At 43.5% G+C, this 144,179-nt stretch overlaps 4 long non-coding RNA genes across 6 annotated transcripts; all 4 read left to right on the forward strand.

Annotated features, from left to right (window-relative positions):
- The first annotated feature begins 10,292 nt into the window (after window positions 1–10,292).
- Window positions 10,293–63,962, forward strand: LOC140695193 (uncharacterized). Its single transcript, XR_012070896.1, has 19 exons — window positions 10,293–10,426; window positions 11,906–11,991; window positions 12,273–12,392; window positions 12,498–12,579; window positions 13,235–13,273; window positions 13,873–13,938; window positions 14,731–14,794; window positions 16,140–16,207; window positions 16,662–16,769; window positions 18,157–18,288; window positions 19,637–19,744; window positions 21,596–21,706; window positions 22,089–22,151; window positions 24,378–24,462; window positions 35,499–35,624; window positions 43,006–43,158; window positions 43,916–44,023; window positions 62,280–62,352; window positions 63,727–63,962. It is a non-coding gene; the product is annotated as an uncharacterized lncRNA (long non-coding RNA).
- A 21,415-nt stretch (window positions 63,963–85,377) lies between these two features.
- On the forward strand, window positions 85,378–90,515 carry LOC140695196 (uncharacterized). Its single transcript, XR_012070901.1, has 3 exons — window positions 85,378–85,515; window positions 89,930–90,042; window positions 90,251–90,515. It is a non-coding gene; the product is annotated as an uncharacterized lncRNA (long non-coding RNA).
- Window positions 90,516–90,735: 220 nt separating this feature from the next.
- Window positions 90,736–95,820, forward strand: LOC140695194 (uncharacterized). The gene is made up of 3 exons (XR_012070897.1): window positions 90,736–90,787; window positions 95,235–95,347; window positions 95,556–95,820. It is a non-coding gene; the product is annotated as an uncharacterized lncRNA (long non-coding RNA).
- A 220-nt stretch (window positions 95,821–96,040) lies between these two features.
- Window positions 96,041–117,040, forward strand: LOC140695195 (uncharacterized). 3 transcript variants are annotated; one of them, XR_012070899.1, is made up of 3 exons: window positions 96,041–96,092; window positions 116,455–116,567; window positions 116,776–117,040. It is a non-coding gene; the product is annotated as an uncharacterized lncRNA (long non-coding RNA). The 3 variants fall into 3 exon arrangements; XR_012070898.1 differs by lacking the exon at window positions 96,041–96,092 and adding an exon at window positions 109,965–110,094; XR_012070900.1 differs by lacking the exon at window positions 96,041–96,092 and adding an exon at window positions 111,903–112,040.
- The last annotated feature ends 27,139 nt before the right edge of the window (window positions 117,041–144,179 follow it).

A 144,179-nucleotide genomic window follows, 5' to 3' on the forward strand; every position in this document is an offset into this window, starting at 1 on the left:
CTCTTAGAAAACAAGAAATGAAAGAACTTCTTTATTCTGACAAAGAATATCTGAAAAAAAAAACACCCAAATTAAACTACTTTGATCAATACAAAAAAGTAAAAACATTAACTTCAAAATTAAAAACAAGTTAACAATATTCTCTATGACCTCTTGCATTCATCATTGTAAGGGAGGTACTTAAGAACTTAGTAAGAAACAGAATCAAATGTATTATTTACTAGAATCTGAAAGAAATAATCTAAACTGTTTACGTTAAAAAAATAGATATGTATAAAAAGAGTAGTTTACAAAGACTAAATATCAGGTGTATTTCTATGCCTAGAAACAAAATGTTTGAAATGCAATAAACAGATACAATTTTAACCACAGAAAATACGAAGAAAAGAAATTCACCAAATAAAAGTCTTGCGTGCCGTCAGAAAAAAAATATGACTGTGTGGAAATGCATTAAAGATACAAAAGTAACTGGAGAAATATAGCTTCTTCATGAATATGGAAAGCCTATATTTTAACCATATAAAATCTTACCAAAGTGATTCACAGATTTAATCTCTATGATTAAATGCTGGCAGAGTTTTGAATGGTACTCAACAAACTTACTCTAAAATTTATATGGAAAAAGACACAGCCAATGATAGTCAAGTTATTCTTGAAGAAATTTAGGTGAGTGTAAATTCCAGCCATAAATATTAGACAGTAACACTTAGCAGAAAAGATAGAAAAACACTTACCCAAATGTGAAACTTTGAGTTTAAACTTTAAACTTTAAGTACAAGAGATGTGGTGTTGGGGCAAGGAATAGCGACGTTATTTGGAAAGCTGGCAGACCGAGAGGATGGCCGACTAATGTCTTGGAGAACCATCCAGATCCAGTCACAATACAGGCTTCTTTTATACAAAACAAAAACAAAAACAAACAAGAACAACAAACAAACAAGAAATAAAGGAGGGTATATGGTTGGTTGTTGCAAACATCTTGCTGTAGAAATTCTTTGTTCTTGCAGCTGTCCATGTGGGTCAGTTCATGGTGTCCCTGTAAACCTCCAACAAACAAATGTTATTCTCTATTCTACAGCTGGTTATCTTTATGTGAGTGCAAATCTAGCAAGACTAAGCCTCGGAAACAGGGCACAGTGGTCAAAGCTAAAGGAACAGATCTAAGATAGAGTCAGATTTGTTCTCCTCTTTTACATTAACTTCAGAAAATTATAATATTCTTATAAATTAAAGGTGTCAACACACGAACTCTAGCAATTTCTTTCCTAAGTTACCTTCAACCTTCTGCCTGTGTTCAGTGTGCACCAAGATAAATATACAAGTATGTTCATAACATCATTGCTTATAGTAATCAAAAATTGTAAATAACTCAAATATCCACTTTTTGGAAAATGGATTAATGGAGTAATTTTTAAGTTCCATTCTAAAAATTTCAGTTTTATAAAAATTAATAATTCTAAATATAAAAATTGTAGTAAAGAGAATGTTTCAGGGGAAATTGAAAAAAATATAACATTTAATAAATATAAATGGCAACTTAAACTAAATGATATCATTTTATTGATATATATGTGTGTTCAAGAAATAATAAAGAAAAGCAGGAGAATGCATTTTAAAATCTCAGGATACTCCATAGTGAAGAAAGAGAGGTAAATAGGATAAAAATAAAAGCACATTAAGGGCTTTAATAATAAAGTACATGTATTAGTTAACGTCAAAAAGAAGGTTCATAAATTTCAATTAGCCAGACAATTAGCCATTTTTGTTGTTTAAATTTTATCTTATTTATTTTTATGAAAATAGTACAAATTTATCATCATGAAATTTGTGGACACTTCATTTCTGACTTACTATATAGTTATTTTTTGTCATTTTTATATGTACGTTTAAAAATATATATTCTGTGAGGTGTACAAATTGTTAGACAAAGGTTGGAAACTCTATAAGAAAATCCTCTCTGTACATTTTTTGTCTAATTACTCTAGAAATCTTCAAGGGATTAGTTGGTTTTTATTATTGTAAATCTTCTCACTTTAATTTTGAGTTTCTCAATATCCAGACATTCTTTTTTTATCAGTCTACCCTATATCTACATATATGAGAGGACCAAGACCCTGATGCAACAATCATTCTTCCCAGAGAAAGCCCATGTCCTGGGATATATAGGACCCAGCAGTATATATAAATATATACTTATCTACACTGGCACATTATAATAACTCATAATTACCTTTGGACTCACTCTTGGTGTTGAATACTCTATGTGTCTGGACAAGTGTACAATGGTATTTATCCACTATTACAGTACCACACACAATTGTTTCACTGCCCTAAAAATCCTGTGTGCTTTACCTAATCAATCTTCCCTTTCTCATAACACTTAGCAACTTTTCATCTTTTTATTCTCTCCATAGTATTGTTTTTTCCAGAATATCATGAGGTTGGAATCATATAATACATAGCCTTTGTAGATTGGTTTCTTTCACTTATCATTATACATTTAAGGATCTATATTATCTTTTTATGGCTTAATAGCTCATTTCTTTTCAGCACTGAATAATAATCCATTGTCTGATTGTACTATGGTTTATCCATTCTCCTACTGAAGGATATTTTTGTTGCTTCCATGTTTTGATAATTACAAACAAACCTGATGTAAATATCCTTGTGTAGGTTCTTATATGGACATAGTTTTCAGCTCCTTTAGGTAAACTGCAAAGAGTAGACTTGAAGTATTTTATGGTAAGAGCACATTTAGTTTTGTAAGAAACTGCCAAACTGCCTTCCAAACTGTTTTAATCATTTTGTATTTCCATCAGCAATAAGTAAGAGTTCCTGTTGTTCTACATCTTGGCAGGATGTTTGGTGTTGTCAGTGTTCTAGATTTGGTTAGTCTAATAGGTATGTAGTAGTATCTTCTTGTTTTAAATTGTAGTTTCCTAATGGCATATAATGCTGAACATATTTTCATATGTTTGCTTGCTATCTGTTACCTTCTTTGGTGAGAGATCTGCTCAGGTAATTTGCTCATTTTTTAAATCAGGTTGTTTAATGTTCTATTGTTGAGCTTTTTAGAATTCTTTATATATTTTGGCTAATAGCCTTTTATCTGATATATCTTTTGCAAATACAGCCTCCCAATCTGTGGCATCTTATCATTCTTTTGACAATGTCTTTTGCAAAGAAAACCAATTGTAATTTTTTTTAAAGTCCAGCTTAGAAATGATTCCTTTCGTTGATCATGCCTTTGGTGCTATATCAAAAAGTAAAGTGAACAAAGTCAAAATATGGACTAGATAATCCTTTAAATAGCAGAACCAAATTTCCAAAGATGGAGCGAAATACCATAATGTACTTATAATATAAAAAATAGTTAACATGACTATTTTCTTGATATAAAGTAGAAAATATATAAAAATATATAATTAGAAAAAATGTAACTATCCTTGTGTAGGATAGAATAATAACTATCAGAAAAAAACAATAAACAGGTTGTTTTTTTATATAATATTGGCAAAACTGGATTAAAGAAGACAGCTTCTTGAAATTTATCTTTTATAGAAAAGTCATCCTGAATTTTAAATTCTAGAAATAGCCAAAATATTATACAAGTAAGAAATTAATGAAATTATCTTCAGTGGTATAAAGAATGAGGTGTTTAATGCCTGAAAAACACATCTGAAGGAAAAACAAAAGAAAGTCACTCAAAAAAATGAAAATTAATGAACAAAGTTATATGTGGAAAACAAAATAAAGTCATAAATAAATTAGTCAATAATACATATGGATAAGCCTTAATTGAGTCAATTTTCCTATTAAAAGACATTAAAATGCATACATTCTCAGATATTTGGGGGGAATCTCTAGGATATTTGCAAGAGGAACAATTAAAAATGCTGCAAAAATTATTGAAAATAAAAATATAGAAAAAGAAACACCAGAAACAAATACCTATTTCTATAAAATGTAGTTATAACAGTTTTAGTTTTAAGCAACATAAAAGAGCAAGGGTAAATATATTGGAAATGTCATGTTTTACTTCTCAGTTTGGGTGGTAGAGTAATGGATATATATTTTATAATCATAACCTGTATGTATCAAATGTTTCATAATTTAGAAATGCAAATAAAAACTATAATCAAATCTTACTGTAATGTAACAAATAAAGAATTAAACATACTTTTTTGTATGTAATTCCTGGGTATTAGTTATGTGTGTGTATATTATATATATGTATGATTTTGTCCTTGAATCAAATTATGCACACAATTTTGCTCTATGAACATTAGACATTCTATATTGAGAATCCCTTTTGGTTTTAAAAGACTGTAAATATAATTATTAATAAAATAACTTTTTATTTGTGAAAACCATAAGAAATATAATTACTCAGTTTTACTGATGTTGTTACATTGTTTTTAATGCTTCACACTGTCATTTTTCTATTAAAATAACCAACTTAATATCTCTTTATTTATACAATTAAAATGATTTTAACTTTGAAATTAAATTCTTAAAAATTTTTAGTGAATAATATAGGTTATTAAATTTAGAAACAAAAAAATATTACTCACAAGCCCATAATTAACTAAATTTAATCTTAGATATAGAGACTTCCAGAATGGTACCATTAAAAATATACTCAGTGTTGTAATCATAAATTTTGCACAGAAATTTTAAAATGTTTTACATATCCAAAAAGTCATTAACTCTGTTTTCCTTTTCTTCTTTTTCCCCACTACTTATACCTGATACGGATTAGTGTTGAAGGGATCATCAAGAGGACATGACTACTGGAATGCGTTTCTCTTGCCTTCCCTGCAGAAGCCCCACCAAGTACTCAGCCTTGTGACAGTAATGTGGTTGTTGCCGAGACCATCCGGACAGTATTTTAAGGCTTCTATATAAACTTTTAAGATTCTGGTGGGGTTGCAGGGAGACTCTTGTGGCTGCTCAAGACAAGTCTCATAAGTAAGTTATCTTGCTGATAAAACCTGCCGCCCACTAAGCTGCAGGGCTCTGCTTCTTTCTATGGTCTCTCCTTCCCCTCTGTGTTGGACCAGTTCGTGGATCATCAAGCAGACTGGGCTGAAGTACACCCTCCAGAAATTCTCTCTGTGAAGATGTCTGGGTGTAAATTTTTTTTCATCCTTTTTATTTCTAGAAGTATATTTGGTTATTACTCTCACAACTGCTAATTTGTCCAGATGCATAGTTATAAGCTTAGAGTGATTTATCTTCCCTTCATCATGCTGAAAATGTCTCTCCTTACACAGATTCATTATCATGGTGGCCCAGTTTATTTTTTTTATTTCAATTTGAAATTATATAGGCAGAGGTATCTTTTCACCAATTGTGACATCAATGTTTTGAACTATTTTAATATACATGCTGTTTACTGAAATACAATTTTATAACATGAGAGTTGTGGATTAAGTTTTATTTGGGGCAAAATGAGGACTATAATCTAGAAGACAGAACCTCAGATGGCTCTGAGGACCTTTTCTGAAGAGGCAGGGGGAAACTCAATATTATATATGTAATTTTAGTGAAAGGGAGTATGTGCAGTCAAACACACATTGAGTTCTTTTGCCAGTTATGAGGAGCAGATGTCACCATTAATGAATTTAGTGCTCTTATAGATATAAGGAGATGCAAGAATTGGGGCTTATAAAATCTTCTCCTGAAAACATTTATCTGAAGCTGTATTTTGTCATTTTTCCAACAGCACAAAGTGCCCCATTCCTTATCTCCACTGTGAACTTTCAGGGAGTGTTGGAGGTCAGCGGATACAGTGGCTTGTGATTGGTTATAGTACCAAGCAGAGGTAGATGGCAAATGTTATAAACGATTATTCCCCTTAGCATTTTTATTTGAATCATTTTTTGCTTACTGTTTCTCCATTATAATTTTCTATTTTACTGAAAATATAAAGACTTATGATTGATAAAAATTCACTGTTAAAACTTTAATATGTAAATATTAGAAAAGAAAGTTATTTTTGCTATCTCAACTTTTTTATAATATTCTTTTAATTGTATCTGTGTTATTAAGCATATAATAATCAATAATGCAAATTGATATAAAGTAACATGCACTTACAAAATCAAACAAGTTAGACGGAAGTATCATTTTAAGAATTATTTTTATTTATTGGCATTTATTTTGAAATATTTTCAAAATAGACGTGATCCTTATTTTGTCTACCTGTAGATTCAATACCCTTTAACATAGCATTTAAATAATCATATCTTTCTTCTTAAATTTTAATAAATGTATCCTTTTCTTAGTATTTATTTTTATTTTTTAGGATAAATATATGGTTACCATTCCTTCTGATTCTTTGAATGTCTTGGTATTACTTTGGCTTAACTACAAACATAACAACCTTAGTGGTAACACAATTATAGTATTATTATATTTTTTCTCAAAGCTTTATAGCTATTTCCATAATATTTTGTGGCTAGTCAGTCTTTAATAGAAGAAGACAAGGCTATTCTTTGTTTTCTCTATAGAAGTAATTTTGTTTATTTTTTTTTTCTGGTCCACTTTTAAGTTTAACATTTTGAAATACATATAGATATATATGTATTTTGTATTATAATTAAGCTTTAAACATGGTATATTCTTTTACTTATCTTGATATGCCTATTTCCCTGCCCTGGGAACAAATCTGGGTATCCAACAGTTTGGCACATTTTCTTGGTTGTTCTCTGATTGCTTAGAGTCAGGTCATACCCATGCTTTAGCTACTGCACTGGATGACTGAATTTCTAATGCTATTTCCGTCTTTTGAGCTGCAGTTTCATTAAATTTATGTATTATTTATTGTAGAAGCAAATAAAAGCTTATATTTGTAGGTAAATGGCATAAGTTTTAGTGGAATGTGGAGGTCACAATACAAATGTTTAGTTGATATAGATCTTTACTTTAAATAATGATGAAATTTTTTGATGTTAAGTTGCCTTCCTGCTTTCCTTCCCTCTTCTTTTCTTTCTTTTTGATTGGTATTTTTGGCTCTAAAATTTATTTTTTTGGCAAAATCTTATTTGAATTGATACAGAGATGAAGGATACACACACACACACACACACATAAATGTCTATGTAAACTCTGCTAAATAAATAATCATAAATCTCTGTTTCTCCAATCAATTCAAAATATTTTAAGAATGCTGCTTTCCTTGAATTAAACTTAATTCTTCTCACTTATTTATTAAGCAGCATTCCTTTGTCATGTGGTGAGTATAGCCTTGTTCTTCCTATAAGTAATTGTGTTTTATAAATTTGTAAGCAACCAGAGTGATTTCAGAATTTGTTAAAGATTTACAAAAAATTGACATGATCTTAACCACATGCTGCTATTGCCAATATGCCCTTTAGAGTGATGATTTTACTAAAAGCATTGTCTAACTCCTTCACATTCCTACAATAATGGCCTTATTATTATACTACAAAAGATGACATCTTCAAATAAAAATGTCTAACTCTATAACAATATTCCATGAATTCACTTATTACACAATATTAACAAACTACTTAAAGAATGAATCAAAACCATATAAGATATTATTTCTCATGTATTGGAAAAAATAATACGATGAAGTAAATTAAATCTAATAATGTTAAAATATTCAAAGCCTTTCTAATGATAAAAACTTTAAATATAAAATATTCTACTTCAAAAATGCTTTCAGAGATGTTATAAATGGTGAGAGGATTACATATCATATATAGTTTTCTGTTTATGAATTTGATTATAGCAATGGAACAGTGTAATATTAAATTAAAAAAATGCATATCAATTGAAGATATAAATTAACCTCAAATTTGGGTTGTAAATAATTTTATATTTAGCTTTCAGTTTTCTTTATGTGTTTTTATATACTTTCAGGAAAATAATTATCATATGCAAATGTACAGATTTGAGTATCTAATATGTCTCAATCTCAAGAGATCTAAAACCCCTCCATTTCCTTCTTTCCTTCCTTCCTTCCTTCTTTCCTTTCTTGGTATAAAAGTTAATTGTTGGCAATATTTTATCAGAACTTGTATTGTGAATGAAGGATGAAAGATATATACATATATACACACACACATATAGTGATGATCCAACTTGGAATAAATATTCTCATATTTCTATGAAAAATTATGAATGAATTTAACTATAGTATGTAATTCCTTAACATTTTTCATAATATAAAGTATATGTACTTACAACTTTATATTGTGAAGTTAATTGTTTAATATCTACCTTAATGCATGGAAGAGTTTTTATGTTATTATAAAGTATACTTTAATAAGTGTGATAAAGGAGCATTACATGGTGTTAAGGAATTATGTTAATGTAATGGGCTTTATGAATTCACAAATTAGCTGAGCACTCAGAGTGATTGGAATTAGATAGGCAAATCTCTTGAGGGGAGTAGGGGATTGATGTGTAAACGATTATTTCTAAGAGTGAGAATAGCATGTGTATGCCCCTGTAGCATGAGGGAACATAGTTAAGTACGAGGATTGTAAGAAGTATATCTATGGTAATGATCCTGAAGGTGAACAAGAAGTGATTTGAGGCTACTAACAAGGGTAAGGCCAAATATGTAACAGTCAGCATATTATAGCAGGCTGTCCTGCGAGCAGGCCCTCCGCCCGCGCCGCGGGGTGGGCAAGCGCCCCGCGGGGGTCTCGGGCTCCCAGCCCACTGCCCGGCCTCCCTGCCACATGCTATGCGTCATCTGGGGATGCCCCTCGCAGAGAGACCCTCAATCACAAGTCACCCGCCCTCCCCACCCTCCTCGCCATGCCTTGCAACCCCGCCCCCGAACCGCCCTCCCGATCTCCGTGCAGTAACCCCCGCCCCTCGCCGGGAAGAACGCAGTGACTCCAAGAGCCGTGGCGGCTCTTTGAGCGCAAGGGGAGAGCGATGCAGCCATTGGCGGAGGCCGCTGCCTCCGGCTGTCAATCCCGTGACCCGGCCCCGCCCCACCGGCGGAGCGTGGCAGGACGCAGGGCCGCGGGGACTGTCGGGACGGTTCCAAGATGGCCGCGCGCTTGGGGTCCGCACCGGCTGGCGGCCCCGAGCTCCGTTCACTGCCACCGCTGCTGACCGGAGCCGCTGGTCCGGCCGGCGAATCCGGGGTCTGTACACGCGGGGCGGGAGGCCGCCATGGCGACCCTGGAAAACCTGGCGAAAGCCTTCGAATCCCACAAGTCTTTCCAGCAGTCGCTGGCGACGCCTCAGCCCCCTCAGCCGGCACCGCAGCCTCAACCGCCACCGACACCGCCGCCCGCCCAGCCCCCTCAGCCGGCACCGCAGCCGCCGCCGCCTCGGCCCCCTCAGCCCCCTCAGCCGGTACCGCAGCCGCCGCCGCCTCAGCCCCTTCACCCGGCACCGCAGCCGCCGCCTCGGGCCCCTCAGCCGGAACAGCCGCCTCAGCCGGCACCGCAGCCTCAACCGCCATCGCCGCCCGCCCAGCCCCTTCAGCCGGCACCGCAGCCATCACCGCAGCCTCAGCCGCCGCCTCCTGGGCCCCTTCAGCCGGCACCGCAGCCGCAGCCGCTTCAGTCCCTTCAGCCGGCACTGCAGACTCTACCGCCACCGCCGCCCGCCCAGCCCCCTCAGCCGGCACCGCAGCCGCCGCCGCCTCGGCCCCCTCAGCCCCCTCAGCCGGTACCGCAGCCGCCGCCGCTTCAGCCGGTACCGCCGCCGATGCCGCCTCAGCCCCTTCAGCCGGCACCGCAGCCGCCGCCGCTTCAGTCCCCTCAGCCGGCACCGCAGCCGCCGCCGCTTCGATCCCCTCAGCCCGAACAGCCGCCTCAGCCGCCGCCTCCTGGGCCCTTTCAGCCGTCACCGCAGCCTCAGCCGCCGCCTCCTGGGCCCCTTCAGCCGGCACCGCAGCCGCCGCCGCTTCAGTCCTTTCAGCCGGCACCGCAGCCTCTACCGCCACCGCCGCCCTCCCAGCCCCCTCAGCCGGCACCGCAGCCGCCGCCGCTTCGAACCCCTCAGCCGGAACAGCCGCCTCAGCCGGCACCGCAGCCGCCGCCGCTTCAGCCGGTACCGCCGCCGATGCCACCTCAGCCCCTTCAGCCGGCACCGCAGCCGCCGCCGCTTCGGCCCCCTCAGCCGTCACCGCAGCCTCAGCCGCCGCCTCCTGGGCCCCTTCAGCCGGCACCGCAGCCGCCGCCGCTTCGAACCCCTCAGCCGGAACAGCCGCCTCAGCCGGCACCGCAGCCGCCGCCGCCTCGGCCCCCTCAGCCAGAACCTCAGCCGCCGCTTCAGCCCCTTTGGCCGGTACCGCCGCCGATGCCGCCTCAGCCCCTTCAGCCGGCACCGCAGCCGCCGCCTCCTCGGACCCCTCAGCCGCCACCGCCGCCTCAACCGCCACCGCCGCCCGCCCAGCTGTGGGTCAGGAACCGCTGCACAGACGGTGAGTCCCTGCGGGCCCCTCCCCAACCCTGCGCGGGTCTCCGTCCCTCCCTCGGCCTCCCACGAAGGCCCCGATGCTGTCCGGGCCCCAGGCCTCTTCTTTCCCGGCTGCGAAACTCGGGAAGGAACGGGGCTGTGTTGTGATCCGAGGCCGCGCGTCCCGTTCGGCTTCCTCTGGGCCACTCCGCACCCCTCTCCTCGTCCGGGCCAGGTGTAACATTTTGTCTTCCCTTTTCAACTGACGGCTTAAAACAGTGTTTCAGATAACTGTCAAAACACTGTGCATGCAAAATACTAGGTCAACTTAAGGGAAGGAGTAGGAGAGAAGGGGGAAAGGAGCGAAGTTCACTGGTCACTTCTGTGGGGGTGGGTTAGGTGGTCACAGTGGTGGACGCGTAACTGCTACATGGCCCCGTGCGCTTACCATCATAGTCGTTACTGTTACTAACCCCGGACAGCCCTGTTATTAAGGAGGCATGACCACAGAACATGTGCTCATTGAGCTTAATTTTACACAAACAGTAAAATTTACACGGAATCAAGACAGGCAGTAAACGCCAGCTGCAGAGGACAGCTTGTGCAGGGCTGGGAAACAGCATGGCATGATCAGAACTTTAGTTTGACTGGCTTGAAATGTAGAGGGAAAGGGAAACTTCACACTGATGAATCAGAGAGGAGATAGCTGTTTTTTATTAAACTAAAATGGTTGAATGAGCCTTGTTGGTTAATGATTTGCCTTAGCAATGTGAATTTGGATTCTGCAAGTATTTTATAAGTTCTGTAAGAAGCTTGTTTTAAAATTTCAGAACTCTTAAGGTATTAGAAGTTGTTTTATTTTATAAGAATTTTTTAAAAAGTGTTTATTTAACTCAATTAGAACAGAGTTCCTTTAACATAGGAGACTTTATTATCTCATGTATTAATACCCTCTAGAGGTACACAATGAAAAATGTGATTTATAAACAGATACATACAGACACAAGGAAAACAGAGCATGTAACTTCAGTAACAGTTTAAGAGAAAAGTCAGAAACAGAAATTTTCCCTGGTCAAACTATCAAAAAAAGCACCTGGGGCTTATATCCCTTAATTGATTTGAGCTCTAAATGGACAAATACACATTTTTTTTTAAATTGCTTAAGAACAAGATTGTTTTTCACGTTGAGTAATAACTTTGAAGTTTAAATAAATACCAACAATGGAGCTATGAGGGAGGCAAAATATAAAATACTGATTTTTTTTTATTTCACCGTAAGGTGCATTCTTAAATACATAGGAGAGAACTGTCATGATTTGCGCAACTCGCTTGCAAATAGTTCAACAGTATTAACAATGATTGAGTTTAGGTGGTGGGCATATGGGAATTTATCATCCTATTAAACAGTTTTCTGTACTTCTGAGACTTATAATAAAACATTGGAAGGAACCTGTTAGACATAATGCTCTATGTGAAGTAATTTGTTCCCTTTGTGAAATTCTAGGAAGGTTAAAATGCATGTTCATAACATCAAGAAAATCACAAGCATTTACGATGTAATCAGAACTACCTGAGGATCTGTGAAACTTGGTGAGTTGGTGAATTTTTTAAAATGTCGTAAAACATTTTGTTTTTACAAAGATTACAGGAGTAAGAGAAGATACATCTTAATCAACTCTTAATATTTTTTTCCTGGTTGATGTGATATAATTAAATGTGGGGAAAAAAAGGTAAATTCTAAAAGGAGACACTACCTTGATGGTTTTCTATGGAGGAAACTCAAGCAGGAGGAAGTTTAATTTAAAAACATAAATTACTGCTCTTTATAATACATTCTAAGTTGTCATTCTTTTGAATGCTTTCTTTTCCAGACAGATGTGTTATTCTGGGAGATCATCAGGACTTCTGGGTATTTGGAGGTATTGACCTAACCAGTGGAACTGCTGATTTGTAAGAAGTTGTCCAGAATTTTGGAAAACTGATTAGTAGAGGTAAATAATGTTTCCTTGGCAAGTGATGACAGAAAGTGACTTCAGTGAATTTTCCTTTGTTTTTAGGCAGGTGTACCTAACCATGTATGTTAACAATGATTACAGGCTGGAGACCGAGAAGAACTGCCATTTTTGCCAGCTGGGATGCAGAAAAATTTGGACTTCTGGGTTTCACAAATGGACTGAGGTAACTAAGACAGTAAACATATCTTCTTGGTCAACATGTATCTCAGGGTAATCACAGATGTGTTCCATTACCTGATACTGTTTTAATTTGGATAAAAACAAGAAAATTTAAGAAATAGAGTTTGGTTTTGCTTTTACATCAGTTTGACAAAACAGAACAACCTCTTAATTACTAAGCACAAACCAATTTTTTCATTAATTTTAAAATATTTTAGTTTCTATTTATATTTGTTTTGTGATAAGTAAGTAAAATCTGTAAGCTCAGAAAATAGTCAAACCTAGGAAGCTGCTTCTGACAAGTGAATTAGCTTATTGAAAATCTGATTTAGATCCTTGGCATTAATTTTCAATTTTTTACAGTTTCCTTGGATTTCTTCTATCCAGGAAAACAACATGCTCTTTTAAGATGACTGTACTCTGATTATAGTCTCTCCTTTATGGATTCCACACTAAATTGTAACCATAGGTATATTTTACCATTTACAAAAGTGCCTGGTTGGGAAGTATAGTACAATGATTTTGTAAATTGAATTACTCTAAAATTTCAAGGATTTATTTTTAATTCAATTATGATTAATTTTCATTTGTCACTGGCTCTTAATGCTTTATTTTAAAGTGTCTCTCATAGACCCCCTTCTTTCATCTTCTTCCCTTAGGCTCTCTGTCCGGTAACTCTAAGTTCTTACATGTTCAAGGTAGGCTTGTGTATTTTTTTAAAGGCAGGTGCACCAAAAAGCACTTTCCTGTGACTATCCTCTCTTTTGTTCATCATTTATGAGTCCAAATTTTATAGAATTGATTTAAAGAATGTCATATGTTTCTTATTATTGTGTCTGGTTTTTAAAATGCTTTCTTTCTGACTCATTTCTGCATACTTTAAAAGAATAATATGAATCAAATAAGTATGGGAATAAAATCACAGTTACTTGTATAACATTTGATTCCATTTATATGGCAAAGTCTTATTATTATGTTGGTGTTATGAACATGCATTTCATAATACACTTATTTAGATGAATCAGATCTTATTCATTAAGGTCATCTACTTTTAGAAATGTGTAATTTCTTGTGAATACATGTATATAGAAATACATGTGTCTTTCTATAATTTAAGCAGCTTAAAATACAGATAAAATAAATCCAAGATACAAGATAATATGCCTTGCATTAATTTAAATTCATGTGAATTAAAAGACAATTTGAATATTGTTTCCCATTTTCTACTATCTTGATCATATTCAGCAGCACCTTTACCTTTACATATAGTTAAGGAATCTTTTTATTTCTACTGTAGCTCTGTCATAATTGAAACTCTGCAGCAGAATCAGCTGTCATCTATCCCATGTGGCCAAGTGCAGAGGTGAGAATTCTCATTTGTGGGATGACCACTCACAGCTTTAAATGTTTTTACTGTAACTGCTTTTATAAGGTAGCAAGCTAGAGAGAGAGAAACAGAGAGAAGAAAAGAGTTCTCTCTGCATATTCCCATGTGTGTGATGGCATTAGTCTTCTTCTGCTGTATTTCTCTAGAATGTGTGTGCGTGTGTGCATGTATGTGTGAGAAATGTCTTGTCTTTGTCCTAATAGCCACTCTTCTCTCCCTCTAGTTTTTTCTCTATCCTCCCCTCCTATATTTTTCTTTTTCATTAATATCTTCTCTTTCAAAAAATTCTTGATAAATCTAATTTCCAACTTCCTCACTTTTAATATGGTAAAGTTACTTGGATCCCCAACATCAAGGGATCTCATACTTTAATGTCTGTAAGGATTGCCAGGGACAACTTTTAAAAATACAGATTTCCAGGCCTTACTTTGAGCAGTCCTCTTCCAGTAGATCCAGGGTGATGCTGAGCATCTCGAGCCTTCCCCCTTCATATTATGGTGCAGGGGATCAGGGGCAGTTTTCCTCTGGGTCTCCCTGCTGCTGCTATGAACAGTGGCTACAGCATCACTACTATTTTTCTTTCTTGTTTTAATTGCATTAATATTATCAACCAGTTAATAGTATTTTCTTAAAATTATGGTCAAAAGCATAGGTGTTTGATTTATAATGGCACCTGCAAACCACTCTTTTACTGAATTAATTTGTTTTGCTTGTATTTCCACTATTGTAAACGCTGTGAGTTAAGTGACTGCTTTGCTTCAACTACAGGAGAATGTGAAAACACTCCAGGAGAGAGAGGTTGCATATATCAATGCAGACTCATACACAGAAGGTAAATTTTATTTCAGATTGTCATTAAATAGTATACCAGTATTTAAGTCTATCAACTCCAACTCATAAACTAGGATTATCCTCTTTCTATGAGATGCCTCAATAATACCTCCATTTCTCCATTTTACCAGAGAGAACATTATTATGATTCAAATGAATCAATATGATTCATAACTAAGCTATTGATCCTAATTTCTTTAGTATATTTACCATTTGCCTATCTTGGATTACTACTTAAAACTCTAGTACTTTCGACATTCTTCCTGTGGAGCTATTTTTAAAAGTTGGGCTAAAATATTTCATACAGAAATAGTTCCTGTATGTATTGGAACAACTCTGGGATAAGCACCCACTACAGACTTCCTTTCGACCCTGATATGTGGCATGTGCATCTGTAGGCTTTCATCGTATTATGGTTATTTCTAGGTAAGTGTCAGAGGACACATGTTAGTTACTGACATGCTCTAGCCTAAAGTCTTGATATTGAATTGAATGAATGAATAAAAACATGAACATTATGGCCTTACCACTTCCTTTGCCAAAGACCCCTAGGTACTGCTGCCGTAATGAGCAATGACCCTTACTGTTACTGCAGGAGCTGCCGCCTTAGCAGCAGAGTCCACCTCTGCAGTCTCCTATCCTGAGTGTGTGCTGCAGCCTCTCTGACTCCTGAAGGGTTATTTCCACCTTGTGTTTTAGTTTTAGCCAGACTGCCTGTCTGTCTATTTATCTCCCTACCTGTCTATCTATTCTAAAATTTTATTTATTTCTTTTTACTGAAGTACATCTGATTTGTAATATTAGTTTCAGGTGTACAGCAAAGTTACTCAGTTATATACATATACATATACATATACATATACATATACATATACATTGTTTTTAGATTCTTTTACATTATAGGTTATTATAAGATACTGAATATAATTCCCTGTGCTATACAGTAGGTCCTTGTTGGTTATCTGTTTCATATATAATAGTGTATATCTGTTAATCCTGAACTCCTAACATATCTCTTCCCTTCCCCCTTTCCCCTTGGGTAACCATAGTTTCTTTTCTATGTCATGAGTCTATTTCTGGTTTGTAAACAAGTTCATTTGTATCTTTTTTTGTTTGTTTACATTCCACATATAAGTGATAGAATTTGATATTTGCCTTTCTCTGTCTGACATACTTCACTGAATATGATAATCTGTAGGGTCCACCCTATTTTTAATTCTCCAGGAATGATGCCTTCAATTTGAAATCTGTTATATATTGTTTATAATTAGAAAATAAAGTTAGAATTAAATACAGGTTTGTAGTCCATTTGGAGGTATTAAAATTCTCTCTTATCTATTTTGCAGGCAATTATACTCTCAGAGTTGACTGTACACCCCTTCTTTTCCAGTTGGTATATAAACTGACAAAAGAGGTATGTAAATAGATCTGTCATAATGATTTCTGATGAGTAGATAAATCAATAACTTTTGTTTTCTAAATTACTAATATTTAAACTGGTGACAGACATAGCTGATTTGTATAAACAAGAAATCAGAACGAGCTTTAATACACTACTTATGTAACATAACTATGAGAACAGTAGTGCTAGTCTCTGTTCTAATAATAGTTCCTAATAATTGTATACATTTGTTAAAATGTGCAGGGTCTATTGTTTCATGGGGCAGAGTCTCTTTGATATAACAGAAAGATTACTGAGCTGGGTTGGGGAAGCCTTGGCTGTGAAGATTGCCTTGGCTATTCATTCATTCATTCATTCAGGAAGTATTTATTGTGTGGTTACTATGTATCAGGTCCTATGAAAGGAACTCTTGCAGCAACAGTGATAAAAGGACAAGGTTACTGAATCCAAATACTTTGTAATCTAGAGAGGCCACAGACCTGTAAATGAGGACTCATACTTCACTTGAATATTGGATACTATATACAGTGGAGGACAGTTGCAGAAGAGAGAAGTTAAAATCCTGGGGTAGCTGGTGAGTTTGGAAAACATTAGAAGGTGTTTAGAGAAGGATTAGTGGTTAAGATGTAAAATGGAAGAATGTGAAAGTGGGGAGAATGTTTCTCCTCAGAGGACACAGGACCTAATAAAGATGTGGATGTGTGAAAGAACATTTCCTGACCTCTGGGTAATGCAATATAACCTCAATGTAAGGTGTTGGTGAAAAAGCTGGTAAGAAACGGGGCCTGACACATAGGCCTAAATGTTCATAAATCTGGTGATGGTGAAATTAAAGAATCTTTAACAAGGTTGTACATTATCATTTTTATTCGTTAGAAAAATTACTCTGTATCAGTGCAATGAATACGTTAAGCTGTAGTAAGTCTAAAAGCAAAATGGAAATAATTCCACATACTTATTTAGCACACAGGAATTTATAAATACTAGTTATTGATGTAAAAAGTACTCTGAAAATGCTACTGCACTCTGAATCTCTAAAAATTATGTGATCTACTCATTGAGTATATGTGTGCTTCATTTAAATAACCCCCATTATAGAATTTAACTGTAGAAATGTTTCTTTCAAGTAGGTATCACTTAGATGACAATGGGAAGTAAATGTCACATCTCTGTGGTCCTGTTTCCAAAACGCCCTTCATCTTGCCCTGTCCTTTTCACTGTTAGTGTCTTTAACATCTCATCCTCCCAAGTGAGCATCCTCCCATGCCCATCACAACTCCCACCATACTGGGAAGCTTAGGTCCTTGATCCTTTTATTGAAATGTCCCATAAAAACATCTAAAAGCACGCTGAAAAGACAGCCCTTGTTGGGGAATCCTTCTCAGGAGATACATTTACTCTCTGTCCTACAGAGGAGGCTCCTGCCTTTATAGGAGGTGTAGTAAGAATTTTAGGGCCAAGAAGGGGAAGCTTAGGTCTATCCCCTTTGTGCATTTATTTAATAAGTATTAAATGTGTAAGTGGTTACCATAGTGACAGGATAAATCAAACATAGTTTCTGCTATTAGTGTGTTACCTGTGTAGCCTGGAGAGACTATGATCAAGAATTTTCAAATCCAAGATAGTGATTAAAATCACCAAAGCGAATACAAATAAAAGTGTGGGAAGCAAAAAATAAGTATCTTAGTTTATTATTTTACATGTTGGAATTAAACAGCCTGCTTAATGGGAAATTGCAAATTTTTTCCCATTTTAAAGTCTCTTTTATGTTAATTTGAATTTAATTTTCATGCCACTTAAGATACAATATATTTGTCTTTCAGAGTTTTTGTTTTAGATAGATTTTAACAGTTTAACTGGGAAATTAAAATGTATATTTAGAAGTTACATTATCAGGGAACTAATTGATTGTCCAGAAGAGAAGAGTGAGATTTTATAATCTTGTTTGATTTGATTGTCAGTGGAAGAATCAGACATCATTAATCTGGAGAAATGCTATTGGTTGCTGAGGGCTCAATCCCAAACTGGATGATTTGATTTAGAGGCATTTGGCCCATTGGCTTCACCACCAATTCGTCCATCTCTGAGTGAAGGTGGGAATCCTTCTATTTCCTACAAATGTTCTTTGCTAAACACGTGAGCCTTGTTCCAACTTTGGAGCCTTGTGTAAGTCGGTTTACCTTTCTGCACTTGAATATTCTCATATATAAGATCAGTTTGACCAAGACAATCATGAAAGTGTGCTTCAGTGCAGTGCCTCAGCATCTGGTGCAGGGTCAGGGTGGTGGACACTGAATAGGCAAAGCTCTAGCTTCCACACCTGACCCCACCTCTTCCTCAGCTGAGAAGTGTCTATTGTATTTCTTTTATATAGAAGAAGGTTCCACTGCTGTATCCTTCCCCCACCCTTAAAAAATTAAGAAACCACTAGACCATCTCTAAGGTCCCCACTTAGCTCTAAACTTTTCACTACTATATATATATATTTATTTTAAATGAGGTTTACAAGGAACAGTTGTGGGTGATAATCACAAAAACTGTATTTGAAATCTGAAAGCTTGGGTTTTTCTTCTGATTCAGACCTTTTTAAAAAAATTTCTTAGTTTTAGCAAGTCATTTAACTACTTCTTAGCTCCAATTTTCTGCTCTTTGAGGGCACAGAATTAGATTCTTGAAATAGACAGTCTGTATTCTTCAGGTTTCTAGTGTGTTTTAGAAATATTTATTTGTTAGGGGAGCTAGAACAGACAGGGTTTCCACTTCAGCAGTGCAGTTATGTTTTACCTTTTTATAATTAGAGATTGAGAAATCATTTCATTTGAAAATAAAATGATTCCATTTATTTTTTATGAAAAGTTTAAAAACCACAGGATTAGATTATAAATTGCCCTTTATTTCTGAAATTTAATATATTTAGTTATACAGATTAAGTGGTACAATGAAGACTGCAGTACAGAATTTCTGTCTCTTATAGTGTGTTAGTTTTCTTTGCTTCATGAAGGAGCCGTATGAAGCTCATTAATAACAACACAGTATATCTTTGATAGAGTTCAACTTTTCTTCTTCCTTTTTCCTTTTTCTTCTTAGTCTTTCCAAATTAAGATAATTGTGGTCTCTGACTTTTTTCCAGTTAAATTTTTAAAATACATTTTTATTTTTTACATTCTACAATCACTTTTGACTTTTGGAATTAATATAAGATAGAGATAGGTATGCAGACAAAACCAAACACTAAATGATAGTATTTTCTTCTAGGAAGTTAAATTTTGGTTATAATTATGCCAGGGTGAAAAAAATAAACTTCCTAAGACAGTGGAAACTACTGATAACTTTTAAAAACTAAATCAGTTTATGCGAGTCATGCCTCCTTTCATAAGCATGTCATTATTAACAGGAAGTTTGTTGGCTGTGATTTATTCTGTCTGTGTTCCTATTTTACAGGTTTATTTAATGCTTTTGGTGGAAATCATGACAGCCACATAGATTTTAAGGAGATATCCTGTGGGCTATCAGCTTGTTGCAGAGGACCTCTGGCTGAAAGACAGAAATGTAAGTGTGTTAAACATCACAAAATTTGGAAGCTATACAGAGAAAAACATAGCATCCATTCATGTAAAAAATCATCTGATTAAGGCTTGAATTTTCATCCCTTTGGCAAATAGCAGTCTCTTGCTGAGGTTTTACTGAGGTCAGTGTAAAGGTTCAATCATCTATTCTTTTTTACTGTGGAGTAATTTAAGATCTTTGTTATTAATAACGGTTGATTTTCCAGATAAATGTACAATTCATGATAAGTGAACTACATCAATCATGATGTGTTTAAAAATGTTAAGCATATAGAAAATATTTTCTGGTAGTCTATATAGAAAATTTGTCTTGCTTAACTTGAATTCCAACTTATTTTCTATCACTGTGTATATTGATATTTTATTAGCAAAATTAAATTTATGATAAAACAATTTTATTAAATACTAAATTTATCTTTTAAACCTATCTAAAATATTATGGCATAATTTATAAGCATATTACATTCCTAAATCTTAACCATATTTGTTTAGGAAAATGCAGCAGTTTACATTTAATTGGAACATAATTCTTACATATTCACTAGGGTAATTATCTCTGCATCTTTCTAAAATACAGCTTTACAAATACTGCATATTTTGGGTATGATACTTAATAGTTCAATATTCTTTAGTAATGTTGTACTGTGATGCACTTAGTTAATTTAATAGCATAAATATTACATGGGTGTGTGAAGTAGATAATTATTTAATCTTAAAAATTTAGATTTCTTTTATCTTCCCTGATAGTATACCATTACTCTAACCTGGCTTTGTGATAGATTATTTGTTCACATTAAAGTTCTGGTATTAAAGAGGCTGAAGTCTTTGTTTCTCAATTGAGGTTAATTGTTGTCTTAAATTTTTTTTAAATTTATTTTTTTGCCAGTGGACTAGTGGAAGTTAACCAACTAGACTAACTAGCAATTTTGCTGATATTGATGTTAATTAGCAAAGTGCTGATATTTTGGATTTTTAGCTTGTTGTATATAAACTTCATTGAAGATTTGAAATTGTTCTTAGGCAAAAATATTGGGTGCACATTAATTACATTGGAGAGGCAAAATCGTTATACAGTCATCTCTCATTATCTGCTGAGGATTGGTTCTGAGACCCCCTCAGATACCAAATCCATGGATGCTCATGTCCTTATGTAAAATGGCATAGTATTTGCATATAATCTATGCACATCCTCTTGTATACTTTAAATCATCTCTAGGTTACTTGTAATACCTAATACAATGTAATTATTTGTAAGTACAATGTAAATGATATGTGAATAGTTGTCAGTGCATAGCAAATTCAAGTTTTGCTTTTGAGAACTTTCTGGGAAAATTTATATATATATATATTTTGATCTATTGTTTATACCTGTGAATGCAGAACCAATGGATACGGGGAGCTGACTGTAGCAGCTTTTTGTTGATTCTTAATGTAGATGGAATATTTTCAGCATTGTAAAAATCAACTCTGAAGTGATCAGTTATAAATATTAGAAATTAATTTAAAAGCTTGAATTAACTTTTCAAAATCTGTGAGATATTCTATAGTAACTTGGCCCTTCTTTTTCAGTTTGCAAGAAATTTAACTTTAGGTTTAGGTGAAGGATAGAGTTCTCACAGCTGGCTAATGATATAAGGAGAGAGACTTGTGAAGTGTACAGGAATTCCTACAAGTTCAAAGGAATTTAATGACACAATCTCCTCCAAATAAGAACTTAATCCAGAATGTAGTTGTTTGAGGAACTAAGTAATTTCACTAGGGCAGCTTGTAATAAAATGTATTATACTTCAGAATATAAAAGTAATTTTCCTCCATAAGAGTTTCTTTTCTTTAGTTTGCTTCAAGGTATTTGATGTTGACGGTGATGGAGTTCTTTCTAGGGTTGAACTGAGAGACACGTGGTTGCACAGAGGTCTGGAAGGACAACTGCACCGATGATACCCTGGTAAAGTCTGATTGTATACATCTTCTTGCATGTAAACTTCCAACAGGAACATAGAGTGAAGAATTTTTTTAAAAGAGGTTGAGAAAAAGATTTCTTACTACTTCTAGGTTCTATATTATGCTACTCAAAATATTCATAGCCAAAGATGCAAAATTGGGAAGAGAATTTGCCTAAGAAAATTTAATAAACTGAATGTATTATGTAAAAAAAAAATGAAACCACTGGAAAATTGTCATAAATTTTTAAGGCAAACAAGCAATCTATTTCTGGAATTAAAAAAAAAAAAAACTTGACCGAAAAAATATTTTATACTTCAGCTACTGGCTAATAAAAATGATACCTTCTCTTTCCTAACTACTGATTTGGGTTTCTGGTTTTAAAGGAATTACTTGTGGATCTATCCAACATTGTAGACGACACATAGAATGCACATGACACCACAAAGGTGAGTCTAGCAGAGACTAATTTATTCTTTTCTAAAAATACATTATATTCTGAATTGGTATACATACCTTACATATACATACTTGAATCTCTTCTACATCATCCCTGCTAAATGCTTATTTGGACCTGTGGTTACAATAACTCTAAGTTGTCCCTAAGGAAAGCCCATTCGACCTTTAAACAACTCCATTAAGTGTTATGTACATAAAAACATTATATTTTATAAGCTAGGCATTTTGTAAAAATGAAGTAGAGACAACCCTTGCCATCTGTAGTTTATAATCTTTACTTCTCCCAGTTTAATACATTATGGTAAGACAAAACTTATATTGAGCAAAAGAAGCCACAGAATAAAAGAACACATTGTACAATTTAATTTATATGAAGTTCTAGAACAGAGACAGAACTAATGTTAATAAGTGTTACAATAGTGATTTTGGAGATGGGTGACTTAACTGAGAAGGACCATAGGATATCTGGGATGATGGAAATTATTTTTTATCTCAATCTGGGTGGTGTATATAGTTTTTAAAATTTTTTTTCAATAATATTGGTGAGGGTCTGTCCTAAGTTCTTTAATAGCAGCCAGAATAAGTGTATAATAGCAGAAACAAGCATGTACTTTACAAAGAATAAAGCTTTGAATTTTTTTAGTTTCACAACATTTATTAAAGATATTATAATAGGTTTGCCTTCATGTCTATGTATCCCTGTGAAACTGAAGATAATCCATATATGTGAGACACATATGAGTTAATTTGACCCTTTCTATTCAAATGTTGACATGTACCAAGTTGCAGATGGTTGGACGTAGACCATAGTGGCCTTACACAGGCTTAGAAAAACAAGTAACATTTTTTTCAATCACAAATCCAGAAGAAATCATCATAGTCTTATTAACTGACACTCAATAGAAATAAATAATACAAATGAATTTTTCAGGGCTTGATCTTTGTTTGGCAATTCAGATAACCGTCTTCATTTACTTTTCTGCCCAAAACTAAGGTAGCCATTTCTATTTGGTATATATGAAAACAGAAACACAGGAAAGTTTCTACTAGGAAATACCTTATGTAGAGATACAATTTCCATCGCCTTTCTTCTGGGTGTTTGATAAGTATGAAGGTTATCATTGCTGTCTATTTTTATATAAGACCGAGTTTCTTCTTATGGCTGTACTTTTGAACATTAAAAAAAAGATCATTTAGCTACTCCATCTCCATGTAACCATAATAATGAAATGGTAAAAATTTAGAATAGAATTTGGACCTTTCAACCAAACCTATTACCCATATTCACTGGTGACTAGATGGTGACAATATTACCCATTATTTTGTACCATTACGTTGGTGTTAATATACTTCAATGGAAGTTGCATCATGAAAGCCAATAATTACCATCACAGTGCTTTAAAATCTTTCCTTATAATAAATGGTAATATATATCGAATGAATACATGAATATCATTAATAATAAATATTATTATATATCATTAAATAATAAATCATTAGATAATAAAAATATAATTAAGTAATAAAAGCTAAGAACATTATTATTCATCTAGGATTGTTAAGGTGATTGTTCAAAACATGAAGTAAGAAGCATTTGGTTATATTTTTGCCTGCCAAGAAATATTGTCTGCTGTATATAAATGTAATTTTTGGTACACTTTGACACCAAAAAAAAAAAAATACTGCTTTACTCAACTTGTGAATGTAATGTTAAATTTTATTTTGAGGAAATGTTAATATAGATACTCATTTATTATATATATTTAGTTTTTTTAAATCTCTTAAGAAGTCTAATAATATTGCCAGATGTTTTAAAGATCTTAGAAAATTGTTAGGGTCAAAGGGCATAATCCAAAGAGTTTGGAAAAATGCTTTCAAAGTTAGTAAATAGTCCTTTTTCTCTACCCAGAACCTTTTGTGGGTTCTGTTAGTAAACTTCACCTTGAGCCAGAAGATACTGTGAGTTATTTCCCAGGTCTTACTTGAGGAAGATTTTTGGTGATAAATTGCCCACGTTATGACTGACTACTTCAGAGTTTGGTTACTTTTGAACTTACTCTTGCTGGCCTACTTTCAGATGAATACATAGCATCTACATTAAATCATTAGTTTTCTTTCAGACAAATGACCATTGCAAGTTTAATAAAACAAATTTAATTCAAATAATATAAGAAAATGAAGATTTAAGATATTCTTAAATATTGTTTCTCTTTCAGAATGGCCATCTTAACTCTAGAAGAATATCAGATCTGGAGTGTGAAAAATGTTCTTGCCAATGAGTTTTTGAATCTACTTTTCCAGGTATGTTTAAGGTAAATGACAGAGACCGAGGGCAGTGGTACCAGTAGTTCTACATCTTTTCCATTATGTAGTAGTTAGACAACTAGACTACAAAACCATATATTGTCAAAAGAACTGCATTAACCTGTACACCACCTGCAGATGGTAAGTTAGAGCGTGCCTGCTTCTCAGAGTCACAATGTGCATGATAGGAAAGTAGAGTATAGCTGATAATGTCTATCTTAATTACTCTTGATAGAGCAGATTGTAGACACATAAAAAAGAATTTAAAATGAAAAAGCCATTATAATTTGCTATTTTTCTTTACTTTTTTTTTAAGACCCTCCCTAACAAGTAAGGCAGTGTGGACAGAGACATAGATCATAAGTTGGCAGCTGTAAATTTTTCACAAAGTATACCATCTTTCCAGTTAGGAGGTTATTTTAGATGCAGAGCTGTTTCTTAATTTTCTTTCTTTCTTTCTTTTTTTCTTTTTTGTAATTTAATTCTTTAGAAGGTCCAATAAAGATTGAAGGAGAAAGGAGGAAAGAAAAGCTGTCAGGGGTGAACATGAAATCATAAAACTTGCCAGATTTTAACTATTTTCCCAGTTAAAGTAGTTCTCTTTGCTCCAATTTAAAGAAACAACTTATAGTTTCCCATTTTTCATAATTCTTCAAAAATATATGTTGATTTAATAGTATTTTACAGGGGGAGGGGTGTGAGTAGGGACAGACTGGAAGTTCAAGATTTGTAAATACTGACAGGTATATATAGAATAGATAAACAAGCTTATACTGCATAGCACAGGGAAATATATTCAAGAATTTGTAGTAGCTCATGGTGAAAAAATATGAAAACAAATATACGTATATTCATAAAGGACTGAAAAATTGTGCTGTACACCAGAAATTGACACAACATTGTAAATGGACTATAACTCAGTTAAAAAATAAAAGATAAAACTGTTAGAACACTATAAAAAAGGTAGTATTTTAGATTTTTCTTATTTTATTCTCCTTTTCTTATAAAAGCACCCCTATGAAGATCAATAAGGCTTGATATCTTCATATCTATCATGATCCTCCATTGTGAATACAGAGTAACCTGCCTGTGGCACAGCTATGTTAGAATAAATGAAAATTGAACTCTTCCTGACAGCTAATAACTAATGTATATTTAAATCATATGAAATCTGATAAGCCTGTGATGCCCATTTAAATCAATCAGTTGGTCCACTGTCAGTTATCTGTCAGGATCTAAGTTGATGTCTTTATAAAATATAAATACATGTAAAAATAATATAAACCTACTATAAACAGAAATGACTTGCTTAGTAATATGAAAATTGAGCAGCTATTTTTATCTCATTTAAAATGATGCCCTCAATTACTTTGTTATCATTAATTATATAGATATTTTGACCACTTAAGTTTGTGTCTGAGTCATCTGGCAGCTCTTACATAGCAAAGCATTTTGAACTTTTATATTGCCTTTCCTATTTTCTCATGCTTATCAGGGACTTGCATAGGCACTATTTTTTCTATGACTCTATAAACAGATTTATGCCTGAAATTTTCTTTTGTGTCTCAGGGTTTCTAGCATTATATTACTGACAGATTTCTTGTTGGTTACCAATCTAATTTTTTTCTTGGTATATATAGTCCTTTTAGTCCTTTCAAATATATATATATATATGTAGTCAGTTTACAATGTTGTGTCAATTTCTGGTGTGCAGCACAATGCTTCAGTCATACATGAACATACATATATTCATTTTCATACTCTTTTTCACCATAAGTTACTACAAAACAGTATTGGATATAGTTCCCTGTGCTATACAGTATGAACTTGTTTATGACTTGGGAGTTTGAGATTTGCAGGTACTAAATATTAACATTACATTTTATGATGCTCACTTTATCCCATATTCAGACATGCTTTTTAAACTTTATGTTCACTTAATATATAAGTAAACAGACTTACTCTAAATTGTTTTATTTTCTGTCTGTTTCTAAAATAGAATTAGCTAATAAATTCAGTGATAAAAGCTTGAATTATACTTTTATTTTATTTGCCAAGATCCCACTCCTGGCTGACCATTTTGGGTATTTAAGTATAAAGTAAGTAAATGTCAGTAGAATTAGGAAACCATTCCTGTGGTAATATTATTTTCAGTCCTTTCAAATAAACTCAGTGCCCAATATTTTGCAGAGGAAGCATTCTAAACATGATCAGGATCTTCTATCTTGTACGTTTGTCAGAAAGCATGAAATGTTAAACAGTTTGATAAACAGAATAGTGCACCACACTGACCCCTACCTATATCCATGATCTAATCCTGAAATCTGTGAATATGTTATTTTACATGGCAAAGGGGATTTTGCAGATGTATCAGGTTAAGGACTCTGAGACAGGGAGATTAGCCTGGATTATCTACATGGGCCTAGTCTAACAACAGGAGTCCTTAAAAATTGAAAATCTTTCCCAGATGTGGTCAGAAAGATATGACTTTGGAAGAAGGATTAGAAAGCTGTAAAGCTGTTAGCTTTGAAGATAGAGGAAGGGCCATGGGTAAAGAAATGTGGGTGAACACAAGAAGCCGGAAAAGACAAGGAAATATATTCTTCCTTTGACTTACAGAAGGGCATACAGCCCTGCTGACATCTTGATTTTTAGCCAAGTGATACCTGTTCCTCACTTGACCTACAGAACCATAAAATAATAAGTTTGTGTTGCTTTAAGCTGCAAAATTTGTGATAATTTGTTACAGCAGTGATAAAAATAAATATGGGGGAGGTAATCCAAATTTATGGATTGGAGGGCTCAACATTTTAAAGATGTCAGGTCCCCTTCAACTGATTCAAAGATTTATATGTGCACATCAAAATCCCCAAAACTTAATTGTTGTTACTGTTTATTTGTAGAAATTGACAAGCTGATTCTAAATACATAGAGAAGCTTGAAGAGCCAACAATAGCCAAGATGATATTAAAGAACAATGTTAAAGAACTTACTATAAAACAATATTAAGTCTATGTGATAACTACCTAAAGTTAGACATATAGACCAATGGAACAGTATTGAATTAAACCCTGTACCATACATGAACAGTAATTTTAGATAGATTATAAATCTAATAAATTTGAAACAAAAAGCAAAGCATCTGGGGGAGGGTAAAGCTCAGGTGGAATGTGTGCTTAGCATGCATAAGGTTTTGGGTTCAACTCCCAGTACCTCCATTAAAATAAATAACCTAATCCCCCACCAAAATAAAGCATCTAGGAAATAGTGTAGGAGATATTTTAATGACTTTGAAGTGGCAAAGAGTTCTTAAACAGGACACAGCACTAAACATAAAAGAAGAGTTTTAAGTTAGACTTCAGTAAAATTAAGAATTATTTTTATCAAGAGATACCATTAAGAAAGTGAAAAGCCACACGGTGGGAAAATATATTTGCTATACCTATATCCAACAAAAGACTTGTATCTAGGGCATATAGAGAACAAAAACCAGTGGAGAAAAAGGCAAAACCTCAATATTAAAATGTGCAAAAAAATTGAACAAGTGCTTCACACACAAAAAGAAAAATCCAAATAAGCTATGAAAAGTGGCTGACCTCTTTAGTAATAATAAAAATACGTACTAAAACCACACTTGGAACACCATTAGACATCCACTAGAATAGTTAGTTGTTAAGTGACATGAAGCATTGGTGAGGGTAACATGCAATGGGGACTCTTACACATGGCCAGTGGGAATATAAATTCTTTCAAATACTTTGAAAGTAGGCTTTTTGAATGAAAGTTATATATGTATATGTGTGTGTGTATGTATGTACACACACACACACACATACATACATACACACACACACACACACTCCCTGTGTACCCTTCAGAAGCTTCTACATCTGAGCACAAAAGGACATCCAGAAAATTCTCATAATCACTATTTGTTATAGCCCCAAATAGAAAATGACCCAAACACCTGTCAACAATAAATACATAACCATAAGTGGTGGCACATGCATACAAATTGTATACTTTAAAGCAATAAAAATAAATATACCAGTTTACAGAAAACACTAGTGGATGAATCTTACGTAATGTTGAGTGGAATGTATGGGACTAAAACTTTCAAAAGCAAAAAAAAAAATCCATGGTGGCTGAATTTAGGATGGTGAATCCATCAAAGGGGTGCCATAGTATCTGGGAAGAAACCCAAAGTGGAACAGCAATGTTCTGTTTCTTGACTGGATGAAGGTTACATAGATGTGTTTACTTTGTGAAAAATCACTGAGCTGTATACTTAAGATTTGCTCACATTTAAGCATGTATATTATATTTGCATTTTTTAAAAAAATGTTTGCTGCAAAAAAAGATATCCAAAACCTAAGTATTTATCAGTAGGAGAATGGATAAAACAAATGATATTATATTCAAACAATGGAATACAATTCAACAATAAAAAAGAATCAACTACTGATACAAGGATGAACCTCAAAAGCCTAATTTATACATTTCATTGTCAGGTAAATTTTAACTCAGAAGGTAAACAAAACTATAAACAGGCATGTGCCCTGGGGGGAGGGGTGCTGAAGCCTTTGTCTCCTCAGACCTGTGCCATTACTGGCACATCTCGCAAGAAGAGAGGCAGGGCTCAGCCACAGCTACCATCTCCTCCTGTGCATAGTGCCCGGGTGGGGGCAGGGCTGAGACCTGAATCTGCACATGGGGGCTCCACAACCTTTTAGGCAGGACTGAGACTTGTTTATAGCCTGAGGCAGAGAGGATTTTTCTACCCTGACACCTCAGAGAACTTGTGCTGCCAAGGGAAACAAGGAGCTCAGATTTGGCACAGAGCGTAGGCGGGGCTGTTCTGTGGTCTTCCCTGAGCCCACCTACAGACCGCCTACCCGAGGCAGAGCAGGCTGCTGCACAGAGCAGCAGAGTGACCAGCACCAGGAGAGGGCAGGTGGGCAGCCACCCACCTTCCTGGCAGGAACACAGCACCTGACCACGGTGCTGGGGTGGGGTGTGATCTGCCCACCTGCTTTCCCCCAAGCACAGCATCTGACTGTGGCATCAGGAGGGGGAGTGACCTGCCCACCCACTGGATAAGAGCTCAGTTCCTGACCTAGTGTTAGGAGGGGGCACAATCTGCTGGCCAACAGCCACTGAGAGCAGCACAGATGAGGGTGCCAACAGAAGGCCTATGAAACAGCAAGCTGAGTTCGTGAAGCAGGGCAAAGACACAAAGACCTCTCGATAAAATCATTAAGGGCACACCATCTCCAGGATAAGGAGGTAACTGCTACTCCGTAAGCCACGGTGCCAGAGAGATATGAGCAATGTGAAGAAGAAGAGAAACCACTCCCAATGAAAAATTCAAGAGAAATCCCCTGAAAGCATGATCAAGGAAATAGACATTGATGGTCTGTTAGATCAAGATTTCAAAAAAGAGTGATCAAAGTACTGAAGGAACTAAAAGAAATAGTGTTTTGGTATATAAAATGTATCAAAAATGAAATAGAAACTATAAAGAAGAACTAGGTAGAATTAGTAAACTCATTGGCTGAGATGAGAGCTGACCTAAAGGCTGTGCAAAGCAGACAAGAAAATACAGAAGAATAAATAAGTGACCTAGAAGACAGGACAACAGAAAGCACCCAATCAGAACAGCTGAGAGAAAAACAAATGAAAAACAAAACAATATATGGGACCTATGGGGTAATATAAACTGTGTCAATGTATGCATAATAGGAGTTCCAGAAGGGGAAAAAGAACAAAGCGGGTTGAAAAGGTATGGGAAGGACTCATGACTGAAAACTTCCCAAACCTAAAGAAGGAATCATATCCAAGCACAGGAGGCTCAGAGGGTCCCAAGCAGGAAGAACCGAAACAGACCCACACCAAGGCATATCCTAATCAAGATAGCCAGATTCAAGGATAAAGAAATGATCCTAAAGGTAGCAAGAGAAAAACAAAGAGTGAGTTACAAGGGAACCCCCATAAGGTTTTCAGCTGATTTTTCTACACTATTTACAACAGCTAAGACATGGAAACAGCCTAAAATGTCCATCAACAGATGACTGGATAATGATGTGGGATATTTATATGATGGGATACTATTCAGCCACAAAAACTGACTACATAACGCCATTTGCAGAGATATGGATGCTCCTGAAGAATGTTATTCTAGGTGGAGCAGAACAGAAAGAGAAAGAGGAATACCATGTGAGATCACTCATGTGTGGAATCTTAAATATATGCAAGATCTTGTGGTAACTCACAGCAAAAAAAAAAAAGTGACAATGAATATATGTACGTTCATGTATAACTGAAAAATTGTGCTCTACACTGGAATTTGTCATAACATTGTAAAATGACTATTACTCAATAAAAAATGTTTAAAAATAAGTAAAATAAAATATAACCTTTAAAATACTGTATAATGAGAGGTGTGATGTTCTAGTATCTGTTCTAAGAAGTACGTTAGACACACATAAGAATAGCCAATGGTCAGAAAGATCACATGTTATCAGCTACCACCCCATGCAAATTAATGGCATTTAGCAGATATTCATATATGTGTGTAAATATATAAAATAGGTATTAGTCTATATGTAAATCAAATCAAATATTATAATCTAACGTAAAATCATATCAGCAAAAGCACTTTGCTGACATAAGTGTCTTGGTGTAAACAGATTACAATTTTTTATTGAGTTGTGATAATGGGATAATATTGTGAACCAAGTGGAAATTGTAAAAAAAAAAGTTACCCAAAAAAAAAAAAATCCTGACTACATGAAAAGATGCACAGTTACTATAAGGCCTCTCCCATTATTTACCATCAGTGTCAGAAAGTCTTGGAATAAGTTAGGAGAATTAAAAACTCTAACAAGACACAAGAATGCACTCTCTGTTAAAGAAAATAAACGAATAGAAAAAAACAAATGAATAGACAATTAAGGTCCTACAGATAAAAATACCAATTTTTATGGGAAATAGCCTTAAAATCAAAAATAAGGAGATTATATTCTAATTTCACCTTTTGAATAAAGATATACAAAATTTAGCTGAATACCTTCGTATTTTGCACTTATGAAGAAAAAAATGTATTTGCAATGAAAAAGCAGCCATTACCCTGCCTTTTGAGTATTCTAAAGTTTTAGGTTTGAATATATTTCATCTTAAATGATCTTAAGCACTATGCAGTGGTTGGTGTTTTAAAAATACCACTGTGTGTGGAACTTCTAAAAGTGCTTGAAAAAATTTATATTTTTGTAATAATTTAGTAATGGCCTGGATATTATTTTTAACAAGACAACTCATCATGGAATACTGCAAGATTTTTTCAATGAGTTTATATTCACAAATGTTTAAGATTGTCACTGTATTATGAGAAAATGTCAACCGTGGCAGTATTTTGACTTGAAAATGAGATAAGCTGAGAAGCATATTTTAAGTATAAACTAAATGATAGCACTCCTTTAAAGACAAGAAAGTAAAAGCATGATAAACTCTGACTTTGACACACTTAAAATATAAAAATTAACATAATGTAATTTTACACACTTCTGTGTAACTCTCAGTACTTTCTCAGCCCCTTTCCCATTACACCCGCGTCCCTGCTCCTGACCCTTGGTGTACACACCTCCGTTCACACGGAGGAAGGCGGGACCCGGGCGGTGAGGACCAGGGGCGCGGACACCCCCGCGGCCCGGATGGACACGGACACTCACACCCGAATCCCCGCTCCTGACCCGCGGTGTACACACCTGCGATCACACAGGGGAAGAGGGGACCCAGGTGGTGAGGACCAGGGGCGCGGACACCCTAGCGGCCCCGATGGACACGGACACTCACCCGCTCCCGGCGGGCAAGGAGAATAGTCGAAGAGGGCCCGCCAGCGCACCCGTCCCCTCCTGCCCTGCCGGCCGGGGCCCCAGCTCGGTCAGGTCCACACACATCCCGGCAGGAAGCGGGCTCAGGCTGTGGGAAACCGGAGTAACTTCAGACAGAGAGCGGGGAGCATCCTCCCGCAGACACGCAGGCAGCGCTGTCCCGGAGCCTCCTTGGAGCCGCCCGCTCAGTCCTGAGGAAAACAAGCTCCGCCCCCAAGGAAGACGCTGGCTGCTGATGCGGACTGCGCATGCGCACCGCTACCTAAGACACGCTGGCTTCGTGCACCCTCTGCAGGTCCTCGAGGACGGTGCAGGATACTCGGAACTCATTGTAGAACACATGACTCCTCCCAGCCATGATGCTAAATCACTGGAAATCTCAGTGCCCTGGCCTCTTTTTTAATGGCACTGGTGATGCTCTCATCCAGCTATGCCTGCTCTCTTGCCTGGCACATGCCTCAGTCCTTGGAATCCCGTCTGAATCAGATTCTGTTCTGGAGGAAGGACAGGTGAAGAAGAATCTCAAAATTCCAGACTTAGAAGATGACCAGGAACCCAAACTCAACTCTGCCAACTCCCTGGGGTCCCCTGAGGAGTGTGGTTTTCTCAGAACCATCTGCCCTGTGTCAGGAGCAGACCAAGCCTCAGGTAGCTTAGAGAGGCTATCATGCAGCACATGCTTTGAATGGTTCTCAGTTCTGACCTGCATGATCTTGAGACCCTTTTGTAACTCCTAACACTCTGTTTTCTCATACCTATAGTGATGGTTATTGACGACTGAGTTAATCCTCTTACAATGCTGAGGTGCTATTGTTCCTTGGATAACAGAATATTTTGAAGGGATAAACAGTTTATCACTTCCCCCTAATGAAGTATGTTTTTAAAACTAGAAATGTTTCAGGGGGCACTGAGGTCCTCCTCTTGCACCAGTTCCTGGGGTGTTGGCAGTTTCTGCTCTGAGCTCCAGATCCTGATCCTGCCGGTGGTCTATGGTGATGCCAGTGTGTACATGCTCTTCCTTTTGCACCCGTGTGGAAAGGAGACAGCCTTTCCCCTACATGAGGCTGCAACATGCTGACACTCAAAGCAGGCACAATGAAGAACCAGCTAGAGTCCCCGGTACCAGCTGTCCCAGGTAGAAACGTCAACTTCACCACAGTGTTCCTGTGCTCCTATCAGGCCTTCACTACTCCCAGCAGGCCATGCCTGAGCAGTGTGACAGGTGACTGTCCCAGCATGGCATGGTGGTGATGATCCCACCTTATCTGTTTGTTTTTGGAATGTCCCCACACCTCTCTGAGCTTCACTTTGCTCTTCTCACAGGCAGAGTTGTACAGGCATAAACCTCACAGGGTTATGGTAGGTAGTCACAGTAGCTGCTCACCCAGTGGCATTCTCTGCCGAGAGGGCTGCTGGGAGTGCTGTGTGTCTTCACACTTGTCCTTCACTCTTCCCAATGAAAACACTCTTGGCCTTATTCTTCCCTGGCCTGCGGCCTTTCTGTGCTTGCAAAAGAACATGGAAACAATCTGCAAAGAAGTTTTGAGGTTCTGTCCATCTTGTCCAGGAAATGCTGACTCTGCTAGATATGCTGCTGGGTGGGCTCTCATGGGAGGGGCTTGGGCAGGACTTCCCTTTGCAATAAGCTGCCCCACCCAGGCCTTTCCATGATCCAGACTCCTGGGACCAGGGTGCAAATCCCCAGCTCCCCACTTGTCAACCATGTGACCTGGGCAACTTTCTCAAACCCAAGCTTTGTCCACCCAAGGTCAGCAGAGATGGGGGATAACAGGATGTCCCGCACAGAGTGTCTGTGCAGATTAAGTGAGGTAGAACAGACAGAACAGTGGTGGGGCCTGGCCCATTGGTTGGCAGAAGGGAGCTCACCATGTGCAGCAAGTTCCGCGGGTCACCCAGCAATCTGCCCAGAGGCTTAGCCACTCCATCGCTATCATGCTTCTGAAGTCCACTTAACCACATGGGAGAGAAACAAACACATATTCTGAGAGTAGCTGCCACAGGGAAAATTGCATCTTAGCGGGGAGTAATACCAGAGGGTGATCAGGATGGCGGAAGATGCCCCCTGGGTTTGAGCAGACTGGAGCTGCTCTTCAGAGACTGGGGTTAGTGAGGATGGGCTTGTAGAAATACCCCTCTCCTTTACCCATCAATGCTGGGTCCTGCGGGTATTGAGTCCCACAATCGATGTGCTGCTAGTGCCCTCAGCACAGAGAAAAACCCAGGGGTTCCCACAAGGCTTCGGCCACGTCCTCTGCTTCCTGAACTCCCACTCTGGTGGCCCCACCTGGGATGCAGAGATGAGGTGAGGCAGGGACCTGTGCTGTCAACATCACTGCTCTACCCTGGGAATCTGGCACACAGTAGGTGCTTGGTAAGTCATTGTTGAATGAACAGCAATACTGGGCCAAGTTTCTGTGGGTGTCTGTGCCCCCAGATCAGGGACCCCTCAGGGCCCACCTCACAAGTGACATGAAAATAATGATCCCACCAGGAGCAATAACAGTTCCTCAGAATAAATGGGCTTTTCCAAGCACTCTCCACCTGTTGCAAAGGCCTCCCAGCAGGGAAGTGGGCTGTCAGGGGCAGCACTGCACTCTCCACTGTAACAAGGAGAAAGCCAAGGGCCACAGAGAGGAGTGCCTTTCCAGTGTCACTGCTCACTTTCCCACCTTTTGGGAGACCAGGAGGCTTTTCTACTACATTCTGGCTCTGAAGCCCCAATACTGTGTGGACATGCCTCCCTCCCTGGAGCAAGGAACCACTAAGTGACCTGTCACTTGTCACCAAGCAGACAGGCTCATTCCAGCTCATTGTGCCACCAGCAGGTTGTGCTAGAAGCAGGATCCTCTGGGAGACATCACACTCTCCCAAGCTGGAAACAGGTGAACAGCTCACAGGTTTCCTGGAGAGGATGGTCACATGGCCTTGATCTGGCCGATCAGCATTTTCCATCCTCCCTGGACACTGTGATTGGCTCAGGGCTGGGCACCAGCCCAATCAGGCTCCACGGAGGTCAGGCCTAGTTGCTGGAATCCTGGGAGCAGAGAAGTTCTATTTCAGTTGGGAGTTGAGGGGTGGTGATATCAGCCTGTGGCAGTTGGTGACCATCTTGCTTTCATAAAGGCAGAGCCATGTGAAGATGACACCAGTGGCAGAGCCCAGAGGTGGGGAAGGATGACTTCTGTTGATGTCACTGAGCACCAGGTACAGACCTGCCTGAAGCTATCTCCCTGTGGACGTCTCAGTTAGGTAAGTCATTCTCTCCTGCCCTCTTTGCTTCATTAAGCCACTTTGGTTTTCTGTCACTGGTTTTAAGAAAAAGTTTGACTATTCCTTCAAGCTGGCTAAATGGAGACCCTGGAACTGCAACAGTGAGGTGACAGGCAACAATGTGGCTAATAGAGTCCAGAGGCCTCTGTTCAAACAGGGGATTGTAAATGACAAGGGAGAGTACACATGGCCTCAGTGAACAGATTTGCTACTGGTAGCTCCCAGTTCCTGGATATTAGAGTGCATGCACTCAGCCAAGTCTCAGCTCTGCTGCCACACCTGCTAACCCACACCTCTCCTCTCCCACCTGCCGGGCCTAGGGGGGCTGGACACCCCCGGGCACCTGAAACAGCCCAGGGCTTTGTGTTGTAATTTACACAGGCTGCCCCCAGTTCTGAGGGTGAGGGTGACTGGGTTCCAGTTTACAGAGAAAACAGACTAGACGGTCTCACTGGTGAGATGTGGGGGTGGGACCCCAATCTACCTTCTGACCTATGACTTCAGAGTGGACAGCCTCCCCACCCTCAGCCAGGATGCTTGCTAAGCCTAGGGGCTCAGGAGTCCTGCTTCCTCCAGCACCCCTCCTGGAGGTGAGAGTGGGGTCTCTTCTCTATACAACATTCACCCCTGCAGGGGCACACGTGTGACCTCACAGTCTGTCATCCCTTCCTTATGACCTGGACCTCCTTGATGTGTGAGCACTGCAGATCATGGGTGCACACGTGGGCAGGTGCACCATGACTGAGAGGACAACACTCCAATTTAAGCCCCCTCCTTGCTCAGATGATTACATCCTGGAATTGAGGGGTTCCCAGGGGTCAGTTCGCCAATTCTGGCCTTAGGGGCAAATTCTTATCACCCAGGGGGCTAATTTTTAAATTAAATTACACATTTACAATTCAATAGTCAAGCCCCTTTCTAGGCAGCCTTGTAGCCACTCAGCTTTTACCCCTCGCTGTGACCATGTTCTTAGCTTCAAATTGAGTGTCATTATGGACATGAACATGTCCCTTTCATGTGTCACCTTCACAGTAAGCGGCCACCCCAAACTCCCCTCCCTTCCCCTTGTCGATATCTCCACTCAGGGAGTAGGGCCCTTTTGATGCAGTTGTGCAAATGTGTGAGCTAAGGGTTTAGAATGTCCAGGCTAGGAGGGGTCTGCCCCACATGGCAGGGCAGGTGGGCTGGCAGGGGGTGATGGTTCACTTGCAAAACCTCAGCTGGTTTCAGGCAGTGACAACAGACTGGCAGCCAAGGGCTCAGCTGGTCCAGAGTAAGCGGATTAACTGTGTTCACCCAGACGCCTTGGGGGTGGCAGCCCTGGAGTACGACTACAAGTGAGGAAGGTGGAGGGTCCCCAGTGCCTGGACCTCCACCTTCTAAAAATCAGGACTGAGATGTGGCTCTGAAGTCAGAACACTGGAGTTCAAAGCTTCCCCCACCACTTTGTCAATAATTCAAAGCAAATGAGCCTCAGTTTTCTCATGTGTAAAATGAGAACTTTGAAGCCTCTCCCTCTGAGGGTGTGGAGGGAAGTAAATGCGGTGACAGCAGAGCACAGGAGCTGTCTGGGCTGAGCCTGCATACAGGCAGGCCGTTGTTGCTGCCATGACCACTGTCTTCCAGGGCAGGGTCTGCACTCTCTCCCTGTGAAGGTCCAGACAGTAAACATTCTAGGCTTTGAGGGACCTACAGTCCCTGTCACAACTACCACCCTCTGCTGTTGGAGGGCAAAGACAGCTCCTGCAGTAGGTAGTCCAGTCTCGCACCCCCGCTTCCTGACATAAGTATTCCTGAGATACAGTTTTCACATAACTTTGTTGGCTTTAGGTGTGCAGCATAATGACTTTTTACATGTGCATATTGTGAAATGATCAGTGCATTAAGTTTACCTGACGTCTGTCATCACCCATAGTCACACACTATTTTCCTTGTGATGAGAAATTTTAAGAGGTACTCTCTTAACTATCAAATGCACAATGCAGTGCTGTTAACTACAGTCACCTTGCAGTACATTATGTCCCCAGGACTTGTTTATCTTCTAACTGGAAGTTTGTACATTTTGATTATCTTTCCGAATTTCAATCATCCCCTGACTCACCTCTGGCAACCACCAACCTGATATCTGTTTCTATGTGTTTCGGTTTATTTTGTAGATTCCACATATAAATGAGATCATAGGTATTTGTCTTTCTGTCTTATTTATTTCACTTAGCATAATACCCTGAAGGTCCTCCCAAGTTGTCACAAATGGCAGGATTTCACTTTTATAATGTCTGAATAAGATTCCATTTTATATACATATATATGCATCACGTTTTCTGTACCCATTCATCTGCTGATGGACACTTAGGTTGTTTACATGTCTTGGTTATTGTAAATAATGATACAGTGAACATGAGGGTGCAGTTGTCTCATTGACATAGTGATTTCATTTCCTTTGGATATATTCCCTGCAATGGACTTGCTGGATCATACGGAAGTTCTAATTTTAAATTTTGGGGGAGCCTTCATACTCTTTTCCCGAGTGATGGCACCAATTTACATTCCCACCAACATTGCACAAGTTTCCCTTTTCTTCACACCACCACCATCACATGTTGTCTCTTATATTTTGATGACACCCACCCTGACAGGTGAGAGGGGTATCTCATTGTGGTTTTGATTTGCATTTCCCTGATGGTGAGTGATGTTGAGCACCTTTTCATGTACCTGTTAGACATCTGTGTGCCTTCTTTGGAAAAATGTCTATTCAGTTCCTCTGCCCACTTTTTAAATCACATTGCTTTTTTTTTTGCTGTTGAATTGTAAGAGTTCTTTATATGTTTTGAGTGTTAACCCCTTATCAGATATATAGTTTGAAAGTACTTTCTCCCCTTCTGTCTGTTACCCTACCCTCTGCTTTCTGGATGACAGGGGTCAGGCACTTGGGAATCTCTGCTTCTCACGTGTTTCCAATGTTGGTTGGGTGAGGGCTGTGTTCTGATAAAAGTGTGCACAACCGTGGGTCACTACCCCTTATTTTAGGAGGTGGGCTCTGAAGAGTGCAGTGTGGGCAGGGATGTTTCCCTGAAGTCATCATTTGGATGGTCATGTGCTCTGGAACTCACACCAACTAGCCCGGATGTGATGGGGCAATTTGCAAAGGGAGGACCTTGCAGCTAAGACACAGACCAGGTGCTCTTGTGTCTTGTTGGAAGGACCTGGAAACAAAGTTGTGTGGAACAGGGAATCCTCCAGGTCACAAGGCTCAGTTCAGACTTCTGGGATGCAGAGACCTGCTCTGAGCCACTGTCACTGAGGAGCGAAGGGCCTCAGGCAGGAGGGAGGAGTTGCTGGATTTCACTTGCCCTGTGTGTCAAGTTTCAGCTCTGGTGATGTGTGGAACATGGGCTTAGCTTTGGGAATGTAAGAGGAGAGGTTCCTGGGGAAGGGCTGGCTTTTTCCTTTGATTGAGGTCCTACTGTGTGCCAAGCACAGCAGTCCTCTGAGTCAGGGCTGGAAAGCCAGGCACAGAGAGGTCAGGGAGTTTCCAGGTCACACAACATTAGGCGCATCATTAGGGTCTGATGCAGACCTGACGCCCAGGCCACATTCTCTCTCCTTTCCCAGGACCATCATGATCCCACATGTCAGAATCACCCAGAGAGGCCCAGGTATGGGCACTGGGACCTTTCCTGCCTAACATGCAAGGAGCCTTAAGAGGGACGACAAGGCACTTCCTGAGTCCATGATGCCCAGAGGCTGCTCTTAGCAAGAGGCTCAGCACACACTCTTGGATGAATCCTAGCTCTGTCCTGAGTCACTCTGTCCTCCCTGCCTCAGTTCTTCTGCCCACATGGGGCTGGAAACAGCAGCCACTTCACAAGGGTCTAAGGAACCTCCAGGATCCTGGAAGCAGCACCCTCACACAGGGAGCACGGTCTCCTTAACTTTTCCTCACCTCTTTGCTGGATGTAGAGTCCCAGCGGGGCCCTGGCTTGTCCCAATTCTCACCCCAGATCAGGGTCCAGCAGGGGGTGGTGTCCAGGCTGGACTCTGTCCTCTGCCCCTTTTGGGGACCCTCATTCATCGCACCTTGGCTGCCTAGACACTGTCTTCCAGGGGCCACTCTGTGCCTCCCACACCTACCTAGCATCCACCCACCCTGGGTTACTCCAGCGCCCTCTGGCCCTTGGACACACACCTACTCCGTGTTGAGTGGAAATGAGGTGACCGACATGCTGGGCCTCCTGGACAGTCTGGAGGAGCCCGATATCCCCAACCTGCCCACCACCCCAAGAGCCCAAGATGGGGAGAGAGTGTGCCTCCATTCATACTCTGATTTGCTCAGATTCTCAGCACCTACTTTGCTGGGTGGATATGGGGACAGAGGTATGATATAAAAGCAGGAGACCTGGACAGCAGACCATGAGAAGGGGGCTAGCCCAGGCTGGTCTCATAACCCCCTTAGCTTTGGTTTTATCATCTTTAAAGTGGGACAGACTCTTGTGAGGTGAGCAGGATCCTGACCCATAGCCAGGAACTGCCCTACACGCCTAAGAGAAGCTCACTGACTCCTCACGAAAATCTGTGGGGCAGGGACAGGCATTATCACCCATTTCTGCAGAAGTAACTGAGGCACAGAGAGAACAGCTGAGGTGACCACCCCAGATTACAGAGCCCAGGTCATCTGGTTCCAGTGTCCAGGCTCATGGTCAGTGCCCACTCTGGGTTTTCCTCCTCCCTTCATCCTCCACTGGGACCCATGGCCGCAGCCTCATCTCAGTGTGATTGTTCATGGGGAGCAGGATGGGTGCACTGAGGGCCCGTTTCTCTGAGGACTGCTTTCCCAGAAGGCTCAAGGGGTTGACTGTATTCACTACTGGACACCCAGGCCTGGGCCCAGGCCAGCCACACTGCAAAGCCTGAATCAATGATTGTTGAGTGAATAACTGAACCTCTGCATGTACCTGCATGTTGCCCCCATTTCCTCATCTCCACAGCTGGCTACCCGGCCAAAACCCCGTGTAATCAGGCCTGGGCCAGGGACAGTCAAGGGGACCAGAGATGCTCAGCTGGGGACAGGAAGCCTCAGGGGCCCTGTGGCTGTCCCAAGCATCTCCTGAGGCAATTCACAGGGAAGCCCAGCCAGCTTCCAGGAACAGCAATCAGGTCCCAATCCCAGGGGTATAAGGTAGGTCTTGAGGGGTGTTTCCTGAGACTGACATTGTGTATGAAGGGGGCCTGGGGGTCAGGCTGCTTTCAACGTCCATTCCAGGCCTACATCCCTGCTGGCAGCATGAAGCTAGTCATAAAGGACACAGGCCGTGGGGCCAAGGCTATAGCAGTGCTCTGCTCCCTCTCTGTGGCTCAGTGTCCTCATCTGTAACAGAGAACTAGTAACAGGGCCATGGGAGGGCTCACTGAGACCCTCCTCTGTGGCTTTGGTTGGACACTGCCCTCCCTCTGCTCAGTGCCATTCTCTGTAATAGAGAATAGTAACATTTCTCTTAGCCCGTTTTGGCCCCATTTTTCTGAGTCTCTTTCTACATTGGGCCCAGGGCTTTCACAGAGATCACAGACTTGGGATGTAATCAGAGTGTGGTCACAGCCCTAGTGGTCTCAATTGAGGCCAGAGGAGCTTCAGGGGGGGGTGGGAATCCAGAACTGCTTCATGGAGGAGGTGAGATCTGAGCTGTGTCCCCAAGGATGAGCTGTCATCTAGCTGAGGCCTGACACTGAGCAGGACCCATGTACATGGTTAATGAGGGTGTGAATGAATGAAATGGCACCCCTCTAACAGAGAGTGAGCGGGGGAGTCCCCTAGGCCAAAGCAGGAAACACAGGGCACCCTGGGGGAGCAGAGGGCGGGGCTGCAGTTTGATGCCCGCCTCACCCTTTATGGGTGTCTTGCCACCACTTTAGCATGTGTTCTGGTGGATTGGGAGCCCTTTTCTCTCCTCTGCTTCAGTATCCTTCTCTTCATTCCGAGGAACACCCGCCTGTGTCACCTCAGTGTCCCCAAGTGGACCTGGACCTGTCTTGTGGGAGATTTTGAAGAGGAATTTGGTGTGCAGCCCAAGACTGAAGTGGGAGGGAGAGGATAATAGGGACCTCCAGAGGGGATCATGGGCTGGGAGTCATCGGAGGGGTGGGGAAGGCAGAGCCCAGAGCTGTAGGATCCTGCTAGTGGTGGCTCTTTCACGAGGGGCTTCACAGGGAGGAAGCAATCATGGGGAAAAGGCAGAGCTCAGTTTGGGGCTTGCTGACATGGAACAGCTCATCACAGAGATGTCCAGAGGAGCTGGATGTAGGGAATGAAGATGCCACTGATGTCAGGGTCAAAGCCTGAGACCCAGATGAGGTGGGGCGGTGGCGCAGGGGAAGGGGCTTGAGGATATCAAGATGTTCATTCATTGGGGTCCTCAGGGTGGGGACCTTCATGTTCATTTCACAGCCACCTGGTGCCTGACAGAGTTAGGCTTAGGGAGGTCACTGAGTAGACACGTGCCGATAACCTAGATTCTCCTCTTTCCACATAAAGTCCCTGGTGTGAAGCCAGCAGGCACTCTTCAGAGTCATACACCCTCACCCCTGGGCTCTCTGTGTGCCTAGAGCCCAGTGGCCCCTTACCTCCCACTCCCCACTGCAGGACCCTTTGCACACCTGCATTTCCACAAGCTATAAAGCATCTTCTCTTGCTGTGTGTTTACCCTATGAAACCTCATTGCCCCAGGAAGAGAGGCCTCACATCCTTCCCTTATTAAAGTGGTAAAGCCTTTTGTTCAGAGAAGCCCCTGTCAGATCTCATAACCAACCAGGTACCTGTGCATGAATTGATCATGCAGCCCCCTCCTCCTTGTGTGTACAGCACCCCCCCAATAACAGACCCCACACACTCAACCTTGGCGCTCGTGTAGGCACCTCTTGCCTGTGTGGCCTGATGTTGTCTATAGCAGTGTCCCTATTGAACTTTCCTAAACCCTTCTCAGACGCTGGTATTTCTTTACCAACCCAAGTAATTAGCCTGCCATTGTGCCCACAACACCTGAAACAGAGTTGGCTAAATTATGCAAATTGATGATGCAGGTTAATTTGCTATAAAGCTGAAATCAAGGTTTACAAATAAAAGCAACATACATACTCAAGGCAGGACTAAGAACTCACACGGATAACTAAGACCCTCCACATACATCCCACTTTGCCCTTAGGGCCTTTGCGATGGCTGCTCTTCCAGCCAGGATCTCTCTCTGCCTGCTTCTTAAACACCTCCAGGAATCTGCTCAAATGTCCTCCCTGACCTTATTTTTCTCCATGGAACATATCACCTCTGGACATTGTGTATATTTTACTTAATTTTCTCTGTGTCCCCCACCAGGCTGTCTGCTGCATGAGGATGGAGAACTGACTGCTTCACTACCTGCTGTGCCCAGTATCTGGAACCCACCCAACACACAGTAGGACCTCAGAGATTGTGTGACGGGTGTGTGATCACTGTAGGCCACAGACAAAAGTCTTCCCAGCAGTCATGGTAAGAGTCATTCATTCTCTACTTACTGAGCCCTACTGTGTGCTGGATACTGACCTGGGTGGGAGGCATGCAGTGGATTAGACACAGTGAGCACACACAGCATGTTAGGAGGGACATGTGCTCTGGAGACCACACAGGGCTGGGGGAAGTCAGGAGTGCAGGAGTGGAGGAGAAGAGGGCCAGGTGGAGACAGTGGTGCCAGAGGAGACAGAGAGGTGGGGCCCAGGTCGTGCAGGGCTTTATGGCTCCTGTGAGAGCTTTTCCTCAGGGCAGCGGAACCATGGCTGGGTACGGAGCAGGGGCCCGGTTCCTGAGTGCTATGCAGGAAATGGAGCAGGTGTCTGCTGGGGAGATGTGCGTGGAGGAGGCTGTCCCTGTAGACTGTGCAGGCAGAGAAGGCTCCTCTGAGGAGGTGACATCTGAGCTGAGCCCTTGTATGGACCGTGTTTCCACCTTCTGTAGACTGGATGCTTTCATCTGCCCTGCAGCCCTATGCAGGACACACCCTGTTCTCAGTCACCTGGACTTGGCCTCCTGCCTGCCTTTTGGGCCCTCCCACCCCAGAAGGAGTCCTTCTAGATCTAAATCACTACCTCCTCCACTGGACTTGGACTCACACTGAGCCACTGTCCACCTGCCCAACTCACCCAGAGTCAAGTCCAGACACTTGGGGGAGTCCCTCCACTCCAGAGCCCATGAACTTACTCAAATGGCCAGTCCTCAGCCTGCTCACATGCCTCACACTCCCCTCCTGCAGAAACCCTGTGACAGATCATGTCCACAGCACCCTGCTCCTCCGATCCTGACCCCAGGCTTTCCCATGGGGTGTGACCCCGCATAGGTTGCAGTCCCCTCATCCAGTCTGGTGAGTAGAAACTACCTTTTCTTTTTTCTTTTGTTAATATATTTATTTTTTAATTTTTATTTTATTGAGTTATAGTCAGTTTGCATTGTTGTGTCAATTTCCAGCATAGAACATAATTTTGTCAATTGTGTTTACTCTTTCAAGAAACCATCTCTTGGCTTGATTTTTTCAAATGTTCCTTATATCTCTATTTTATTTTTTTCCTCCCTGATCTTTATTATTTCCTTCCTTCTGCTTACTTTTGTTATTTTTGCTCTTCTTTTTCTAATTCTTTTAGGTGGTAAGTTTGATTGTTTATTGCAGTTGTTCCTCGTTTTTGAGGTAGACCTGATTCTCTCGCTATAAACTTCCCTCTAAGCACTGCCTTTTCTGGATCCCATAGGTTCTGTGTGGTTGTGTTTTCATCATCATTTGTCTCAATGTGTTTTTTATTGCTTCTTTGATTTCATCATCCACCCATTTTATTTAAAGTAGTATGTTGTTTAACCTCCATACTGTCATTTATTTCTCCTTTATTTTTCTGTAGTTAATTTCTAGTTTCATGTTATTGTGGTCAGAAAAAGTTGCTTCAAATATTTTCTATCTTCTTCAAATTGTTAATGCTTCTTTTGTGCCAAAGTATATGATCTATTCTAGAAAATGTGGTATGTGCACTTGAGAAGAATGTATGTTCTATTTTAGGGAAATATAAAGTTCTGAAAATATTACCCAAAACAAATTGTTCTATTGTATCATTTAATTTCTATGTTGTCTTATTAATTTTATGTATGGAAGATCTGTCCAGTGATGTTAATGGATTGTTAAAGTCTTCTACCGTGATTGTATTCGGATCAAATTTTCCCTTTTTATCTGTTAGTATTCTCTTTTTGTCTGTTATATATTTAGGTGCTCCTATGTTGTGTTCATATATGTTAATGAGTGTAATATCTTCATCTATGACTCCTTTAATCATTATAAAATGTCCTTCTTAATCTTTCTTTATAATCTTTGTTTTAAAGTCTATTTTATTTGAAATCACTGTTGATATTCCTGCTTTCTTGTGATTTCCATTTGTGTGGAATATCTTTTTCAATCCTCTCACTTTCAATCTATGTGTGTCCTTCTCCCTAACGTGGGTCACTTGTATACAGCGTATTGTAGATACTTGCTTTATTATCCACTCTGCACTGTATGTCCTTTGATTAAAGCATTTAGTCCGTTGACATTTATAGTAATTATTAATAGAAATGTGTTTATCACAATTTGAACTTTGTTTTGGAGTTCATTTTGTATTTCCTCTTTGTTCCTTACTTTTTCTTTTTGTGGTTTGATAATTTTCCTTTGTATTATCTTGGTGTCTTTTTAGTTTTGTGACTCTATTGTAACTTTTTGGCTTGTGGCTACCCTACTTTGTACATATATTAACACATTACTATATCTGTTTGTTTTAAACAGATAATAATATAAGCTCAAACCCATCCTACCAAGAACAAAAAAGAGAGAGAGAGAGAGAGAAAGAGAGAGAAACCTGCATATTTTCTTGCTCGCCTCTCCCACCCTTAATGATTTAGATGCCGTCTTTTATGATTTCATGTTTATTCTGTTGTAATTCATTGTAGCAATCACCTTTCCAATTATGGTTTTCTCCTTTTTGTAGCATCCTGCTTCTTTTCTATTTAGAGTAGGTCTTTCAATATTTCCTTTAGCATAGGTTTAGTGTTGCTAACGTCTTTTAGTTTTTGTTTCTCTGTGAAGTTCTTTATCTCTCCTTCTATTCTAAAGGATACCCTTGCTGGATAAAGTATCCTAGGCTGCATCATTTTTTCATTCAGGACTTTGAATACACCTTGCTGCTCCCTTCTGGCCTGTACTGTTTTTGTAGAGAAATCAGCTGAAAATCTTATGGGGGTTCCCTTGTATCTCATTCTTTGTTTTTCTCTTTCTCCCTTTAGAATCATTTCCCATTCTCAACCCTGGTCATCCTGATTGTAATATGTCTTGGTGTGGGTCTGTTTGGGTCCTCCTTGTTTGGGACGCTCTGTGTTTCCTGTACTTGGATATCTGATTCCTTCTTTAGGTTTGGGAAGTTTTCAGTCATGATTTCTTCAAATATCTCTTCAATCTCCTTTGTTCTTTCTTCTCCTTCTGGGACCCCCAATATGAGTAGGTTGGCATGCTTTATGTTATTCCATAGGTCCCGTATATTGCTTTCATTGGTTTTTATTTGTTGTCTTTCAGCTGTTTTGTTGTCCTGTCTTCTAAGTCACATATTCATTCCTCTCAATTATCCAGCCTACATTTTACAGCCTTTACCTCAACTCTCCTCTCAGCAAATGAGTTTTCCAATTTTCACTGGCTCCTCTTTAGAGTTTCAATTTCGTTATTTGACATATTCTCTGTCTCTATACACAATCTCTTTTAGTTTCTTCAGTACTTTGATCACTCCTTTTTTGAAATCATCTAGTAGACTATCAATGTCTATTTCATTGATTGTTCTTTCAGGGGGTTTATCTTGTTCTTTTAATTGAGACAGGTTGCTCTGCTTTTTTATCTTGCTTATATCTCTCTGGCACTATGGCTTATGGAGTATCAATTATCTACTGTGGTCTTTTAAGAGTTTATTTGTTTATATAAAGTGGATGCAGAAATAAAACTAAGCACAAAGAAATTAGTTTTAAAAGCAGTATAATCAATAACAGAAGAACATATTGAAACAAGATAACAATTGAGTTGGGATGAATTTTTAAAATATTAAAGGAAGAAAAAATATTTGAGAACAGAGTATAATCACAACAGAAGAACAAAACAAGGATAAAACTGAAATTGGACAAATTGTAAGATAATAATAAAAGTATTTTAAAAGAAAATTTTAAAAGGGATTAAAAATAGAAATATAAAAATTATTTAAGAAGTAACATTTAAAAAGTAAAAGAAAATGGAACAGAAAAGGAAAAGAGTATGTTCCCGTGGAGATTGTGTGCCCTTAGTAATTTTATCAAGAGGTCCTTCTTAAATATGTGTGGTTACCAAGTCTTACTTCTGTGCCTTTTGTCTGTTATCCCTTTGGTTAATGATGTGGCCATTAACCTGTTAACCAGAGCCTACCCTGGCTATTGAATGGGGACTCCTCTTTGTTTTGTTGTTGTCAAAGCTCCTGCCCTTGCCTTGCTTCATGAACTCAGCTCGTTGTTTCCAGAGACCCTCTGGTCATACCCTTGGTCTGTGCTGCTCCCAGTGCCTGTAGGTAGACATGTCACTTCTCCTCCCAGTGCTGCATCTTGGTGCTGCACTCCTGCATGGTAGGTGGGCAGGTTGTGCCCCTTCTCAATGCCATGTCCAGGTGCAGCAGTCCTCCACAGTAGTTGGGTTGGTTGCTCCCCTATTCAGTGCTACTCCCCACTCCACATCTGTTTCACACTCTGTGGGTGGGCTTGAGGCAAATGGCCACACCAGCCCTAGTCCCTGCTCTTTGCCAGAACATTGCTCCTTGTTCATTTGTCTTAGAGGTGTGAGTTCGTAGAGACACCAGGACAGAAACGTCCTATATGTCTGGGGATGTAAACAAGTCTCAGTCCCACCTATGAGGTTGCAGAACTGCCAGGTACATATTCAGGTTTCAACCCCATGTCTGCCTGGGTGGGTATGATGGCTGTGGCTGAGCCTCATCTCTCTTATTCTGAGAAAACACCAGTTATGTTGCCATGAGTCAGTAGAAACAAAGGACGAAACACCCCTTCCCCCAGGCAAGCTAGCAATATTGCTTTGCTTTATTTGTTTCTTATTTTATTTGAGGCCCAGGCTGTTCTGATCTGTATACAATCCAAGCAGTTGTCCACAGCACACTGCAGTCCCCCAGGGTTACCTATGTACAGTCAACCAGAGTCTGCCTGGATCCAGCAGCCTGTCCCTTCCCATCCCTGATTCACTTCTAGGTTTGGGGGTTGTTGACACACTTTGTGCCCATTTAACTTAATTCTGTCAGTCAAGGGTGGTTCTGTACACATCTGAGCCTCAGAGGTTCCCTGTCCATCCTGCTGACCTCTCTGTTGGAAACAGGGAGACCCAGTCAACCAGCACTATCCCTCCTTTGCTGCTCCCTCTTCAAAGGACCAACCCCAAGCCATTTTGCATTTTCTTCCTTCTTTTTTCCTTTTCTCCTACCAGATTGGTGGCACATTTTGTCTTTTGAATATGGCAATGTTTTATCAAAGTTCAGCAGATGTCCTGAGTGGATGGGTGTGTCTGTGAATGTCAGTCTTGGTGAATTTATTGAAGAGTATAAGATACAAGCATCCTTATACTCCACTATCTTGGCCTTTCTCCAAGAATATACACTCTTAATAATTTTGTCATAAGGTTATTTTTAACTATGGGTGGTTGCCAAGTCTTCCTTCCACGCCTTTTACCTGTTATCCCCTATGTTGGTGGTGTGGCTGGTGTTCTGGTGGCCTGAATCTGCCCTGGATATTGAGCAGGAGCTCCTTTTTTCCTGTGGTTGTCACACTCCTGCCCATATCCAGCTGTGAAAACTCCACTTGCTGGTTCCAGAGGCCGTCTAGTCGTGCCCCTGGTCTGTGTCCCAGCATCAGTAAATGGGTGGTCTGCACCCCCCACCAGATGCCTGGTCCCAGGACCACACTTGTGCAAGGTAGTTGGCAGGTAGCTCCCCTGCCGCATTAGGTCCATGCTTTGTAGGTGGACTCAGAGGAAACAGCTGCACTAGCCCTCACCCCTGCTCTGTTCTAGAACACTTCTTCTTGTGCATTTGTCTTAGAAGAGCCAACTCAGAGAGGCATCGGTGTGTAATGGTCCCTTCTTCTTGGGACTGTAAACAAATCTCAGTCCCACCTATGAGGTTGTGGAGCCCCTAGGTAGGGATACGGGTTTTGAACCCTCCTCTACCTGGGAACCATGCACCAGAAAATATGGTGGCTATGGCTGAACCTTGACTCTCTTCTCCCAAGAAGTCTCCAATAATGGCACTGTGGGTCTGCAGACACAAAGGCTATGGCTCCCCTTCCCCCCAGGGCACACCAGCAGTGTTTTCTGCCTTTTTTTTTTTTTTGTATTTTATGGGGTACCCAGGCTGTTCTGTATACTTTCCCAGCCATGGCACACAGAACATTGCAGTCCCCCAAGGTTTCCTCTGTAGAGTCAGCCTGAGTCCTCTGCTCAACTCAGACAGCCTGTCCCATCCCACCCCTGCTGGTTCGCGTCAAGGGCTGGGGATCGTTGGGACCCTTTGTGCCCAATTAACTTAGTTCTGTCAGTCAAAGTCTATTCTATACAGATCTGAGCCTCTGAGGTTCCATCTCCATCCTGCTGAACTGGCCATTGGAGTTGGGGAGACCCAGTGTATTAATGTTATTCCTACTTTGCAGCTGCCTCCCCATTGGAATGGTCCAGAACTATTTTCCTTTTTCTTCTTTTCTCCTGTTCTCCCACCAGATTTGTGGAAAATTTTATCTTTTGAAGAAGCCAATATTCTCTCAAAGTTCAGCAGGTATTCTGGGTGGTGGGTGTGTCTGTGGATGTCACTCTTGGTGAATTTGTGGGAGAGGGTGAGTTCTCGAGCATCTTTTTTACTCCACCATCTTTCCTCCTCCTTCACTCTTTTTCTTTTGATTGGAACATTTAGTCCATTGACATTTATAGTAGTTATTTTATAGATGAGGGTTTATTGCCATTTTGAAATTTGTTTTCCAGTTGATTTTGGTAATTATTTGTTTCTTTCTTTTAATTATTTTTATTTTTGTGGTTTGATAAATTCCTTTTCTATTAGCTTGGTTTCTTTTTGGGTTTTATGACTCTAATATATACTTCTGATTTGTGGTTATCTTGTCATTCAAATATGGTAACCCCTTACTTCATCTGTTTGATTTTAGTTGATAGTCATGTGGGCTCAAGTGCATCCTAAAAAGAAAGAAGACAAAGAGAAAAAAGAAAAAAGTGAGAAAAAATATATATTCTCTTGCTCTCCTCTTCCACCTTTCATGATTTTGCTATTCTCTCTTTCTTGTTTGCTTTCTTGTTTTCTTTATTGACTTACTGACTTATTTATATCCTCATGTTTTCCCTTGCAACTCACTGTATTTATCGCATTTCCAATTATGGTTTCTTAATTTCTATAGCTTCCTGTTTATTTTTTATTTAGATTAGAACTTTCAAATTTTTTTTAGCATAGATTTAATACTGCTGAATTCATTTAGTTTTTGCTTGTCTGTAAAATTCTTTCTCTCTTTCTGTTCTAAAGGATAGTCTTTCTAGATAGAATATCCTAGTTTGCAGCCTTTTCTTATTCAGGACTTTGAATATATCTTGCCACTCCCTTCTGGCCAGAAGTTTTTAGGTAGTGAAATCTGCTGAATGCTTATGGGACTCCCTTGTAACAAACACTTTGTTTTGCTCTCACTGCCTTTAGAATATTTTATTTAACTTTAGCCATTTTAACTATAATATGTCTTGGTGTAGATCTGTTTGGTTTCTCCTTGTTTGGGACCCTCTGTGCCTCCTGTACTTGGATAGTTCTTTCCTTCTTAAGGTTTGGAAAGTTTTCAGTCATGATTTCTTTAACTAACTTTTCAATCCCCCTTTCTCTTTCTTCTCCTTCTGGGACTCACCATTATGCATAGGCTGGCACACATTATATTATCTTGCTTTAATTGGTTTTTATTGACTTTTCTGTCTGCTGTTCTTTTTGGGTTATTTCTTTTATCTTGTCTCCTAAGTCATTTATTCATTCCTCTGCATTATCTAGTCTTTTTTGATTGCCTGTATTTGAATTTTCTATTTTTAACTAGCTCTTCTTTATAGTTTAAATTTTCTTTTTAAAGTTTTCTGTCTCTATTGATAGTCTCTTTTAGTTCTTTCAGTGATTTGATCATTCCCTTTTTCAAGTCTAGTAGACTATCAAAGTCTATTTTACTGATTGTTCTTTCAGGGGATTTGTCTTGTTCTTTTAATTGAAAGTGGTTCCTCGGCTTCTTTATTTTACTTATATTTCTCTGGCTCTATGTATTTCTTCTAGACCCGTTTCTGAGCTGTTACATGTAGTAGGCAGGGTTGGAGCACTTCAGTTGTGAAGAAAAATAGGCAGAAGATGTTCACTGGGGAGTTCTCTCTGTGGTGTTGCCTGTCACTTGTTATGCAGACTTACAAAGTACTATTTGTTGATTTTGGCTTTATCCCTGCCTTAGCTATGGGAATGTCAGCCACCTACTCTGGTGCCACTCAGGTTCTGAGCCCCAGGAAACATCAGTGCAGATCCAGCAGTGTCAGTCCCTTGGACCTGCCTTAGCAAGTGTGCAGTCACACATATGAATTTGTGGTCCACTACAGGTTCAGCTCAAACCCCAATCCCGCACTCACATATGGAACCATACACCACCCTGTTGTAAATACCCTCACTGGCCACCCTTCTTGAGTAAGAACTCCACTCACTACCTGTAAGTCTCAGAGGTGTGGATCCACAAAGTGACCAGATACAGCAAATCCACCCTCTCTGTCTGGGGCTGTAAACAAATCTCAGTCCCGCCTGTGAAGTTGCAATGGCACAGGGTATGGAGTCAACATTCAGCTCTGCCTTTGTTCAGCAGTGTTGGCTCTCACCAAGCCCCATTTCTCTTCTCACGAGAACACACCAGCAATGGAGCCAAGTGGAGTAAGTGACTTTGGCACAGCTGTGTTTCATTCCTCCCCCATTATATCAAAATTGGTGCTTTTTTATGAGAGTTTCAGTCTGTTCTGTTCCACACACACACACACAGCCAGAGCTCACACTGCCCTCTAGTTTCCTGAGGCTGCCTCTCTGCAGTGTGACCCAGCCCTCTGCCTGGGCTCTTCACTGACTCCAGTAGCCTGTTCTGGCTCATCCCTGCTAGCTCATGTCTAGGGCTGGTCATCACAGGGACCCTCTGTGTCAGTTTTCCCCAGTTCTGCCTGCCATGCAGTTGCCACTGTCTCCTCCAAACCTTGGAAGCTCTGCTTCTTTCCTAGCTGATCTCCCAGCTAGAGAGGTTGTGTCCCAGTGTGAGGGTGCCTTTATTCCTATGCTACTCTTTCCCTGCAGGATCAGTCCTGCACTGAATTTTTCTTTTCTCTTTTTATTCCTTACCATATTTTGTGAGAATCTTCCTGTATTTCAAAATAAGAGACACTCTACCAGAGTTCAGGAGGTTTCTGTGCAATTCAATGTTTTTGTAGATGTAATTCTTTGAGTATTTGTGGGAGAGGTCAAGCTGTGAGTCTGTCTACTCTGCCATTTTGGCTCCTTCAAATTTTAAAATAGGGCTAGTTCTTTCTTAATTACTCTCAACAAGCTGTTGTAGTTTTCAGCGTACATGTCTTGTAATTTTTCCTTGCCTCTATTGGATGCTGATTCAGAACATACACAACCTTCTAGAGAAACCTGTCCCACCCTGCCATTTACTGCCAACTAGCTGGCCTGTGTCTGAATCACCAAAAGGTTTTGTTCTTTATCTGATTCTTAATTCTTTAGAATTTATCATTTTACTCTCATAAATGCTGATAGTACTTGTAACAGATATTTTAAAATAAAAATAATAAACTTTATTCTATAGATGAAATATGAATGAATCTCAAGTAACATATGCTTTTAATACCTTAGAATTAGTAAAGCAATATAGATACATTATAAACGCTTGAAATGTTGCCTAAAGGAAAAGTGCAGAGATTTGCAAATCCCACTCCCAGAAGTGACCGTCATTAATGGTTTGGTGAACATCTCTCAGTCTCTATCTCTCTCATTCTCTCTGCCTCTGTGTCTCACACACCACAAGATTCATTTACATCTATGATGATTTGACACATATGTGGTTATAGAGATGACATCTGGGATGTAGATGATGGATTAACAGGCATCCAAACTGAGGGCTTCCTTGACATCAGGCAAAGACCTAGCACTCATTTTTCCAGCTGCACAACAATCATTCCTCCATGTGAACCAGAACTGATGAATCCCACCCCCTCTCCATGAACATTAGTGTTGCTTCCATTTCCCTAGTAGTTTAACCAGGATTGTGATGAACATCCTTGAAAAGACATCTTTGAAAAATTGTGCAAGAATTTTAGTATGATCAACACTAAGCATCAGCACTGCTCGGAAAGTGGTGCACTTGTGGAACTGTGATGCATTCTGCATACTGTTCTCCCAGAGAGAAGAGTCTGCTCAATCTTCCCTCCAGGGGATCTACTGTGGCCTCTGCCTCCTCATGTTGTCACTAGAGCTGGTTGTCTCCAGGCTAAAGGCCTGCCAGTGTGATGTTGACCAATGCTGTCTCCGAAGTGTGGACATCTTCATGCATCCTCACTTGAGAGGTCGAGCATCTCTAATATACACTGGCCACCTGCATTGCCTCTTGTTGGAATTGCATGTGTTTGTTCTGTTTCTGTTTAGAACACAGTGTTTCAAAATATTTTTGGACCACAGGGATGTGAAACCTTTCTCTGACTTTAGGTTATGAAAAATGATTTTTCCATGTTATGGTTTGTCTTTCATGGATTTTGATTATTATTATTTTTTTTATTTTGTTAGGTTATGTTTTGCCACAGGAAGAGCTAAGCATCTCCCTCCTGGCTCTGGTTTCACACATAGAATAGCAGTGCCTATCTCGAGATTATGCACATAGTTACTAAAAATATTCGTTTTGTATATCTCATATTTAATCCACCTGGATTTCCCTTTGAAATAACCAAAATGCTACTTCAAGTAAAAAAAAAAACACCAATCCCTTGTTAAAATATGACAGCAGACACAAACAGCCAACTTTTGTATGATTTCATTGATAGGGAACATCCAGTGTAGGGAAAGACACACAGAGAGAAAGAGGATTAGGGCTTGTCAGGGGTTGGGGGAGGGATAAAAGAGAATGTGTGCTTTGGATACGGGGTTTTATTTTGAGGAAAGAAACAGTCTGAAACTAGACAGTGACGATGGTTACACAGCATTGTGAATGCACTTAATGCTCCTGAATTGCACAATTTAAAATGGAAAAACATCTAAATTTTATTATGGTAAACTTAAAACATAAAAATAGATGGTACTCTAAATGACATGAAAGAAAACAAGGGAATGACAGAAAAAACAAACAAAAATGATGCCAGGAGAAGGGAAGTAAAGTTCGGGTCTGGGAGTGGGTTGATTCTTAGAATTAGATGACAGTGTTGGTGGTTGCAGAGACATCTCAGCCCGTAAGGGTGGTGATGCCTGAATTGGCTCTGGGTCTCATAGAAGTATGTGTGTAGGTTCAGGGGGAGCTACAAGATCAGGCTCAGGGACTCCCTGCAGGACTGGTAATGTAACTTGGCTCTAGGTCTCCTGTAGGGCTAGTCTTACAGTCTGCAGAGCTGGTGGGATGTGACACGGTTCTGTGTGTTTTGCAGGTGCAGGCTCGGGTTCCCCAGCAGGGTTGTTGGAATGGGACCCAGTCCTGGGTCTCCTGCAGGAGCCAGATCAGGATCTCATGCAAGACCAGGCTCAGGGTATCCTTGTAAGGCTTGTGGAATGAGACCCCATCATTTTTCTCCTGCAGCAGCAGATTCAGGGTGTCCCTGCAAGGTTTTTCAATTTCACCCTGCTCTATATCTCCTGCAGGAGCAGGCTTGGACTGTCCCTGCTGGGTTGTTGGAATATGACCCATCTCTGATTCTCTTTCAGAAGCAGGCTCAGGGTCCCCCTACAGGGCTAGTCGATTTTGTTCCAGTCTTAGGTCCTTTGCAGGTGCAGGACTGGGGTCTCCCTTCAGGGCTGGTGAAATGTGACTCAGCTGTTTGTCTCTTGCAGAAACAGGCAGAGTTTCTCCCTGCAAGCCTTGTGGAATGAGACCCAGTGCTGGGTCTCCTACAGGAGCATGCTCAGGGTCTACATGCAGGGCTAGAGGAATTGGACCTGGCTAATGGTGTCCCTGCAGTGCTGCTGGAATTGTTCCAATTCTTGGGTGTCTTGAAGGTGTAGGCTCTAAGTCTCCCTGCATTGCTAGTGAAATGTGACTCAGTTGTGGTTCTCCTGAAGGGACAGTCTCAGGGTTTCCCTGCAGGGCTGGTAGATGGGACATAGTGCTGGGTCTCCTGGAGGAGCAGGCTCATCTTGCAACATGACCAATCTCAGGTTCTCCTGCAGGAGTAGGCTCGGGGCCTTCCTGCAGGGCTAGTGGAATTGGACATGGCTCATGGTCTCCCTGCAGTGCCATTGGAATTGGTCCAATTCTTGGGTCTTTTGAAGGTGTAGGTTGCAGGCTGATAAATTACCTGTAGGGCTGGTGGAATGTGACATGGCTCTTAGTCTAATGCTAGAGCTGATTCAGGGTCTTTCCACAGGGTTGGTAGAATTGGCCCAGGCCTGGGTCTCCTGCATGTGCAGGCTCTGGTATCCCTGCAGGGCTTGTGGAATGTGACTGGGTTTCTGTTTCCTGCAGGGGCAGGCTCAGAGTCTCCTAGCAGTGTTGCTGGAATGGCACATGGTTCTGAGTTTCCTGCAATAGCAGGCTTATGTTCTTCCTGCATGGCTAGTTGAATATGACTCAGACCTTGGTCACTTGCAGGAGCAGGCTAGTTTTCTCACTGCTGGGATGGTGGAATCAGACCCTGTCCTGAGTCTTCTGCAGAAGTAGCTCCAGGTCTTCCTGCAGGGCTGTTGGAACATGACCCATCACTGGTTCTGCTTCAGGAGTAGGCACAGAGTCTCCTTGCAAGGATAGTGTAATTGGACCCAGCTCAGGGGTCACTACAGGGCTGATGAAATGTGTCCTGGCTCTGTGGTTCCTGCAAGTGTATATTCTGTGTCTCCCTTCAGGGTTGGTTTAGTGGGACCCATTCCTGAGTCTCCTGTAGTAGTAGGCTCAGAGTCTCCCTGTAGGGCTGGTGGAATGGGCCCCTTCTCTAGGTCACCTGCCAGAACAGATTTGGACTCTGCCTTCAGGCTGGTGGAATTGGGCCTGTTCTTGCATCTCCTGCAGGAGCAGGCCTTGGGTCTTCCTGGAAGAATACTGTAATATGACCCATCTCTGGTTCTCTTGCAGGAGAAGCTCATGGTCTCCCTAGAAGGTTAGCAGAATTTGTCCCATTCCTTGGTCCAAGGCTCAGGGTATCCCTGCAAGGTTGGTGGAATGGGACCTCGTCCTGTGTCTCCTGCAGTAGCAGGTTCTGTTCTCTTTGCAGGGCTGGTGGAATATGACTCCACCCTGTGGTTCTTTTGCAGATGCAGGCTCAGGGACCCCACCAGAACTGATGGCTCTTAGTCTCCTATGGGAGCAGGTGAGGGATTCCCTGGAGAGCTGTTGGAATTGGTCCCAGTCCTAGGTCTCTTACAACTGCAGGCTCAGTGTCTCCCTGCAGGGTTTGTGGAATATGACTTGGCTGTGGGTATGCTGCAGGAGCAAGCTCAGTGTTTCCATGCAGGGTTGGTGGAATGGGATCTAGTTCTGGCTCTCCTGCAGGAGGAGGCTGGGGTTCTCCCTGGAGAGGCTGATGGAATTGGACTGGGATGTCTGTCTTCTGCAGGAGCAAGCCTATGGATTACCTGCAGAGCTGGTAGAATGTCACACAACTCTTGTTCTTCTGCAGGAGCTGGCTCATGTTCTCTGTGAATGGCTTGGTCTCCCCCAGGAGTAGGTTTGTAGTCTCACTACAGGGCTGGTGTTATGTGACCCGCACTGTGTTTTCTGCAGATGCAGTCTTAGTGTTGGACTGCAGGTTTGGTGGAATGGGACGAAGTTCTGGGTTTCCTGGAGTAGCAGGCTCACGGTCTCCCTTCTGGGGTATTGGAATGTGACCCAGTCATGTGTTTCCTGCCGAAGTGGCCTCAGGATATCCCTGCAGGGCTGTTGGAATTGGACCTCACTGTGTATCACCTGCAGGATCAGGTTTGTGCTCTCCCAGCAAGGCTGGCGTATTTGGACCTATTCCTGGGTCTCCTGCAGAAGCAGGCTTTCAGTCTTCCTGCAGGGCTTCTGGAATATGACGTATCTCTAATTTTCCTGCAGGATCAGGCTTGCGGGTCACCCAGCAAGGCTAGTGGAATTGGACCCAATTCAAGGTCTTAGTGCATGATTGATGTAATGGGACCCAGTCCTGGGTCTCCTGCAGGAATTGGCTCAAAGTCTTCCTGCAGGACTGGTGAAATTGGACCAATTCCTGAGTCTCCTGCAGGAGGAGGCCCTGCATCTTCCTGGAGGGATGGTGGAATATGACAGAGATCTGTTTCTCCTGCAGGAACAGGCTCAAGGTCTCCCTACAAGGCTAGTGTAATTGGACACATTCCTGGATCCATTGCAAGTGAAGGCATGATGGTCTTCCTACAAAGCTGGTGGAATGTGATTCGGCTCTGAGTCTCCTGCAGGAGTAGGCTTAGGGTCTCCTTGAAAGATTGGTGAAATGGGACACAGTGCTGTGTCTCCTGCAGTAGCAGGTTCAGGTTCTCCCTACAGTATTGGTAAAATTGGACCTGACTCTAATTCTCCTGCAGTAGCAGACTGAGGGTATACCTGCATGGCTGGTTGAGTGTGAAGGAACAGCAAGTCTTAATACATTGGCCCACTCCTGGGAAAAGGATAAACAGGGCTTGGTGCATGGTCTTGTATTTTCTGAAAAAGCCCCTTGAGATGTGTTGATTCTGATGACCTCTTCCAAGAACTTGAACACTTTTAGAATCTCTGCCAACTCATCTTGTTTAGACTGAAGGACTCTGCCTTTCATCAGTTCTTGGAATAGAGATCAACACAAAAGGAAAGAGGGAAGAAAAAATTACCAATCTATCTGTTGAGAAATCAGCTGAAGACATTAAAAAGTTCTCTTGCAATACACTTGTTTCTATTTTGGTGCATTTAGAATCATTTCCTTATTATCAATTTTTGCCATTTAAATTAGAATATATATTGTCGTAGGCCTACTGGGGTTCATTATGCTTGGACGCTCTGTGCTTGCTGTGTTGAGATAGCCGGTTCTATATTTGGTTTAAGAAAATTTCAGTCTGATTTCTTCAAATACCTTTTCAAACCATTTGTCTTTATTCTTTTCCATGTGGGATCCCTATGAGTCATACACTGGTATGTTTTCTCTTATCCCAGGTTTCAGTTGCATTGCTTGCATTGGTTTTCACTTGCTTTTCTATGTCGTGTTCTGACTGAGTGATTGCGGTTATCCTGTTTTCTAAGTCATTTATTTGTTCCTGTGCATTATCTAGTCCGATTTGGACTGTCTTTAGCTTAGCTATTCTCACCATTGAGTTTTCCGATTATATTTGGCTCATCTAAAGTGTTTCTCTTTCCATTTATACTAGCCTGCATTTGTATTCATAGACTCAAGATTTCCTTCAGTGTTTTTATGTCCTCCCTTTTCAAGTCATGTTCTAGTAAATTTTGGGGGTCTAATACATTGGATGTTCTTTCAGGAGACTCCTGTCTTTTGAAAATTTGGAATAGTTCTTTTAACTTTATTATATCTCTCTATCGCTATGGGTTAAGGATTATCAGTTATCTATTATAGGCTTGAACGGCTTTTGTAAGTGAAATCATTTCTGTGCACATTTAGTTTTAATGCTGTGAGGATTGTTTTTGGTATGTAATGATGCCATGCATTCCTTCTGTGTCCGTTGCCTGTTATATCTATGATTGCTACTGTGGTTTTTGTTGTGGTGAATATAACCTATTCTAGTAAAGTTAGCAGAGTGTCATTTTGGTTAAATGTTTATCATAGCTCTGACAGTGCTGGGACTAGTAATTTTTGCTGGAATAGAGGTTTCCAAATGGTTTCTGGGCTGCAGGCTGGATATGTAGAGAGGGAATTTTTCCAATATACACTCATGAAAGTACATTCGTCCTTACTGTTGCCACGGAAAAGTCAAAATTTTATAATGGGTGCCCTCAGATTCTCTGCAAGCAAAAACAAAAGTGGAAACAAATCTAATGATGTCACGCATTAGAAACTGCTGAAACAATCCTGCAGTGCCACAATTGGGTCCTAAGTGTAGTACTGGGTCAGCACCACAACTATAGTTGCATTAGCATGTGGTAGGCAAGGTTGATGGAAAAGCTTCAAATTCTCCTATTTTTCAGCAGATCTCTGCTCCAAGAACTCTTGTCAATAAGGCATGGGAACTCAAAGGCAAGCATGGAGCATTTCAAAAACCTCTGCATTGGACAATAAGAAATTTCAATCCTGCCTATGAAAGTTGCAGATCTTTTGGCTATAGAATCTTATTTCAAGATTAATTGCCCTGGATTCTAGAAACCAGATAAAGATGGCTCTGATTGAGACCATTTCTCCTTTATGGAGAAAATAAGCAATTATACTGTGAATGTGAAATGGCTGTGATTAAGGCCCTGGGTTACTAAGCTAATCTACAACACATATGCCAGCAGATTTAATATTAAGAGAGGACCCAGGCAGATCTGTTCTCTAGATAGTACCAACCACAGCCCAAAACAATCTCGAAATCCCTGGGAATAAATTTGAGACATCAGCCACACCCCTAACACACAGATTCCACAGGCACACCTAGCTCAAAATTGGCAGATGGAGTCTTGGTCTGGGAATCAATTGAAGAGAAATTTTGTGATTATTGCTTTCCGTTATGTCAATCAAACTCCACTAGGCACTGTTTTAACCCTCAGCGCATCGTCTTCCATCTTAAATGACCTGTCCACTTTAGAGTGTGCATCCTAGTAAAACACAGTTTCCCCTTTACTGCTCCTTCACCAAAGGTCAGGTCCTGCACTGATTTCCATTCTCTACTTTGCCTTCTACTCTTTCCAGGTTATGTGAGAATTCTTTCTGACTTTTGAAGTAAGAGATGTTTGGCCATTATTCAGCAGGGATCCTGAGCCAAGGGCCGTGAGAGTGGATGCTTATCTTGCTGTATACATGGGAGAGAGTGAGCGAAGATTGCACTGGTACTCTGCCAGTTTGGCATGGATAAATTAACACAATTTAGACATAACTCACAGACACTTAATCCTTGTTTAGATATTTTTCTCTATATCAATGGTGGAAGGATGTGTTCGAAGTATCCAAGTCTGACAATGTGTACATACCTCCATTGCAGACTTTAAATAGTTAACAGAAATGAATTACATACTATGGGAAGGGTAAAAAATTAAGATAGTTTTAGAAATATGCTAAATCTAACTAAAACACAGAGTTGCCATATTTAGGTATCAGCTTGAAATACCCAAATACCATTCAGGATATGGTCTATGTCCTGGCACTCCTCCCTGTCCTGCAATATTGCTGCCGATATATCAGCTGAAACCCCTCTGGAGGTTCTCTTGTGACTATGTTGCTTTCCTCCAGGCGCATTTTAAATCCCTGGGATGCTCATGAACTTCGTTGATTTGAATCATACAGCTGCTGGTAGGTCTATTGGGATTCCACCTCCTTTGGATGCTGTGTACTTCCTGAATTCGCATAGAAGATTCTATCATGGCTTTCGGCAAGTTTCAGTCTGATTTTTCTACAGATAACATTTCAGAAAATTTTTGTTACTTTATCTCTTGCTTTTCCATCTGGGACTCTTACGAATCCTAGTCTTTCATGCCTTGTCTAACCCGAGGATTCAACAGCAATGTTTTCATTGGTTTGCACTTGCTTTCCTCTGTCAGCTTCTGACCGAGGGATTTCTGTTCCCATGTCTTCACAGTCATTCACGCGTCACTCTGCATTATCTAGTCTGATTAGGACTGAATTTTAGCCCTGATATTATCTCATCCACTGAGTTTTCTGATACTATTTGTTTCGCCTTTAGGCTTTCTCTTCCCCTTTTCTGGTATTCTGCCTTTTATGATTCTGAGACACTGTTGTTCTTCAGTGTTTCCCTCACCTCCATTTTCAATTATTTCTCTGGATTGCGTTTTGCAGTCTAGGTTTTTGAAAGCTTATGTTTTGGGCCTTCAATCTCTTTGGAACTGAAAATGGTATTTCCTGTTTCTTTCATTGCACTTCTTCACCTCTACTGGTCAGGTAATATCAGGTATCTAATATAGACTTCTAGAGCTTTGTTAAGTGAAAAATTTGGAATCTTGGCTCTATGCAATTCCATGGGATTTCTGTGAGGACAGTTTCTCCTAGACATTGATGCCATGTCCTGTTCCTGTGTTTGTTGTCTGGTATATCTCCATTTGCTGGTGATGCCTTTGATGTGATGAACAACCCATACTATTTCGATTAGCAAAACCTCATTTTGATTACGCTTATCTCACATTTCTGAAAGTGCACAGTACACTTCCTTTGGTGGAAATGAAGCTTCTAAAGGTTCTCAGCTCTGCATTCTGCTCTATGTCACTTTGGAGTGTTTCCAAAACAGCCAACTGAGAGTGCGCTTGTGCTTTGAAGTTCCATGAGAATGTCCCAATGAAACCAGTTCTTCCCAGAGCTTCTCTGCCTACAGAAACACCAGTGGAAGCATATCAATGGATGTCACACATCAGGGCCAGTGGAATGATCCCGCAGACCGACCTTGGTGTCCTCGGTGCCGTACCGTGCCGGTGCCATCCAAAATGTAGCATCTGATTTTGGGAGATAATGCTGAAGGATATGCTTCATCTTCTCACGCTGTGGACTTGGACCACACTTCCTTGTCCTCTCATCCTTGTGGCTCGGGTGCACGAAGGCAACCACAGAGCTGTTGCGCATCCTGTGCCTCAAACCAAACCATAATCCCAGCCCAGGTTATGAATGTAGCAGATCCTAAGGCTTTTCATTCTGATTTCAAACCCAAGGCCCCCTGGATCCCTCAGACCAAATGCACGATATCTCTGATTCAGCCCCACACGTGCTCTATTGGCAAAATGCCCAATTGGTCCCTGGTCCTGCAGATGCACTGGGTGTGGCCATGGGACATATCGATAATCTCAACCGCGTGTGCCGGTGTGGTGGCCTTCTCATTGGGGTCACAAGTCGGTTTGCTCTCTTGATAGGGACCACCACATCCCACAACGCACTCCAGATCCCTGAGACTCAGCGTGTGCCCTCATCCGTAGCCCTAACACTCCCTGACCGCTGCCTCTGCTACCTCAAATTTGGCAGCTCGGATCTTGGTCTCAGAATCAACTGTGGGGATATTTTGCGCTGGTTTCTTTGAGTTCTGTCAGCCAAGCATCTGCTGTGCACTCTTCTAACACTCAGTGCATAACCTTCAATCCCATGTCTACTCTACGCTTGAGAGTGTGCGTCCAAGTTAAACAGAGTTTCACCTTTGCTGCTCCATCACCAGGGGTCAGACCGTGCACTGGTTTCCATTCCCTGCTTTGCCTTCTCCTGCTTCCAGGTGTTCTGAGGCCTCATCCTGTCTTTGGAAGTAACAGACCACTCTTCGGCAAGTGTCCTGTGCCAAGGGCTGGGTGAGTGGATGTTTCCATTGCTGTGTACATGGGAGCGAGTGAGCGCAGGTTGCACTGTATCTCTGCCAACTGGGCATCGGTGAATCAACACTTTCCAGATACACTTCCCAGATATGTGATTTTTGTTTAGCTCTTTGTTTCTATACAGCCGTGGGGGGAGAGATTGTCGGAAGACTCCAGTTTTCACATGGTGTTGGTGTCTAATTTGCAGTCTTTAAAAAGTTTAATAGAATTGATTTCCATGTTTTGGGAGTTATACGAAAATAAAGTTAGTTTTTCCAAAATCCTAAATCGACCTAGAAGTCAGACTTGTCAATTTCGGTAACATTTTGTCAGCTCTAAGGAAAATATAGACAGATAGAATGCAAAGTAGCAGTCCAAAGTGTAAAAGTGGTCATATCAACTCTTTACTGTTGAAGCCTCCGAAACCAACAGGAATCATGAAATAGCTATTGGAAACATGAAATAACCCCCAACCTTAAATTCACTTGTGCATGTGGTGCCCTTTACTCCCAATGACACCTAGTGGCCAATGTTGGCATTTCAAGGGGTAACATCCCTCTCTAGGAAAATACAAGAAAAAACAAACCAAATATATACTTTAGGTTTGAATCCAAAAGCACCTAGAGGCATTATAGCTTAGAGAACGCTGCTGCAGCTATGCTAGGCTATTGAGAACAAGGTGTTCTTCTATCAGTGATGAGAACGCTTAATAATCCGATCATGTTGGGTAAAGCAATTTAACGCAACCGTGTCTGCAGCCCCATGATATAGTGCACCCGTGGGCTTGACTCAATTGAAAGACTGTCCACATAAGCTGTGTTTTTAATGTCATTGGCGACTTTTACAGTTCAGTTCACTATCTGACTTATAATATTTACCTATACTGTCTTGAAAAACTGAGGCCTAGTACATATTCAAGTTCGTCAAAGGTTCCCCTCATTTACCACTCTCCCTTCACCCCAGAGAAGACACAAACCCAGCATTTGCTGAATCTAGCGGAAGGCCTTCGTTTCTTTGTGTGTGCTAAGTATTCAATTCCTATCTATTTCAGTCGAGACTCTTTGACCTTTAAGGAGTTCACTGTTTTCGCAGAGTGTGTAGCTGGAGGAAATCTAATTCGAGGAGGGGCTTGCCCTTCCCGTACTGGCTTCATTGCAGCTCAGGTACTGATCCTCCCAAATGGATGCCTGAGTGGAGTGGACGGAAGAGCAAGTGCTTGTTAGCTGGGCCCTAACATGGTAAAAGGCTTACCTGGGCTTGGTGCACTTTGGTCTGAATGGCTTGGAAATGTCCCTTGGGACGTGTGGATTCTCAAGGCCTCTTCCTAGAATATGAGCGTTTTGATCACCTCTGCCATCTCTTCCCTTTTAGACGTCAGGGATCTTGGACCCGTTCTTGGAGCAGAGAATTGAGGAACTTCCTCAAGTCCACGTTGGCACTCCGTATGTTTCTGCCAGTATCAGCGAGGTTCAATAGGTCTCATGAATGTCTTTCGAGCCTGGTATCCTCTACAGCTGTCTCCAGGCCAGTAATCTCCATTGTAGCAGAACTTCTCTCATTAATGTGTTCGCATCTCTCCTCAATCCATGCAGCCAGCTTTTCGGACAGCTTGTCTTCGTGTCTCCCATACAGTCGAATTCAACAGGACTGGGCAAGTCTGAAGGTACCTCGGAGACTCACCAGTAAGGTGATGACAGGCAGATCTTCCACCATCTGGCCTTTCAGGTCTGGAAACTGACCCGTGAACTCAGGTCTTTGGGCAGCAGCAGTATCTCGAACTGACAGAGCTTCCCGGACCAAAGACCTAAGCTGAGCTCCACAGAGAGTGGCAGCCCCTCCATCACACGGATCCAACCACAGAACTCTGCCCGGTTACCTAGGATCCACCGGCCACAACAAGCCTCGCGGTACAAACCAACATTCCACCTGGAATCCAACCGGTAACTGCCATCCCCAAAGGCTGCTGCATCTTGTCAGTGTTGGGGGAGGGGCTGCATCCGACGAGAGGTTCCTAAGCTAAATGTGATTCTACCCACTAGCGTCCAATGGGCCTTTGTACTTCCCTCTTTCCTTTTCTTCAGATCTGTATGCACAGTACCAACGGAGGCAAGTGTGTCCATTTTCAGTTGATGGTTTCACACGTCTTTAAACTTTCTAACAGTTCACAGTACCCAGAGACCCTCTAAAGGAAACTTATGTTCCAGTAATATCCGTACACCCGGAATACATTTCCGTCGGTTGATTTCTGCTGAAACACCCGCACTCTCAGGACATGGATCCATTGGTTTCATGGGGGCTGAAATTCCTAGAAATGAAACCAACCCCAATGTGCACTTTACTGTCTGTCTCTTTTGCTCTTAGTACACTTTTGCAGAGCTACTTGTCTTTGTTAAAGGCTTATGCCATTTCTTCTCGAAGTAGGGTTTTATATGGCATTCATTCATCCTGTTGGAAGGCTTGCAAGTCTATATCACGGACTAGGAATCCATTTGACTCCAAATCGGCATTTGGGTTAGGTCTCGATATGCTCTTATGAATCAACATTAACGAATATAAATGCACGCCTCTGATTTCCGAATACAAGTGTGCTGAGTACATGCAAGCAGCGATACTGGGTCGATGCGTACTGAATGATCCTTGACATCACCTTGAGTAATTCCTTTTGAGTAATCATGGTTCCCTTGGTATATGTCAGCCAACCGTACCCTTTGGGTGCATGTTTGTTTGTTTGATTTTTGTTGGTCTGCTTCTCGTTTGTTTTGCAAACACGTCAGGCCATGCATCTCTCCGTTCGCTTCAAACAGAGAGTCATATAAGCTGATTCACTTAAGATAGTGCTTCCAATCACCTATGATTTCCTGCTTCCCTCTCCCATCTTTAGGGTATTGATGTCCTCCTTGCCTTCTTCTGGTTTCTTCTTTGCCACTCATGCTCTTCTTGCATTTCCAATAATGGTTTTCTTCTTTCCATTTCATCTTGCTGCTTTTCTATTCAGGGGAGAATTCTCAACCTTTCTTGTAGGATAAGTTTCGAACTGCTGAATTCTTTTAAGATTTGCCGGTCTGTGGAATTCTCTAGCTCTGCCGTTATTAGAAATGGCGGTCATGTGGCCTAGGCTACTATAGATGGCCACATTTTGCCCTTCAGGGTTTGGTCTATGTCCTGGCACTCCTCCCTGTCCTGCAATATTGCTGCCGATATATCAGCTGAAACCCCTCTGGAGGTTCTCTTCTGACAATGTTGCTTTCCTCCAGGGGCATTTTAAATCCCTGGGATGCTCATGAACTTCGTTGATTTGAATCCTACAGCTGCTGGTAGGTCTATTGGGATTCCACCTCCTTTGGACGCTGTGTACTTCCTGAATTCGCATAGATGATTCTTTCTAGGCTTTCAGCAAGTTTCAGTCTGATTTTTCTACAGATAACTTTTCAGACATTTTTTGTTTCTTTACCTCTTGCTTTTCCATCTGGGACTCTTACGAATGCTAGTCTTTCATGCCTTGTCTTACCCCAGGATTCAACAGCAATGTTTTCATTGGTTTGCACTTGCTTTCCTATGTCTGCTTCTGACCGAGGGTTTACTGTTCCCCTGTCTTCACATTCATTCACGCGTCCCTCTGCATTATTTGGTCTGCTTAGGACTGAATTTTAGCCCTGATATTATCTCATCCACTGAGTTTTCTGATACTATTTGTTTCACCTTTAGGCTTTCTCTTCCCCTTTTCTGGTATTCTGCCTTTTATGATTCTGAGACACTGTTGTTCTTCAGTGTTTCCCTCACCTCCATTTTCAATTATTTCTCTGGATTGCGTTTTGCAGTCTAGGTTTTTGAAAGCTTATGTTTTGGGCCTTCAATCTCTTTGGAACTGAAAATGGTATTTCCTGTTTCTTTCATTGCACTTCTTCACCTCTACTGGTCAGGTAATATCAGGTATCTAATGTAGACTTCTAGGGCTTTCTTAAGTGAAAAATTTGGAATCTTGGCTCTATGCAATTCCATGGGATTTCTGTGAGGACAGTTTCTCCTAGACATTGATGCCATGTCCTGTTCCTGTGTTTGTTGTCTGGTATATCTCCAATTGCTGGTGTTGCCTTTATTGTGATGAACACCCCATACTATTTCGATTAGCATAACCGTAGTTTGATTACGCTTATCTCACAATTCTAAAAGTGCACAGGACACTTCCTCTGGTGGAAATGAAGCTTCTAAAGGTTCTCAGCTCTGCATTCTGCTCCATGGCACTTTGGAGTGTTTCCAAAACTGCAAACTGAGAGTGCGCTTGTGCTTTGTAGTGCCACGGGAATGTCCCAATGAAACCAGTTCTTCCCAGAGCTTCTCTGCCTACAGAAACACCAGTGGAAGCATATCAATGGATGTCACACGTCAGGGCCAGTGGAATGATCCCGCAGACCGACCTTGGTGTCCTCGGTGCCGTACCGTGCCGGTGCCATCTAAAATGGAGCATCTGCTTTTGGGAGATAATGCTGAAGGAAATGCTTCATCTTCTCACGCTGTGGACTTGGACCACTCTTACTTGTCCTCTCATCCTTGTGGCACGGGTGCACGAAGGCAACTACAGAGCTGTTGCGTATCCTGTGCCTCAAACCAAACCATAATCCCAGCCCAGGTTATGAATGTAGCAGATCCTAAGGCTTTTCATTCTGATTTCAAACCCAAGGCCACCTAGATCACTCAGACCAGATGCACGATATCTCTGATTCAGCCCCACACGTGCTCTATTGGCAAAATGCCCAATTGGTCCCTGGTCCTGCAGATGCACTGGGTGTGGCCATGGGACATATCGATAATCTCAACCGCGCGTGCCGGTGTGGTGGCCTTCTCACTGGGGTCACAGGTCGGTTTGCTCTCTTGATAGGACACACCACATCCCACAACGCACTCCAGATCCCTGAGACTCAGCGTGTGCCATCATCCATAGCCCTATCCCTCCCTGACCGCTGCCTCTGCTACGTCAAATTTGGCAGCTCGGATCTTGGTCTCAGAATCAACTGTGGGGATATTTTGCGCTGGTTTCTTTGAGTTCTGTCAGCCAAGCATCTGCTCTGCACTCTTCTAACACTCAGCGCATCACCTTCAATCCCATGTCTCCTGTCCGCTTGAGAGTGTGCGTCCAAGTTAAACAGAGTTTCACCTTTGCTGCTCCATCACCAGGGGTCAGACCTTGCATTGGTTTCCATTCCCTGCTTTGCCTTCTCCTGCTTCCAGGGCTTCTGAGGCCTTATCCTGTCTTTGGGAGTAACAGACCTCTCTTCGGCAAGTGTCCTGTGCCAAGGGCTGGGTGAGTGGATGTTTCCATTGCTGTGTACATGGGAGCGAGTGAGCGCAGTTGGTAATGCTTCTCTGCCAACTGGGCATCGATGAATCACCACTTTCCAGATACACTTCCCAGATATGTGATTTTTGTTTAGCTCTGTGTTTCTATACAGCCATGGTGGGAGGGATTTTCCGAAGACTCCAGTTTTGACATTGTGTTGATCTCTCATTTGCAGCCTTTAAAAAGTTTAATAGATTTGATTTCCATGTTTTGAGAGTTATACGAAAATGAAGTTAGTTTTTGAAACATCCTAAATCGACCTAGAAGCCAGACTTGTCAATTTCGGTAACATTTTGTCAGTTCTAAGGAAAACATAGACAGATAGAATGCAAAGTAGCAGTCCAAACTGTAAAAGGGGTCATGTCAACTCTTTACTGTTGAAGCCTCCGAAACCAACAGGAACCATGAAATAGCTATTGGAAACATGATATAACCCCCAACCTTGTTTTCACTTGTGCATGTGGTGCAATTTACTCCCAATGACACCTACTGGCCAATGTTGGCATTTCAAGGGGTAACATCCCTCTCTAGGAAAATACAAGAGGAAACAAACCAAATATATACATTTAGGTTTGAATCCAAAATCACCTAGAGGCATTATAGCTTTGAGAACCCTTCTGCAGCTATGCTAGTCTATTGAGAACCAGGTGTAATTCTATCAGTGATGAGAACGCTTAATCATCCGATCATGTTGGGTAAAGCAATTTAAAGCAACCGAGTCTGCACCCCCATGATATAGTGCCCACGGGGGCTTGACTCAATGAAAGAATGTCCACATAAGCTGTGTCTTTAATGTCATTGGCGACTTTTACAGTTCCGTTCACTATCTGACTTATAATATTTACCTATACTGTCTTGAAAAACTGAGGCCAAATACATATACAAGTTCAGTCAAAGAGTCCCCTCACTTACCACACTCCCTTCACCCCAGAGAAGACACAAACCCAGCATTTGCTGAATCTAGTGGAAGGCCATCGTTTCTTTGTGTGAGGTAATTATTCATACGCTATCTACTTCAGTCGAGACTTTTAGACCTTTAAGGAGTTCACTGTTGTTCACAGAGGGTAAAGCTGGAGGAACTCTGATTCGAGGAGGGGCTTGCCATTCTCGAACTGGCTTCATTGCAGCTCAGGTACTGATCCTTCCAAATGGATGCCTGAGTGGAGGGGAGGGAAGAGCAAGTGCTTGTTATCTAGGCCCAAACCTGGGAAAAAGCTTACCTGGTCTTGGTGCACTTTGGTCTGAATGGCTTGGAAATGCCCCTTGGGGCGTGTGGATTCTCACGACCTCTTCCAAGAACATGAGCGTTTTGATCACCTCTGCCATCTCTTCTCTTTTAGATGTCAGGGATCTTGGACCCGTTCTTGGAGCAGAGAATTGAGGAATTTCCTCAAGTCCACGTTGGCACTCCGTATGTTTCTGCCAGTATCAGCGTGGTTCAGTAGGTCTCATGAATGTCTTTCGAGCCTGGTATCCTCTACAGCTGTCTCCAGGCCAGTAATCTCCATTGTAGCAGAACATCTCTCATCAATGTGTTCGCATCTCTCCTCAATCCGTGCAGCCAGCTTTTCGGCCAGCTTCTCTTCGTATCTCCCATACAGTCGACTTCAACAGGACTGGGCATGTCTGAAAGTAGCTCGGAGCCTCACCAGTAAGCTAGTGGCAGGCAGATCTTCCACGGTCTGCCCTTTCAGGTTCTGGAAACTGACCCGTGAACTCAGGTCTATGGGCAGCAGCAGTATCTCCAACTGACAGAGCTTCCCGGACCAAAGACCTAAGCTAAGCTCCACAGAGGGCGGCAGCCCCTCCATCACACTGATCCACCCACAGAACTCTGCCCGGTTACCTAGGATCCACCGGCCACAACAAGCCTCGCGGTACACACCAACATTCCACCTGGAATCCAACGGGTAACTGCCATCCCCAATGGCTGCTGCACCTTGTCAGTGTTGGGGGAGGGGCTGCATCCGACGAGAGGTTCCTAAGCTAAATGTGATTCTACCCACTAGCGTCCCATGGGCCTTTGTTCTTCCCTCTTTCCTTTTCTTCAGATCTGTATGCACAGTACCATCGGAGGCAAGTGTGTCCATTTTCAGTTGATGGTTTCACACGTCTTTAAACTTTCTAACAGTTCACAGTACCCAGAGACCCTCTAAAGGAAACTTATGTTCCAGTAATATCCGTACACCCGGAATACATTTCCGTCGGTTGATTTCTGCTGAAACACCCGCACTCTCAGGACATGGATCCATTGGTTTCATGGGGGCTGAAATTCCTAGAAATGAAACCAACCCCAATGTGCACTTTACTGTCTGTCTCTTTTGCTCTTAGTACACTTTTGCAGAGCTACTTGTCTTTGTTAAAGGCTTATGCCATTTCTTCTCGAAGTAGGGTTTTATATGGCATTCATTCATCCTGTTGGAAGGCTTGCAAGTCTATATCACGGACTAGGAATCCATTTGACTCCAAATCGGCATTTGGGTTAGGTCTCGATATGCTCTTATGAATCAACATTAACGAATATAAATGCACGCCTCTGATTTCCGAATACAAGTGTGCTGAGTACATGCAAGCAGCGATACTGGGTCGATGCGTACTGAATGATCCTTGACATCACCTTGAGTATTTCCTTTTGAGTAATCATGGTTCCCTTGGTATATGTCAGCCAACCGTACCCTTTGGGTGCATGTTTGTTTGTTTGATTTTTGTTGGTCTGCTTCTCGTTTGTTTTGCAAACACGTCAGGCCATGCATCTCTCCGTTCGCTTCAAACAGAGAGTCATATAAGCTGATTCACTTAAGATAGTGCTTCCAATCACCTATGATTTCCTGCTTCCCTCTCCCATCTTTAGGGTATTGATGTCCTCCTTGCCTTCTTCTGGTTTCTTCTTTGCCACTCATGCTCTTCTTGCATTTCCAATAATGGTTTTCTTCTTTCCATTTCATCTTGCTGCTTTTCTATTCAGGGGAGAATTCTCAACCTTTCTTGTAGGATAAGTTTCGAACTGCTGAATTCTTTTAAGATTTGCTGGTCTGTGGAATTCTCTAGCTCTGCCGTTATTAGAAATGGCGGTCATGTGGCCTAGGCTACTATAGATGGCCACATTTTGCCCTTCAGGGTTTGGTCTATGTCCTGGCACTCCTCCCTGTCCTGCAATATTGCTGCCGATATATCAGCTGAAACCCCTCTGGAGGTTCTCTTCTGACAATGTTGCTTTCCTCCAGGGGCATTTTAAATCCCTGGGATGCTCATGAACTTCGTTGATTTGAATCATACAGCTGCTGGTAGGTCTATTGGGATTCCACCTCCTTTGGACGCTGTGTACTTCCTGAATTCGCATAGATGATTCTTTCTAGGCTTTCAGCAAGTTTCAGTCTGATTTTTCTACAGATAACTTTTCAGACATTTTTTGTTTCTTTACCTCTTGCTTTTCCATCTGGGACTCTTACGAATGCTAGTCTTTCATGCCTTGTCTTACCCCAGGATTCAACAGCAATGTTTTCATTGGTTTGCACTTGCTTTCCTATGTCTGCTTCTGACCGAGGGTTTACTGTTCCCCTGTCTTCACATTCATTCACGCGTCCCTCTGCATTATTTGGTCTGCTTAGGACTGAATTTTAGCCCTGATATTATCTCATCCACTGAGTTTTCTGATACTATTTGTTTCGCCTTTAGGCTTTCTCTTCCCCTTTTCTGGTATTCTGCCTTTTATGATTCTGAGACACTGTTGTTCTTCAGTGTTTCCCTCACCTCCATTTTCAATTATTTCTCTGGATTGCGTTTTGCAGTCTAGGTTTTTGAAAGCTTATGTTTTGGGCCTTCAATCTCTTTGGAACTGAAAATGGTATTTCCTGTTTCTTTCATTGCACTTCTTCACCTCTACTGGTCAGGTAATATCAGGTATCTAATGTAGACTTCTAGGGCTTTGTTAAGTGAAAAATTTGGAATCTTGGCTCTATGCAATTCCATGGGATTTCTGTGAGGACAGTTTCTCCTAGACATTGATGCCATGTCCTGTTCCTGTGTTTGTTGTCTGGTATATCTCCAATTGCTGGTGTTGCCTTTATTGTGATGAACACCCCATACTATTTCGATTAGCATAACCGTAGTTTGATTACGCTTATCTCACAATTCTAAAAGTGCACAGGACACTTCCTCTGGTGGAAATGAAGCTTCTAAAGGTTCTCAGCTCTGCATTCTGCTCCATGGCACTTTGGAGTGTTTCCAAAACTGCAAACTGAGAGTGCGCTTGTGCTTTGTAGTGCCACGGGAATGTCCCAATGAAACCAGTTCTTCCCAGAGCTTCTCTGCCTACAGAAACACCAGTGGAAGCATATCAATGGATGTCACACGTCAGGGCCAGTGGAATGATCCCGCAGACCGACCTTGGTGTCCTCGGTGCCGTACCGTGCCGGTGCCATCTAAAATGGAGCATCTGCTTTTGGGAGATAATGCTGAAGGAAATGCTTCATCTTCTCACGCTGTGGACTTGGACCACTCTTACTTGTCCTCTCATCCTTGTGGCACGGGTGCACGAAGGCAACTACAGAGCTGTTGCGTATCCTGTGCCTCAAACCAAACCATAATCCCAGCCCAGGTTATGAATGTAGCAGATCCTAAGGCTTTTCATTCTGATTTCAAACCCAAGGCCCCCTGGATCACTCAGACCAGATGCACGATATCTCTGATTCAGCCCCACACGTGCTCTATTGGCAAAATGCCCAATTGGTCCCTGGTCCTGCAGATGCACTGGGTGTGGCCATGGGACATATCGATAATCTCAACCGCGCGTGCCGGTGTGGTGGCCTTCTCACTGGGGTCACAGGTCGGTTTGCTCTCTTGATAGGACACACCACATCCCACAACGCACTCCAGATCCCTGAGACTCAGCGTGTGCCATCATCCATAGCCCTATCCCTCCCTGACCGCTGCCTCTGCTACGTCAAATTTGGCAGCTCGGATCTTGGTCTCAGAATCAACTGTGGGGATATTTTGCGCTGGTTTCTTTGAGTTCTGTCAGCCAAGCATCTGCTCTGCACTCTTCTAACACTCAGCGCATCACCTTCAATCCCATGTCTCCTGTCCGCTTGAGAGTGTGCGTCCAAGTTAAACAGAGTTTCACCTTTGCTGCTCCATCACCAGGGGTCAGACCTTGCATTGGTTTCCATTCCCTGCTTTGCCTTCTCCTGCTTCCAGGGCTTCTGAGGCCTTATCCTGTCTTTGGGAGTAACAGACCTCTCTTCGGCAAGTGTCCTGTGCCAAGGGCTGGGTGAGTGGATGTTTCCATTGCTGTGTACATGGGAGCGAGTGAGCGCAGTTGGTAATGCTTCTCTGCCAACTGGGCATCGATGAATCACCACTTTCCAGATACACTTCCCAGATATGTGATTTTTGTTTAGCTCTGTGTTTCTATACAGCCATGGTGGGAGGGATTTTCCGAAGACTCCAGTTTTGACATTGTGTTGATCTCTCATTTGCAGCCTTTAAAAAGTTTAATAGATTTGATTTCCATGTTTTGAGAGTTATACGAAAATGAAGTTAGTTTTTGAAACATCCTAAATCGACCTAGAAGCCAGACTTGTCAATTTCGGTAACATTTTGTCAGTTCTAAGGAAAACATAGACAGATAGAATGCAAAGTAGCAGTCCAAACTGTAAAAGGGGTCATGTCAACTCTTTACTGTTGAAGCCTCCGAAACCAACAGGAACCATGAAATAGCTATTGGAAACATGATATAACCCCCAACCTTGTTTTCACTTGTGCATGTGGTGCAATTTACTCCCAATGACACCTACTGGCCAATGTTGGCATTTCAAGGGGTAACATCCCTCTCTAGGAAAATACAAGAGGAAACAAACCAAATATATACATTTAGGTTTGAATCCAAAATCACCTAGAGGCATTATAGCTTTGAGAACCCTTCTGCAGCTATGCTAGTCTATTGAGAACCAGGTGTTCTTCTATCAGTGATGAGAACGCTTAATCATCCGATCATGTTGGGTAAAGCAATTTAAAGCAACCGAGTCTGCACCCCCATGATATAGTGCCCACGGGGGCTTGACTCAATGAAAGAATGTCCACATAAGCTGTGTCTTTAATGTCATTGGCGACTTTTACAGTTCCGTTCACTATCTGACTTATAATATATACCTATACTGTCTTGAAAAACTGAGGCCAAATACATATACAAGTTCAGTCAAAGAGTCCCCTCACTTACCACACTCCCTTCACCCCAGAGAAGACACAAACCCAGCATTTACTGAATCTAGTGGAAGGCCATCGTTTCTTTGTGTGAGGTAATTATTCATACGCTATCTACTTCAGTCGAGACTTTTAGACCTTTAAGGAGTTCACTGTTGTTCACAGAGGGTAAAGCTGGAGGAACTGTGATTCGAGGAGGGGCTTGCCATTCTCGAACTGGCTTCATTGCAGCTCAGGTACTGATCCTTCCAAATGGATGCCTGAGTGGAGGGGAGGGAAGAGCAAGTGCTTGTTATCTAGGCCCAAACCTGGGAAAAGGCTTCCCTGGGCTTGGTGCACTTTGGTCTGAATGGCTTGGAAATGCCCCTTGGGACGTGTGGATTCTCACGACCTCTTCCAAGAACATGAGCGTTTTGATCACCTCTGCCATCTCTTCTCTTTTAGATGTCAGGGATCTTGGACCCGTTCTTGGAGCAGAGAATTGAGGAATTTCCTCAAGTCCACGTTGGCACTCCGTATGTTTCTGCCAGTATCAGCGTGGTTCAGTAGGTCTCATGAATGTCTTTCGAGCCTGGTATCCTCTACAGCTGTCTCCAGGCCAGTAATCTCCATTGTAGCAGAACATCTCTCATCAATGTGTTCGCATCTCTCCTCAATCCGTGCAGCCAGCTTTTCGGCCAGCTTCTCTTCGTATCTCCCATACAGTCGACTTCAACAGGACTGGGCATGTCTGAAAGTAGCTCGGAGCCTCACCAGTAAGCTAGTGGCAGGCAGATCTTCCACGGTCTGCCCTTTCAGGTTCTGGAAACTGACCCGTGAACTCAGGTCTATGGGCAGCAGCAGTATCTCCAACTGACAGAGCTTCCCGGACCAAAGACCTAAGCTAAGCTCCACAGAGGGCGGCAGCCCCTCCATCACACTGATCCACCCACAGAACTCTGCCCGGTTACCTAGGATCCACCGGCCACAACAAGCCTCGCGGTACACACCAACATTCCACCTGGAATCCAACGGGTAACTGCCATCCCCAATGGCTGCTGCACCTTGTCAGTGTTGGGGGAGGGGCTGCATCCGACGAGAGGTTCCTAAGCTAAATGTGATTCTACCCACTAGCGTCCCATGGGCCTTTGTTCTTCCCTCTTTCCTTTTCTTCAGATCTGTATGCACAGTACCATCGGAGGCAAGTGTGTCCATTTTCTGTTGATGGTTTCACACGTCTTTAAACTTTCTAACAGTTCACAGTACACAGAGACCCTCTAAAGGAAACTTATGTTCCTGTAATATCTGTCCACCCGGAATACATAACCGTCGGTTGATGTCTCCTGAAACACCCGCACTCTCAGGACATGGATCCATTGGTTTCATGGGAGCTGAAATTCCTAGAAATGAAACCAACCCAAATGTGCAATTTACTGTCTGTCTCTTTTGCTCTTAGTACACTTTTGCAGAGCTACTTGTCTTTGTTAAAGGCTTATGCCATTTCTTCTCGAAGTAGGGTTTTATATGGCATTCATTCATCCTGTTGGAAGGCTTGCAAGTCTATATCACGGACTAGGAATCCATTTGACTCCAAATCGGCATTTGGGTTAGGTCTCGATATGCTCTTATGAATCAACATTAACGAATATAAATGCACGCCTCTGATTTCCGAATACAAGTGTGCTGAGAACATGCAAGCAGCGATACTGGGTCGATGCGTACTGAATGATCCTTGACATCACCTTGAGTATTTCCTTTTGAGTAATCATGGTTCCCTAGGTATATGTCAGCCAACCGTACCCTTTGGGTGCATGTTTGTTTGTTTGATTTTTGTTGGTCTGCTTCTCGTTTGTTTTGCAAACACGTCAGGCCATGCATCTCTCCGTTCGCTTCAAACAGAGAGTCATATAAGCTGATTCACTTAAGATAGTGCTTCCAATCACCTATGATTTCCTGCTTCCCTCTCCCATCTTTAGGGTATTGATGTCCTCCTTGCCTTCTTCTGGTTTCTTCTTTGCCACTCATGCTCTTCTTGCATTTCCAATAATGGTTTTCTTCTTTCCATTTCATCTTGCTGCTTTTCTATTCAGGGGAGAATTCTCAACCTTTCTTGTAGGATAAGTTTCGAACTGCTGAATTCTTTTAAGATTTGCCGGTCTGTGGAATTCTCTAGCTCTGCCGTTATTAGAAATGGCGGTCATGTGGCCTAGGCTACTATAGATGGCCACATTTTGCCCTTCAGGGTTTGGTCTATGTCCTGGCACTCCTCCCTGTCCTGCAATATTGCTGCCGATATATCAGCTGAAACCCCTCTGGAGGTTCTCTTCTGACAATGTTGCTTTCCTCCAGGGGCATTTTAAATCCCTGGGATGCTCATGAACTTCGTTGATTTGAATCCTACAGCTGCTGGTAGGTCTATTGGGATTCCACCTCCTTTGGACGCTGTGTACTTCCTGAATTCGCATAGATGATTCTTTCTAGGCTTTCAGCAAGTTTCAGTCTGATTTTTCTACAGATAACTTTTCAGACATTTTTTGTTTCTTTACCTCTTGCTTTTCCATCTGGGACTCTTACGAATGCTAGTCTTTCATGCCTTGTCTTACCCCAGGATTCAACAGCAATGTTTTCATTGGTTTGCACTTGCTTTCCTATGTCTGCTTCTGACCGAGGGTTTACTGTTCCCCTGTCTTCACATTCATTCACGCGTCCCTCTGCATTATTTGGTCTGCTTAGGACTGAATTTTAGCCCTGATATTATCTCATCCACTGAGTTTTCTGATACTATTTGTTTCGCCTTTAGGCTTTCTCTTCCCCTTTTCTGGTATTCTGCCTTTTATGATTCTGAGACACTGTTGTTCTTCAGTGTTTCCCTCACCTCCATTTTCAATTATTTCTCTGGATTGCGTTTTGCAGTCTAGGTTTTTGAAAGCTTATGTTTTGGGCCTTCAATCTCTTTGGAACTGAAAATGGTATTTCCTGTTTCTTTCATTGCACTTCTTCACCTCTACTGGTCAGGTAATATCAGGTATCTAATGTAGACTTCTAGGGCTTTCTTAAGTGAAAAATTTGGAATCTTGGCTCTATGCAATTCCATGGGATTTCTGTGAGGACAGTTTCTCCTAGACATTGATGCCATGTCCTGTTCCTGTGTTTGTTGTCTGGTATATCTCCAATTGCTGGTGTTGCCTTTATTGTGATGAACACCCCATACTATTTCGATTAGCATAACCGTAGTTTGATTACGCTTATCTCACAATTCTAAAAGTGCACAGGACACTTCCTCTGGTGGAAATGAAGCTTCTAAAGGTTCTCAGCTCTGCATTCTGCTCCATGGCACTTTGGAGTGTTTCCAAAACTGCAAACTGAGAGTGCGCTTGTGCTTTGTAGTGCCACGGGAATGTCCCAATGAAACCAGTTCTTCCCAGAGCTTCTCTGCCTACAGAAACACCAGTGGAAGCATATCAATGGATGTCACACGTCAGGGCCAGTGGAATGATCCCGCAGACCGACCTTGGTGTCCTCGGTGCCGTACCGTGCCGGTGCCATCTAAAATGGAGCATCTGCTTTTGGGAGATAATGCTGAAGGAAATGCTTCATCTTCTCACGCTGTGGACTTGGACCACTCTTACTTGTCCTCTCATCCTTGTGGCACGGGTGCACGAAGGCAACTACAGAGCTGTTGCGTATCCTGTGCCTCAAACCAAACCATAATCCCAGCCCAGGTTATGAATGTAGCAGATCCTAAGGCTTTTCATTCTGATTTCAAACCCAAGGCCCCCTGGATCACTCAGACCAGATGCACGATATCTCTGATTCAGCCCCACACGTGCTCTATTGGCAAAATGCCCAATTGGTCCCTGGTCCTGCAGATGCACTGGGTGTGGCCATGGGACATATCGATAATCTCAACCGCGCGTGCCGGTGTGGTGGCCTTCTCACTGGGGTCACAGGTCGGTTTGCTCTCTTGATAGGACACACCACATCCCACAACGCACTCCAGATCCCTGAGACTCAGCGTGTGCCATCATCCATAGCCCTATCCCTCCCTGACCGCTGCCTCTGCTACGTCAAATTTGGCAGCTCGGATCTTGGTCTCAGAATCAACTGTGGGGATATTTTGCGCTGGTTTCTTTGAGTTCTGTCAGCCAAGCATCTGCTCTGCACTCTTCTAACACTCAGCGCATCACCTTCAATCCCATGTCTCCTGTCCGCTTGAGAGTGTGCGTCCAAGTTAAACAGAGTTTCACCTTTGCTGCTCCATCACCAGGGGTCAGACCTTGCATTGGTTTCCATTCCCTGCTTTGCCTTCTCCTGCTTCCAGGGCTTCTGAGGCCTTATCCTGTCTTTGGGAGTAACAGACCTCTCTTCGGCAAGTGTCCTGTGCCAAGGGCTGGGTGAGTGGATGTTTCCATTGCTGTGTACATGGGAGCGAGTGAGCGCAGTTGGTAATGCTTCTCTGCCAACTGGGCATCGATGAATCACCACTTTCCAGATACACTTCCCAGATATGTGATTTTTGTTTAGCTCTGTGTTTCTATACAGCCATGGTGGGAGGGATTTTCCGAAGACTCCAGTTTTGACATTGTGTTGATCTCTCATTTGCAGCCTTTAAAAAGTTTAATAGATTTGATTTCCATGTTTTGAGAGTTATACGAAAATGAAGTTAGTTTTTGAAACATCCTAAATCGACCTAGAAGCCAGACTTGTCAATTTCGGTAACATTTTGTCAGTTCTAAGGAAAACATAGACAGATAGAATGCAAAGTAGCAGTCCAAACTGTAAAAGGGGTCATGTCAACTCTTTACTGTTGAAGCCTCCGAAACCAACAGGAACCATGAAATAGCTATTGGAAACATGATATAACCCCCAACCTTGTTTTCACTTGTGCATGTGGTGCAATTTACTCCCAATGACACCTACTGGCCAATGTTGGCATTTCAAGGGGTAACATTCCTCTCTAGGAAAATACAAGAGGAAACAAACCAAATATATACATTTAGGTTTGAATCCAAAATCACCTAGAGGCATTATAGCTTTGAGAACCCTTCTGCAGCTATGCTAGTCTATTGAGAACCAGGTGTTCTTCTATCAGTGATGAGAACGCTTAATCATCCGATCATGTTGGGTAAAGCAATTTAAAGCAACCGAGTCTGCACCCCCATGATATAGTGCCCACGGGGGCTTGACTCAATGAAAGAATGTCCACATAAGCTGTGTCTTTAATGTCATTGGCGACTTTTACAGTTCCGTTCACTATCTGACTTATAATATATACCTATACTGTCTTGAAAAACTGAGGCCAAATACATATACAAGTTCAGTCAAAGAGTCCCCTCACTTACCACACTCCCTTCACCCCAGAGAAGACACAAACCCAGCATTTGCTGAATCTAGTGGAAGGCCATCGTTTCTTTGTGTGAGGTAATTATTCATACGCTATCTACTTCAGTCGAGACTTTTAGACCTTTAAGGAGTTCACTGTTGTTCACAGAGGGTAAAGCTGGAGGAACTGTGATTCGAGGAGGGGCTTGCCATTCTCGAACTGGCTTCATTGCAGCTCAGGTACTGATCCTTCCAAATGGATGCCTGAGTGGAGGGGAGGGAAGAGCAAGTGCTTGTTATCTAGGCCCAAACCTGGGAAAAAGCTTACCTGGTCTTGGTGCACTTTGGTCTGAATGGCTTGGAAATGCCCCTTGGGGCGTGTGGATTCTCACGACCTCTTCCAAGAACATGAGCGTTTTGATCACCTCTGCCATCTCTTCTCTTTTAGATGTCAGGGATCTTGGACCCGTTCTTGGAGCAGAGAATTGAGGAATTTCCTCAAGTCCACGTTGGCACTCCGTATGTTTCTGCCAGTATCAGCGTGGTTCAGTAGGTCTCATGAATGTCTTTCGAGCCTGGTATCCTCTACAGCTGTCTCCAGGCCAGTAATCTCCATTGTAGCAGAACATCTCTCATCAATGTGTTCGCATCTCTCCTCAATCCGTGCAGCCAGCTTTTCGGCCAGCTTCTCTTCGTATCTCCCATACAGTCGACTTCAACAGGACTGGGCATGTCTGAAAGTAGCTCGGAGCCTCACCAGTAAGCTAGTGGCAGGCAGATCTTCCACGGTCTGCCCTTTCAGGTTCTGGAAACTGACCCGTGAACTCAGGTCTATGGGCAGCAGCAGTATCTCCAACTGACAGAGCTTCCCGGACCAAAGACCTAAGCTAAGCTCCACAGAGGGCGGCAGCCCCTCCATCACACTGATCCACCCACAGAACTCTGCCCGGTTACCTAGGATCCACCGGCCACAACAAGCCTCGCGGTACACACCAACATTCCACCTGGAATCCAACGGGTAACTGCCATCCCCAATGGCTGCTGCACCTTGTCAGTGTTGGGGGAGGGGCTGCATCCGACGAGAGGTTCCTAAGCTAAATGTGATTCTACCCACTAGCGTCCCATGGGCCTTTGTTCTTCCCTCTTTCCTTTTCTTCAGATCTGTATGCACAGTACCATCGGAGGCAAGTGTGTCCATTTTCTGTTGATGGTTTCACACGTCTTTAAACTTTCTAACAGTTCACAGTACACAGAGACCCTCTAAAGGAAACTTATGTTCCTGTAATATCTGTCCACCCGGAATACATAACCGTCGGTTGATTTCTCCTGAAACACCCGCACTCTCAGGACATGGATCCATTGGTTTCATGGGAGCTGAAATTCCTAGAAATGAAACCAACCCAAATGTGCAATTTACTGTCTGTCTCTTTTGCTCTTAGTACACTTTTGCAGAGCTACTTGTCTTTGTTAAAGGCTTATGCCATTTCTTCTCCAAGTAGGGTTTTATATGGCATTCATTCATCCTGTTGGAAGACTTGCAAGTCTATATCACGGACAAGGAATCCATTTGACTCCAAATCGGCATTTGGGTTAGGTCACGATATGCTCTTATTAATCAACATTAACGAATATAAATGCACGCCTCTGATTTCCGAATACAAGTGTGCTGAGTACATGCAAGCAGTGATACTGGGTCGATGCGTACTGAATGATCCTTGACATCACCTTGAGTATTTCCTTTTGAGTAATCATGGTTCGCTTGGTATATGTCAGCCAACCGTACCCTTTGGGTGCATGTTTGTTTGTTTGATTTTTGTTGGTCTGCTTCTCGTTTGTTTTGCAAACACGTCAGGCCATGCATCTCTCCGTTCGCTTCAAACAGAGAGTCATATAAGCTGATTCACTTAAGATAGTGCTTCCAATCACCTATGATTTCCTGCTTCCCTCTCCCATCTTTAGGGTATTGATGTCCTCCTTGCCTTCTTCTGGTTTCTTCTTTGCCACTCATGCTCTTCTTGCATTTCCAATAATGGTTTTCTTCTTTCCATTTCATCTTGCTGCTTTTCTATTCAGGGGAGAATTCTCAACCTTTCTTGTAGGATAAGTTTCGAACTGCTGAATTCTTTTAAGATTTGCCGGTCTGTGGAATTCTCTAGCTCTGCCGTTATTAGAAATGGCGGTCATGTGGCCTAGGCTACTATAGATGGCCACATTTTGCCCTTCAGGGTTTGGTCTATGTGCTGGCACTCCTCCCTGTCCTGCAATATTGCTGCCGATATATCAGCTGAAACCCCTCTGGAGGTTCTCTTCTGACAATGTTGCTTTCCTCCAGGGGCATTTTAAATCCCTGGGATGCTCATGAACTTCGTTGATTTGAATCATACAGCTGCTGGTAGGTCTATTGGGATTCCACCTCCTTTGGACGCTGTGTACTTCCTGAATTCGCATAGATGATTCTTTCTAGGCTTTCAGCAAGTTTCAGTCTGATTTTTCTACAGATAACTTTTCAGACATTTTTTGTTTCTTTACCTCTTGCTTTTCCATCTGGGACTCTTACGAATGCTAGTCTTTCATGCCTTGTCTTACCCCAGGATTCAACAGCAATGTTTTCATTGGTTTGCACTTGCTTTCCTATGTCTGCTTCTGACCGAGGGTTTACTGTTCCCCTGTCTTCACATTCATTCACGCGTCCCTCTGCATTATTTGGTCTGCTTAGGACTGAATTTTAGCCCTGATATTATCTCATCCACTGAGTTTTCTGATACTATTTGTTTCGCCTTTAGGCTTTCTCTTCCCCTTTTCTGGTATTCTGCCTTTTATGATTCTGAGACACTGTTGTTCTTCAATGTTTCCCTCACCTCCATTTTCAATTATTTCTCTGGATTGCGTTTTGCAGTCTAGGTTTTTGAAAGCTTATGTTTTGGGCCTTCAATCTCTTTGGAACTGAAAATGGTATTTCCTGTTTCTTTCATTGCACTTCTTCACCTCTACTGGTCAGGTAATATCAGGTATCTAATGTAGACTTCTAGGGCTTTCTTAAGTGAAAAATTTGGAATCTTGGCTCTATGCAATTCCATGGGATTTCTGTGAGGACAGTTTCTCCTAGACATTGATGCCATGTCCTGTTCCTGTGTTTGTTGTCTGGTATATCTCCAATTGCTGGTGTTGCCTTTATTGTGATGAACACCCCATACTATTTCGATTAGCATAACCGTAGTTTGATTACGCTTATCTCACAATTCTAAAAGTGCACAGGACACTTCCTCTGGTGGAAATGAAGCTTCTAAAGGTTCTCAGCTCTGCATTCTGCTCCATGGCACTTTGGAGTGTTTCCAAAACTGCAAACTGAGAGTGCGCTTGTGCTTTGTAGTGCCACGGGAATGTCCCAATGAAACCAGTTCTTCCCAGAGCTTCTCTGCCTACAGAAACACCAGTGGAAGCATATCAATGGATGTCACACGTCAGGGCCAGTGGAATGATCCCGCAGACCGACCTTGGTGTCCTCGGTGCCGTACCGTGCCGGTGCCATCTAAAATGGAGCATCTGCTTTTGGGAGATAATGCTGAAGGAAATGCTTCATCTTCTCACGCTGTGGACTTGGACCACTCTTACTTGTCCTCTCATCCTTGTGGCACGGGTGCACGAAGGCAACTACAGAGCTGTTGCGTATCCTGTGCCTCAAACCAAACCATAATCCCAGCCCAGGTTATGAATGTAGCAGATCCTAAGGCTTTTCATTCTGATTTCAAACCCAAGGCCACCTAGATCACTCAGACCAGATGCACGATATCTCTGATTCAGCCCCACACGTGCTCTATTGGCAAAATGCCCAATTGGTCCCTGGTCCTGCAGATGCACTGGGTGTGGCCATGGGACATATCGATAATCTCAACCGCGCGTGCCGGTGTGGTGGCCTTCTCACTGGGGTCACAGGTCGGTTTGCTCTCTTGATAGGACACACCACATCCCACAACGCACTCCAGATCCCTGAGACTCAGCGTGTGCCATCATCCATAGCCCTATCCCTCCCTGACCGCTGCCTCTGCTACGTCAAATTTGGCAGCTCGGATCTTGGTCTCAGAATCAACTGTGGGGATATTTTGCGCTGGTTTCTTTGAGTTCTGTCAGCCAAGCATCTGCTCTGCACTCTTCTAACACTCAGCGCATCACCTTCAATCCCATGTCTCCTGTCCGCTTGAGAGTGTGCGTCCAAGTTAAACAGAGTTTCACCTTTGCTGCTCCATCACCAGGGGTCAGACCTTGCATTGGTTTCCATTCCCTGCTTTGCCTTCTCCTGCTTCCAGGGCTTCTGAGGCCTTATCCTGTCTTTGGGAGTAACAGACCTCTCTTCGGCAAGTGTCCTGTGCCAAGGGCTGGGTGAGTGGATGTTTCCATTGCTGTGTACATGGGAGCGAGTGAGCGCAGTTGGTAATGCTTCTCTGCCAACTGGGCATCGATGAATCACCACTTTCCAGATACACTTCCCAGATATGTGATTTTTGTTTAGCTCTGTGTTTCTATACAGCCATGGTGGGAGGGATTTTCCGAAGACTCCAGTTTTGACATTGTGTTGATCTCTCATTTGCAGCCTTTAAAAAGTTTAATAGATTTGATTTCCATGTTTTGAGAGTTATACGAAAATGAAGTTAGTTTTTGAAACATCCTAAATCGACCTAGAAGCCAGACTTGTCAATTTCGGTAACATTTTGTCAGTTCTAAGGAAAACATAGACAGATAGAATGCAAAGTAGCAGTCCAAACTGTAAAAGGGGTCATGTCAACTCTTTACTGTTGAAGCCTCCGAAACCAACAGGAACCATGAAATAGCTATTGGAAACATGATATAACCCCCAACCTTGTTTTCACTTGTGCATGTGGTGCAATTTACTCCCAATGACACCTACTGGCCAATGTTGGCATTTCAAGGGGTAACATCCCTCTCTAGGAAAATACAAGAGGAAACAAACCAAATATATACATTTAGGTTTGAATCCAAAATCACCTAGAGGCATTATAGCTTTGAGAACCCTGCTGCAGCTATGCTAGTCTATTGAGAACCAGGTGTTCTTCTATCAGTGATGAGAACGCTTAATCATCCGATCATGTTGGGTAAAGCAATTTAAAGCAACGGAGTCTGCACCCCCATGATATAGTGCCCACGGGGGCTTGACTCAATGAAAGAATGTCCACATAAGCTGTGTCTTTAATGTCATTGGCGACTTTTACAGTTCCGTTCACTATCTGACTTATAATATTTACCTATACTGTCTTGAAAAACTGAGGCCAAATACATATACAAGTTCAGTCAAAGAGTCCCCTCACTTACCACACTCCCTTCACCCCAGAGAAGACACAAACCCAGCATTTGCTGAATCTAGTGGAAGGCCATCGTTTCTTTGTGTGAGATAATTATTCATATGCTATCTACTTCAGTCGAGACTTTTAGACCTTTAAGGAGTTCACTGTTGTTCACAGAGGGTAAAGCTGGAGGAACTCTGATTCGAGGAGGGGCTTGCCATTCTCGAACTGGCTTCATTGCAGCTCAGGTACTGATCCTTCCAAATGGATGCCTGAGTGGAGGGGAGGGAAGAGCAAGTGCTTGTTATCTAGGCCCAAACCTGGGAAAAAGCTTACCTGGTCTTGGTGCACTTTGGTCTGAATGGCTTGGAAATGCCCCTTGGGGCGTGTGGATTCTCACGACCTCTTCCAAGAACATGAGCGTTTTGATCACCTCTGCCATCTCTTCTCTTTTAGATGTCAGGGATCTTGGACCCGTTCTTGGAGCAGAGAATTGAGGAATTTCCTCAAGTCCACGTTGGCACTCCGTATGTTTCTGCCAGTATCAGCGTGGTTCAGTAGGTCTCATGAATGTCTTTCGAGCCTGGTATCCTCTACAGCTGTCTCCAGGCCAGTAATCTCCATTGTAGCAGAACATCTCTCATCAATGTGTTCGCATCTCTCCTCAATCCGTGCAGCCAGCTTTTCGGCCAGCTTCTCTTCGTATCTCCCATACAGTCGACTTCAACAGGACTGGGCATGTCTGAAAGTAGCTCGGAGCCTCACCAGTAAGCTGGTGGCAGGCAGATCTTCCACGGTCTGCCCTTTCAGGTTCTGGAAACTGACCCGTGAACTCAGGTCTTTGGGCAGCAGCAGTATCTCGAACTGACAGAGCTTCCCGGACCAAAGACCTAAGCTAAGCTCCACAGAGGGCGGCAGCCCCTCCATCACACTGATCCACCCACAGAACTCTGCCCGGTTACCTAGGATCCACCGGCCACAACAAGCCGCGCGGTACACACCAACATTCCACCTGGAATCCAACGGGTAACTGCCATCCCCAATGGCTGCTGCACCTTGTCAGTGTTGGGGGAGGGGCTGCATCCGACGAGAGGTTCCTAAGCTAAATGTGATTCTACCCACTAGCGTCCCATGGGCCTTTGTTCTTCCCTCTTTCCTTTTCTTCAGATCTGTATGCACAGTACCATCGGAGGCAAGTGTGTCCATTTTCTGTTGATGGTTTCACACGTCTTTAAACTTTCTAACAGTTCACAGTACACAGAGACCCTCTAAAGGAAACTTATGTTCCTGTAATATCTGTCCACCCGGAATACATAACCGTCGGTTGATTTCTCCTGAAACACCCGCACTCTCAGGACATGGATCCATTGGTTTCATGGGGGCTGAAATTCCTAGAAATGAAACCAACCCAAATGTGCAATTTACTGTCTGTCTCTTTTGCTCTTAGTACACTTTTGCAGAGCTACTTGTCTTTGTTAAAGGCTTATGCCATTTCTTCTCGAAGTAGGGTTTTATATGGCATTCATTCATCCTGTTGGAAGACTTGCAAGTCTATATCACGGACAAGGAATCCATTTGACTCCAAATCGGCATTTGGGTTAGGTCACGATATGCTCTTCTTAATCAACATTAACGAATATAAATGCACGCCTCTGATTTCCGAATACAAGTGTGCTGAGTACATGCAAGCAGCGATACTGGGTCGATGCGTACTGAATGATCCTTGACATCACCTTGAGTATTTCCTTTTGAGTAATCATGGTTCGCTTGGTATATGTCAGCCAACCGTACACTTTGGGTGCATGTTTGTTTGTTTGATTTTTGTTGGTCTGCTTCTCGTTTGTTTTGCAAACACGTCAGGCCATGCATCTCTCCGTTCGCTTCAAACAGAGAGTCATATAAGCTGATTCACTTAAGATAGTGCTTCCAATCACCTATGATTTCCTGCTTCCCTCTCCCATCTTTAGGGTATTGATGTCCTCCTTGCCTTCTTCTGGTTTCTTCTTTGCCACTCATGCTCTTCTTGCATTTCCAATAATGGTTTTCTTCTTTCCATTTCATCTTGCTGCTTTTCTATTCAGGGGAGAATTCTCAACCTTTCTTGTAGGATAAGTTTCGAACTGCTGAATTCTTTTAAGATTTGCCGGTCTGTGGAATTCTCTAGCTCTGCCGTTATTAGAAATGGCGGTCATGTGGCCTAGGCTACTATAGATGGCCACATTTTGCCCTTCAGGGTTTGGTCTATGTCCTGGCACTCCTCCCTGTCCTGCAATATTGCTGCCGATATATCAGCTGAAACCCCTCTGGAGGTTCTCTTCTGACAATGTTGCTTTCCTCCAGGGGCATTTTAAATCCCTGGGATGCTCATGAACTTCGTTGATTTGAATCATACAGCTGCTGGTAGGTCTATTGGGATTCCACCTCCTTTGGACGCTGTGTACTTCCTGAATTCGCATAGATGATTCTTTCTAGGCTTTCAGCAAGTTTCAGTCTGATTTTTCTACAGATAACTTTTCAGACATTTTTTGTTTCTTTACCTCTTGCTTTTCCATCTGGGACTCTTACGAATGCTAGTCTTTCATGCCTTGTCTTACCCCAGGATTCAACAGCAATGTTTTCATTGGTTTGCACTTGCTTTCCTATGTCTGCTTCTGACCGAGGGTTTACTGTTCCCCTGTCTTCACATTCATTCACGCGTCCCTCTGCATTATTTGGTCTGCTTAGGACTGAATTTTAGCCCTGATATTATCTCATCCACTGAGTTTTCTGATACTATTTGTTTCGCCTTTAGGCTTTCTCTTCCCCTTTTCTGGTATTCTGCCTTTTATGATTCTGAGACACTGTTGTTCTTCAGTGTTTCCCTCACCTCCATTTTCAATTATTTCTCTGGATTGCGTTTTGCAGTCTAGGTTTTTGAAAGCTTATGTTTTGGGCCTTCAATCTCTTTGGAACTGAAAATGGTATTTCCTGTTTCTTTCATTGCACTTCTTCACCTCTACTGGTCAGGTAATATCAGGTATCTAATGTAGACTTCTAGGGCTTTCTTAAGTGAAAAATTTGGAATCTTGGCTCTATGCAATTCCATGGGATTTCTGTGAGGACAGTTTCTCCTAGACATTGATGCCATGTCCTGTTCCTGTGTTTGTTGTCTGGTATATCTCCAATTGCTGGTGTTGCCTTTATTGTGATGAACACCCCATACTATTTCGATTAGCATAACCGTAGTTTGATTACGCTTATCTCACAATTCTAAAAGTGCACAGGACACTTCCTCTGGTGGAAATGAAGCTTCTAAAGGTTCTCAGCTCTGCATTCTGCTCCATGGCACTTTGGAGTGTTTCCAAAACTGCAAACTGAGAGTGCGCTTGTGCTTTGTAGTGCCACGGGAATGTCCCAATGAAACCAGTTCTTCCCAGAGCTTCTCTGCCTACAGAAACACCAGTGGAAGCATATCAATGGATGTCACACGTCAGGGCCAGTGGAATGATCCCGCAGACCGACCTTGGTGTCCTCGGTGCCGTACCGTGCCGGTGCCATCCAAAATGGAGCATCTGCTTTTGGGAGATAATGCTGAAGGAAATGCTTCATCTTCTCACGCTGTGGACTTGGACCACTCTTACTTGTCCTCTCATCCTTGTGGCACGGGTGCACGAAGGCAACTACAGAGCTGTTGCGTATCCTGTGCCTCAAACCAAACCATAATCCCAGCCCAGGTTATGAATGTAGCAGATCCTAAGGCTTTTCATTCTGATTTCAAACCCAAGGCCACCTAGATCACTCAGACCAGATGCACGATATCTCTGATTCAGCCCCACACGTGCTCTATTGGCAAAATGCCCAATTGGTCCCTGGTCCTGCAGATGCACTGGGTGTGGCCATGGGACATATCGATAATCTCAACCGCGCGTGCCGGTGTGGTGGCCTTCTCACTGGGGTCACAGGTCGGTTTGCTCTCTTGATAGGACACACCACATCCCACAACGCACTCCAGATCCCTGAGACTCAGCGTGTGCCATCATCCATAGCCCTATCCCTCCCTGACCGCTGCCTCTGCTACGTCAAATTTGGCAGCTCGGATCTTGGTCTCAGAATCAACTGTGGGGATATTTTGCGCTGGTTTCTTTGAGTTCTGTCAGCCAAGCATCTGCTCTGCACTCTTCTAACACTCAGCGCATCACCTTCAATCCCATGTCTCCTGTCCGCTTGAGAGTGTGCGTCCAAGTTAAACAGAGTTTCACCTTTGCTGCTCCATCACCAGGGGTCAGACCTTGCATTGGTTTCCATTCCCTGCTTTGCCTTCTCCTGCTTCCAGGGCTTCTGAGGCCTTATCCTGTCTTTGGGAGTAACAGACCTCTCTTCGGCAAGTGTCCTGTGCCAAGGGCTGGGTGAGTGGATGTTTCCATTGCTGTGTACATGGGAGCGAGTGAGCGCAGTTGGTAATGCTTCTCTGCCAACTGGGCATCGATGAATCACCACTTTCCAGATACACTTCCCAGATATGTGATTTTTGTTTAGCTCTGTGTTTCTATACAGCCATGGTGGGAGGGATTTTCCGAAGACTCCAGTTTTGACATTGTGTTGATCTCTCATTTGCAGCCTTTAAAAAGTTTAATAGATTTGATTTCCATGTTTTGAGAGTTATACGAAAATGAAGTTAGTTTTTGAAACATCCTAAATCGACCTAGAAGCCAGACTTGTCAATTTCGGTAACATTTTGTCAGTTCTAAGGAAAACATAGACAGATAGAATGCAAAGTAGCGGTCCAAACTGTAAAAGGGGTCATGTCAACTCTTTACTGTTGAAGCCTCCGAAACCAACAGGAACCATGAAATAGCTATTGGAAACATGATATAACCCCCAACCTTGTTTTCACTTGTGCATGTGGTGCAATTTACTCCCAATGACACCTACTGGCCAATGTTGGCATTTCAAGGGGTAACATCCCTCTCTAGGAAAATACAAGAGGAAACAAACCAAATATATACATTTAGGTTTGAATCCAAAATCACCTAGAGGCATTATAGCTTTGAGAACCCTGCTGCAGCTATGCTAGTCTATTGAGAACCAGGTGTTCTTCTATCAGTGATGAGAACGCTTAATCATCCGATCATGTTGGGTAAAGCAATTTAAAGCAACGGAGTCTGCACCCCCATGATATAGTGCCCACGGGGGCTTGACTCAATGAAAGAATGTCCACATAAGCTGTGTCTTTAATGTCATTGGCGACTTTTACAGTTCCGTTCACTATCTGACTTATAATATTTACCTATACTGTCTTGAAAAACTGAGGCCAAATACATATACAAGTTCAGTCAAAGAGTCCCCTCACTTACCACACTCCCTTCACCCCAGAGAAGACACAAACCCAGCATTTGCTGAATCTAGTGGAAGGCCATCGTTTCTTTGTGTGAGATAATTATTCATATGCTATCTACTTCAGTCGAGACTTTTAGACCTTTAAGGAGTTCACTGTTGTTCACAGAGGGTAAAGCTGGAGGAACTCTGATTCGAGGAGGGGCTTGCCATTCTCGAACTGGCTTCATTGCAGCTCAGGTACTGATCCTTCCAAATGGATGCCTGAGTGGAGGGGAGGGAAGAGCAAGTGCTTGTTATCTAGGCCCAAACCTGGGAAAAAGCTTACCTGGTCTTGGTGCACTTTGGTCTGAATGGCTTGGAAATGCCCCTTGGGGCGTGTGGATTCTCACGACCTCTTCCAAGAACATGAGCGTTTTGATCACCTCTGCCATCTCTTCTCTTTTAGATGTCAGGGATCTTGGACCCGTTCTTGGAGCAGAGAATTGAGGAATTTCCTCAAGTCCACGTTGGCACTCCGTATGTTTCTGCCAGTATCAGCGTGGTTCAGTAGGTCTCATGAATGTCTTTCGAGCCTGGTATCCTCTACAGCTGTCTCCAGGCCAGTAATCTCCATTGTAGCAGAACATCTCTCATCAATGTGTTCGCATCTCTCCTCAATCCGTGCAGCCAGCTTTTCGGCCAGCTTCTCTTCGTATCTCCCATACAGTCGACTTCAACAGGACTGGGCATGTCTGAAAGTAGCTCGGAGCCTCACCAGTAAGCTGGTGGCAGGCAGATCTTCCACGGTCTGCCCTTTCAGGTTCTGGAAACTGACCCGTGAACTCAGGTCTTTGGGCAGCAGCAGTATCTCGAACTGACAGAGCTTCCCGGACCAAAGACCTAAGCTAAGCTCCACAGAGGGCGGCAGCCCCTCCATCACACTGATCCACCCACAGAACTCTGCCCGGTTACCTAGGATCCACCGGCCACAACAAGCCTCGCGGTACACACCAACATTCCACCTGGAATCCAACGGGTAACTGCCATCCCCAATGGCTGCTGCACCTTGTCAGTGTTGGGGGAGGGGCTGCATCCGACGAGAGGTTCCTAAGCTAAATGTGATTCTACCCACTAGCGTCCCATGGGCCTTTGTTCTTCCCTCTTTCCTTTTCTTCAGATCTGTATGCACAGTACCATCGGAGGCAAGTGTGTCCATTTTCTGTTGATGGTTTCACACGTCTTTAAACTTTCTAACAGTTCACAGTACACAGAGACCCTCTAAAGGAAACTTATGTTCCTGTAATATCTGTCCACCCGGAATACATAACCGTCGGTTGATTTCTCCTGAAACACCCGCACTCTCAGGACATGGATCCATTGGTTTCATGGGGGCTGAAATTCCTAGAAATGAAACCAACCCAAATGTGCAATTTACTGTCTGTCTCTTTTGCTCTTAGTACACTTTTGCAGAGCTACTTGTCTTTGTTAAAGGCTTATGCCATTTCTTCTCGAAGTAGGGTTTTATATGGCATTCATTCATCCTGTTGGAAGACTTGCAAGTCTATATCACGGACAAGGAATCCATTTGACTCCAAATCGGCATTTGGGTTAGGTCACGATATGCTCTTATTAATCAACATTAACGAATATAAATGCACGCCTCTGATTTCCGAATACAAGTGTGCTGAGTACATGCAAGCAGCGATACTGGGTCGATGCGTACTGAATGATCCTTGACATCACCTTGAGTATTTCCTTTTGAGTAATCATGGTTCGCTTGGTATATGTCAGCCAACCGTACACTTTGGGTGCATGTTTGTTTGTTTGATTTTTGTTGGTCTGCTTCTCGTTTGTTTTGCAAACACGTCAGGCCATGCATCTCTCCGTTCGCTTCAAACAGAGAGTCATATAAGCTGATTCACTTAAGATAGTGCTTCCAATCACCTATGATTTCCTGCTTCCCTCTCCCATCTTTAGGGTATTGATGTCCTCCTTGCCTTCTTCTGGTTTCTTCTTTGCCACTCATGCTCTTCTTGCATTTCCAATAATGGTTTTCTTCTTTCCATTTCATCTTGCTGCTTTTCTATTCAGGGGAGAATTCTCAACCTTTCTTGTAGGATAAGTTTCGAACTGCTGAATTCTTTTAAGATTTGCCGGTCTGTGGAATTCTCTAGCTCTGCCGTTATTAGAAATGGCGGTCATGTGGCCTAGGCTACTATAGATGGCCACATTTTGCCCTTCAGGGTTTGGTCTATGTCCTGGCACTCCTCCCTGTCCTGCAATATTGCTGCCGATATATCAGCTGAAACCCCTCTGGAGGTTCTCTTCTGACAATGTTGCTTTCCTCCAGGGGCATTTTAAATCCCTGGGATGCTCATGAACTTCGTTGATTTGAATCATACAGCTGCTGGTAGGTCTATTGGGATTCCACCTCCTTTGGACGCTGTGTACTTCCTGAATTCACATAGATGATTCTTTCTAGGCTTTCAGCAAGTTTCAGTCTGATTTTTCTACAGATAACTTTTCAGACATTTTTTGTTTCTTTACCTCTTGCTTTTCCATCTGGGACTCTTACGAATGCTAGTCTTTCATGCCTTGTCTTACCCTAGGATTCAACAGCAATGTTTTCATTGGTTTGCACTTGCTTTCCTATGTCTGCTTCTGACCGAGGGTTTACTGTTCCCCTGTCTTCACATTCATTCACGCGTCCCTCTGCATTATTTGGTCTGCTTAGGACTGAATTTTAGCCCTGATATTATCTCATCCACTGAGTTTTCTGATACTATTTGTTTCGCCTTTAGGCTTTCTCTTCCCCTTTTCTGGTATTCTGCCTTTTATGATTCTGAGACACTGTTGTTCTTCAGTGTTTCCCTCACCTCCATTTTCAATTATTTCTCTGGATTGCGTTTTGCAGTCTAGGTTTTTGAAAGCTTATGTTTTGGGCCTTCAATCTCTTTGGAACTGAAAATGGTATTTCCTGTTTCTTTCATTGCACTTCTTCACCTCTACTGGTCAGGTAATATCAGGTATCTAATGTAGACTTCTAGGGCTTTGTTAAGTGAAAAATTTGGAATCTTGGCTCTATGCAATTCCATGGGATTTCTGTGAGGACAGTTTCTCCTAGACATTGATGCCATGTCCTGTTCCTGTGTTTGTTGTCTGGTATATCTCCAATTGCTGGTGTTGCCTTTATTGTGATGAACACCCCATACTATTTCGATTAGCATAACCGTAGTTTGATTACGCTTATCTCACAATTCTAAAAGTGCACAGGACACTTCCTCTGGTGGAAATGAAGCTTCTAAAGGTTCTCAGCTCTGCATTCTGCTCCATGGCACTTTGGAGTGTTTCCAAACCTGCAAACTGAGAGTGCGCTTGTGCTTTGTAGTGCCACGGGAATGTCCCAATGAAACCAGTTCTTCCCAGAGCTTCTCTGCCTACAGAAACACCAGTGGAAGCATATCAATGGATGTCACACGTCAGGGCCAGTGGAATGATCCCGCAGACCGACCTTGGTGTCCTCGGTGCCGTACCGTGCCGGTGCCATCCAAAATGGAGCATCTGCTTTTGGGAGATAATGCTGAAGGAAATGCTTCATCTTCTCACGCTGTGGACTTGGACCACTCTTACTTGTCCTCTCATCCTTGTGGCACGGGTGCACGAAGGCAACTACAGAGCTATTGCGTATCCTGTGCCTCAAACCAAACCATAATCCCAGCCCAGGTTATGAATGTAGCAGATCCTAAGGCTTTTCATTCTGATTTCAAACCCAAGGCCACCTAGATCACTCAGACCAGATGCACGATATCTCTGATTCAGCCCCACACGTGCTCTATTGGCAAAATGCCCAATTGGTCCCTGGTCCTGCAGATGCACTGGGTGTGGCAATGGGACATATCGATAATCTCAACCGCGCGTGCCGGTGTGGTGGCCTTCTCACTGGGGTCACAGGTCGGTTTGCTCTCTTGATAGGACACACCACATCCCACAACGCACTCCAGATCCCTGAGACTCAGCGTGTGCCATCATCCATAGCCCTATCCCTCCCTGACCGCTGCCTCTGCTACGTCAAATTTGGCAGCTCGGATCTTGGTCTCAGAATCAACTGTGGGGATATTTTGCGCTGGTTTCTTTGAGTTCTGTCAGCCAAGCATCTGCTCTGCACTCTTCTAACACTCAGCGCATCACCTTCAATCCCATGTCTCCTGTCCGCTTGAGAGTGTGCGTCCAAGTTAAACAGAGTTTCACCTTTGCTGCTCCATCACCAGGGGTCAGACCTTGCATTGGTTTCCATTCCCTGCTTTGCCTTCTCCTGCTTCCAGGGCTTCTGAGGCCTTATCCTGTCTTTGGGAGTAACAGACCTCTCTTCGGCAAGTGTCCTGTGCCAAGGGCTGGGTGAGTGGATGTTTCCATTGCTGTGTACATGGGAGCGAGTGAGCGCAGTTGGTAATGCTTCTCTGCCAACTGGGCATCGATGAATCACCACTTTCCAGATACACTTCCCAGATATGTGATTTTTGTTTAGCTCTGTGTTTCTATACAGCCATGGTGGGAGGGATTTTCCGAAGACTCCAGTTTTGACATTGTGTTGATCTCTCATTTGCAGCCTTTAAAAAGTTTAATAGATTTGATTTCCATGTTTTGAGAGTTATACGAAAATGAAGTTAGTTTTTGAAACATCCTAAATCGACCTAGAAGCCAGACTTGTCAATTTCGGTAACATTTTGTCAGTTCTAAGGAAAACATAGACAGATAGAATGCAAAGTAGCAGTCCAAACTGTAAAAGGGGTCATGTCAACTCTTTACTGTTGAAGCCTCCGAAACCAACAGGAACCATGAAATAGCTATTGGAAACATGATATAACCCCCAACCTTGTTTTCACTTGTGCATGTGGTGCAATTTAATCCCAATGACACCTACTGGCCAATGTTGGCATTTCAAGGGGTAACATCCCTCTCTAGGAAAATACAAGAGGAAACAAACCAAATATATACATTTAGGTTTGAATCCAAAATCACCTAGAGGCATTATAGCTTTGAGAACCCTGCTGCAGTTATGCTAGTCTATTGAGAACCAGGTGTTCTTCTATCAGTGATGAGAACGCTTAATCATCCGATCATGTTGGGTAAAGCAATTTAAAGCAACGGAGTCTGCACCCCCATGATATAGTGCCCACGGGGGCTTGACTCAATGAAAGAATGTCCACATAAGCTGTGTCTTTAATGTCATTGGCGACTTTTACAGTTCCGTTCACTATCTGACTTATAATATTTACCTATACTGTCTTGAAAAACTGAGGCCAAATACATATACAAGTTCAGTCAAAGAGTCCCCTCACTTACCACACTCCCTTCACCCCAGAGAAGACACAAACCCAGCATTTGCTGAATCTAGTGGAAGGCCATCGTTTCTTTGTGTGAGATAATTATTCATATGCTATCTACTTCAGTCGAGACTTTTAGACCTTTAAGGAGTTCACTGTTGTTCACAGAGGGTAAAGCTGGAGGAACTCTGATTCGAGGAGGGGCTTGCCATTCTCGAACTGGCTTCATTGCAGCTCAGGTACTGATCCTTCCAAATGGATGCCTGAGTGGAGGGGAGGGAAGAGCAAGTGCTTGTTATCTAGGCCCAAACCTGGGAAAAAGCTTACCTGGTCTTGGTGCACTTTGGTCTGAATGGCTTGGAAATGCCCCTTGGGGCGTGTGGATTCTCACGACCTCTTCCAAGAACATGAGCGTTTTGATCACCTCTGCCATCTCTTCTCTTTTAGATGTCAGGGATCTTGGACCCGTTCTTGGAGCAGAGAATTGAGGAATTTCCTCAAGTCCACGTTGGCACTCCGTATGTTTCTGCCAGTATCAGCGTGGTTCAGTAGGTCTCATGAATGTCTTTCGAGCCTGGTATCCTCTACAGCTGTCTCCAGGCCAGTAATCTCCATTGTAGCAGAACATCTCTCATCAATGTGTTCGCATCTCTCCTCAATCCGTGCAGCCAGCTTTTCGGCCAGCTTCTCTTCGTATCTCCCATACAGTCGACTTCAACAGGACTGGGCATGTCTGAAAGTAGCTCGGAGCCTCACCAGTAAGCTGGTGGCAGGCAGATCTTCCACGGTCTGCCCTTTCAGGTTCTGGAAACTGACCCGTGAACTCAGGTCTTTGGGCAGCAGCAGTATCTCGAACTGACAGAGCTTCCCGGACCAAAGACCTAAGCTAAGCTCCACAGAGGGCGGCAGCCCCTCCATCACACTGATCCAACCACAGAACTCTGCCCGGTTACCTAGGATCCACCGGCCACAACAAGCCTCGCGGTACACACCAACATTCCACCTGGAATCCAACGGGTAACTGCCATCCCCAATGGCTGCTGCACCTTGTCAGTGTTGGGGGAGGGGCTGCATCCGACGAGAGGTTCCTAAGCTAAATGTGATTCTACCCACTAGCGTCCCATGGGCCTTTGTTCTTCCCTCTTTCCTTTTCTTCAGATCAGTATGCACAGTACCATCGGAGGCAAGTGTGTCCATTTTCTGTTGATGGTTTCACACGTCTTTAAACTTTCTAACAGTTCACAGTACACAGAGACCCTCTAAAGGAAACTTATGTTCCTGTAATATCTGTCCACCCGGAATACATAACCGTCGGTTGATTTCTCCTGAAACACCCGCACTCTCAGGACATGGATCCATTGGTTTCATGGGGGCTGAAATTCCTAGAAATGAAACCAACCCAAATGTGCAATTTACTGTCTGTCTCTTTTGCTCTTAGTACACTTTTGCAGAGCTACTTGTCTTTGTTAAAGGCTTATGCCATTTCTTCTCGAAGTAGGGTTTTATATGGCATTCATTCATCCTGTTGGAAGACTTGCAAGTCTATACCACGGACAAGGAATCCATTTGACTCCAAATCGGCATTTGGGTTAGGTCACGATATGCTCTTATTAATCAACATTAACGAATATAAATGCACGCCTCTGATTTCCGAATACAAGTGTGCTGAGTACATGCAAGCAGCGATACTGGGTCGATGCGTACTGAATGATCCTTGACATCACCTTGAGTATTTCCTTTTGAGTAATCATGGTTCGCTTGGTATATGTCAGCCAACCGTACCCTTTGGGTGCATGTTTGTTTGTTTGATTTTTGTTGGTCTGCTTCTCGTTTGTTTTGCAAACACGTCAGGCCATGCATCTCTCCGTTCGCTTCAAACAGAGAGTCATATAAGCTGATTCACTTAAGATAGTGCTTCCAATCACCTATGATTTCCTGCTTCCCTCTCCCATCTTTAGGGTATTGATGTCCTCCTTGCCTTCTTCTGGTTTCTTCTTTGCCACTCATGCTCTTCTTGCATTTCCAATAATGGTTTTCTTCTTTCCATTTCATCTTGCTGCTTTTCTATTCAGGGGAGAATTCTCAACCTTTCTTGTAGGATAAGTTTCGAACTGCTGAATTCTTTTAAGATTTGCCGGTCTGTGGAATTCTCTAGCTCTGCCGTTATTAGAAATGGCGGTCATGTGGCCTAGGCTACTATAGATGGCCACATTTTGCCCTTCAGGGTTTGGTCTATGTCCTGGCACTCCTCCCTGTCCTGCAATATTGCTGCCGATATATCAGCTGAAACCCCTCTGGAGGTTCTCTTCTGACAATGTTGCTTTCCTCCAGGGGCATTTTAAATCCCTGGGATGCTCATGAACTTCGTTGATTTGAATCCTACAGCTGCTGGTAGGTCTATTGGGATTCCACCTCCTTTGGACGCTGTGTACTTCCTGAATTCGCATAGATGATTCTTTCTAGGCTTTCAGCAAGTTTCAGTCTGATTTTTCTACAGATAACTTTTCAGACATTTTTTGTTTCTTTACCTCTTGCTTTTCCATCTGGGACTCTTACGAATGCTAGTCTTTCATGCCTTGTCTTACCCCAGGATTCAACAGCAATGTTTTCATTGGTTTGCACTTGCTTTCCTATGTCTGCTTCTGACCGAGGGTTTACTGTTCCCCTGTCTTCACATTCATTCACGCGTCCCTCTGCATTATTTGGTCTGCTTAGGACTGAATTTTAGCCCTGATATTATCTCATCCACTGAGTTTTCTGATACTATTTGTTTCGCCTTTAGGCTTTCTCTTCCCCTTTTCTGGTATTCTGCCTTTTATGATTCTGAGACACTGTTGTTCTTCAGTGTTTCCCTCACCTCCATTTTCAATTATTTCTCTGGATTGCGTTTTGCAGTCTAGGTTTTTGAAAGCTTATGTTTTGGGCCTTCAATCTCTTTGGAACTGAAAATGGTATTTCCTGTTTCTTTCATTGCACTTCTTCACCTCTACTGGTCAGGTAATATCAGGTATCTAATGTAGACTTCTAGGGCTTTGTTAAGTGAAAAATTTGGAATCTTGGCTCTATGCAATTCCATGGGATTTCTGTGCGGACAGTTTCTCCTAGACATTGATGCCATGTCCTGTTCCTGTGTTTGTTGTCTGGTATATCTCCAATTGCTGGTGTTGCCTTTATTGTGATGAACACCCCATACTATTTCGATTAGCATAACCGTAGTTTGATTACGCTTATCTCACAATTCTAAAAGTGCACAGGACACTTCCTCTGGTGGAAATGAAGCTTCTAAAGGTTCTCAGCTCTGCATTCTGCTCCATGTCACTTTGGAGTGTTTCCAAACCTGCAAACTGAGAGTGCGCTTGTGCTTTGTAGTGCCACGGGAATGTCCCAATGAAACCAGTTCTTCCCAGAGCTTCTCTGCCTACAGAAACACCAGTGGAAGCATATCAATGGATGTCACACGTCAGGGCCAGTGGAATGATCCCGCAGACCGACCTTGGTGTCCTCGGTGCCGTACCGTGCCGGTGCCATCCAAAATGGAGCATCTGCTTTTGGGAGATAATGCTGAAGGAAATGCTTCAACTTCTCACGCTGTGGACTTGGACCACTCTCCCTTGTCCTCTCATCCTTGTGGCATGGGTGCATGTAGGCCACAACAGAGCTTTTGTGTATCCTGTGCCTCTAACCAAACCATAATCCCAGCCCACGTTATGAATGTAGCAGATCCTAAGGCTTTTCATTCTGATTTCAAACCCAAGGCCACCTAGATCACTCTGACCAGTTGCACGATATCTCTGATTCAGCCCCACACGTGCTCTATTGGCAAAATGCCCAATTGGTCCCTGGTCCTGCAGATGCACTGGGTGTGGCCATGGGACATATCGATAATCTCAACCGCGCGTGCCGGTGTGGTGGCCTTCTCACTGGGGTCACAGGTCGGCTTGCTCTCTTGATAGGACCCACCACATCCCACAACGCACTCCAGATCCCTGAGACTCAGCGTGTGCCATCATCCATAGCCCTATCCCTCCCTGACCGCTGCCTCTGCTACGTCAAATTTGGCATCTCGGATCTTGGTCTCAGAATCAACTGTGGGGATATTTTGCACTGGTTTCTTTGAGTTCTGTCAGCCAAGCATCTGCTCTGCACTCTTCTAACACTCAGCGCATCACCTTCCATCCCATGTCTCCTGTCCGCTTGAGAGTGTGCATCCAAGTTAAACAGAGTTTCACCTTTGCTGCTCCATCACCAGGGGTCAGACCCTGCACTGGTTTCCATTCCCTGCTTTGCCTTCTCCTGCTTCCAGGGCTTCTGAGGCCTTATCCTGTCTTTGGAAGTAACAGACCTCTCTTCGGCAAGTGTCCTGTGCCAAGGGCTGGGTGAGTGGATGTTTCCATTGCTGTGTACATGGGAGCGAGTGAGCGCAGTTGGCACTGCTTCTCTGCCAACTGGGCATCGATGAATCACCACTTTCCAGATACACTTCCCAGATATGTGATTTTTGTTTAGCTCTTTGTTTCTATACAGCCGTGGTGGGAGGGATTTTCCGAAGACTCCAGTTTTGACATTGTGTTGATCTCTCATTTGCAGCCTTTAAAAAGTTTAATAGATTTGATTTCCATGTTTTGAGAGTTATACGAAAATGAAGTTAGTTTTTGAAACATCCTAAATCGACCTAGAAGCCAGACTTGTCAATTTCGGTAACATTTTGTCAGTTCTAAGGAAAACATAGACAGATAGAATGCAAAGTAGCAGTCCAAACTGTAAAAGGGGTCATGTCAACTCTTTACTGTTGAAGCCTCCGAAACCAACAGGAACCATGAAATAGCTATTGGAAACATGATATAAACCCCAACCTTGGTTTCACTTGTGCATGTGGTGCCCTTTACTCCCAATGACACCTACTGGCCAATGTTGGCATTTCAAGGGGTAACATCCCTCTCTAGGAAAATACAAGAGGAAACAAACCAAATATATACATTTAGGTTTGAATCCAAAATCACCTAGAGGCTTTATAGCTTTGAGAACCCTGCTGCAGCTATGCTAGTCTATTGAGAACCAGGTGTTCTTCTATCAGTGATGAGAACGCTTAATCATCCGATCATGTTGGGTAAAGCAATTTAAAGCAACCGAGTCTGCACCCCCATGATATAGTGCCCACGGGGTCTTGACTCAATGAAAGAATGTCCACATAAGCTGTGTCTTTAATGTCATTGGCGACTTTTACAGTTCCGTTCACTATCTGACTTATAATATTTACCTATACTGTCTTGAAAAACTGAGGCCAAATACATATACAAGTTCAGTCAAAGAGTCCCCTCACTTACCACACTCCCTTCACCCCAGAGAAGACACAAACCCAGCATTTGCTGAATCTAGTGGAAGGCCATCGTTTCTTTGTGTGAGGTAATTATTCATACGCTATCTACTTCAGTCAAGACTTTTAGACCTTTAAGGAGTTCACTGTTGTTCACAGAGGGTAAAGCTGGAGGAACTCTGATTCGAGGAGGGGCTTGCCATTCTCGAACTGGCTTCATTGCAGCTCAGGTACTGATCCTTCCAAATGGATGCCTGAGTGGAGGGGAGGGAAGAGCAAGTGCTTGTTATCTAGGCCCAAACCTGGGAAAAGGCTTCCCTGGGCTTGGTGCACTTTGGTCTGAATGGCTTGGAAATGCCCCTTGGGACGTGTGGATTCTCACGACCTCTTCCAAGAACATGAGCATTTTGATCACCTCTGCCATCTCTTCTCTTTTAGATGTCAGGGATCTTGGACCCGTTCTTGGAGTAGAGATTTGAGGAATTTCCTCAAGTCCACGTTGGCACTCCGTATGTTTCTGCCAGTATCAGCTTGGTTCAGTAGGTCTCATGAATGTCTTTCGAGCCTGGTATCCTCTACAGCTGTCTCCAGGCCAGTAATCTCCATTGTAGCAGAACATCTCTCATCAATGTGTTCGCATCTCTCCTCAATCCGTGCAGCCAGCTTTTCGGCCAGCTTCTCTTCGTATCTCCCATACAGTCGACTTCAACAGGACTGGGCATGTCTGAAAGTAGCTCGGAGCCTCACCAGTAAGCTGGTGGCAGGCAGATCTTCCACGGTCTGCCCTTTCAGGTTCTGGAAACTGACCCGTGAACTCAGGTCTTTGGGCAGCAGCAGTATCTCGAACTGACAGAGCTTCCCGGACCAAAGACCTAAGCTAAGCTCCACAGAGGGCGGCAGCCCCTCCATCACACTGATCCACCCACAGAACTCTGCCCGGTTACCTAGGATCCACCGGCCACAACAAGCCGCGCGGTACACACCAACATTCCACCTGGAATCCAACGGGTAACTGCCATCCCCAATGGCTGCTGCACCTTGTCAGTGTTGGGGGAGGGGCTGCATCCGACGAGAGGTTCCTAAGCTAAATGTGATTCTACCCACTAGCGTCCCATGGGCCTTTGTTCTTCCCTCTTTCCTTTTCTTCAGATCTGTATGCACAGTACCAACGGAGGCAAGTGTGTCCATTTTCTGTTGATGGTTTCACACGTCTTTAAACTTTCTAACATTTCAAAGTACACAGAGACCCTCTAAAGGAAACTTATGTTCCTGTAATATCTGTCCACCCGGAATACATAACCGTCGGTTGATTTCTCCTGAAACACCCGCACTCTCAGGACATGGATCCATTGGTTTCATGGGGGCTGAAATTCCTAGAAATGAAACCAACCCAAATGTGCACTTTACTGTCTGTCTCTTTTGCTCTTAGTACACTGTTGCAGAGCTACTTGTCTTTGTTAAAGGCTTATGCCATTTCTTCTCGAAGTAGGGTTTTATATGGCATTCATTCATTCTGTTGGAAGACTTGCAAGTCTATATCACGGACTAGGAATCCATTTGACTCCAAATCGGCATTTGGGTTAGGTCACGATATGCTCTTCTTAATCAACATTAACGAATATAAATGCACGCCTCTGATTTCCGAATACAAGTGTGCTGAGTACATGCAAGCAGCGATACTGGGTCGATGCGTACTGAATGATCCTTGACATCACCTTGAGTATTTCCTTTTGAGTAATCATGGTTCGCTTGGTATATGTCAGCCAACCGTACCCTTTGGGTGCATGTTTGTTTGTTTGATTTTTGTTGGTCTGCTTCTCGTTTGTTTTGCAAACACGTCAGGCCATGCATCTCTCCGTTCGCTTCAAACAGAGAGTCATATAAGCTGATTCACTTAAGATAGTGCTTCCAATCACCTATGATTTCCTGCTTCCCTCTCCCATCTTTAGGGTATTGATGTCCTCCTTGCCTTCTTCTGGTTTCTTCTTTGCCACTCATGCTCTTCTTGCATTTCCAATAATGGTTTTCTTCTTTCCATTTCATCTTGCTGCTTTTCTATTCAGGGGAGAATTCTCAACCTTTCTTGTAGGATAAGTTTTGAACTGCTGAATTCTTTTAAGATTTGCCGGTCTGTGGAATTCTCTAGCCCTGCCGTTATTAGAAATGGCGGTCATGTGGCCTAGGCTACTATAGATGGCCACATTTTGCCCTTCAGGGTTTGGTCTATGTCCTGGCACTCCTCCCTGTCCTGCAATATTGCTGCCGATATATCAGCTGAAACCCCTCTGGAGGTTCTCTTCTGACAATGTTGCTTTCCTCCAGGGGCATTTTAAATCCCTGGGATGCTCATGAACTTCGTTGATTTGAATCCTACAGCTGCTGGTAGGTCTATTGGGATTCCACCTCCTTTGGACGCTGTGTACTTCCTGAATTCGCATAGATGATTCTTTCTAGGCTTTCAGCAAGTTTCAGTCTGATTTTTCTACAGATAACTTTTCAGACATTTTTTGTTTCTTTACCTCTTGCTTTTCCATCTGGGACTCTTACGAATGCTAGTCTTTCATGCCTTGTCTTACCCCAGGATTCAACAGCAATGTTTTCATTGGTTTGCACTTGCTTTCCTATGTCTGCTTCTGACCGAGGGTTTACTGTTCCCCTGTCTTCACATTCATTCACGCGTCCCTCTGCATTATTTGGTCTGCTTAGGACTGAATTTTAGCCCTGATATTATCTCATCCACTGAGTTTTCTGATACTATTTGTTTCGCCTTTAGGCTTTCTCTTCCCCTTTTCTGGTATTCTGCCTTTTATGATTCTGAGACACTGTTGTTCTTCAGTGTTTCCCTCACCTCCATTTTCAATTATTTCTCTGGATTGCGTTTTGCAGTCTAGGTTTTTGAAAGCTTATGTTTTGGGCCTTCAATCTCTTTGGAACTGAAAATGGTATTTCCTGTTTCTTTCATTGCACTTCTTCACCTCTACTGGTCAGGTAATATCAGGTATCTAATGTAGACTTCTAGGGCTTTCTTAAGTGAAAAATTTGGAATCTTGGCTCTATGCAATTCCATGGGATTTCTGTGAGGACAGTTTCTCCTAGACATTGATGCCATGTCCTGTTCCTGTGTTTGTTGTCTGGTATATCTCCAATTGCTGGTGTTGCCTTTATTGTGATGAACACCCCATACTATTTCGATTAGCATAACCGTAGTTTGATTACGCTTATCTCACAATTCTAAAAGTGCACAGGACACTTCCTCTGGTGGAAATGAAGCTTCTAAAGGTTCTCAGCTCTGCATTCTGCTCCATGTCACTTTGGAGTGTTTCCAAACCTGCAAACTGAGAGTGCGCTTGTGCTTTGTAGTGCCACGGGAATGTCCCAATGAAACCAGTTCTTCCCAGAGCTTCTCTGCCTACAGAAACACCAGTGGAAGCATATCAATGGATGTCACACGTCAGGGCCAGTGGAATGATCCCGCAGACCGACCTTGGTGTCCTCGGTGCCGTACCGTGCCGGTGCCATCCAAAATGGAGCATCTGCTTTTGGGAGATAATGCTGAAGGAAATGCTTCAACTTCTCACGCTGTGGACTTGGACCACTCTCCCTTGTCCTCTCATCCTTGTGGCATGGGTGCATGTAGGCCACAACAGAGCTTTTGTGTATCCTGTGCCTCTAACCAAACCATAATCCCAGCCCACGTTATGAATGTAGCAGATCCTAAGGCTTTTCATTCTGATTTCAAACCCAAGGCCACCTAGATCACTCTGACCAGTTGCACGATATCTCTGATTCAGCCCCACACGTGCTCTATTGGCAAAATGCCCAATTGGTCCCTGGTCCTGCAGATGCACTGGGTGTGGCCATGGGACATATCGATAATCTCAACCGCGCGTGCCGGTGTGGTGGCCTTCTCACTGGGGTCACAGGTCGGCTTGCTCTCTTGATAGGACCCACCACATCCCACAACGCACTCCAGATCCCTGAGACTCAGCGTGTGCCATCATCCATAGCCCTATCCCTCCCTGACCGCTGCCTCTGCTACGTCAAATTTGGCATCTCGGATCTTGGTCTCAGAATCAACTGTGGGGATATTTTGCACTGGTTTCTTTGAGTTCTGTCAGCCAAGCATCTGCTCTGCACTCTTCTAACACTCAGCGCATCACCTTCCATCCCATGTCTCCTGTCCGCTTGAGAGTGTGCATCCAAGTTAAACAGAGTTTCACCTTTGCTGCTCCATCACCAGGGGTCAGACCCTGCACTGGTTTCCATTCCCTGCTTTGCCTTCTCCTGCTTCCAGGGCTTCTGAGGCCTTATCCTGTCTTTGGAAGTAACAGACCTCTCTTCGGCAAGTGTCCTGTGCCAAGGGCTGGGTGAGTGGATGTTTCCATTGCTGTGTACATGGGAGCGAGTGAGCGCAGTTGGCACTGCTTCTCTGCCAACTGGGCATCGATGAATCACCACTTTCCAGATACACTTCCCAGATATGTGATTTTTGTTTAGCTCTTTGTTTCTATACAGCCGTGGTGGGAGGGATTTTCCGAAGACTCCAGTTTTGACATTGTGTTGATCTCTCATTTGCAGCCTTTAAAAAGTTTAATAGATTTGATTTCCATGTTTTGAGAGTTATACGAAAATGAAGTTAGTTTTTGAAACATCCTAAATCGACCTAGAAGCCAGACTTGTCAATTTCGGTAACATTTTGTCAGTTCTAAGGAAAACATAGACAGATAGAATGCAAAGTAGCAGTCCAAACTGTAAAAGGGGTCATGTCAACTCTTTACTGTTGAAGCCTCCGAAACCAACAGGAACCATGAAATAGCTATTGGAAACATGATATAAACCCCAACCTTGGTTTCACTTGTGCATGTGGTGCCCTTTACTCCCAATGACACCTACTGGCCAATGTTGGCATTTCAAGGGGTAACATCCCTCTCTAGGAAAATACAAGAGGAAACAAACCAAATATATACATTTAGGTTTGAATCCAAAATCACCTAGAGGCTTTATAGCTTTGAGAACCCTGCTGCAGCTATGCTAGTCTATTGAGAACCAGGTGTTCTTCTATCAGTGATGAGAACGCTTAATCATCCGATCATGTTGGGTAAAGCAATTTAAAGCAACCGAGTCTGCACCCCCATGATATAGTGCCCACGGGGTCTTGACTCAATGAAAGAATGTCCACATAAGCTGTGTCTTTAATGTCATTGGCGACTTTTACAGTTCCGTTCACTATCTGACTTATAATATTTACCTATACTGTCTTGAAAAACTGAGGCCAAATACATATACAAGTTCAGTCAAAGAGTCCCCTCACTTACCACACTCCCTTCACCCCAGAGAAGACACAAACCCAGCATTTGCTGAATCTAGTGGAAGGCCATCATTTCTTTGTGTGAGGTAATTATTCATACGCTATCTACTTCAGTCAAGACTTTTAGACCTTTAAGGAGTTCACTGTTGTTCACAGAGGGTAAAGCTGGAGGAACTCTGATTCGAGGAGGGGCTTGCCATTCTCGAACTGGCTTCATTGCAGCTCAGGTACTGATCCTTCCAAATGGATGCCTGAGTGGAGGGGAGGGAAGAGCAAGTGCTTGTTATCTAGGCCCAAACCTGGGAAAAGGCTTCCCTGGGCTTGGTGCACTTTGGTCTGAATGGCTTGGAAATGCCCCTTGGGACGTGTGGATTCTCACGACCTCTTCCAAGAACATGAGCATTTTGATCACCTCTGCCATCTCTTCTCTTTTAGATGTCAGGGATCTTGGACCCGTTCTTGGAGCAGAGATTTGAGGAATTTCCTCAAGTCCACGTTGGCACTCCGTATGTTTCTGCCAGTATCAGCTTGGTTCAGTAGGTCTCATGAATGTCTTTCGAGCCTGGTATCCTCTACAGCTGTCTCCAGGCCAGTAATCTCCATTGTAGCAGAACATCTCTCATCAATGTGTTCGCATCTCTCCTCAATCCGTGCAGCCAGCTTTTCGGCCAGCTTCTCTTCGTATCTCCCATACAGTCGACTTCAACAGGACTGGGCATGTCTGAAAGTAGCTCGGAGCCTCACCAGTAAGCTGGTGGCAGGCAGATCTTCCACGGTCTGCCCTTTCAGGTTCTGGAAACTGACCCGTGAACTCAGGTCTTTGGGCAGCAGCAGTATCTCGAACTGACAGAGCTTCCCGGACCAAAGACCTAAGCTAAGCTCCACAGAGGGCGGCAGCCCCTCCATCACACTGATCCACCCACAGAACTCTGCCCGGTTACCTAGGATCCACCGGCCACAACAAGCCGCGCGGTACACACCAACATTCCACCTGGAATCCAACGGGTAACTGCCATCCCCAATGGCTGCTGCACCTTGTCAGTGTTGGGGGAGGGGCTGCATCCGACGAGAGGTTCCTAAGCTAAATGTGATTCTACCCACTAGCGTCCCATGGGCCTTTGTTCTTCCCTCTTTCCTTTTCTTCAGATCTGTATGCACAGTACCAACGGAGGCAAGTGTGTCCATTTTCTGTTGATGGTTTCACACGTCTTTAAACTTTCTAACATTTCAAAGTACACAGAGACCCTCTAAAGGAAACTTATGTTCCTGTAATATCTGTCCACCCGGAATACATAACCGTCGGTTGATTTCTCCTGAAACACCCGCACTCTCAGGACATGGATCCATTGGTTTCATGGGGGCTGAAATTCCTAGAAATGAAACCAACCCAAATGTGCACTTTACTGTCTGTCTCTTTTGCTCTTAGTACACTGTTGCAGAGCTACTTGTCTTTGTTAAAGGCTTATGCCATTTCTTCTCGAAGTAGGGTTTTATATGGCATTCATTCATCCTGTTGGAAGACTTGCAAGTCTATATCACGGACTAGGAATCCATTTGACTCCAAATCGGCATTTGGGTTAGGTCACGATATGCTCTTCTTAATCAACATTAACGAATATAAATGCACGCCTCTGATTTCCGAATACAAGTGTGCTGAGTACATGCAAGCAGCGATACTGGGTCGATGCGTACTGAATGATCCTTGACATCACCTTGAGTATTTCCTTTTGAGTAATCATGGTTCGCTTGGTATATGTCAGCCAACCGTACCCTTTGGGTGCATGTTTGTTTGTTTGATTTTTGTTGGTCTGCTTCTCGTTTGTTTTGCAAACACGTCAGGCCATGCATCTCTCCGTTCGCTTCAAACAGAGAGTCATATAAGCTGATTCACTTAAGGTAGTGCTTCCAATCACCTATGATTTCCTGCTTCCCTCTCCCATCTTTAGGGTATTGATGTCCTCCTTGCCTTCTTCTGGTTTCTTCTTTGCCACTCATGCTCTTCTTGCATTTCCAATAATGGTTTTCTTCTTTCCATTTCATCTTGCTGCTTTTCTATTCAGGGGAGAATTCTCAACCTTTCTTGTAGGATAAGTTTCGAACTGCTGAATTCTTTTAAGATTTGCCGGTCTGTGGAATTCTCTAGCCCTGCCGTTATTAGAAATGGCGGTCATGTGGCCTAGGCTACTATAGATGGCCACATTTTGCCCTTCAGGGTTTGGTCTATGTCCTGGCACTCCTCCCTGTCCTGCAATATTGCTGCCGATATATCAGCTGAAACCCCTCTGGAGGTTCTCTTCTGACAATGTTGCTTTCCTCCAGGGGCATTTTAAATCCCTGGGATGCTCATGAACTTCGTTGATTTGAATCATACAGCTGCTGGTAGGTCTATTGGGATTCCACCTCCTTTGGACGCTGTGTACTTCCTGAATTCGCATAGATGATTCTTTCTAGGCTTTCAGCAAGTTTCAGTCTGATTTTTCTACAGATAACTTTTCAGACATTTTTTGTTTCTTTACCTCTTGCTTTTCCATCTGGGACTCTTACGAATGCTAGTCTTTCATGCCTTGTCTTACCCCAGGATTCAACAGCAATGTTTTCATTGGTTTGCACTTGCTTTCCTATGTCTGCTTCTGACCGAGGGTTTACTGTTCCCCTGTCTTCACATTCATTCACGCGTCCCTCTGCATTATTTGGTCTGCTTAGGACTGAATTTTAGCCCTGATATTATCTCATCCACTGAGTTTTCTGATACTATTTGTTTCGCCTTTAGGCTTTCTCTTCCCCTTTTCTGGTATTCTGCCTTTTATGATTCTGAGACACTGTTGTTCTTCAGTGTTTCCCTCACCTCCATTTTCAATTATTTCTCTGGATTGCGTTTTGCAGTCTAGGTTTTTGAAAGCTTATGTTTTGGGCCTTCAATCTCTTTGGAACTGAAAATGGTATTTCCTGTTTCTTTCATTGCACTTCTTCACCTCTACTGGTCAGGTAATATCAGGTATCTAATGTAGACTTCTAGGGCTTTCTTAAGTGAAAAATTTGGAATCTTGGCTCTATGCAATTCCATGGGATTTCTGTGCGGACAGTTTCTCCTAGACATTGATGCCATGTCCTGTTCCTGTGTTTGTTGTCTGGTATATCTCCAATTGCTGGTGTTGCCTTTATTGTGATGAACACCCCATACTATTTCGATTAGCATAACCGTAGTTTGATTACGCTTATCTCACAATTCTAAAAGTGCACAGGACACTTCCTCTGGTGGAAATGAAGCTTCTAAAGGTTCTCAGCTCTGCATTCTGCTCCATGTCACTTTGGAGTGTTTCCAAAACTGCAAACTGAGAGTGCGCTTGTGCTTTGTAGTGCCACGGGAATGTCCCAATGAAACCAGTTCTTCCCAGAGCTTCTCTGCCTACAGAAACACCAGTGGAAGCATATCAATGGATGTCACACGTCAGGGCCAGTGGAATGATCCCGCAGACCGACCTTGGTGTCCTCGGTGCCGTACCGTGCCGGTGCCATCCAAAATGGAGCATCTGCTTTTGGGAGATAATGCTGAAGGAAATGCTTCAACTTCTCACGCTGTGGACTTGGACCACTCTCCCTTGTCCTCTCATCCTTGTGGCATGGGTGCATGTAGGCCACAACAGAGCTTTTGTGTATCCTGTGCCTCTAACCAAACCATAATCCCAGCCCACGTTATGAATGTAGCAGATCCTAAGGCTTTTCATTCTGATTTCAAACCCAAGGCCACCTAGATCACTCTGACCAGTTGCACGATATCTCTGATTCAGCCCCACACGTGCTCTATTGGCAAAATGCCCAATTGGTCCCTGGTCCTGCAGATGCACTGGGTGTGGCCATGGGACATATCGATAATCTCAACCGCGCGTGCCGGTGTGGTGGCCTTCTCACTGGGGTCACAGGTCGGCTTGCTCTCTTGATAGGACCCACCACATCCCACAACGCACTCCAGATCCCTGAGACTCAGCGTGTGCCATCATCCATAGCCCTATCCCTCCCTGACCGCTGCCTCTGCTACGTCAAATTTGGCATCTCGGATCTTGGTCTCAGAATCAACTGTGGGGATATTTTGCACTGGTTTCTTTGAGTTCTGTCAGCCAAGCATCTGCTCTGCACTCTTCTAACACTCAGCGCATCACCTTCCATCCCATGTCTCCTGTCCGCTTGAGAGTGTGCATCCAAGTTAAACAGAGTTTCACCTTTGCTGCTCCATCACCAGGGGTCAGACCCTGCACTGGTTTCCATTCCCTGCTTTGCCTTCTCCTGCTTCCAGGGCTTCTGAGGCCTTATCCTGTCTTTGGAAGTAACAGACCTCTCTTCGGCAAGTGTCCTGTGCCAAGGGCTGGGTGAGTGGATGTTTCCATTGCTGTGTACATGGGAGCGAGTGAGCGCAGTTGGCACTGCTTCTCTGCCAACTGGGCATCGATGAATCACCACTTTCCAGATACACTTCCCAGATATGTGATTTTTGTTTAGCTCTTTGTTTCTATACAGCCGTGGTGGGAGGGATTTTCCGAAGACTCCAGTTTTGACATTGTGTTGATCTCTCATTTGCAGCCTTTAAAAAGTTTAATAGATTTGATTTCCATGTTTTGAGAGTTATACGAAAATGAAGTTAGTTTTTGAAACATCCTAAATCGACCTAGAAGCCAGACTTGTCAATTTCGGTAACATTTTGTCAGTTCTAAGGAAAACATAGACAGATAGAATGCAAAGTAGCAGTCCAAACTGTAAAAGGGGTCATGTCAACTCTTTACTGTTGAAGCCTCCGAAACCAACAGGAACCATGAAATAGCTATTGGAAACATGATATAAACCCCAACCTTGGTTTCACTTGTGCATGTGGTGCCCTTTACTCCCAATGACACCTACTGGCCAATGTTGGCATTTCAAGGGGTAACATCCCTCTCTAGGAAAATACAAGAGGAAACAAACCAAATATATACATTTAGGTTTGAATCCAAAATCACCTAGAGGCTTTATAGCTTTGAGAACCCTGCTGCAGCTATGCTAGTCTATTGAGAACCAGGTGTTCTTCTATCAGTGATGAGAACGCTTAATCATCCGATCATGTTGGGTAAAGCAATTTAAAGCAACCGAGTCTGCACCCCCATGATATAGTGCCCACGGGGTCTTGACTCAATGAAAGAATGTCCACATAAGCTGTGTCTTTAATGTCATTGGCGACTTTTACAGTTCCGTTCACTATCTGACTTATAATATTTACCTATACTGTCTTGAAAAACTGAGGCCAAATACATATACAAGTTCAGTCAAAGAGTCCCCTCACTTACCACACTCCCTTCACCCCAGAGAAGACACAAACCCAGCATTTGCTGAATCTAGTGGAAGGCCATCATTTCTTTGTGTGAGGTAATTATTCATACGCTATCTACTTCAGTCAAGACTTTTAGACCTTTAAGGAGTTCACTGTTGTTCACAGAGGGTAAAGCTGGAGGAACTCTGATTCGAGGAGGGGCTTGCCATTCTCGAACTGGCTTCATTGCAGCTCAGGTACTGATCCTTCCAAATGGATGCCTGAGTGGAGGGGAGGGAAGAGCAAGTGCTTGTTATCTAGGCCCAAACCTGGGAAAAGGCTTCCCTGGGCTTGGTGCACTTTGGTCTGAATGGCTTGGAAATGCCCCTTGGGACGTGTGGATTCTCACGACCTCTTCCAAGAACATGAGCATTTTGATCACCTCTGCCATCTCTTCTCTTTTAGATGTCAGGGATCTTGGACCCGTTCTTGGAGCAGAGATTTGAGGAATTTCCTCAAGTCCACGTTGGCACTCCGTATGTTTCTGCCAGTATCAGCTTGGTTCAGTAGGTCTCATGAATGTCTTTCGAGCCTGGTATCCTCTACAGCTGTCTCCAGGCCAGTAATCTCCATTGTAGCAGAACATCTCTCATCAATGTGTTCGCATCTCTCCTCAATCCGTGCAGCCAGCTTTTCGGCCAGCTTCTCTTCGTATCTCCCATACAGTCGACTTCAACAGGACTGGGCATGTCTGAAAGTAGCTCGGAGCCTCACCAGTAAGCTGGTGGCAGGCAGATCTTCCACGGTCTGCCCTTTCAGGTTCTGGAAACTGACCCGTGAACTCAGGTCTTTGGGCAGCAGCAGTATCTCGAACTGACAGAGCTTCCCGGACCAAAGACCTAAGCTAAGCTCCACAGAGGGCGGCAGCCCCTCCATCACACTGATCCACCCACAGAACTCTGCCCGGTTACCTAGGATCCACCGGCCACAACAAGCCGCGCGGTACACACCAACATTCCACCTGGAATCCAACGGGTAACTGCCATCCCCAATGGCTGCTGCACCTTGTCAGTGTTGGGGGAGGGGCTGCATCCGACGAGAGGTTCCTAAGCTAAATGTGATTCTACCCACTAGCGTCCCATGGGCCTTTGTTCTTCCCTCTTTCCTTTTCTTCAGATCTGTATGCACAGTACCAACGGAGGCAAGTGTGTCCATTTTCTGTTGATGGTTTCACACGTCTTTAAACTTTCTAACATTTCAAAGTACACAGAGACCCTCTAAAGGAAACTTATGTTCCTGTAATATCTGTCCACCCGGAATACATAACCGTCGGTTGATTTCTCCTGAAACACCCGCACTCTCAGGACATGGATCCATTGGTTTCATGGGGGCTGAAATTCCTAGAAATGAAACCAACCCAAATGTGCACTTTACTGTCTGTCTCTTTTGCTCTTAGTACACTGTTGCAGAGCTACTTGTCTTTGTTAAAGGCTTATGCCATTTCTTCTCGAAGTAGGGTTTTATATGGCATTCATTCATCCTGTTGGAAGACTTGCAAGTCTATATCACGGACTAGGAATCCATTTGACTCCAAATCGGCATTTGGGTTAGGTCACGATATGCTCTTCTTAATCAACATTAACGAATATAAATGCACGCCTCTGATTTCCGAATACAAGTGTGCTGAGTACATGCAAGCAGCGATACTGGGTCGATGCGTACTGAATGATCCTTGACATCACCTTGAGTATTTCCTTTTGAGTAATCATGGTTCGCTTGGTATATGTCAGCCAACCGTACCCTTTGGGTGCATGTTTGTTTGTTTGATTTTTGTTGGTCTGCTTCTCGTTTGTTTTGCAAACACGTCAGGCCATGCATCTCTCCGTTCGCTTCAAACAGAGAGTCATATAAGCTGATTCACTTAAGGTAGTGCTTCCAATCACCTATGATTTCCTGCTTCCCTCTCCCATCTTTAGGGTATTGATGTCCTCCTTGCCTTCTTCTGGTTTCTTCTTTGCCACTCATGCTCTTCTTGCATTTCCAATAATGGTTTTCTTCTTTCCATTTCATCTTGCTGCTTTTCTATTCAGGGGAGAATTCTCAACCTTTCTTGTAGGATAAGTTTCGAACTGCTGAATTCTTTTAAGATTTGCCGGTCTGTGGAATTCTCTAGCCCTGCCGTTATTAGAAATGGCGGTCATGTGGCCTAGGCTACTATAGATGGCCACATTTTGCCCTTCAGGGTTTGGTCTATGTCCTGGCACTCCTCCCTGTCCTGCAATATTGCTGCCGATATATCAGCTGAAACCCCTCTGGAGGTTCTCTTCTGACAATGTTGCTTTCCTCCAGGGGCATTTTAAATCCCTGGGATGCTCATGAACTTCGTTGATTTGAATCATACAGCTGCTGGTAGGTCTATTGGGATTCCACCTCCTTTGGACGCTGTGTACTTCCTGAATTCGCATAGATGATTCTTTCTAGGCTTTCAGCAAGTTTCAGTCTGATTTTTCTACAGATAACTTTTCAGACATTTTTTGTTTCTTTACCTCTTGCTTTTCCATCTGGGACTCTTACGAATGCTAGTCTTTCATGCCTTGTCTTACCCCAGGATTCAACAGCAATGTTTTCATTGGTTTGCACTTGCTTTCCTATGTCTGCTTCTGACCGAGGGTTTACTGTTCCCCTGTCTTCACATTCATTCACGCGTCCCTCTGCATTATTTGGTCTGCTTAGGACTGAATTTTAGCCCTGATATTATCTCATCCACTGAGTTTTCTGATACTATTTGTTTCGCCTTTAGGCTTTCTCTTCCCCTTTTCTGGTATTCTGCCTTTTATGATTCTGAGACACTGTTGTTCTTCAGTGTTTCCCTCACCTCCATTTTCAATTATTTCTCTGGATTGCGTTTTGCAGTCTAGGTTTTTGAAAGCTTATGTTTTGGGCCTTCAATCTCTTTGGAACTGAAAATGGTATTTCCTGTTTCTTTCATTGCACTTCTTCACCTCTACTGGTCAGGTAATATCAGGTATCTAATGTAGACTTCTAGGGCTTTGTTAAGTGAAAAATTTGGAATCTTGGCTCTATGCAATTCCATGGGATTTCTGTGCGGACAGTTTCTCCTAGACATTGATGCCATGTCCTGTTCCTGTGTTTGTTGTCTGGTATATCTCCAATTGCTGGTGTTGCCTTTATTGTGATGAACACCCCATACTATTTCGATTAGCATAACCGTAGTTTGATTACGCTTATCTCACAATTCTAAAAGTGCACAGGACACTTCCTCTGGTGGAAATGAAGCTTCTAAAGGTTCTCAGCTCTGCATTCTGCTCCATGTCACTTTGGAGTGTTTCCAAAACTGCAAACTGAGAGTGCGCTTGTGCTTTGTAGTGCCACGGGAATGTCCCAATGAAACCAGTTCTTCCCAGAGCTTCTCTGCCTACAGAAACACCAGTGGAAGCATATCAATGGATGTCACACGTCAGGGCCAGTGGAATGATCCCGCAGACCGACCTTGGTGTCCTCGGTGCCGTACCGTGCCGGTGCCATCCAAAATGGAGCATCTGCTTTTGGGAGATAATGCTGAAGGAAATGCTTCATCTTCTCACGCTGTGGACTTGGACCACTCTTACTTGTCCTCTCATCCTTGTGGCACGGGTGCACGAAGGCAACTACAGAGCTGTTGCGTATCCTGTGCCTCAAACCAAACCATAATCCCAGCCCAGGTTATGAATGTAGCAGATCCTAAGGCTTTTCATTCTGATTTCAAACCCAAGGCCACCTAGATCACTCAGACCAGATGCACGATATCTCTGATTCAGCCCCACACGTGCTCTATTGGCAAAATGCCCAATTGGTCCCTGGTCCTGCAGATGCACTGGGTGTGGCAATGGGACATATCGATAATCTCAACCGCGCGTGCCGGTGTGGTGGCCTTCTCACTGGGGTCACAGGTCGGTTTGCTCTCTTGATAGGACACACCACATCCCACAACGCACTCCAGATCCCTGAGACTCAGCGTGTGCCATCATCCATAGCCCTATCCCTCCCTGACCGCTGCCTCTGCTACGTCAAATTTGGCAGCTCGGATCTTGGTCTCAGAATCAACTGTGGGGATATTTTGCGCTGGTTTCTTTGAGTTCTGTCAGCCAAGCATCTGCTCTGCACTCTTCTAACACTCAGCGCATCACCTTCAATCCCATGTCTCCTGTCCGCTTGAGAGTGTGCGTCCAAGTTAAACAGAGTTTCACCTTTGCTGCTCCATCACCAGGGGTCAGACCCTGCACTGGTTTCCATTCCCTGCTTTGCCTTCTCCTGCTTCCAGGGGTTCTGAGGCCTTATCCTGTCTTTGGGAGTAACAGACCTCTCTTCGGCAAGTGTCCTGTGCCAAGGGCTGGGTGAGTGGATGTTTCCATTGCTGTGTACATGGGAGCGAGTGAGCGCAGTTGGTAATGCTTCTCTGCCAACTGGGCATCGATGAATCACCACTTTCCAGATACACTTCCCAGATATGTGATTTTTGTTTAGCTCTGTGTTTCTATACAGCCATGGTGGGAGGGATTTTCCGAAGACTCCAGTTTTGACATTGTGTTGATCTCTCACTTGCAGCCTTTAAAAAGTTTAATAGATTTGATTTCCATGTTTTGAGAGTTATACGAAAATGAAGTTAGTTTTTGAAACATCCTAAATCGACCTAGAAGCCAGACTTGTCAATTTCGGTAACATTTTGTCAGTTCTAAGGAAAACATAGACAGATAGAATGCAAAGTAGCAGTCCAAACTGTAAAAGGGGTCATGTCAACTCTTTACTGTTGAAGCCTCCGAAACCAACAGGAACCATGAAATAGCTATTGGAAACATGATATAACCCCCAACCTTGTTTTCACTTGTGCATGTGGTGCAATTTACTCCCAATGACACCTACTGGCCAATGTTGGCATTTCAAGGGGTAACATCCCTCTCTAGGAAAATACAAGAGGAAACAAACCAAATATATACATTTAGGTTTGAATCCAAAATCACCTAGAGGCATTATAGCTTTGAGAACCCTGCTGCAGCTATGCTAGTCTATTGAGAACCAGGTGTTCTTCTATCAGTGATGAGAACGCTTAATCATCTGATCATGTTGGGTAAAGCAATTTAAAGCAACCGAGTCTGCACCCCCATGATATAGTGCCCACGGGGCCTTGACTCAATGAAAGAATGTCCACATAAGCTGTGTCTTTAATGTCATTGGCGACTTTTACAGTTCCGTTCACTATCTGACTTATAATATTTACCTATACTGTCTTGAAAAACTGAGGCCAAATACATATACAAGTTCAGTCAAAGAGTCCCCTCACTTACCACACTCCCTTCACCCCAGAGAAGACACAAACCCAGCATTTGCTGAATCTAGTGGAAGGCCATCGTTTCTTTGTGTGAGATAAATATTCATATGCTATCTACTTCAGTCGAGACTTTTAGACCTTTAAGGAGTTCACTGTTGTTCACAGAGGGTAAAGCTGGAGGAACTCTGATTCGAGGAGGGGCTTGCCATTCTCGAACTGGCTTCATTGCAGCTCAGGTACTGATCCTTCCAAATGGATGCCTGAGTGGAGGGGAGGGAAGAGCAAGTGCTTGTTATCTAGGCCCAAACCTGGGAAAAAGCTTACCTGGTCTTGGTGCACTTTGGTCTGAATGGCTTGGAAATGCCCCTTGGGGCGTGTGGATTCTCACGACCTCTTCCAAGAACATGAGCGTTTTGATCACCTCTGCCATCTCTTCTCTTTTAGATGTCAGGGATCTTGGACCCGTTCTTGGAGCAGAGAATTGAGGAATTTCCTCAAGTCCACGTTGGCACTCCGTATGTTTCTGCCAGTATCAGCGTGGTTCAGTAGGTCTCATGAATGTCTTTCGAGCCTGGTATCCTCTACAGCTGTCTCCAGGCCAGTAATCTCCATTGTAGCAGAACATCTCTCATCAATGTGTTCGCATCTCTCCTCAATCCGTGCAGCCAGCTTTTCGGCCAGCTTCTCTTCGTATCTCCCATACAGTCGACTTCAACAGGACTGGGCATGTCTGAAAGTAGCTCGGAGCCTCACCAGTAAGCTGGTGGCAGGCAGATCTTCCACGGTCTGCCCTTTCAGGTTCTGGAAACTGACCCGTGAACTCAGGTCTTTGGGCAGCAGCAGTATCTCGAACTGACAGAGCTTCCCGGACCAAAGACCTAAGCTAAGCTCCACAGAGGGCGGCAGCCCCTCCATCACACTGATCCACCCACAGAACTCTGCCCGGTTACCTAGGATCCACCGGCCACAACAAGCCTCGCGGTACACACCAACATTCCACCTGGAATCCAACGGGTAACTGCCATCCCCAATGGCTGCTGCACCTTGTCAGTGTTGGGGGAGGGGCTGCATCCGACGAGAGGTTCCTAAGCTAAATGTGATTCTACCCACTAGCGTCCCATGGGCCTTTGTTCTTCCCTCTTTCCTTTTCTTCAGATCTGTATGCACAGTACCATCGGAGGCAAGTGTGTCCATTTTCTGTTGATGGTTTCACACGTCTTTAAACTTTCTAACAGTTCACAGTACACAGAGACCCTCTAAAGGAAACTTATGTTCCTGTAATATCTGTCCACCCGGAATACATAACCGTCGGTTGATTTCTCCTGAAACACCCGCACTCTCAGGACATGGATCCATTGGTTTCATGGGGGCTGAAATTCCTAGAAATGAAACCAACCCAAATGTGCAATTTACTGTCTGTCTCTTTTGCTCTTAGTACACTTTTGCAGAGCTACTTGTCTTTGTTAAAGGCTTATGCCATTTCTTCTCGAAGTAGGGTTTTATATGGCATTCATTCATCCTGTTGGAAGTCTTGCAAGTCTATATCACGGACAAGGAATCCATTTGACTCCAAATCGGCATTTGGGTTAGGTCACGATATGCTCTTATTAATCAACATTAACGAATATAAATGCACGCCTCTGATTTCCGAATACAAGTGTGCTGAGTACATGCAAGCAGCGATACTGGGTCGATGCGTACTGAATGATCCTTGACATCACCTTGAGTATTTCCTTTTGAGTAATCATGGTTCGCTTGGTATATGTCAGCCAACCGTACCCTTTGGGTGCATGTTTGTTTGTTTGATTTTTGTTGGTCTGCTTCTCGTTTGTTTTGCAAACACGTCAGGCCATGCATCTCTCCGTTCGCTTCAAACAGAGAGTCATATAAGCTGATTCACTTAAGATAGTGCTTCCAATCACCTATGATTTCCTGCTTCCCTCTCCCATCTTTAGGGTATTGATGTCCTCCTTGCCTTCTTCTGGTTTCTTCTTTGCCACTCATGCTCTTCTTGCATTTCCAATAATGGTTTTCTTCTTTCCATTTCATCTTGCTGCTTTTCTATTCAGGGGAGAATTCTCAACCTTTCTTGTAGGATAAGTTTCGAACTGCTGAATTCTTTTAAGATTTGCCGGTCTGTGGAATTCTCTAGCTCTGCCGTTATTAGAAATGGCGGTCATGTGGCCTAGGCTACTATAGATGGCCACATTTTGCCCTTCAGGGTTTGGTCTATGCCCTGGCACTCCTCCCTGTCCTGCAATATTGCTGCCGATATATCAGCTGAAACCCCTCTGGAGGTTCTCTTCTGACAATGTTGCTTTCCTCCAGGGGCATTTTAAATCCCTGGGATGCTCATGAACTTCGTTGATTTGAATCATACAGCTGCTGGTAGGTCTATTGGGATTCCACCTCCTTTGGACGCTGTGTACTTCCTGAATTCGCATAGATGATTCTTTCTAGGCTTTCAGCAAGTTTCAGTCTGATTTTTCTACAGATAACTTTTCAGACATTTTTTGTTTCTTTACCTCTTGCTTTTCCATCTGGGACTCTTACGAATGCTAGTCTTTCATGCCTTGTCTTACCCCAGGATTCAACAGCAATGTTTTCATTGGTTTGCACTTGCTTTCCTATGTCTGCTTCTGACCGAGGGTTTACTGTTCCCCTGTGTTCACATTCATTCACGCGTCCCTCTGCATTATTTGGTCTGCTTAGGACTGAATTTTAGCCCTGATATTATCTCATCCACTGAGTTTTCTGATACTATTTGTTTCGCCTTTAGGCTTTCTCTTCCCCTTTTCTGGTATTCTGCCTTTTATGATTCTGAGACACTGTTGTTCTTCAGTGTTTCCCTCACCTCCATTTTCAATTATTTCTCTGGATTGCGTTTTGCAGTCTAGGTTTTTGAAAGCTTATGTTTTGGGCCTTCAATCTCTTTGGAACTGAAAATGGTATTTCCTGTTTCTTTCATTGCACTTCTTCACCTCTACTGGTCAGGTAATATCAGGTATCTAATGTAGACTTCTAGGGCTTTCTTAAGTGAAAAATTTGGAATCTTGGCTCTATGCAATTCCATGGGATTTCTGTGCGGACAGTTTCTCCTAGACATTGATGCCATGTCCTGTTCCTGTGTTTGTTGTCTGGTATATCTCCAATTGCTGGTGTTGCCTTTATTGTGATGAACACCCCATACTATTTCGATTAGCATAACCGTAGTTTGATTACGCTTATCTCACAATTCTAAAAGTGCACAGGACACTTCCTCTGGTGGAAATGAAGCTTCTAAAGGTTCTCAGCTCTGCATTCTGCTCCATGTCACTTTGGAGTGTTTCCAAAACTGCAAACTGAGAGTGCGCTTGTGCTTTGTAGTGCCACGGGAATGTCCCAATGAAACCAGTTCTTCCCAGAGCTTCTCTGCCTACAGAAACACCAGTGGAAGCATATCAATGGATGTCACACGTCAGGGCCAGTGGAATGATCCCGCAGACCGACCTTGGTGTCCTCGGTGCCGTACCGTGCCGGTGCCATCTAAAATGGAGCATCTGCTTTTGGGAGATAATGCTGAAGGAAATGCTTCAACTTCTCACGCTGTGGACTTGGACCACTCTCCCTTGTCCTCTCATCCTTGTGGCATGGGTGCATGTAGGCCACAACAGAGCTTTTGTGTATCCTGTGCCTCTAACCAAACCATAATCCCAGCCCACGTTATGAATGTAGCAGATCCTAAGGCTTTTCATTCTGATTTCAAACCCAAGGCCACCTAGATCACTCTGACCAGTTGCACGATATCTCTGATTCAGCCCCACACGTGCTCTATTGGCAAAATGCCCAATTGGTCCCTGGTCCTGCAGATGCACTGGGTGTGGCCATGGGACATATCGATAATCTCAACCGCGTGTGCCGGTGTGGTGGCCTTCTCACTGGGGTCACAGGTCGGCTTGCTCTCTTGATAGGACCCACCACATCCCACAACGCACTCCAGATCCCTGAGACTCAGCGTGTGCCATCATCCATAGCCCTATCCCTCCCTGACCGCTGCCTCTGCTACGTCAAATTTGGCATCTCGGATCTTGGTCTCAGAATCAACTGTGGGGATATTTTGCACTGGTTTCTTTGAGTTCTGTCAGCCAAGCATCTGCTCTGCACTCTTCTAACACTCAGCGCATCACCTTCCATCCCATGTCTCCTGTCCGCTTGAGAGTGTGCATCCAAGTTAAACAGAGTTTCACCTTTGCTGCTCCATCACCAGGGGTCAGACCCTGCACTGGTTTCCATTCCCTGCTTTGCCTTCTCCTGCTTCCAGGGCTTCTGAGGCCTTATCCTGTCTTTGGAAGTAACAGACCTCTCTTCGGCAAGTGTCCTGTGCCAAGGGCTGGGTGAGTGGATGTTTCCATTGCTGTGTACATGGGAGCGAGTGAGCGCAGTTGGCACTGCTTCTCTGCCAACTGGGCATCGATGAATCACCACTTTCCAGATACACTTCCCAGATATGTGATTTTTGTTTAGCTCTTTGTTTCTATACAGCCGTGGTGGGAGGGATTTTCCGAAGACTCCAGTTTTGACATTGTGTTGATCTCTCATTTGCAGCCTTTAAAAAGTTTAATAGATTTGATTTCCATGTTTTGAGAGTTATACGAAAATGAAGTTAGTTTTTGAAACATCCTAAATCGACCTAGAAGCCAGACTTGTCAATTTCGGTAACATTTTGTCAGTTCTAAGGAAAACATAGACAGATAGAATGCAAAGTAGCAGTCCAAACTGTAAAAGGGGTCATGTCAACTCTTTACTGTTGAAGCCTCCGAAACCAACAGGAACCATGAAATAGCTATTGGAAACATGATATAACCCCCAACCTTGGTTTCACTTGTGCATGTGGTGCCCTTTACTCCCAATGACACCTACTGGCCAATGTTGGCATTTCAAGGGGTAACATCCCTCTCTAGGAAAATACAAGAGGAAACAAACCAAATATATACATTTAGGTTTGAATCCAAAATCACCTAGAGGCTTTATAGCTTTGAGAACCCTGCTGCAGCTATGCTAGTCTATTGAGAACCAGGTGTTCTTCTATCAGTGATGAGAACGCTTAATCATCCGATCATGTTGGGTAAAGCAATTTAAAGCAACCGAGTCTGCACCCCCATGATATAGTGCCCACGGGGTCTTGACTCAATGAAAGAATGTCCACATAAGCTGTGTCTTTAATGTCATTGGCGACTTTTACAGTTCCGTTCACTATCTGACTTATAATATTTACCTATACTGTCTTGAAAAACTGAGGCCAAATACATATACAAGTTCAGTCAAAGAGTCCCCTCACTTACCACACTCCCTTCACCCCAGAGAAGACACAAACCCAGCATTTGCTGAATCTAGTGGAAGGCCATCGTTTCTTTGTGTGAGGTAATTATTCATACGCTATCTACTTCAGTCGAGACTTTTAGACCTTTAAGGAGTTCACTGTTGTTCACAGAGGGTAAAGCTGGAGGAACTCTGATTCGAGGAGGGGCTTGCCATTCTCGAACTGGCTTCATTGCAGCTCAGGTACTGATCCTTCCAAATGGATGCCTGAGTGGAGGGGAGGGAAGAGCAAGTGCTTGTTATCTAGGCCCAAACCTGGGAAAAGGCTTACCTGGGCTTGGCGCACTTTGGTCTGAATGGCTTGGAAATGCCCCTTGGGACGTGTGGATTCTCACGACCTCTTCCAAGAACATGAGCATTTTGATCACCTCTGCCATCTCTTCTCTTTTAGATGTCAGGGATCTTGGACCCGTTCTTGGAGCAGAGATTTGAGGAATTTCCTCAAGTCCACGTTGGCACTCCGTATGTTTCTGCCAGTATCAGCTTGGTTCAGTAGGTCTCATGAATGTCTTTCGAGCCTGGTATCCTCTACAGCTGTCTCCAGGCCAGTAATCTCCATTGTAGCAGAACATCTCTCATCAATGTGTTCGCATCTCTCCTCAATCCGTGCAGCCAGCTTTTCGGCCAGCTTCTCTTCGTATCTCCCATACAGTCGACTTCAACAGGACTGGGCATGTCTGAAAGTAGCTCGGAGCCTCACCAGTAAGCTGGTGGCAGGCAGATCTTCCACGGTCTGCCCTTTCAGGTTCTGGAAACTGACCCGTGAACTCAGGTCTTTGGGCAGCAGCAGTATCTCGAACTGACAGAGCTTCCCGGACCAAAGACCTAAGCTAAGCTCCACAGAGGGCGGCAGCCCCTCCATCACACTGATCCACCCACAGAACTCTGCCCGGTTACCTAGGATCCACCGGCCACAACAAGCCGCGCGGTACACACCAACATTCCACCTGGAATCCAACGGGTAACTGCCATCCCCAATGGCTGCTGCACCTTGTCAGTGTTGGGGGAGGGGCTGCATCCGACGAGAGGTTCCTAAGCTAAATGTGATTCTACCCACTAGCGTCCCATGGGCCTTTGTTCTTCCCTCTTTCCTTTTCTTCAGATCTGTATGCACAGTACCAACGGAGGCAAGTGTGTCCATTTTCTGTTGATGGTTTCACACGTCTTTAAACTTTCTAACAGTTCAAAGTACACAGAGACCCTCTAAAGGAAACTTATGTTCCTGTAATATCTGTCCACCCGGAATACATAACCGTCGGTTGATTTCTCCTGAAACACCCGCACTCTCAGAACATGGATCCATTGGTTTCATGGGGGCTGAAATTCCTAGAAATGAAACCAACCCAAATGTGCACTTTACTGTCTGTCTCTTTTGCTCTTAGTACACTGTTGCAGAGCTACTTGTCTTTGTTAAAGGCTTATGCCATTTCTTCTCGAAGTAAGGTTTTATATGGCATTCATTCATCCTGTTGGAAGACTTGCAAGTCTATATCACGGACTAGGAATCCATTTGACTCCAAATCGGCATTTGGGTTAGGTCACGATATGCTCTTCTTAATCAACATTAACGAATATAAATGCACGCCTCTGATTTCCGAATACAAGTGTGCTGAGTACATGCAAGCAGCGATACTGGGTCGATGCGTACTGAATGATCCTTGACATCACCTTGAGTATTTCCTTTTGAGTAATCATGGTTCGCTTGGTATATGTCAGCCAACCGTACCCTTTGGGTGCATGTTTGTTTGTTTGATTTTTGTTGGTCTGCTTCTCGTTTGTTTTGCAAACACGTCAGGCCATGCATCTCTCCGTTCGCTTCAAACAGAGAGTCATATAAGCTGATTCACTTAAGATAGTGCTTCCAATCACCTATGATTTCCTGCTTCCCTCTCCCATCTTTAGGGTATTGATGTCCTCCTTGCCTTCTTCTGGTTTCTTCTTTGCCACTCATGCTCTTCTTGCATTTCCAATAATGGTTTTCTTCTTTCCATTTCATCTTGCTGCTTTTCTATTCAGGGGAGAATTCTCAACCTTTCTTGTAGGATAAGTTTCGAACTGCTGAATTCTTTTAAGATTTGCCGGTCTGTGGAATTCTCTAGCTCTGCCGTTATTAGAAATGGCGGTCATGTGGCCTAGGCTACTATAGATGGCCACATTTTGCCCTTCAGGGTTTGGTCTATGTCCTGGCACTCCTCCCTGTCCTGCAATATTGCTGCCGATATATCAGCTGAAACCCCTCTGGAGGTTCTCTTCTGACAATGTTGCTTTCCTCCAGGGGCATTTTAAATCCCTGGGATGCTCATGAACTTCGTTGATTTGAATCATACAGCTGCTGGTAGGTCTATTGGGATTCCACCTCCTTTGGACGCTGTGTACTTCCTGAATTCGCATAGATGATTCTTTCTAGGCTTTCAGCAAGTTTCAGTCTGATTTTTCTACAGATAACTTTTCAGACATTTTTTGTTTCTTTACCTCTTGCTTTTCCATCTGGGACTCTTACGAATGCTAGTCTTTCATGCCTTGTCTTACCCCAGGATTCAACAGCAATGTTTTCATTGGTTTGCACTTGCTTTCCTATGTCTGCTTCTGACCGAGGGTTTACTGTTCCCCTGTCTTCACATTCATTCACGCGTCCCTCTGCATTATTTGGTCTGCTTAGGACTGAATTTTAGCCCTGATATTATCTCATCCACTGAGTTTTCTGATACTATTTGTTTCGCCTTTAGGCTTTCTCTTCCCCTTTTCTGGTATTCTGCCTTTTATGATTCTGAGACACTGTTGTTCTTCAGTGTTTCCCTCACCTCCATTTTCAATTATTTCTCTGGATTGCGTTTTGCAGTCTAGGTTTTTGAAAGCTTATGTTTTGGGCCTTCAATCTCTTTGGAACTGAAAATGGTATTTCCTGTTTCTTTCATTGCACTTCTTCACCTCTACTGGTCAGGTAATATCAGGTATCTAATGTAGACTTCTAGGGCTTTGTTAAGTGAAAAATTTGGAATCTTGGCTCTATGCAATTCCATGGGATTTCTGTGAGGACAGTTTCTCCTAGACATTGATGCCATGTCCTGTTCCTGTGTTTGTTGTCTGGTATATCTCCAATTGCTGGTGTTGCCTTTATTGTGATGAACACCCCATACTATTTCGATTAGCATAACCGTAGTTTGATTACGCTTATCTCACAATTCTAAAAGTGCACAGGACACTTCCTCTGGTGGAAATGAAGCTTCTAAAGGTTCTCAGCTCTGCATTCTGCTCCATGTCACTTTGGAGTGTTTCCAAAACTGCAAACTGAGAGTGCGCTTGTGCTTTGTAGTGCCACGGGAATGTCCCAATGAAACCAGTTCTTCCCAGAGCTTCTCTGCCTACAGAAACACCAGTGGAAGCATATCAATGGATGTCACACGTCAGGGCCAGTGGAATGATCCCGCAGACCGACCTTGGTGTCCTCGGTGCCGTACCGTGCCGGTGCCATCCAAAATGGAGCATCTGCTTTTGGGAGATAATGCTGAAGGAAATGCTTCATCTTCTCACGCTGTGGACTTGGACCACTCTTACTTGTCCTCTCATCCTTGTGGCACGGGTGCACGAAGGCAACTACAGAGCTGTTGCGTATCCTGTGCCTCAAACCAAACCATAATCCCAGCCCAGGTTATGAATGTAGCAGATCCTAAGGCTTTTCATTCTGATTTCAAACCCAAGGCCACCTAGATCACTCAGACCAGATGCACGATATCTCTGATTCAGCCCCACACGTGCTCTATTGGCAAAATGCCCAATTGGTCCCTGGTCCTGCAGATGCACTGGGTGTGGCCATGGGACATATCGATAATCTCAACCGCGCGTGCCGGTGTGGTGGCCTTCTCACTGGGGTCACAGGTCGGTTTGCTCTCTTGATAGGACACACCACATCCCACAACGCACTCCAGATCCCTGAGACTCAGCGTGTGCCATCATCCATAGCCCTATCCCTCCCTGACCGCTGCCTCTGCTACGTCAAATTTGGCAGCTCGGATCTTGGTCTCAGAATCAACTGTGGGGATATTTTGCGCTGGTTTCTTTGAGTTCTGTCAGCCAAGCATCTGCTCTGCACTCTTCTAACACTCAGCGCATCACCTTCAATCCCATGTCTCCTGTCCGCTTGAGAGTGTGCGTCCAAGTTAAACAGAGTTTCACCTTTGCTGCTCCATCACCAGGGGTCAGACCTTGCATTGGTTTCCATTCCCTGCTTTGCCTTCTCCTGCTTCCAGGGGTTCTGAGGCCTTATCCTGTCTTTGGGAGTAACAGACCTCTCTTCGGCAAGTGTCCTGTGCCAAGGGCTGGGTGAGTGGATGTTTCCATTGCTGTGTACATGGGAGCGAGTGAGCGCAGTTGGCACAGCTTCTCTGCCAACTGGGCATCGATGAATCACCACTTTCCAGATACACTTCCCAGATATGTGATTTTTGTTTAGCTCTTTGTTTCTATACAGCCGTGGTGGGAGGGATTTTCCGAAGACTCCAGTTTTGACATTGTGTTGATCTCTCATTTGCAGCCTTTAAAAAGTTTAATAGATTTGATTTCCATGTTTTGAGAGTTATACGAAAATGAAGTTAGTTTTTGAAACATCCTAAATCGACCTAGAAGCCAGACTTGTCAATTTCGGTAACATTTTGTCAGTTCTAAGGAAAACATAGACAGATAGAATGCAAAGTAGCAGTCCAAACTGTAAAAGGGGTCATGTCAACTCTTTACTGTTGAAGCCTCCGAAACCAACAGGAACCATGAAATAGCTATTTTAAACATGATATAACCCCCAAACTTGGTTTCACTTGTGCATGTGGTGCCCTTTACTCCCAATGACACCTACTGGCCAATGTTGGCATTTCAAGGGGTAACATCCCTCTCTAGGAAAATACAAGAGGAAACAAACCAAATATATACATTTAGGTTTGAATCCAAAATCACCTAGAGGCTTTATAGCTTTGAGAACCCTGCTGCAGCTATGCTAGTCTATTGAGAACCAGGTGTTCTTCTATCAGTGATGAGAACGCTTAATCATCCGATCATGTTGGGTAAAGCAATTTAAAGCAACCGAGTCTGCACCCCCATGATATAGTGCCCACGGGGTCTTGACTCAATGAAAGAATGTCCACATAAGCTGTGTCTTTAATGTCATTGGCGACTTTTACAGTTCCGTTCACTATCTGACTTATAATATTTACCTATACTGTCTTGAAAAACTGAGGCCAAATACATATACAAGTTCAGTCAAAGAGTCCCCTCACTTACCACACTCCCTTCACCCCAGAGAAGACACAAACCCAGCATTTGCTGAATCTAGTGGAAGGCCATCGTTTCTTTGTGTGAGGTAATTATTCATACGCTATCTACTTCAGTCGAGACTTTTAGACCTTTAAGGAGTTCACTGTTGTTCACAGAGGGTAAAGCTGGAGGAACTCTGATTCGAGGAGGGGCTTGCCATTCTCGAACTGGCTTCATTGCAGCTCAGGTACTGATCCTTCCAAATGGATGCCTGAGTGGAGGGGAGGGAAGAGCAAGTGCTTGTTATCTAGGCCCAAACCTGGGAAAAGGCTTACCTGGGCTTGGCGCACTTTGGTCTGAATGGCTTGGAAATGCCCCTTGGGACGTGTGGATTCTCACGACCTCTTCCAAGAACATGAGCATTTTGATCACCTCTGCCATCTCTTCTCTTTTAGATGTCAGGGATCTTGGACCCGTTCTTGGAGCAGAGATTTGAGGAATTTCCTCAAGTCCACGTTGGCACTCCGTATGTTTCTGCCAGTATCAGCTTGGTTCAGTAGGTCTCATGAATGTCTTTCGAGCCTGGTATCCTCTACAGCTGTCTCCAGGCCAGTAATCTCCATTGTAGCAGAACATCTCTCATCAATGTGTTCGCATCTCTCCTCAATCCGTGCAGCCAGCTTTTCGGCCAGCTTCTCTTCGTATCTCCCATACAGTCGACTTCAACAGGACTGGGCATGTCTGAAAGTAGCTCGGAGCCTCACCAGTAAGCTGGTGGCAGGCAGATCTTCCACGGTCTGCCCTTTCAGGTTCTGGAAACTGACCCGTGAACTCAGGTCTTTGGGCAGCAGCAGTATCTCGAACTGACAGAGCTTCCCGGACCAAAGACCTAAGCTAAGCTCCACAGAGGGCGGCAGCCCCTCCATCACACTGATCCACCCACAGAACTCTGCCCGGTTACCTAGGATCCACCGGCCACAACAAGCCGCGCGGTACACACCAACATTCCACCTGGAATCCAACGGGTAACTGCCATCCCCAATGGCTGCTGCACCTTGTCAGTGTTGGGGGAGGGGCTGCATCCGACGAGAGGTTCCTAAGCTAAATGTGATTCTACCCACTAGCGTCCCATGGGCCTTTGTTCTTCCCTCTTTCCTTTTCTTCAGATCTGTATGCACAGTACCAACGGAGGCAAGTGTGTCCATTTTCTGTTGATGGTTTCACACGTCTTTAAACTTTCTAACAGTTCAAAGTACACAGAGACCCTCTAAAGGAAACTTATGTTCCTGTAATATCTGTCCACCCGGAATACATAACCGTCGGTTGATTTCTCCTGAAACACCCGCACTCTCAGGACATGGATCCATTGGTTTCATGGGGGCTGAAATTCCTAGAAATGAAACCAACCCAAATGTGCACTTTACTGTCTGTCTCTTTTGCTCTTAGTACACTGTTGCAGAGCTACTTGTCTTTGTTAAAGGCTTATGCCATTTCTTCTCGAAGTAAGGTTTTATATGGCATTCATTCATCCTGTTGGAAGACTTGCAAGTCTATATCACGGACTAGGAATCCATTTGACTCCAAATCGGCATTTGGGTTAGGTCACGATATGCTCTTATTAATCAACATTAACGAATATAAATGCACGCCTCTGATTTCCGAATACAAGTGTGCTGAGTACATGCAAGCAGCGATACTGGGTCGATGCGTACTGAATGATCCTTGACATCACCTTGAGTATTTCCTTTTGAGTAATCATGGTTCGCTTGGTATATGTCAGCCAACCGTACCCTTTGGGTGCATGTTTGTTTGTTTGATTTTTGTTGGTCTGCTTCTCGTTTGTTTTGCAAACACGTCAGGCCATGCATCTCTCCGTTCGCTTCAAACAGAGAGTCATATAAGCTGATTCACTTAAGATAGTGCTTCCAATCACCTATGATTTCCTGCTTCCCTCTCCCATCTTTAGGGTATTGATGTCCTCCTTGCCTTCTTCTGGTTTCTTCTTTGCCACTCATGCTCTTCTTGCATTTCCAATAATGGTTTTCTTCTTTCCATTTCATCTTGCTGCTTTTCTATTCAGGGGAGAATTCTCAACCTTTCTTGTAGGATAAGTTTCGAACTGCTGAATTCTTTTAAGATTTGCCGGTCTGTGGAATTCTCTAGCCCTGCCGTTATTAGAAATGGCGGTCATGTGGCCTAGGCTACTATAGATGGCCACATTTTGCCCTTCAGGGTTTGGTCTATGTCCTGGCACTCCTCCCTGTCCTGCAATATTGCTGCCGATATATCAGCTGAAACCCCTCTGGAGGTTCTCTTCTGACAATGTTGCTTTCCTCCAGGGGCATTTTAAATCCCTGGGATGCTCATGAACTTCGTTGATTTGAATCATACAGCTGCTGGTAGGTCTATTGGGATTCCACCTCCTTTGGACGCTGTGTACTTCCTGAATTCACATAGATGATTCTTTCTAGGCTTTCAGCAAGTTTCAGTCTGATTTTTCTACAGATAACTTTTCAGACATTTTTTGTTTCTTTACCTCTTGCTTTTCCATCTGGGACTCTTACGAATGCTAGTCTTTCATGCCTTGTCTTACCCCAGGATTCAACAGCAATGTTTTCATTGGTTTGCACTTGCTTTCCTATGTCTGCTTCTGACCGAGGGTTTACTGTTCCCCTGTCTTCACATTCATTCACGCGTCCCTCTGCATTATTTGGTCTGCTTAGGACTGAATTTTAGCCCTGATATTATCTCATCCACTGAGTTTTCTGATACTATTTGTTTCGCCTTTAGGCTTTCTCTTCCCCTTTTCTGGTATTCTGCCTTTTATGATTCTGAGACACTGTTGTTCTTCAGTGTTTCCCTCACCTCCATTTTCAATTATTTCTCTGGATTGCGTTTTGCAGTCTAGGTTTTTGAAAGCTTATGTTTTGGGCCTTCAATCTCTTTGGAACTGAAAATGGTATTTCCTGTTTCTTTCATTGCACTTCTTCACCTCTACTGGTCAGGTAATATCAGGTATCTAATGTAGACTTCTAGGGCTTTGTTAAGTGAAAAATTTGGAATCTTGGCTCTATGCAATTCCATGGGATTTCTGTGAGGACAGTTTCTCCTAGACATTGATGCCATGTCCTGTTCCTGTGTTTGTTGTCTGGTATATCTCCAATTGCTGGTGTTGCCTTTATTGTGATGAACACCCCATACTATTTCGATTAGCATAACCGTAGTTTGATTACGCTTATCTCACAATTCTAAAAGTGCACAGGACACTTCCTCTGGTGGAAATGAAGCTTCTAAAGGTTCTCAGCTCTGCATTCTGCTCCATGTCACTTTGGAGTGTTTCCAAAACTGCAAACTGAGAGTGCGCTTGTGCTTTGTAGTGCCACGGGAATGTCCCAATGAAACCAGTTCTTCCCAGAGCTTCTCTGCCTACAGAAACACCAGTGGAAGCATATCAATGGATGTCACACGTCAGGGCCAGTGGAATGATCCCGCAGACCGACCTTGGTGTCCTCGGTGCCGTACCGTGCCGGTGCCATCCAAAATGGAGCATCTGCTTTTGGGAGATAATGCTGAAGGAAATGCTTCATCTTCTCACGCTGTGGACTTGGACCACTCTTACTTGTCCTCTCATCCTTGTGGCACGGGTGCACGAAGGCAACTACAGAGCTGTTGCGTATCCTGTGCCTCAAACCAAACCATAATCCCAGCCCAGGTTATGAATGTAGCAGATCCTAAGGCTTTTCATTCTGATTTCAAACCCAAGGCCACCTAGATCACTCAGACCAGATGCACGATATCTCTGATTCAGCCCCACACGTGCTCTATTGGCAAAATGCCCAATTGGTCCCTGGTCCTGCAGATGCACTGGGTGTGGCCATGGGACATATCGATAATCTCAACCGCGCGTGCCGGTGTGGTGGCCTTCTCACTGGGGTCACAGGTCGGTTTGCTCTCTTGATAGGACACACCACATCCCACAACGCACTCCAGATCCCTGAGACTCAGCGTGTGCCATCATCCATAGCCCTATCCCTCCCTGACCGCTGCCTCTGCTACGTCAAATTTGGCAGCTCGGATCTTGGTCTCAGAATCAACTGTGGGGATATTTTGCGCTGGTTTCTTTGAGTTCTGTCAGCCAAGCATCTGCTCTGCACTCTTCTAACACTCAGCGCATCACCTTCAATCCCATGTCTCCTGTCCGCTTGAGAGTGTGCGTCCAAGTTAAACAGAGTTTCACCTTTGCTGCTCCATCACCAGGGGTCAGACCTTGCATTGGTTTCCATTCCCTGCTTTGCCTTCTCCTGCTTCCAGGGGTTCTGAGGCCTTATCCTGTCTTTGGGAGTAACAGACCTCTCTTCGGCAAGTGTCCTGTGCCAAGGGCTGGGTGAGTGGATGTTTCCATTGCTGTGTACATGGGAGCGAGTGAGCGCAGTTGGCACAGCTTCTCTGCCAACTGGGCATCGATGAATCACCACTTTCCAGATACACTTCCCAGATATGTGATTTTTGTTTAGCTCTTTGTTTCTATACAGCCGTGGTGGGAGGGATTTTCCGAAGACTCCAGTTTTGACATTGTGTTGATCTCTCATTTGCAGCCTTTAAAAAGTTTAATAGATTTGATTTCCATGTTTTGAGAGTTATACGAAAATGAAGTTAGTTTTTGAAACATCCTAAATCGACCTAGAAGCCAGACTTGTCAATTTCGGTAACATTTTGTCAGTTCTAAGGAAAACATAGACAGATAGAATGCAAAGTAGCAGTCCAAACTGTAAAAGGGGTCATGTCAACTCTTTACTGTTGAAGCCTCCGAAACCAACAGGAACCATGAAATAGCTATTGGAAACATGATATAACCCCCAACCTTGGTTTCACTTGTGCATGTGGTGCCCTTTACTCCCAATGACACCTACTGGCCAATGTTGGCATTTCAAGGGGTAACATCCCTCTCTAGGAAAATACAAGAGGAAACAAACCAAATATATACATTTAGGTTTGAATCCAAAATCACCTAGAGGCTTTATAGCTTTGAGAACCCTGCTGCAGCTATGCTAGTCTATTGAGAACCAGGTGTTCTTCTATCAGTGATGAGAACGCTTAATCATCCGATCATGTTGGGTAAAGCAATTTAAAGCAACCGAGTCTGCACCCCCATGATATAGTGCCCACGGGGTCTTGACTCAATGAAAGAATGTCCACATAAGCTGTGTCTTTAATGTCATTGGCGACTTTTACAGTTCCGTTCACTATCTGACTTATAATATTTACCTATACTGTCTTGAAAAACTGAGGCCAAATACATATACAAGTTCAGTCAAAGAGTCCCCTCACTTACCACACTCCCTTCACCCCAGAGAAGACACAAACCCAGCATTTGCTGAATCTAGTGGAAGGCCATCGTTTCTTTGTGTGAGGTAATTATTCATACGCTATCTACTTCAGTCGAGACTTTTAGACCTTTAAGGAGTTCACTGTTGTTCACAGAGGGTAAAGCTGGAGGAACTCTGATTCGAGGAGGGGCTTGCCATTCTCGAACTGGCTTCATTGCAGCTCAGGTACTGATCCTTCCAAATGGATGCCTGAGTGGAGGGGAGGGAAGAGCAAGTGCTTGTTATCTAGGCCCAAACCTGGGAAAAGGCTTACCTGGGCTTGGCGCACTTTGGTCTGAATGGCTTGGAAATGCCCCTTGGGACGTGTGGATTCTCACGACCTCTTCCAAGAACATGAGCATTTTGATCACCTCTGCCATCTCTTCTCTTTTAGATGTCAGGGATCTTGGACCCGTTCTTGGAGCAGAGATTTGAGGAATTTCCTCAAGTCCACGTTGGCACTCCGTATGTTTCTGCCAGTATCAGCTTGGTTCAGTAGGTCTCATGAATGTCTTTCGAGCCTGGTATCCTCTACAGCTGTCTCCAGGCCAGTAATCTCCATTGTAGCAGAACATCTCTCATCAATGTGTTCGCATCTCTCCTCAATCCGTGCAGCCAGCTTTTCGGCCAGCTTCTCTTCGTATCTCCCATACAGTCGACTTCAACAGGACTGGGCATGTCTGAAAGTAGCTCGGAGCCTCACCAGTAAGCTGGTGGCAGGCAGATCTTCCACGGTCTGCCCTTTCAGGTTCTGGAAACTGACCCGTGAACTCAGGTCTTTGGGCAGCAGCAGTATCTCGAACTGACAGAGCTTCCCGGACCAAAGACCTAAGCTAAGCTCCACAGAGGGCGGCAGCCCCTCCATCACACTGATCCACCCACAGAACTCTGCCCGGTTACCTAGGATCCACCGGCCACAACAAGCCGCGCGGTACACACCAACATTCCACCTGGAATCCAACGGGTAACTGCCATCCCCAATGGCTGCTGCACCTTGTCAGTGTTGGGGGAGGGGCTGCATCCGACGAGAGGTTCCTAAGCTAAATGTGATTCTACCCACTAGCGTCCCATGGGCCTTTGTTCTTCCCTCTTTCCTTTTCTTCAGATCTGTATGCACAGTACCAACGGAGGCAAGTGTGTCCATTTTCTGTTGATGGTTTCACACGTCTTTAAACTTTCTAACATTTCAAAGTACACAGAGACCCTCTAAAGGAAACTTATGTTCCTGTAATATCTGTCCACCCGGAATACATAACCGTCGGTTGATTTCTCCTGAAACACCCGCACTCTCAGGACATGGATCCATTGGTTTCATGGGGGCTGAAATTCCTAGAAATGAAACCAACCCAAATGTGCACTTTACTGTCTGTCTCTTTTGCTCTTAGTACACTGTTGCAGAGCTACTTGTCTTTGTTAAAGGCTTATGCCATTTCTTCTCGAAGTAAGGTTTTATATGGCATTCATTCATCCTGTTGGAAGACTTGCAAGTCTATATCACGGACTAGGAATCCATTTGACTCCAAATCGGCATTTGGGTTAGGTCACGATATGCTCTTATTAATCAACATTAACGAATATAAATGCACGCCTCTGATTTCCGAATACAAGTGTGCTGAGTACATGCAAGCAGCGATACTGGGTCGATGCGTACTGAATGATCCTTGACATCACCTTGAGTATTTCCTTTTGAGTAATCATGGTTCGCTTGGTATATGTCAGCCAACCGTACCCTTTGGGTGCATGTTTGTTTGTTTGATTTTTGTTGGTCTGCTTCTCGTTTGTTTTGCAAACACGTCAGGCCATGCATCTCTCCGTTCGCTTCAAACAGAGAGTCATATAAGCTGATTCACTTAAGATAGTGCTTCCAATCACCTATGATTTCCTGCTTCCCTCTCCCATCTTTAGGGTATTGATGTCCTCCTTGCCTTCTTCTGGTTTCTTCTTTGCCACTCATGCTCTTCTTGCATTTCCAATAATGGTTTTCTTCTTTCCATTTCATCTTGCTGCTTTTCTATTCAGGGGAGAATTCTCAACCTTTCTTGTAGGATAAGTTTCGAACTGCTGAATTCTTTTAAGATTTGCCGGTCTGTGGAATTCTCTAGCCCTGCCGTTATTAGAAATGGCGGTCATGTGGCCTAGGCTACTATAGATGGCCACATTTTGCCCTTCAGGGTTTGGTCTATGTCCTGGCACTCCTCCCTGTCCTGCAATATTGCTGCCGATATATCAGCTGAAACCCCTCTGGAGGTTCTCTTCTGACAATGTTGCTTTCCTCCAGGGGCATTTTAAATCCCTGGGATGCTCATGAACTTCGTTGATTTGAATCATACAGCTGCTGGTAGGTCTATTGGGATTCCACCTCCTTTGGACGCTGTGTACTTCCTGAATTCACATAGATGATTCTTTCTAGGCTTTCAGCAAGTTTCAGTCTGATTTTTCTACAGATAACTTTTCAGACATTTTTTGTTTCTTTACCTCTTGCTTTTCCATCTGGGACTCTTACGAATGCTAGTCTTTCATGCCTTGTCTTACCCCAGGATTCAACAGCAATGTTTTCATTGGTTTGCACTTGCTTTCCTATGTCTGCTTCTGACCGAGGGTTTACTGTTCCCCTGTCTTCACATTCATTCACGCGTCCCTCTGCATTATTTGGTCTGCTTAGGACTGAATTTTAGCCCTGATATTATCTCATCCACTGAGTTTTCTGATACTATTTGTTTCGCCTTTAGGCTTTCTCTTCCCCTTTTCTGGTATTCTGCCTTTTATGATTCTGAGACACTGTTGTTCTTCAGTGTTTCCCTCACCTCCATTTTCAATTATTTCTCTGGATTGCGTTTTGCAGTCTAGGTTTTTGAAAGCTTATGTTTTGGGCCTTCAATCTCTTTGGAACTGAAAATGGTATTTCCTGTTTCTTTCATTGCACTTCTTCACCTCTACTGGTCAGGTAATATCAGGTATCTAATGTAGACTTCTAGGGCTTTGTTAAGTGAAAAATTTGGAATCTTGGCTCTATGCAATTCCATGGGATTTCTGTGAGGACAGTTTCTCCTAGACATTGATGCCATGTCCTGTTCCTGTGTTTGTTGTCTGGTATATCTCCAATTGCTGGTGTTGCCTTTATTGTGATGAACACCCCATACTATTTCGATTAGCATAACCGTAGTTTGATTACGCTTATCTCACAATTCTAAAAGTGCACAGGACACTTCCTCTGGTGGAAATGAAGCTTCTAAAGGTTCTCAGCTCTGCATTCTGCTCCATGTCACTTTGGAGTGTTTCCAAAACTGCAAACTGAGAGTGCGCTTGTGCTTTGTAGTGCCACGGGAATGTCCCAATGAAACCAGTTCTTCCCAGAGCTTCTCTGCCTACAGAAACACCAGTGGAAGCATATCAATGGATGTCACACGTCAGGGCCAGTGGAATGATCCCGCAGACCGACCTTGGTGTCCTCGGTGCCGTACCGTGCCGGTGCCATCCAAAATGGAGCATCTGCTTTTGGGAGATAATGCTGAAGGAAATGCTTCATCTTCTCACGCTGTGGACTTGGACCACTCTTACTTGTCCTCTCATCCTTGTGGCACGGGTGCACGAAGGCAACTACAGAGCTGTTGCGTATCCTGTGCCTCAAACCAAACCATAATCCCAGCCCAGGTTATGAATGTAGCAGATCCTAAGGCTTTTCATTCTGATTTCAAACCCAAGGCCACCTAGATCACTCAGACCAGATGCACGATATCTCTGATTCAGCCCCACACGTGCTCTATTGGCAAAATGCCCAATTGGTCCCTGGTCCTGCAGATGCACTGGGTGTGGCCATGGGACATATCGATAATCTCAACCGCGCGTGCCGGTGTGGTGGCCTTCTCACTGGGGTCACAGGTCGGTTTGCTCTCTTGATAGGACACACCACATCCCACAACGCACTCCAGATCCCTGAGACTCAGCGTGTGCCATCATCCATAGCCCTATCCCTCCCTGACCGCTGCCTCTGCTACGTCAAATTTGGCAGCTCGGATCTTGGTCTCAGAATCAACTGTGGGGATATTTTGCGCTGGTTTCTTTGAGTTCTGTCAGCCAAGCATCTGCTCTGCACTCTTCTAACACTCAGCGCATCACCTTCAATCCCATGTCTCCTGTCCGCTTGAGAGTGTGCGTCCAAGTTAAACAGAGTTTCACCTTTGCTGCTCCATCACCAGGGGTCAGACCTTGCATTGGTTTCCATTCCCTGCTTTGCCTTCTCCTGCTTCCAGGGGTTCTGAGGCCTTATCCTGTCTTTGGGAGTAACAGACCTCTCTTCGGCAAGTGTCCTGTGCCAAGGGCTGGGTGAGTGGATGTTTCCATTGCTGTGTACATGGGAGCGAGTGAGCGCAGTTGGCACAGCTTCTCTGCCAACTGGGCATCGATGAATCACCACTTTCCAGATACACTTCCCAGATATGTGATTTTTGTTTAGCTCTTTGTTTCTATACAGCCGTGGTGGGAGGGATTTTCCGAAGACTCCAGTTTTGACATTGTGTTGATCTCTCATTTGCAGCCTTTAAAAAGTTTAATAGATTTGATTTCCATGTTTTGAGAGTTATACGAAAATGAAGTTAGTTTTTGAAACATCCTAAATCGACCTAGAAGCCAGACTTGTCAATTTCGGTAACATTTTGTCAGTTCTAAGGAAAACATAGACAGATAGAATGCAAAGTAGCAGTCCAAACTGTAAAAGGGGTCATGTCAACTCTTTACTGTTGAAGCCTCCGAAACCAACAGGAACCATGAAATAGCTATTTTAAACATGATATAACCCCCAAACTTGGTTTCACTTGTGCATGTGGTGCCCTTTACTCCCAATGACACCTACTGGCCAATGTTGGCATTTCAAGGGGTAACATCCCTCTCTAGGAAAATACAAGAGGAAACAAACCAAATATATACATTTAGGTTTGAATCCAAAATCACCTAGAGGCTTTATAGCTTTGAGAACCCTGCTGCAGCTATGCTAGTCTATTGAGAACCAGGTGTTCTTCTATCAGTGATGAGAACGCTTAATCATCCGATCATGTTGGGTAAAGCAATTTAAAGCAACCGAGTCTGCACCCCCATGATATAGTGCCCACGGGGTCTTGACTCAATGAAAGAATGTCCACATAAGCTGTGTCTTTAATGTCATTGGCGACTTTTACAGTTCCGTTCACTATCTGACTTATAATATTTACCTATACTGTCTTGAAAAACTGAGGCCAAATACATATACAAGTTCAGTCAAAGAGTCCCCTCACTTACCACACTCCCTTCACCCCAGAGAAGACACAAACCCAGCATTTGCTGAATCTAGTGGAAGGCCATCGTTTCTTTGTGTGAGGTAATTATTCATACGCTATCTACTTCAGTCGAGACTTTTAGACCTTTAAGGAGTTCACTGTTGTTCACAGAGGGTAAAGCTGGAGGAACTCTGATTCGAGGAGGGGCTTGCCATTCTCGAACTGGCTTCATTGCAGCTCAGGTACTGATCCTTCCAAATGGATGCCTGAGTGGAGGGGAGGGAAGAGCAAGTGCTTGTTATCTAGGCCCAAACCTGGGAAAAGGCTTACCTGGGCTTGGCGCACTTTGGTCTGAATGGCTTGGAAATGCCCCTTGGGACGTGTGGATTCTCACGACCTCTTCCAAGAACATGAGCATTTTGATCACCTCTGCCATCTCTTCTCTTTTAGATGTCAGGGATCTTGGACCCGTTCTTGGAGCAGAGATTTGAGGAATTTCCTCAAGTCCACGTTGGCACTCCGTATGTTTCTGCCAGTATCAGCTTGGTTCAGTAGGTCTCATGAATGTCTTTCGAGCCTGGTATCCTCTACAGCTGTCTCCAGGCCAGTAATCTCCATTGTAGCAGAACATCTCTCATCAATGTGTTCGCATCTCTCCTCAATCCGTGCAGCCAGCTTTTCGGCCAGCTTCTCTTCGTATCTCCCATACAGTCGACTTCAACAGGACTGGGCATGTCTGAAAGTAGCTCGGAGCCTCACCAGTAAGCTGGTGGCAGGCAGATCTTCCACGGTCTGCCCTTTCAGGTTCTGGAAACTGACCCGTGAACTCAGGTCTTTGGGCAGCAGCAGTATCTCGAACTGACAGAGCTTCCCGGACCAAAGACCTAAGCTAAGCTCCACAGAGGGCGGCAGCCCCTCCATCACACTGATCCACCCACAGAACTCTGCCCGGTTACCTAGGATCCACCGGCCACAACAAGCCGCGCGGTACACACCAACATTCCACCTGGAATCCAACGGGTAACTGCCATCCCCAATGGCTGCTGCACCTTGTCAGTGTTGGGGGAGGGGCTGCATCCGACGAGAGGTTCCTAAGCTAAATGTGATTCTACCCACTAGCGTCCCATGGGCCTTTGTTCTTCCCTCTTTCCTTTTCTTCAGATCTGTATGCACAGTACCAACGGAGGCAAGTGTGTCCATTTTCTGTTGATGGTTTCACACGTCTTTAAACTTTCTAACAGTTCAAAGTACACAGAGACCCTCTAAAGGAAACTTATGTTCCTGTAATATCTGTCCACCCGGAATACATAACCGTCGGTTGATTTCTCCTGAAACACCCGCACTCTCAGGACATGGATCCATTGGTTTCATGGGGGCTGAAATTCCTAGAAATGAAACCAACCCAAATGTGCACTTTACTGTCTGTCTCTTTTGCTCTTAGTACACTGTTGCAGAGCTACTTGTCTTTGTTAAAGGCTTATGCCATTTCTTCTCGAAGTAAGGTTTTATATGGCATTCATTCATCCTGTTGGAAGACTTGCAAGTCTATATCACGGACTAGGAATCCATTTGACTCCAAATCGGCATTTGGGTTAGGTCACGATATGCTCTTATTAATCAACATTAACGAATATAAATGCACGCCTCTGATTTCCGAATACAAGTGTGCTGAGTACATGCAAGCAGCGATACTGGGTCGATGCGTACTGAATGATCCTTGACATCACCTTGAGTATTTCCTTTTGAGTAATCATGGTTCGCTTGGTATATGTCAGCCAACCGTACCCTTTGGGTGCATGTTTGTTTGATTTTTGTTGGTCTGCTTCTCGTTTGTTTTGCAAACACGTCAGGCCATGCATCTCTCCGTTCGCTTCAAACAGAGAGTCATATAAGCTGATTCACTTAAGATAGTGCTTCCAATCACCTATGATTTCCTGCTTCCCTCTCCCATCTTTAGGGTATTGATGTCCTCCTTGCCTTCTTCTGGTTTCTTCTTTGCCACTCATGCTCTTCTTGCATTTCCAATAATGGTTTTCTTCTTTCCATTTCATCTTGCTGCTTTTCTATTCAGGGGAGAATTCTCAACCTTTCTTGTAGGATAAGTTTCGAACTGCTGAATTCTTTTAAGATTTGCCGGTCTGTGGAATTCTCTAGCCCTGCCGTTATTAGAAATGGCGGTCATGTGGCCTAGGCTACTATAGATGGCCACATTTTGCCCTTCAGGGTTTGGTCTATGTCCTGGCACTCCTCCCTGTCCTGCAATATTGCTGCCGATATATCAGCTGAAACCCCTCTGGAGGTTCTCTTCTGACAATGTTGCTTTCCTCCAGGGGCATTTTAAATCCCTGGGATGCTCATGAACTTCGTTGATTTGAATCATACAGCTGCTGGTAGGTCTATTGGGATTCCACCTCCTTTGGACGCTGTGTACTTCCTGAATTCACATAGATGATTCTTTCTAGGCTTTCAGCAAGTTTCAGTCTGATTTTTCTACAGATAACTTTTCAGACATTTTTTGTTTCTTTACCTCTTGCTTTTCCATCTGGGACTCTTACGAATGCTAGTCTTTCATGCCTTGTCTTACCCCAGGATTCAACAGCAATGTTTTCATTGGTTTGCACTTGCTTTCCTATGTCTGCTTCTGACCGAGGGTTTACTGTTCCCCTGTCTTCACATTCATTCACGCGTCCCTCTGCATTATTTGGTCTGCTTAGGACTGAATTTTAGCCCTGATATTATCTCATCCACTGAGTTTTCTGATACTATTTGTTTCGCCTTTAGGCTTTCTCTTCCCCTTTTCTGGTATTCTGCCTTTTATGATTCTGAGACACTGTTGTTCTTCAGTGTTTCCCTCACCTCCATTTTCAATTATTTCTCTGGATTGCGTTTTGCAGTCTAGGTTTTTGAAAGCTTATGTTTTGGGCCTTCAATCTCTTTGGAACTGAAAATGGTATTTCCTGTTTCTTTCATTGCACTTCTTCACCTCTACTGGTCAGGTAATATCAGGTATCTAATGTAGACTTCTAGGGCTTTGTTAAGTGAAAAATTTGGAATCTTGGCTCTATGCAATTCCATGGGATTTCTGTGAGGACAGTTTCTCCTAGACATTGATGCCATGTCCTGTTCCTGTGTTTGTTGTCTGGTATATCTCCAATTGCTGGTGTTGCCTTTATTGTGATGAACACCCCATACTATTTCGATTAGCATAACCGTAGTTTGATTACGCTTATCTCACAATTCTAAAAGTGCACAGGACACTTCCTCTGGTGGAAATGAAGCTTCTAAAGGTTCTCAGCTCTGCATTCTGCTCCATGTCACTTTGGAGTGTTTCCAAAACTGCAAACTGAGAGTGCGCTTGTGCTTTGTAGTGCCACGGGAATGTCCCAATGAAACCAGTTCTTCCCAGAGCTTCTCTGCCTACAGAAACACCAGTGGAAGCATATCAATGGATGTCACACGTCAGGGCCAGTGGAATGATCCCGCAGACCGACCTTGGTGTCCTCGGTGCCGTACCGTGCCGGTGCCATCCAAAATGGAGCATCTGCTTTTGGGAGATAATGCTGAAGGAAATGCTTCATCTTCTCACGCTGTGGACTTGGACCACTCTTACTTGTCCTCTCATCCTTGTGGCACGGGTGCACGAAGGCAACTACAGAGCTGTTGCGTATCCTGTGCCTCAAACCAAACCATAATCCCAGCCCAGGTTATGAATGTAGCAGATCCTAAGGCTTTTCATTCTGATTTCAAACCCAAGGCCACCTAGATCACTCAGACCAGATGCACGATATCTCTGATTCAGCCCCACACGTGCTCTATTGGCAAAATGCCCAATTGGTCCCTGGTCCTGCAGATGCACTGGGTGTGGCCATGGGACATATCGATAATCTCAACCGCGCGTGCCGGTGTGGTGGCCTTCTCACTGGGGTCACAGGTCGGTTTGCTCTCTTGATAGGACACACCACATCCCACAACGCACTCCAGATCCCTGAGACTCAGCGTGTGCCATCATCCATAGCCCTATCCCTCCCTGACCGCTGCCTCTGCTACGTCAAATTTGGCAGCTCGGATCTTGGTCTCAGAATCAACTGTGGGGATATTTTGCGCTGGTTTCTTTGAGTTCTGTCAGCCAAGCATCTGCTCTGCACTCTTCTAACACTCAGCGCATCACCTTCAATCCCATGTCTCCTGTCCGCTTGAGAGTGTGCGTCCAAGTTAAACAGAGTTTCACCTTTGCTGCTCCATCACCAGGGGTCAGACCTTGCATTGGTTTCCATTCCCTGCTTTGCCTTCTCCTGCTTCCAGGGGTTCTGAGGCCTTATCCTGTCTTTGGGAGTAACAGACCTCTCTTCGGCAAGTGTCCTGTGCCAAGGGCTGGGTGAGTGGATGTTTCCATTGCTGTGTACATGGGAGCGAGTGAGCGCAGTTGGCACAGCTTCTCTGCCAACTGGGCATCGATGAATCACCACTTTCCAGATACACTTCCCAGATATGTGATTTTTGTTTAGCTCTTTGTTTCTATACAGCCGTGGTGGGAGGGATTTTCCGAAGACTCCAGTTTTGACATTGTGTTGATCTCTCATTTGCAGCCTTTAAAAAGTTTAATAGATTTGATTTCCATGTTTTGAGAGTTATACGAAAATGAAGTTAGTTTTTGAAACATCCTAAATCGACCTAGAAGCCAGACTTGTCAATTTCGGTAACATTTTGTCAGTTCTAAGGAAAACATAGACAGATAGAATGCAAAGTAGCAGTCCAAACTGTAAAAGGGGTCATGTCAACTCTTTACTGTTGAAGCCTCCGAAACCAACAGGAACCATGAAATAGCTATTGGAAACATGATATAACCCCCAACCTTGGTTTCACTTGTGCATGTGGTGCCCTTTACTCCCAATGACACCTACTGGCCAATGTTGGCATTTCAAGGGGTAACATCCCTCTCTAGGAAAATACAAGAGGAAACAAACCAAATATATACATTTAGGTTTGAATCCAAAATCACCTAGAGGCTTTATAGCTTTGAGAACCCTGCTGCAGCTATGCTAGTCTATTGAGAACCAGGTGTTCTTCTATCAGTGATGAGAACGCTTAATCATCCGATCATGTTGGGTAAAGCAATTTAAAGCAACCGAGTCTGCACCCCCATGATATAGTGCCCACGGGGTCTTGACTCAATGAAAGAATGTCCACATAAGCTGTGTCTTTAATGTCATTGGCGACTTTTACAGTTCCGTTCACTATCTGACTTATAATATTTACCTATACTGTCTTGAAAAACTGAGGCCAAATACATATACAAGTTCAGTCAAAGAGTCCCCTCACTTACCACACTCCCTTCACCCCAGAGAAGACACAAACCCAGCATTTGCTGAATCTAGTGAAAGGCCATCGTTTCTTTGTGTGAGGTAATTATTCATACGCTATCTACTTCAGTCGAGACTTTTAGACCTTTAAGGAGTTCACTGTTGTTCACAGAGGGTAAAGCTGGAGGAACTCTGATTCGAGGAGGGGCTTGCCATTCTCGAACTGGCTTCATTGCAGCTCAGGTACTGATCCTTCCAAATGGATGCCTGAGTGGAGGGGAGGGAAGAGCAAGTGCTTGTTATCTAGGCCCAAACCTGGGAAAAGGCTTACCTGGGCTTGGCGCACTTTGGTCTGAATGGCTTGGAAATGCCCCTTGGGACGTGTGGATTCTCACGACCTCTTCCAAGAACATGAGCATTTTGATCACCTCTGCCATCTCTTCTCTTTTAGATGTCAGGGATCTTGGACCCGTTCTTGGAGCAGAGATTTGAGGAATTTCCTCAAGTCCACGTTGGCACTCCGTATGTTTCTGCCAGTATCAGCTTGGTTCAGTAGGTCTCATGAATGTATTTCGAGCCTGGTATCCTCTACAGCTGTCTCCAGGCCAGTAATCTCCATTGTAGCAGAACATCTCTCATCAATGTGTTCGCATCTCTCCTCAATCCGTGCAGCCAGCTTTTCGGCCAGCTTCTCTTCGTATCTCCCATACAGTCGACTTCAACAGGACTGGGCATGTCTGAAAGTAGCTCGGAGCCTCACCAGTAAGCTGGTGGCAGGCAGATCTTCCACGGTCTGCCTTTCAGGTTCTGGAAACTGACCCGTGAACTCAGGTCTTTGGGCAGCAGCAGTATCTCGAACTGACAGAGCTTCCCGGACCAAAGACCTAAGCTAAGCTCCACAGAGGGCGGCAGCCCCTCCATCACACTGATCCACCCACAGAACTCTGCCCGGTTACCTAGGATCCACCGGCCACAACAAGCCGCGCGGTACACACCAACATTCCACCTGGAATCCAACGGGTAACTGCCATCCCCAATGGCTGCTGCACCTTGTCAGTGTTGGGGGAGGGGCTGCATCCGACGAGAGGTTCCTAAGCTAAATGTGATTCTACCCACTAGCGTCCCATGGGCCTTTGTTCTTCCCTCTTTCCTTTTCTTCAGATCTGTATGCACAGTACCAACGGAGGCAAGTGTGTCCATTTTCTGTTGATGGTTTCACACGTCTTTAAACTTTCTAACAGTTCAAAGTACACAGAGACCCTCTAAAGTAAACTTATGTTCCTGTAATATCTGTCCACCCGGAATACATAACCGTCGGTTGATTTCTCCTGAAA

Source organism: Vicugna pacos, unplaced genomic scaffold (genome assembly GCF_048564905.1).
Source record: "Vicugna pacos unplaced genomic scaffold, VicPac4 scaffold_190, whole genome shotgun sequence".
In the NCBI taxonomy this organism is placed as follows: Eukaryota; Metazoa; Chordata; class Mammalia; order Artiodactyla; family Camelidae; genus Vicugna; species Vicugna pacos.